At 36.4% G+C, this 144179-nt stretch overlaps 3 protein-coding genes and 1 long non-coding RNA gene across 4 annotated transcripts; 1 reads left to right on the forward strand and 3 right to left on the reverse strand.

Moving 5' to 3' along the window:
- Positions 1-18163: 18163 nt before the first annotated feature.
- LOC124646268 lies at positions 18164-47382 on the reverse strand. Its single transcript, XM_047186389.1, has 16 exons — positions 47292-47382; positions 46748-46906; positions 44271-44454; positions 41935-42081; positions 40619-40734; positions 37563-37737; positions 29963-30091; positions 29136-29281; positions 28473-28695; positions 27440-27711; positions 26681-26862; positions 25239-25424; positions 23223-23382; positions 22610-22734; positions 22078-22253; positions 18164-21155 (listed from the first exon to the last, which is right to left on the reverse strand). The coding sequence occupies exons 1-16, from the start codon at positions 47380-47382 to the stop codon at positions 20972-20974; spliced, it is 2655 nt and encodes an 884-aa protein (XP_047042345.1). The 3' UTR covers positions 18164-20971.
- Positions 47383-47427: 45 nt separating this feature from the next.
- Positions 47428-77389, reverse strand: LOC124632979. The gene is made up of 3 exons (XR_006984692.1): positions 77207-77389; positions 55371-55511; positions 47428-47633 (listed from the first exon to the last, which is right to left on the reverse strand). It is a non-coding gene; the product is annotated as an uncharacterized LOC124632979 (long non-coding RNA).
- Positions 77390-99106: 21717 nt separating this feature from the next.
- LOC124646277 lies at positions 99107-99879 on the reverse strand. The gene is made up of 2 exons (XM_047186397.1): positions 99774-99879; positions 99107-99404 (listed from the first exon to the last, which is right to left on the reverse strand). The coding sequence occupies exons 1-2, from the start codon at positions 99877-99879 to the stop codon at positions 99232-99234; spliced, it is 279 nt and encodes a 92-aa protein (XP_047042353.1). The 3' UTR covers positions 99107-99231.
- A 3923-nt stretch (positions 99880-103802) lies between these two features.
- LOC124646286 lies at positions 103803-105835 on the forward strand. Its single transcript, XM_047186408.1, has 2 exons — positions 103803-104170; positions 105165-105835. The coding sequence occupies exons 1-2, from the start codon at positions 103933-103935 to the stop codon at positions 105833-105835; spliced, it is 909 nt and encodes a 302-aa protein (XP_047042364.1). The 5' UTR covers positions 103803-103932.
- Positions 105836-144179: the final 38344 nt, after the last annotated feature.

Genomic DNA, 144179 nt, shown 5'->3' on the forward strand with positions numbered 1-144179 from the left:
CTGCCGCACTGTGTGGATGTGGTCTATGGTGCCGTATCCGCTCCGAAACCCAGCCTGCTCCGGTGGTTGGAATTGTCGAGTCTTCGCGCAAGTCGGTTCGTGATCACTCTTGAGAACAGCTTATATACGTGGCTTAGGAGGGAAATGGGTCGATAGTTCTTCAGCTGGGTTTTGTCTCCCTTTTTGAAGAACAGGACGACAACACTCCTACTCCACGCCTCTGGAGTTCTTCCGTCCCTTCAAACAGGACGGCATTAAAAAGCTTCTGGAGCTCCCCCAGTACGTACTTACCTCCTGCTTTTAATAGCTCTAAGCGTAACACATACATAACGGAGTACATAGAGATAGTACATAACGGAGTACATAGGGGCAGTACATAACGGAGTACATAGGGGCAGTATATAACGGAGTACATAGAGATAGTACATAACGGAGTACATAGAGATAGTACATAACGAAGTACATAGGGGTAGTACATAACGGAGTACATAGGGGCAGTACATAACGGAGTACATAGGGGCAGTGAATACTTTAGTACATAGGGGTAGTACATAATGGAGTACATAGGGGTAGTACATAATGGAATACATAGGGGCAGTACATAACGGAGTACATAGGGGCAGTACATAACGAAGTACATAGGTCAGTACATAATGGAGTACATAGGGGTAGTACATAATGGAGTACATAGGGGCAGTACATAACGGAGTTCATAGGGTCAGTACATAATGGAGTGCATAGGGGCAGTGCATACTTTAGTACATAAGGGCAGTACATAATGGAGTACATAAGGGCAGTACATAATGGAGTACATAGGGGCAGTACATAATGGAGTACATAGGGACTTATCTAATGCTCCGACAGCTGCGCTGGGCCGGTCATGTCTCCCGGATGTCAAAAGCCAGGGTAGCAAAGCGCGTCTTATTTTTAGACTTAGAGCCAGTCGTAAAATCACTATTTACTTTGATACATTACCTATATTGAAAGGCAAACTCTTTAACGATATTACTATGATAACGAAGACCACAGAATAAGCAAGCTTAATAGAGTGTCAATGCGAGAATATCCGTTTATCTCGGAGGTGACAGATGGCGTTATTTATCTCCCAACGCTCAAGGCAATGCACACGTCTAGAATTTGTTATTGACTACACGCGATATTCTTTTGCAATTTTCTAACTGGCGATTTTATGTGACAGTTTAATCACATTTATTTATTCTGTGTTCATTTGTGCAATATTGAGTTTTCTTGTGATGTTTGGAACAGTGTTTCGTTTTTTGTGACTGTCTTCCTTTTGCTGCTTTTGATAGAGATGTATCGATATAGTTAATGAAAAGCTCGTCTACCTTAATCATTACATTATCTCACTGGTGTTCTCTATTGACTAAAGCAAGATATTTTGTTGAGAAATTTTAGTATGTATTCACAAACATTTCTTCACAAAATAAAGTTCAAAAGTATATTTACATTTTCGTAACAACTGATTTTAGTTCCGCCTTATAAGAATGTGACGTCAAAGCAGATATTTATGAAGGTACACGAGTCGCGAGAATACGATGCTTTGCACTACATACTTTACAGTCGCGGCGTCTCTGTGTATGATTTAATAACATTGTTGGGACAAGGAACTGTCTACCGTATACGAAACTTCGCCATTATTTCATACTTAATGCTCCCACTGAAACAAAAGAACTTCGAGATATTGTACTCCATTTACAACGCGACAATTAGTTGTTCCGCTGATAAAATTTACTTTAAAAAATGATTTACTTGATTTATCTCGACGGAGAGACGTTCTTTTTGAGATAAAGGGTTTTTTACTCATTGAGGTCTTTGTTACATTTTGGCTAAAGGGTTGGGGTGACATTTTTGATGAGGCTATCGCTCCGCTTACAGAGCAACAAAGAAGAGCTCGAGTATTTATATTTTTATGGATCATTATAAGCGATATAGCGATGGCTATCGTGATTCGACAAGAAAGGCCGATTTTATGAAGGGCTCTTGACGCAGCGTTTTACGTGGCGGGATGTCCGACCACCGAAAATAGTCATATATCACTTTGGAGCCGCTCCTGACATTTATTAAAAGTCTTTGGCATTTTGATTACTGTTTTCAAATAATCGAAGCGCCAATAAATTTTCAATAAAGACGGCTACGTAAATATTTTCAGTGAAGGTGTTTTATAATAATGTTTACATTGATGACTTTGTTTGCTTCTTTAGTAAGGCCATAAAATTTCCTACGAAATGTTTCTCTTTGTGTATTTATTTAAGGGTCTAAGATTCGGGAAAAAAGTGGTGGTAAAAATAAAGCTGTTTGTTCACCAAGGATCGAATGGCCAGCCACACGTGTCACAATATAAGTGGCACGATGACACCTAACGTGTTGCCGATCTATGCTTTGTACAAAATATAACACGTGTGACATACTATACGGAAGTTTCACCTTAAATGCCGGGCCAATCGTGACATGGGATATTTGTCCTATAAACAATACTTCAGCCTATTTCCTTTGTTTTGTCTACATTTACACAGAGCTGTGGTGGTAAATAATCAGAAATTGTAATGCGAAATTCAATTATTTTAAGCACTTGCCAGGAATTTATTTATTCCTAGGAACTTCCAACCAACCCGTTTGGTAAACTTTGAACACAAAATTATATTCTAAATATTTTATCGTTTTTTACCTTAAACTGGTAAATCACCTATTTTCAGGTAACGGGCTATCGTACCTACTCTGTAAAATTCATCATTTATTCTGCACTGTAACGGGAAAATTTAACAAACCAACTCACTTTCCCATTTATAATGCGGCGGTTAAAGTTTAACACAACTTACGTTCCACATAAGTGATTCCCAACTAAAGAACATGTACAACGAGTTTACAATTTACATTCCTCACGTATATTAATTCACACTTCTCATTTGCAAGTACAGACTGCCTAGTAAAATGATTATTGTTTTTTTTTTCTTTAAAATGTATTTAAGGTTTTACGAGTATGTCTGAATATATAGTGGTATTTTACCTTTAAAAAATATAGTCACAAAAATACTTCCAGACACTGCGTATTTTATCACTGAGGTATTTAGCCTCTGACAGCCAATTTCTACATCAAAAGTAAAAGCCAAAGTTATGTCATAAAGTAAATAACGGTCAAATTCGTTTTATCTATTAGTTTTGCTGTTACTTTAGCCTTGAAGAAACGAATTTGACTGTTACTTTTACTTTATGACATTACTTTGGCTTTTACTTTTGATGAAGAAGCTGGCTGTGAGTGTGTGTGTGTTTAGTATGTACATACAATACAGTAGTTACATAGTAGAAGTTAGTTTATAGAAATAAGTATTTCTGGTATAAAAGGTGAACTAATATTTATTTTCAGCTTTTATTTATTTACGTCAGTATTTTTATTTTTACGTCATGAAAATTCCTGCAAATCGGCGGAGAATATCGATAAAAATTGAGCTTGTTTTTGAGTATTCCTTTGTTGTAAGCAGATTAGAACGGGTTTTATGCTATTTTTATATAGGAAGTACTACAGGGTTGTTGCCAAGCAAATTATATGCGAAACCAGTACTATACATAAATATTTAACAAGTCATGGAAGGTAATCCTTTGAATTGAATCAGGGAGATTCGCATTCCACGAACGTCATTTTCTTATTCCAAATTGCTTTTGAGTGTTCCATTATTGGGATTAAACATATTTAAATAGCTTATAAGACAAACATTTTGTAGCTTTTATAAGTAATGTTATTTTTACAATAAATAGGTATGTTATGAACTTCACGATTTTTTGCAACTATCAAGCATTCATCAGTATGCTAATTGTAGTGAACCTTTCTCTCTACTTGACTGGTATACTAATTATAGCACAATACCCAAATTACTCACAAACAAAAATATAAAAGAAACAACATCGTTAGCCAATTTATTTAAAGTTCTAAATCAGAGCCTTAATTACCAGAAAGGATTACAATATCACCTAACTTAGCACTTAATGGATATATCCCGCGGCCAAAAGCTGGGGAATTTTACGAGTGGCCCATAAAATGTTACCAAGAAATTATCTGTTCCAAAGAGAATTTATGCCAGTGCAATTAAACGGCGCTAGGTCTTCTTAAATTGCTGGCACTGCGTAATTGTATTCCTTAATAAGGAGTACCGTCTTACCTCGTAAATATAAAGAGCCTTAATCTCGCTTAATTTTCTTGTTTACAATGTTGGTACTACTTTTTTGTTAACTTTGGTGTCCTGTTCTAGGAGATTGGGTACCTATTGATTATGTTTTGTTAAAAAGCCTGTGTATTTTTTTTTTTATTTTGAGGAAAATTACATAACTTCATCTTTGTGGCGTATGATTTTACAATTTGACAGAAAATAAAAAAAATATTAAAAGCTAATAAATTCACAAAGTTTACTAAGTAAATAAAATTGGGTAACAGTTATTAATGTCCAGGTTAAAACCATCAACCATCGGACTGAGACAAATTATTAAAATATTAAATTAAAGACCGCAATAATTAATCGTTCTCGGGTGAGAGGACTTTCAGTTTATTACAATATTTAAACCCAAACATTGTTATTGTTTAAGATCTTAGCATAACTTTGACAATTCATTAGCACGGCTTAAACCTTAAACAATGATTGTCGTTATAAATTGCCCGAGGGAAATATTAACTTAATTTTATTTGACAGGTATAAGAAGAGAATAAAAATGCCTGATAAAACCGTGACATCAATTAAGATCTTCCAAAAGCCGGTTATTTAGTAGCGCAATATCCTTGTGGAACATTCCATATGATGGGTGTGCGGAACCAACAATATAAGTTGAACAATCTGTCTGTGGCTGTAGCGTCTTGCGACAATTGGTACGACGCTAACGGAGCGCGAAGGACTCATAATATATCAAGGGACAGGGTTGCTAGGGAACACTTTCATCGTAAAATAATATTTTTCCTTATTTGTAACCGAGGAAATAAAATCTTGGAGATAGGTACATATTTCATGTTATACTTCGGCAATCATTGTAAATAAAATGTAGTACATTTTTAACAAAAGACAGTGTAGTAACTTTCTGATTTCATCATTTGCATTTGGATTTAAATTCTAATATTCCAGCTAAATGGACGTAGTACCTAAACCTTTATTCCACGAATTGAAAACGTAATGGAATCGCTTTTAGCTTGTCGAAAACTAAATCTAATTCAACAAAATGCGGTTCTAATAAAGATCGAATTGAATTAGAAGCTTCACGAGAAACCAGTTTACTCAGGTATCTATAAAATAAACTCTAATTGTGTAACTTTTAAGTTTGAGTTTCATTAGAATCGTATATTAAATCAAGATCAATGCTTTAATCTATAGTTTAACATTTGTTTTTGAAAATACAAAAGCTGATACATCTTGGGTTCCGAAAAGGATATTCACTATGAAATTATCTTATTGTAAAACAAGATGAATGTAGCGAAGATCGAGAACTCTGTGGCATATGGTTTGACAAAAACGTTGCGCCCTGTGTCCATAAGTCATGGTAAATGGCGAGATGTCGCCCGACCACTTTAGCCAGAGCTGCTAAGGCCGTTAGATTTATCGACGCTACGTGGAGACATATTTAATAAATTCCTCGCCTACTCCACTCCTGATAAAGTCCTAAACTCTCAAGTATAAACATTAGGTATATGCTAAATACCGCCCTCGAAGCCAAATTGTTAATTAATCTAATTGTATGGGGCCGCGGCTATCGAGGACGGAATTTGCTACCCTCGCACGCCCAAAACCGAATGGGTATATTACATAGGGACGAACTTTGTCACCTTTCTGGGATACGAGTTTACGGGTCAAGGGATAATGTATGATGGATTTGATCGGCAATCAACCGTTAAGGAACAGGATGAAGCTACATTGATCCGTACAACTATCTCGAAGCCACTGAAAATAAAGAACACAATGAAACGTTTCCCGAGCTTGCAGTTTCTAATCATAAACATTCTACCTTTTATTTTCATGCAGCTAGTTTATCAAATAAAGAATTTGTTCCTCCGTGGATTAAACGTGAATACGTGTGTACATTGTAGAAACCAGATAAAATCAGAATGTTCGTAATTGCCCGTATTCTCTAGAGATTTAAAGCTTCGTTCCATATCCCGTCACAGTAATACGGGAGGAAACTGAGTGAACAATTTTTTGCTCATTCTGGGTGTCAGACAAAAGGGAAGAAGGATCAGAGTCCTTTGTCGTTTAGCGAGCTGATGAGACTGGCTCGACCCCAACTATGTTCTTATCTCGTCCTGATCTGCGACGTCTGGAATCGTTGTTGTTGATACATTCAGTGAGCTTTCACTATCCAGTTAATTGAAGTAGCAATAACTCCGCAAAGTATTTCAAAAAGCTTTTAAAAAATCACGACTGTGAAAGCTGTGTAGAGGGTAGAGAATAAAATAAAAATTGCTTTATTCTGAGTTTATTTATACGCTCAGTTCGCATTTGAACCTTACACTCCCTTGGCGTTTCAACGAACATTTAATTCATGGCGGGGCCCTCGATGCTATCTAAAATGACGCGCGACGTGTGGTAGGGGAATTGAACTGGAGATATTGCCAACTGTCTCGAAGCCCGTTTGTCCTTTACGTATCGATGCAATCATGTGTCTGGTCCTTTGCACTAGTAATTGGATTACATGTACATACTTTAGCATTTCTCTATATATACGACACACATTTTGCTTGCTTTAACTTGATTAACTGGTTACCAAACACAAAAAGGTTTTTCTACCAATTTTTTTACATTGAACAAAAAGATTTTATTTTGAAAAACAAAAACGTGGAAACTTCCACCTGTTCATTTTTTAGTGACCCACAGCTAGGACTGACATTGGAATTGGATTCGATCAGGCGTAATGGGTTCCCATCACATTAAACCCCGTTACCGCCATCGACGCACTATGAGCACCCATTGCAACTAAATAACTACATTATGGTGCTATCTATACGTTTAATGTACCATGATGCTTATATTTGGTTGGTGTGGTATATATGTAGTTCAACTCTAAAGTTGGTTGATTTTCCACCTTCAGAAAGCAACAGTTTAAATGCGTTAGCTCTAGTGTTCATAATATTATGAATATTGTATTTTTGTTTTTGTATCAGGCAGCAACTTCAATTATTTTTAGATGGACACGTGAAACCCGGAACTGCTGAAAGCTGAAGCCAAAGCTGAATTTAAAATGGAGCGGGCGTCAATCTAATCGGAGTAACCTAACAAAAATGCCATGAAACTTAGCCGTTCGGGATTATGGTGGCGGGGTGAAACCGTCGAGGGCCCGCACTACTCTCCCATTAGATGGGCAATTTGTTTGGGTACAGGCGCGTAAGCCTTTAATCTCTCATAGCACTCCGCCCCAAGTGACTGGCCGTCCAGAGTTCGACCATGCGTTACACGATTTCAACTATTATTTTCGAAGTTTTAAATAGAGATTCGATCGGATACCGAGCGACGTACCGTTAAATTGGTTTGGTATTTAGCTGTAAATATTTTATAAATGTATGAAAATTCTACCTACTGTATTACGTTCGCGTAAATGGCAAATTGAGTTGTTTGATTGATTGTTGATTAAATCAGTGGGGATTAAAATATTATTGCAATTCTATGAATTAAAAAAATACCAATTAAGATAATCCCTACTGTATTTTTTATAAATAAAATATCGGTGCTATATTATGTGCATCACAAATAAGTGTTATAATTTTTACATTTTTCAACATGTTTTCATCAAAAAGTTGTTCTGTCGTACGCAACAAACAAAAGTGGGTTACACATAGGTCCTCACAGAGATACATAAGTAAGTAGATAAATGTTTGTGTCGGAATTCGATATAAAAACTGTGGATTCCTGCGTGTAACTGACTGTGGCATCGACCACTTGTGCCACAAACACGTCGGTTCTAACAAATAGTAAACTATTCTTCTTTCATTGTTGCTCATCAATAACCAGCCTTTTTGCCAACGAGTTGTTTAATACGTTCGCACTTTGTAAAACTTGGGTGCCATACACCTTTCGATCTGTCAGACATGTCGTAAGATGGATCGCCCGAATATTGTTTCAGCGTAAGAATTTCTTCCCATCATGGGTTTGTGAGAAATATAAGAAGGAAAACGTGACGTAGTTTTTTATTAAAAAGGAAATAAATATTTTTGGTTTCTTATGATGTTGTCTAACATGTATGTTAGAATTTGGTACAGTTAAAATGTTTTAAAGTACATATAATTATTAATTCCAAATGAGTAAACTATAATCAAACAGTAATTAAGAATCTCGAACCGGGGTATTTGTACCTTCGCTAGTAACTCACAACATTTTCTCTTTATAATATTTTGCATATTCTATAGCGGAATAATGTAATGTGACATTAATATTACTAAAGTAATGATTCTTGCACTGAAGTGTGAAGCAATTATATGAATTCCCATTTAGATTTGAATTTGTGTAACATAAATTGTATATAAATATTAAATGTAATATAATAATTATGGGGACCATTTCGTGGAAACTTTTGCAATTACACATTATGTGTCGTATAAAATCATATGATTATTACAATTCATGCGTCACCAACGAGTAAGCTGTAAAATCTTTCTCTAAATTAGAAGGTAAATGTTCGTAATAAATGTGGAGCCAAAAAAATAGACCGGGGTAACAAAAACTAGCTTCAAAATGGCCAAAATATTAAAGATAAAAGTTACCTTTCTTTCAGCTAGAAGTTCACAAACTCTGTACAATCAGGCAGATGATAAATCGGTGTATCTAAAAGTTGAGAGAATTAATTGTGCTCGTAGGAAAACAAGATTGGAATTGGTCCTGGGTTGGATACAAGTAAATTCTTTATTCCCTAGCGTGCCACCCATCACTTTCGCGAACTTACCTTTATATCTGCGGAATTTTCGACTTGTTTTTGCTTTAGGAGGCAGAGAATGCTAAGTTTATTTTTATTTCTTAAGTATGATAGATATTACGTCAATGTGTTAAACTTAGATCCTGTGTTTGGCAGATTACTGATGTTTATTGACTTAAATGTAGGTACAAAATAGAAGTTATCCTTGAATAATTTTACTTGATCGTCAATAGATTTGAAATAAGCTGTTCTGAGTGCTTATGATTGTCCATGTTTATCTATTGGTACCTACTCTGTGTTTGCATGTTCTACATTAATTTCCACAATGTATGCAATGTACCGCTATTATAGGTTTTGATAATAAACAACAGAGTTTGCTCTCAAAATCGTCGTACCTACTTCAAACTTTTTTAAGCAATACCTGTCAGTACCTTTTTAATTAAAAATTAACATGATTTAACGAACTAAAGCCGACAACGAATTCGATGAAATTATCTGGAGCGGTCATGTTAATCATTTCATGCGGGTTACATTTTGATAACCAATTAATCTACTTTTATTTTATTTTTGTATAAATATATTAACAAACATTGAGCTAATTATCGGTTGTTATTTATGGAAATGTGGTTGTAGATATTCATGATTTGATATGATCTGTTATCTATGCGAGTGTAAAATGTAATGTAGGTTGCATATTATTATGTTCCTACATATACAAATATTTATGTCAATATATAGGCCGTTGTTATACAAACGTAAATTCAAGATGTAGGTACATTGTACCTATTCCTACAGGTTTACTTAGAATACATTTAGGTCATTATGTATTCTACTCCAAAGTTGGCGTTGAAAAGTTTTGACGTGTATTGGAATATTATGACTGCTATAGAAATCTTGAAGTCAGTGAACTTTGCTACCTAAACAGTTAGATTATCTATGGTAATTATGACAAAAATGCCATTCAGATGTTTCTTAAGTGTAATGTGTTACAGCCAGTTTCTTCATCAAAAGTAAAAGCCAAAGTAAAAGTCAAAGTAATGTCTAAAGTCAAAGTAACGGTCAAATTCATTTTTTCTATTAGTTTTGCTGTCACTTTAGCCTTGAAAAAACGAATTTGACCATTACTTTTACTTTAGACATTACTTTGACTTTTACTTTTGATGAAGAAACTGGCCGTTAGACAGTCAAACGAAAGGTTCATAAAAAATCAATATATTTGAATACTATGCTATTTTATAAAACAATGCACACTACTTACTAAAAGTACAATATTTCCAATCTGAATACATGCGCATCAAAAAGTCAAAAACAGCACTACTTTTGTCCCAAACAACCTAACTTCTAATAGTAAATATCGTATGAATCGTCCCATTTACAATAAAATTGTTAGGAAAACATTCCAAGCTAGAAAACACTGCATTTCATTTCATGGATTCCGATTTAGTTAGAACCGCCATATTGGATTTCCATAATTAACACTAGCCGGTTACCGTTCCGCATACCTAGTGATTGAATCGCGTCCCATCAAATTGATTTAAGCGGATACCTGCTGTATAATGAGCTTAGTTATATGTATAATCACTGACTTATTCTAGAAAAAGAAACTACTTCAAAATTGCACTGAAGAAAATTTCAGGTTTTTGTATTAACTTACAAAAAACTTGTCAATTAGAAATATGAAGCCATAAAAATTCTTCAATTCTTTTTATTAGTTTAATTACATTACTAATTACCTTGGGTACCTACCTATCTATTAATTCACTTGATTGATTATCTCATTCAGTATTCATGATTGCTCATGTATCCATGTCTTAACTTCTTAATTATAATATGTGGTGCACAAATTAATAATGAGCTAGAATCTTGATTAAAACTTGGATGTGGGCTCATTGTTATTTAGGGTGTTGTAAACTTCAAAACTTAATCCAAGTATATAATGCCGGTCTTTAAAATTTAATATAAAGAATACAGATGCTTGAGACGTTGTTATAATAATGTTATGATCTTCTCATATCGTCGCTGTTAGTGGAATTTCAGTTTTATTCTTGTTTTAAAGCTTTATTTAAAATGATTGCGGTAAGCCGCGGTTACCAGCAGAATGGTTTCGAAACCTTGAAAATAATGTCAATTAAATAATTTTAACTGCTCAATTTTTTATTTAGATTCCTCTTTAAAATAATAAATAACTAAAGACTATGATCCTTTAATTGTTTTATGAAGAATCAATTGAACTAGAACAAAACAAACCATATTGAACTGAATTTATAATGATTCTAAGAATATTTGAATTAAAACATGAAATAAATTTTTCATAGCGATAGGTGTGTCAACGTTTTGATAAATCTATGACCGCATAATATAATATATAGCTGTATAATGACCGTGGGCAGGTGCGTGGCCCAAGGGTGGTTTTGCACGTTGCACGTTGAAATTGCGTCGACACCAACGCAAACTACCCATGTTGCACCCCGAACCGAAAGCATTTTGTTTCAACCTTTTTTCTGAAAACTTTAACGCGACACAAACGATGCAAAACACGTTCAGTTATTACGTGCTTTAAGAACAAAGCTATGTTATTGTTATGTTTTAGAATTAAGCTTGTGAAACGTGAAAAGGAGTGTAAGAGTCCAAATCGATGCTGTGTCATTAGTAAACGTAATGCTTTTACAGTGCTATGAAACTCGAAACTCAACAAAAGATGTAAGTATTCCGACCCACAAGCTGTTATTTATTAATCATTCGACGACAGATGAAAAATGTGTGTCGCGCTTTAAAAAAATATCAATATCCAATGGGATTGACCGACCTCAAAAAAAACAAAGGCAAAAGATACACGCATACAATGTTCGAAAAATAAACACAGTATGTAACAAAGCACGTACATTTTTGTTTACTCGGTGAAATTGATGTGTGCAGTACGAATGGATCTATCGGAAATTAACTGTGTGTTTAGGAACGAACAAGACGTGAAGTAAACATGATAACAACTGAGCGAAATTATTAATGCAAGTTAACGATATCACCTTTAAACTATCCAATCATTCACGCTGTATTAGATGGTCAAGTGCGCTGTGCTTGTTAATTTGTAGATATAGGTCATAATGAAGGTAGGAAATGGCTGAATTTATGAGTTTCTCGTGGTGAATGTTTCTGATGTGGGACAAGTTTTCACGCGTTTTACTACGTAGTGATTTGAGGCATAGTCCGTAAAATACGCAATTATTTTTCTATCGAAATGATATGTACCCACCTTGGGCAAAATTGTTAAATCAAATCATTTAGATAGAAACGTGTGTTCACATTAAATAAAACACCCTAATGTGGACTTTACTGTTTGACCGCAACACAAACAATTATGAGGTTGACTGCTAAATTAGTACACATGTGGTTAATTTATATTGTTTAACCCAATCTAGTCAAAATGTCAGTCAGTACAATTCCCACGCTATTTGATGACTTCGGGTGACTAAAACACGTTTTGTTATTCCATTTCCTACAACAGTCACCCCAGTTTTAGGGAAAATCTGTTGTGATTTTAGTAAATAGAAAATCGGGAGTGCGCGCGACGTGGTTCGTCGAATCCTATTTTATTTTGACAGTTCTGTGAGCTATGACGCATCTACTCGTATGTTGGAAAGTGGGGAAGAATTGAATTACCCTTTTGTTACAGAATAACAGTTATAAATATAAAAGACATGCAAAGATATCATTAGTCATTATTTTGTTATGTAATCATGTCGTAACAGCCGAAGAGACTTAAATGAGATTCAGTAAACTTTATACAGCTCAGCTACCTTAATTCGAGTTCCAGTAAAAGTTCATAGAATAATAAACAAGACAGCTCATGAAAGTAATGTGATAGATTATTCCGAGTTCATTTTATTTCCTCAATAGAAACGCGGTTTATGGACGTCGTAGTGTGAAGTGCTGTTTGAAACTTTTACTGTTTGTCATTATATTAAAAGTCGTGAAAACTGGATTAATGGAAAAGCCAGGTGCTGTATTATGATGTGTAGTAGTGATCTAGACACCATGCCTAGGGGAATGGAATTCTTGTTTTTCTGTGTTCAAATCCGTTATATATGGTTATTCGTTGGCCTAGAGGTCGCAAGCGCGGCTGCTGTTCTCGAGGTCTCGGGTTCGAATCCCGGGTCGGGCCGAAATCGCTTTGTGGGTTTTCTTAAACTTTCACAAAGCAGCCCGTAGTCTGGAAGTTGGTGATTGATTCACCCGTGCATCGGAGAGCACGTAAATGTCGGTCCTGCGCCTGATATCTTTCCGGTCGTGTCAGATTGCCGTCCCATCGGGCTATGAGAGTGAAGGAATAGGGAGTGCACTTGTGTCTGCGCAAATGCTCGTGCACCATAATATGTCCTGTGCAGCTGGCTGATCTCCTTACGTGGGAACAGCCGCCGTGGCCGAAATCGGCCGTGGAGGCCATTATGGTTCGGTATGACCTCTGTACTGTGTGCAAAAACTTTAAACACATACTGTATATAGTATATAACAGGCTGTGTGAAATGCGTTGTGTATATTGAGTCAGTTAAAGTACTTAAATAAATAAAATGATAGTCTCAAGAGAGAGACCAGCTCTTTTAAGACCATTATTTCATTGCTACAAAATGATAAACAGTCACGAAAAAGTTAATCAACTAAGCCATGTTAATACTCTCCTTTGAAATATTAGTGTTCAGACTTTGTGTGTTCACAGAAGAGTATTAATAAATAAAAGGATAAATCCGTACGAAATCCCGTACTTCAGAGACAGATATACTCACAAAGAAATAATTAATCAGTATAATTAACTTACTACTTAGGAACACACTTGGAATTTCTTGGCTTCATTAGTAAGAGTTCATGAAGAAAATGGACTCTAATTCTAACTCCAATTAACAAATGCAACTTCTGCCTCGTCACGGAAGGTCAATTAAGAAATATCAAGCCATGAAAAGTATGGCAATTAGTCTAATTTAACTTTGTCTCTTACATTAAGTTACAGTTAAACAGGCGTAAATCGAATTAATTGGTGACGTCATTGTAACTTTGTCGTGTAATAAGTCTTTGTAGTAGCAATATTGAGAGTTACTACGTAGAATTTGTAAGGAGTTCCCTTGGTGAATACTTGTATTGTATGTACTTACTACTTAGTTAGGTACACTTACCAATTTCTAGTGTTACTGTATTAAAGTTTTAAAGATCTTAGCGTCCCTAGAAACACATTTAGTTAGCTTTTGTTTTTGCGGGTGACAGGCGCCATTTATCACCAACTAAAATAAAATATTTTTATCAAAATAATAACTAGATAAATAATATTTTATTTTGGTGAATAATGTACTTGTATTTGGAATCCTCGTGACGAGCTAGGTAACGTAAAAAACAACATTACTTTTTTTACTCTTATCAACAACTTCTTACAGTCACTATGTACTTCTTTTAACGTCACATATCTAGGAATACTCCGATTATTGAGACAAATCGTACGATACCCAGATTAAATCTATCCTGATAATTATCCATTCAGCTGTTTCGTGGTATGTTATAAACAATATTACATGCACACTTCCCTACCTTTCAACGGAACCTTTCTAAGCATTAAAAAAGAAAAACGTGAAGTTCAAAAATAGCATTCCAATCTTCCTTATGAAGAGTGAACGCAGGGCGTTTGAAAGCTTTGAGTCCTCAAAATGAGTATTCGTCGTATGACAGACTAATCTACTGGGACTACCTATTACTAAGATAAGCATTTGAAGATCTCCCAACGAGCTTCTTATTATTGTAAACTAAGTATTCAGTGATATCTTTTTATAAACGAACCTCGTAATTTATATTTGAGCCGTTTTTAAAAGGAAAGGGATCTCAAGCAAACTTTTTTTCTAAAATAATTAAGGCGTTACGTTTTTTATTCAACGCGCAGTAGGGCGACTGCTATGCAATTTCAACGTAAAATGAAATTATTTGACAAAGTTTTTAGAATGGGGAAAATGGGATTCAATTTCGACAAAAGAGAAAGAAAGAAACTTGTAGATCAATTTTCATAAACTTTTTAATTATAACGACTGAAATCCAATTTTGAAATTAACTCGTGCTACAGAGGTAATATTCTCGGGAATCTTCGTACCAAAACGTATCCTGGTGTTAATTTATCTTTGTTAAAAACTTAATTACGACGGCAATGAACGCCGGTGGACATGGCGAGGCGAAGACAATGGCAGACATTGTTATTGTTTACAAAGACGCCGCCGGCAACTTTTACTGCATACCTAAGTGTAGTTTAGATGACATCGTGTAATTTGATTACCAAAAATAAACTAATTAGCCTAGAGGTTTTCTAGTAATTGAACCTGATTCTGATTGTTTTCTAAGTTTCCTATCCAAATATCCAACTATGTTGGGGTCGGCTTCTAAGTTTCCTATATATATGTAGTTATGTATAAAATTAAATTATCGATTTTACTTAGGTATATACTGATGATAATTAGGATCTTTTCAAAAAAAAGAATTAGGTACTACCGTTTTAAGCAATTGGATAGGTAAATAAACTATTAAAACATGTTAGATTTGGTAAAAACAAACACACTCAATATTTTGAAACTAGTGAGGTTTTGCACTCGACTCTCGGAGGAAAACCAGTGACGTGGAAAATACAACACCTCTGCTAATCCTTTACACGGCACGCCATTAGTGCTCCTCGTATTTATGCTCTCCGAGCCCCAATTATATAGTTTTAACGAACTGCACACAGTTCACTGCAACTTCAACTTAATTCCAATTTGTTTAATTGTTGTTGTAGCTAGCTCGTGTAGGGACGACCATGATATCCCGCGCTCCGCGGTTAATACAATTCTCAAAGTGAACGCAGAAAGAGTTGTGGTTAAGGCAATGAATATCTGGTGTGCCCGCATGTAGTTTAAATTGCGTTTCCTTTGAGTGAAGCACAAAGACGACTGGATGCGAGGAACTTCATCTAGCGGAAGACTTTGCCAACGGCCTTTTTCAGGGTACACAACTTTACGATTGGCGCAGTGCGAGCAAATCAAAAGCTGCTAAGTTAGCAACCCACTGCGAATCCATCTTTTCTTAAACTTCATAACTCACTTCATATTAAACTTGCTTTAGTTTAAGAACAAATCTTCGGCACTTGAGAATAATCTTCATGCAGCTGATCTTTTATGGCATTTATTATTAAAATAAATTCTGTTTTCTAAAATTTTGGTTGATCGAATGTTTTGATTTTGCCTACAACGCAATATTAATTACTCTTTGTAGGTAGTCTTGTTTATATTATTCTGAGTTGATTCAAAGCAAATAATTCATGCAGTTAGTTCACAGAATCGAATGCCTCCGTTTTACGTTCCAATACATGTTTACTCAAAACGATTGAATTAACCGTCACGATAAAATTATATACATAGAAAAACAAATAAAAAATTTCCCTCTCACGTACACTCAAGCACTAAAGTTTTTTATACATAGAACACTAGCACGGGCTCGTAATGGCGAGTAAAGAGAAAAATAAAAGAACGGGTTCGGGACCTATCTTAAAAAGAAGTTTCCGTCTTAGAAACCTCAAAGGCAAGAGCGGAAGTTTAAAGAAAGGCAGAGGCGAACATTTCAAATGGAAAGTTTAAACTGAGGCACGATCGAACTGATAAAGCCTTCCTTCAATGTTTGCTCCTATAATTTTGTTAACTCTAGTGGCTCGGATCAAACGTAAAAGACGGCGTGTAATCAGCTCCTGGCACAGTACGTCCAGACCTACTCGTATATCGTGAACTAAATATAAGGCATTGACTGCTTCGCTTCAAATATCAATAGCGTACTTGGAAAATTTTATTAATAACGACTGCGGAAATAGTGGGTTGAACAATGTATTAATTAAGAGTTCTAATTGCTTGACACAGTTTGTGAATTACAGTGGTTTAGATTGTAGGTCAAGTAATACTACAGATTTAATTATAGGAAGTGTCCTCTTTAGTTCTTCTCATCCGAAGGGACCTACTTATTGGTCTTCAATGACTAATTATTATTATTAATTACATATTATCAAGCTGAAGAGCTCATTTTCCTGTTTATTTTCCCTCTAATCTGAAGAACTAGTGAACCAATTTGTAAAAATATTTCTATATTAGGAAGACCATCAATCAAGGAATGTTACTTTTTATTATCCAGACAGACGAAGAAGTTTCCACGAGACTCGGATGAATCGATTCGCAGAAGCTAGTATTTATTACATGGGTAAGAGTATATTTTTTGGATATTTAGAATAACCTCCGATAGTTATACTTCTGTTAACCTAACAGAGTACTTGACATACTTACGCTTTAATTGTCAAAAAAGTAAGTAAGAAAAACAAAAGAATCTTGCTGGCAGAACACTTTTATATTTATTGAGGTAAAGTCATCCACCCGTTGATTCCATTTCATTGAAAGGAGATGGCCAAAAAAACACCCAGAGTCGACAGAAACTTCATATGTACGATTAGATTCAGTATAATGTAAGGATTAAAAAAAGTATTTCATATTACCTAAAAACCATGGGGTTCTCTTCTTATAACGTTTTTTCGATCATGATTTTAGTTCACAGAAAAGTTTACTTTTACTGTTTCATGTTCATTATATAGAAGTTGAATGCAGACTCATGATTGGACCGTTTTGCATCGCTAAGTCATTTGTTACATTTGACAATGTCACATGGCGCGATTTTCAAAGACAATTTTTAAAAAGACGTTTCATAGCCAGTTGTGAAGGTTGCATATAACTGCGAAACCTCTCCAAGTATGTAAGGTCGGTGCTTTCGTGTTTGGAGTGGTTAAATATAAGACCTTTTAATCACCAGGCAATCTCAGTAACTATGGGGATATTACTGTTGGCTAGTATAATCTTAGTGTACATAGATTTTTTTTTATGTTCCTTGATGTAAATGATCTTTAAAATCAATATAAATTCAACGACCTATTTTTGTGAAAATATGATATAGCTCCTATACCCCATGGATTTCAGGCTGGAGTTTTTGGCACCATCAAAGGTCTATCATAATGAACCTATTGGTAAGCATTTCATTGCTGTCGATTCTGGGTTTTTTTACTATGAAAATTTGGCCATCTCCTTTAGCTGATTTGCGTGTAATAACCGATATTTAATTTTGTGAGAATTTAAAACCAATAACTAGTAACATCTAGATTACTAACAGGAATCATGTAATGAATTAATTGATTCTCATTTCACTAACAGTTACACGAAATTTATAAAAAAAGGGTTCAATAAATAATACACAATTTGCTTTCATTTTATCTATTTCAGTGTAACAAACATTATTCATTATTTTATATGTAGAATCATCTACCTACCTATTAAAGTTAGCTTTCCTCAGTTAATCTAAATAGGACAAAGATTGGGTTATCGGCAAAGTTTTACAAAGTCAGAGATAATGCCAACTTTGTCCGAACTATTTACATCTAAACTAAATGCTTGTCTAATTACATAATTGATAATTTAAATGTTACACAAACTTGCTATGAATCATCAACTTAAGTATATAGAGTTTTTAGTGAAGCTGTACATTTCGCGATGGTTAACTTTGCATTTTGTAGATAGCTATTTAAACTCTTGCGTGTTTCAAAAAAAAAAAAAATACAAATGCCTTAACAAAACACTACCGCGCATGTCAAATGGCTATCTTCAGAAATGCAAAGTTAATTGGCTTGAACTGTAACTTGTTAAGACGGATCTTTCGCAATAAATATAGAACACAAAAGTTACGATCAAAATGTAAATAATTTATAAAAATTTAATAAAAGTTTATTCAGATACACAGGGTACAAAAGCGTAAAATCAGTAGTCAACGCACTGATCCTACGTGTCATATGTGACATTCGTTGCTTTAAACTTTAATGAAATAAAAACAGACCATGCGACCACCCTTTGTTAGCATTTTAGTACAAAAAAGAATCCCAATTGAAACAAAAAACAAAAATGAAATAAAAACGAGATTCGTAAAAACCAATATAAATATTTCACGTGAAAGTTCCCTGCGTTGGAATCTATTTCACCCAATATCTGGCAAGTGAAAAGTTTCCGCATTCCATATTTACTGCGTAAAATACTTTCACCATCTCTAAAAAGCACAACATCTAAAAAAAGTAACACATCGTGCAAAAACATTAACAGCTTCAAATGTATTATTTTCTATTTCAGCAAACCACTAAAATCCATCCGTGAGATTTGTATGTGTGTACCCATATTTTTTTTTCAAATTCAATTCCCGTGAAGTGCTCGAAATCCATGACTGAACGATTAAATTTTATTTTGTTGTGTCTGAATTGCGTGTGATAGAAATTTAAATATTTTTTCGTGCATTTATAATTTCGTACGCATTGATTTCCGTCGATTTAATTGCTTTTCAGAGTTATTTTATTACAAAAGGTGATTTCTATGCTATTGTTCGGCGGAATCCCGTTTGAATACTAAATTGCCGAAAATATCGAGTATTTTAGTTTTTTACGTTGTGACTTAAATATGATCATTTTAAAAATATAAGCATATTATATGATTGGCGGACAAGTAGTAAATATCGAATTTCAAGAAAACAATAACAGAGTAGGTAAAATCTACATATTTATAATTGACAGTAAGACAATTACTTAATAAACAGCCATTTATCCACATTAACGCTACACTTACAAAATAAAATAAAATAATATTATAGAACCATTAAAAAATAAATCAGCATGACAATTTATTGAAGCGACATTATTTGTTCTACTTATCCAAAAAGTCTTTGGAGGTGTATTTCTAGACTATTCTAAGGGATTCGTTTAAGCTTGTATATTCAATATTTACATAGTTCATTCGTAGTTCACCGTACATAGTTTACATTCCTTTATCTAAGAACCAATATAGCGTAGCTAGCGGTACTTTTGACTAACGTTTCCATGTAAAAAAAAATATGACGAATTTTCATTTGTTGTCTCCGTTCTCCTTTTCGGCTTTGCAATCAATCGAAACATAAAAGGCGCAATATATTGACTCTGACATGAAGATTGTGTTACAATAGAACTGAAACCAAACCACAAATTACCTGTTCTTAAGCACGAGTTTGAATGACCTTCAAAATAAAAGTACAATCATCATATCTTTTCCACTTTTACGTGAATTTTATTTTCACGGATCTAAAAGCAGAAAAACGGAATTCGTTGGCTAAAAGTAGTAAATAATAAACAAGCAGCCAACACTATTGCTAGGTTAGAATATTTTGGACGCAGCGTTTGATTCATGCGCTTGTTTTCATGTAGCCGAGCGCGCCGCCGCGCCGCTCCCTGCAGTTCGATTTATGTCCACAGATAAATCAACGCAAATTGAAAGTACACTCGCTTAGGGACTTTTAATAGAGACTCAAAGGATTTTAATCCATTATATTTATTAATTTAGTCATTACTTTATCGCTTTTTCATTGTAGATAAAACAGCCTTAAACCTGAAAGTATCTGCTTCTGAGTCGTGATCGATGGCAGTTTAAGCGCCATTGTCTTTGTCTCGCCTTTGGCATTTATATCTAGAGTATCTATTTATATTCGCTTCAAAATATTGACGTACCTTTTCAAGGTAAAACTTTCAATTTCCGTGTTTACATTGTTGATTTAAAGCCAGCACCTAATACATATTAATAAGGACAAAACAATATTTTTCTCACCTGTAGGTACATTAAATATAAGTGATCTAAGCACCTCAATTTTTCACCACATAAATGATAAACATCCATCGTAAATTCTAGTAATCCGTTTACTTCAGTATACGTGTATAACTTGACGGCAATAACTTAATTTGTACCGCAAAGGACCTCCACAAACTTGGTTATCACACGAACTAAAATCAAACACTCCGTATCTTTTAACTAGATTTCACTAAAGCGTCCATATCGAAGTTACCTGATTTCAGTTCTTAGCAATATTCTCTTACAAGAACAGACTCCGTAGAGAATGATATTCACTTTATAAAGCCAAGTCTTTATTCATACACATTTTAGAATACACTTTTAGTCACTATAGAATCATTAGGTATTAGAGTTTTTTCAGCATTTGATCAGTTTCAAAGTCTAAGCACTGGTAAGCACAGAATGTAGTATAAAAGGTATATGGTGACGGAGATGAAGTTGGCGGCTGCAGAGGCGGCCGGCGCAGGAGTCGGCGGGCCTAGCCGCGTGTTCGCCCGGACCACTTGCGACCGCCACCGAATCGTGTAAAGCGGCTGCTGCCGAGACAGGGCTACTAACCTAAAGGATAAAATAAACTTGTTAGAATTATATCCCCATTTCTTGTTATTGGTGTTTTAAATATATACTGGTGCCTTAGTATTCGTATAGGTAAGCGCTCGTGCAGATTTTGGGGATACATGCATTTAACAGCCAGCACTATCATCAACGCTAGCGTCCAACGTATGGCTGTACCAAAATTTCTTGCGTGTAGACTTTTTCTATTGGCCATTATCAAAAGCCCGAAATGCACGCGTTGCACAGCAAAAAGTGTGGTCAAAAACCAAACTGTGCAATACAAAATGCTGCAGAGGGCGCTTAAAACTTTATTTACTATCCCACCTGCGTCCAGCAAAAAGAACGCTTTGCGACGACCTCTCGATTCATCGACAAAGGTATATTTTCACACATCGTTATTCAGGATTTACGAGAAAAAATGTCATTTCGGAGCACACCACGTACCTACCTACGCCTTACTGCTTTCTTTAATATGCACAAAGAAAAAAGATCTTTGTACCTTCCGAAAAAGTAGCTAAATAAAAGCATTCGTTCTTGCGTATTTGGCACGTCGGTTGGTGTATTAAAGCCGAGGGCCATTCATAAATAATTTATCGCAGCGTTTTTCTTCCTTTTGGAAATTGTTTAGATCGCGCTAAAAGCTCAGCGGAAGATTCTTTTGACTTCCGAGCGAACTAGCGACGCGGTTGTATGTACACGCCTTCCGAATATGAATCGAGGTTCTTCAGCAATCGTCATCGATTTGTTGGAGCTGTACAAGTATAGGGTTAGTTACGAAAACACTTGTTTCACACTGTTACGCGTAGCATGTAATATCATAGAGGTGAATGTGGAATACACAATGGGATTTGGTGTTTTAGTTATCCGGACATTAATTGATCATGTCAACGTTGGGCTGTATGTTAGGTTTGGAATTAATACATACCTAATGACGACGGTATTGAGCCGCCAGGGCAGGGTGTAGGTGTGGTTCTTGTGCCTCGCACAGAACGTGTAGAGCAGGTCCCCAGCGGCAGCCGCCAGGCCCCCGTCCTGCTGGCCCCCACCGCCCGGCCCCGACCACTCGTGCAACGTTATGTTCCACGAGCCGCATGACTTGTCCTACCACAACATTTTATGGAATACCACTCCAATGGATGCATTAGTACGTTGGTATACCGGCATCCAAAAGGAAAGTTCTGAACCAATGCAATGTTATAAATCTCGAAAGTTCACAACTATCTACATAAATCTCATATTTTGGTGTTATACGAAGTATTTTAGAAAGCGGGAATGCGGTCCAGGTTAGTGAAGAAGTACAACATTTATTTAAATATTTAAGCTTTAGTGCTCTGCAAATAAAATACCTTGATAAAATGAATGGAATTTCCAGCACCAGAAAATCCACAAGAATAAATTGAAGTCGAGAAGATGACTTAAATAAAAATAAAACTCAATGGCTTTTTATCGTGGCTTACCTGTTCAGACGTGATGTCAATGAACAACTGCCGCTCAACGTTGGAATCTAATACCCAAGTGCATTGTTGATAGAAAAACTCGTTCAGACTACCCGTAACCGACACATTCCTCGACGATATTTCACCTAAAGGAAAAAAAAACAAAATGAAGTCCTTGAGAAGAAAATAATAAATTTAAAAGACGACAGCGAAACATCTACCTACGCGGGCAATAATGCGACGTTAAGGCACCACGACGAGTCGCCGCAATAGCGACGTTGTAATTGGAACTTTACGATCTTGTTCAAGGTTTTTTCGATTCAGTGTTACCCTAGGCGGCGTGAAACTGGGTCGTGGCACGTAATTTTCTCGGACGCGCCCCGCCGCGCTACCGAGAACAATATCCGACGCGTTTTTCCAAACGTCTGAGACGCGCTTCGAATGTCAAATAGAACTGTTTGTTTTTCGCTTTATGTGATTGGGGGCCTATGGAGTTCATTTAAGATAAATTGCCGATTTTTTGCCCCTTTCCTTGAGATATCTTAATCGAATTATCTCGGGATCGCTTTCGAAAAATGTTCATGATAAGCGTATTGTTAGCAGGTAAACAAGAGTTTCGTGATGGTACGCTTACCAGAGTGAGTGGTGTATGTGCGCTGACCGCACATGGCGTCATCGTTGAAACTATATGCGGCCGCGTAATCAAAACCGCGGCTCGCATATGTGTAATGCGCCACTGAATACTCCAACCGAACACTCGTCCAACTGCGCACCACGACCGGCAACCACGCCGCCTGTCACAAACAACAATTACGTAAATTAAAATTTACAGTTACCGCTTTAGCTGAAAAGAGGAAAGAAAAAATACAATTTACAACAATAGAAATAAATCTCATCTCAACAATCTTTCATTTGATAAAGTCTACATTGTTTTCCCTGGCAGTCAGTAAAAAGTAAACGTTTCTTTGAGATTCGTGGCAAGAACATAAAAGCTGGGTTCCGCGCGGCTACGCACCGTCATCATAACAGTTAGTGTACGTACCTGAACAGCCTATTGACAAATTCAGCGTGCAGTGGTCGGCGCTAACGGCACGCGGTGGCCATACGTAGGCCGCTACTAAGTAATTGAATTTTGAGGAGCGAGTCTCTGAGCTGTCGCCCCGAGCCGCGTCGTCGGCTGCCCACTAATAACAGGGGCGGACGGATGACATGCCGCCAGTTAGCCCATGTTTTATGAGCACCGGGACATGGTCCGCTACGCCGCCACCCGTTTTAGATACAGTCCAGAATCCATTTTGGAACAATGTGAGGTCGTAACAATTTGGCGCGGATGGCGTCAAACCACGATGGGGGGAAAGCAATGTTAATAATTAAATTACGCGTGCGGCTCACGATGTAAGATAATAATTGGATATTTTTTTCTTTGTTTTGTAATACACGCCTGCCTATGTGCACACATCATTATACATCGAACAGTTCGGGATATAACTGAAAAGGTAAATATACTTAATCTATACGAGATTAGCAAGCCACCTAACAAGTTTCCCGTTGTGAGCAAAGATTAAGTATTTCTAATCGCTTATGCTTATTTTTCAGGGTGGTACGTTTAATTACTGTTACATACTTAATAGTAACCCTGTTAGTTAATTATGCGGCGGGCACGGCAGCCGGGCGCGCGGCGTCGCGGCGAAAGGATTGCTCGTCCTCCCCGTGTTAACATAAGGCCCCACTAACACGATTAATTTATTTGTTGTAGTATATTCAGAGCTCGCAATAATTAGATCATGCATTTCAGCTCCTGTACACCGAAAACCCCGTGTTTATTCTACTTGAAATTGAAATGTTCAAAGTATAATTTACCACACAGAAATGCTACCATTTGTTCAGATGCTATTACGCTATATTATGTATCGGTTCCTTGATTTTTACTTTCGATTACCCTCAATGTTTCCCTTAATATTTCAAGCAATTAACGTCAATTTTCTTGTCGATGGTTTCCGTATATTTTATTCGTTCAGATAGCTGTAATGAACGTCAATTCCAATGAATGTCACGTCGAGCACTGTTATTTTTTGAATTGCAAATAAGGACCCGCTACGTCATAAAGTTATAGGTTCTTGTTTAAAATCACCTCATTTTGTATTCCAAGTGGAACAGGTATTGAGTTGAGTATTTCAGTCATTTTTAGTGTTCTTCACTTGGAAAATTGGAATACTTACTTATGAAAGATCCTGACTGATTATAATCAAGGGCTCTTCGGGAGAGTAGGTACTTAAAGAATTATGGCCGGATTTTTTCTTTCCTGCCTTTTACAGCTGTTATTTAATCAATCAAAACAACACAAGTAAAGATTACCTACTTCAATCAACCCCTTAAAAATGAGTTTCGCATTTGGAAGGACCTTCAATGGCAAATAACTTCTGTGGCGTGTTGGACAGACACTCGCAGCCCGCGTCCCCGCACGCCTTACGACACCCGCCCGTCAAACCAGAATACTTACTTGAAAGTCTCCACAAAGGCAGGACAGGTGAGTTCCATCTCCAGCCACCAGGGCGACATGATCGTGGTAGTAGAGTGGCGTGTTGGAGCGACACTCGCAGCCCGCGTCACCGCACGCCGCGCGACACCCGCCATAAAACAGAATACTTACTTGAAAGTCTCCACAAAGGCAGGACAGGTGAGTTCCATCTCCAGCTACCAGGGCGACATGGTCGTGGTAGTAGAGTGGCGTGTTGGAGCGACACTCGCAGCCCGCGTCCCCGCAAGCAGTGCGACACCCTCCCGCGCCTGCTGTGCCTGTCGGTTCCGCGCTCCACATGCGTTCCAGACGCTGGATCTAAAGGAAATAATGATGGTAGAGTAACTAAGAAAGTTCATAATTTAGGAAGCATTAATTTGGAAAAAAATCAAGTAGGGAATCATAACATAAAGTTTGTTCAAAAACGTGAAGAACGAATGAAATGGTTAGTGCAGGGGCTTTGTCAAGCTTCTCTTGTTTACCCATGAAACTTATAATTTTTGTATGACCTGTAGATAGTATAATATTAAGTTTATCATGTTGATGTTTAAAAAGCACCTACTGTATGGCTGAAAAATAATATGAAAATATTTCAGATCTATTCTCTCGTGTTATACCTAATGTATTTTTCTATGTGTTATGAAGATCGACGAAGTCAATGCAACAGAGTTTTTTTTGATAGAAACTAAAAAAGGTTCACTTCGATAGATACATATGCCGTGGGCCTAAAAAGTTATGCACACAGCAAAAAAAAAATGGAATCAAATCCCGCTATAGTAAAATGTACAAGAATAAAAAAAACTCGTGTCACTTTTAAATGTTTCGGTATACATTTTTAACAATGTTTTTTATTATTTATTTTTGTTCTCCGTTCCGCCTGACACTCGTGGATTTTTTTCAATGCTTACAATATTTAAAAGTACCTACACTGATCTTAATAATGGGTAAAATATTACTGTGTTTATATCATATTTTGTAACATTAATGATTAAAAGTCAAAGCATTTAAGGTCCCGAAGGTCGATTTGTTAGCATAAATTTTATCTAAAATGAATTAAGTCTTGTCTGAAGCCTTTCAGTACATTTTGGCATATTTAATATTCACAGACGATATTATAATATGCACGGTTGGTAGTGCCTCCATTGTTAGGGTCAGATTATACAAAGTGGTTTCTAACGGCTACCCTAGACTCAAAGCATAGTAGGGTAACAATGTTATCTTTATATCTTTTCATAAATTGTGTCTGTTGAGTTTCTTTTTTTCAACAAAATGTAAAAAGAATTCATATCGCAGATTATGAGAACTCCGGTTTTCCAGGTACGACAAAACTTTGGGAGCATCCACTGAGTTGAATAGTTTTACAAATATTTGCAAGACCAGTAAAATAAAACCTAGCTTTTTACTAAAAATAATTTTAGTATCCTGTGCTAGTGCCTCAGCAAACAAGAGAATACAGAAAATAAAAATACAAAGAGGATCAACAACACAACGACTAATGCGTACAAAAATTACATTACCTGCACCTTACTCTTAGTCCAGTAGTACACTCAAAAATGACTTGTTACATAACTTACTTCAATAGTGACGCTCTGATTGGCAGCCGGTATAAACCGGTGCGTGCACAGCAGCCGTTCCTCGATGTTCCAGAAGATGTGATGATGTGATGGCGCTGACACGCCCCCGTGAGCTGGAGACGAGAGCCCGTAGTGCGTGGCTGCACACGTGGCGTCTGGAGACGCTGTGCCTTCGTGTTGTTCTGCATCAAAAGTTCATCGTCATCATCATCGCCTGAGCCTTTTTCCCAACTAAATTGGAGTCGGCTTCCAGCCTAACTAAAATTATGATTTTTTTATGTACTATCATACACTATCAGTGATATTATTTAGTAACAATGTTTGCAAAGGACCTGGAATTTTTCACATGATGAATCATTTAAGCAAAACTATCTATAATTTCTATCTAAGTGAAAAATTGTTACAGTTAATGAATAAATATCTTTACTTTGTATTACAATTAATCTACTCCACATTCGGTATAGTTAACATTATTTCAAGATTACGCAAATATCCTGGTTCTATATTTTCTATACATCACGTATTTTTCCTCTCACCAGTGATTACATACACATCAGATACTTCACACAAACATTCACATTACCCTTAGTAAGCACCGGTTGGATTTAGCTCCGGAATATTATTTCTCGTCCTTTTCTTTTCACTTTCCATAAGTCATCAAATATCATTGTTTATGTCCTGTTGTGGAAGCGGAATACATTTTCCTTCATATTTTTCCTATTGATATTTTATCATTGTCTAGTGATATTGTTTACTCACCATCATGAAAAGCAAAGGCCCCGTCAACAAATTCCTCTTCATCGGAAGTTTGCGAGGTTGCTCTTCGGACTAGGATTGTTAAGTTAGCACCTTTCGACGTCACAGCTTGACGTATTAAGAACCGTCCCGCGGGATCCCTAGCCTCGCGGATGGCTGGTCCACATACCCTGAGAAGAGCTCGGTCCCCTCTTTCGGATCTATCTCTTTCTCCTCTGCCACCAAATTCATGAAGACCTTCTAAGATCTCAATATGAGATCGACAGCTTTGTAACCTGATCATGACAAACAAGAAGATTAAGAAAACCGAAACTTTTGGATAGTAACATTTTTTATTCAATACATAAATTTTGTCAAACAAACAACAAACAAAGAAATGCTAATTGAATACGTTACGTAAGAAACACGGATAAGGAAAATCTACAACAAAACATTTCTTGAACAGGCGAAATTAAATTCCCAAATCATAAATTTATGATTTCTGAGGGCGGGTCTATCAATCAATTGCACCCCGGGGAGAAGCCGGTCATAACAGACAGTTACAACAAAATTGGGACTCCAGATACTGTCACGAAATTCTGTTGTTTTGCTGTTGGTACCTACATTCGTATTTGCTATATGAACCAAGGTTTATTTTCGATTCTATAAGTTTATGATATTGTTCTGTGATATTTTCAGTGCATCTCAACGTCGAAAATAAAAGTTTAGCCTGAACATGTTTTAAGGTGCTTTAAGACTATAAATCAAGACCGTGTACCTTCTATCTTGCGCTCTTTTGTAACTCAATAAGACTTTAATTAAGGCTTGTGAGTGCGCTCTCATTATGAGTCTCATTTTACGACTACCGTACTGTCACATGCAGAGAAGGTCGCAATACGTTTACAGAATACATGGATTGTAATCTAAACTCATCCGGATTCCTTCCGCTCTATTAAACTGAAAGAGGGACGGCACCATGAGCGTTAGCACTCGCTCTAACTATCACAGGAAACATAAAAGGATGGGTAAATTGTGACTTGATACGTTGTGCACTCACCTTAAATTATAATTAAATAGTGATACTTGGACCACGTCGGTAGGCGCTCCTAGTAGGTGTATGACACACTGCGCCCGCCACGTGCCCGCCCGGGAGTCGAAGTGTCCGGAGCGGGCGCCGCCTGGCCCGTAGCCCCGGACGGTGGCGCCGCAGCCCACCCGCGTCCCGCTTCCCCCGGACACTTCATTTGTCATCCCGCTACTATCTACTGGTATCCTATCCGCTACGAAAAAAGTAATAACATATTTGTAGATGTGTTTCCACTAATATTTCAACGTAAAGAGGCACAATGTCTAGCGTTTTTGCCGTGTTTCGAAAAACAAAGGGTATCTACGTTTTATTCTTCTGTGACAACACAATTTATTATACAAAGCAGTTAATGGAAAAACAGGGGAGGTTTAAAATAAAACATAAAATGATGTAGAGAATTTAACCAGCCAGCACAATTGTTAGGACCGGCGTATGGAAAAGCTTATTGCGGTTTTTATAATAGTCCACAAATGCATTTTTTACGTTCAGCATAACGATGGAGTTTTGTAATAAGAGTATAATAACCTGTCCTTTCGTTTCGCTTTTAAGGATATACAACGAGAATAGTATTAGTTGGGATTTCCACGATGCTGCATATACCTAACTATAATTACTAAAAAATATGCAATTTACCATGTTGTATATGATGAGTAAGTGCAGCCAGAGGCGGCGAAGCAGGCACCACAGTGGGAGGAGCCCCGCTGCTGTCGATCCTCTCAATAAACTCGAGCTTGGCTATAAATCCGTTGTAGTCGTACGGCGGCACTAATGGTCCGGAACTGAACACAGGTATCGTCATGTTAGAGAACCGCTTCGTATGTACAAAGAATACATTATGTGGGTACTAGTGATCTGTTCGATAGAAACGACTGTTGCAAGCTTAATAGCTGTGTCATGGGATACTCAGCATTAGGAGTGTTTATTTGTTTTGTTTTGAAGAGAAGGAATGCGAAGAGGTACTTCATTAAACGTGTAGTCATTATATTTTGCCTGTTTAATTTAATGTAGTTTAAGCATGACAAAATATATTATGGATGCCTGTGTTCATAATTTAATTTAAAACCGTCTTAAAATACAATATAGGTACAAACATCGATTCTAAAGTTATCTTTTAATAAGTTGAAGTCTTGTGTGCTAAGACTTATATGAGATTTAATATAATCTTAGCTGTCGGGATTTGAATATAAAATGTTTGACGAGAAATGAATTAGGACTTATTTTTGGAGCTGAGTTATAAATAAGCGCCTTTTAGTAAACGTAGAGGGATGAAATTTCATAAAACCCTAAACTCATGTAAAGATATATTTTTAGGTATTTTCATAAGTAACATGAAAATAGGACAGTCACATACAGAAAAGCTTACCTGATACAAAATATTCATGTTTATCCAAAACAACAACTTTTCATTTAAGTATCCAGATTTAGCTTTAATATAAAAATAAATGTAAAAACCGTCTTACTTGAATTCCAGCAGCAGATTGGGTCCGGGATGTTCGAGCGTGGCCGTGCGCTCGGAGCACAGAGTGGCGAGCAGCGACGCAGAGGGCGAACTACCCGCCCGTAACGTCAGATAATCCGTTGTACAGTGACTGCGGAAACGATATTGTTTTACTGTATAGCTTATGAATGGATTATACTGGCTCCGTTCCCAAGATTCCTGCCTATATACGGATTTTCGACTTATTTCTGCGGATCTACGGATTTCCATAAGGGGAGGTTTTGTTATTCCGGGTTTGTTACACAAATAGGCTTTGAGTAACGCCAATTTTGGTCTATAGCAATTTCTGAGAATGCATTCGTTTAACATCATCGAATACCTTTATATGTATAGTCGGTCAAAATCTTTATATGGTCCATATTGTTTGTATCTACAAACATTTTACGGGTACATACACATGGAATGCTACTAGCATTCCTTAAGTTACAAGTTACAAGAATCGACTATTTCTTCGATAACATTTATTTTAAAGGAATACGGTTCTTAAGATAAAGCAAAAGGAACCATAGGTACTAGGCGCCCATACCTCAGAAGGAGGTAGTAACGCGCTTAGGGTAATGAACGTCGCCAACGGTTTCCTCCATTGGTTAGCATTATATGCTCAAGTTCTACTCATTGAAGCAACACAGTATTCTCGAAAGCGGCCCGGAAAAATGCTATAAGGAAAACTGCTTTCTATCTGACCTTTGCCCGGAGCAATAATCCTGAGTAAACTACTAACTAGTAGAAGTACTTAGGAACTAAGAATGAGTTTTATAATATAAGAAAATAACAAGCTTATAATACTCTATTCCTTTTATATTTTGTGCAAGAAGTCTTCCAACACTACTACTTAATCTCCGAGCTGCAATTAGAGGGGTTTTACTTAAGTCAACCTAATACTCTTAACAGAAAACCTAGTAACGAGTAAATATAGTTACACGCTTCTGAAACTGCGCTGCACATGTATAAATATACGATTCGTAAATAAATACAATGCACTTTGCATTCCCGAGTTTAAGCGAGTGAACAAATTGACATTCGTAAGTGTATCATAACAAATTCGCTAGCAAAGAGATCATAAAGCACAGCCTTCCTTGCAAACTTTATAGCGAAGTGTGTTTGCGCTAAATCTGGGAGCTAAAGTGGCTCGGCCGTGTGAACGTACTACCTATTAGTAAGTATGCCGGCAAACGTATTGCACAGAGATAGCACTTTTATTTCGCTCCTGCACTCCAGCGGGATTTATAGTAGATCTAGTGTTAGTGGAACGAAAATGTATCAACGTTTGCAAGCGTTATCATTCCAGTGAAATGTTGTTGCGGTTATTTAAATTTTCCAACAGTTCGATACAATATGATCATGTTACTGTATTACAAATAGATGAAAATGTATTTGTTGAGTTATAGAACAGACTAGAAATTCAGTTTAATAAGTAGTACCGTTAACGAATTATATAAATTGTTATTACCGTCATAAACCACTTCTGTACTGGGCAAGGCCTTTCAAGTAAACGGGGACACAGTGTACACAATTATGTTAATATTATAGCTTTATTTAAGGACGGCTTGTATTAAAACGGCATTAAATTAGGAGTTTCAGACTTAACATAAACTTGATTAGCATGCGTAACGTACTCGGCTTAGTGGTAATTGCTATATCCTGGCTCCTTGTAATGCGATCTCAACCGGCTTTAATCTCACCCACTTGACTCGCACAAACACTTCGTAAACTTACATAATAATATGTTCGTCATTTATTTTTGCACACAATTATTTGTAAAGCCTCTAGCCCTTTATTAAAATACACCCTCCCAGTTATTGAAACGTATTTGCCACTCAAATAAATCGAGACTCCGCTGGGAGTTGGAAATTCTAAATATTTTAACGTTGCCGATATTGCTCGGTATAGTATAGATATGTTTAGATCTTGATCGAAGTATTTTAAAAATATTTCAATTTGTGAGTTTATATTCTATTGGAATTTTGGGATATAGGGAAGCTAGGGAAGCTTCCTGGGTTGGGGTGATATTGAAAAAGTATTTGGGACAAGTCGATGCAGCAAGCATTCTTATGTAATTAGCATACGGCTATGAACTTTTGAGTAATAGTGACGTTCAACCGAACATTATAAAGTTAGCATGCAATCACGAAACTACTCGGCAATGGTTTTTGAATAACATTACAACATGATATGCGAATTTAATATCTTCATGTTTATTTTGAGATCATATAAACGAAATAACAGAATATAATAAAGCTTTTACTTTGTTATTTGGTTTACTAAAAGCCATGTAAGTGGATAATACACTATTTATTTTCATGTTACAGTGAAATGAATTTAATTGCGCCTCAGTTTACCAAAGAAAAACGAGTTAACTTAAGTAAGTACATAAAAGGTAAAGGTTTTTCTGTTGGCTATTTAATTGACCTATTTTATTAAAAATATTTTACGGCGATCAATATAAAGGATGTGTTTATGACAAGGATACTCATTTTATTTAGCCCTTTCACGCATCACAATTGAGTAACTTAGGGATTGTTCACACCAAACGTATTGTCCGCCGCTGACTGTGAGTATACTCACTGTCTGCCCCAGTGTGAACGTCGACTCAATCTGCAGTACGCGTACTCACCAAGCCGACAATAAGCTATAGCGTACGATGCGCTACATGTGTGAACAAAAGAATAGGCTCGTGTAGGTTCACACTAGATGCGTACGCTGAGCGGCTGACTATTCTACACATAAAAGAGCTCAGTATTTGAACCCCCCAATCTTCATACATAACAGATGCTATGTCTTCCCAAGCGCATCTTCGTAAGTTTCTATCACTAAATTCTTCTGAATTCGCATTCCAAATACATTCTCTAGAATGTACTTCTGCAATAAACTTTTCGGTGTCGAACATCGCGAGGTGTCACGTGTCACGTCTGTCCTCATTGAAGTTTGTTTCTCGAGTGTATTGCGGCCGAGGCGCGCGGCGGAGCGGCGCTATTCGGCAACTGCGTCCGCGTAGCCAATCCGCGTCCGCCGTGCATAGTCGCGTAGTAAAATAATCGGCCACTGAGAGTCAGCGACAACAGACGACGTAATAGCGTATAGTCGGTTCGGTGTGAACGACAATTTCAATATATATGGAAAAGCAATAAACTGCGTAACGCGCGCTCACAGTCAGCGGCCGACAATACGTTTGGTCTGAACGATGCCTTATAAAGGAATTACCGATTTAAATTACCACTCAGTACCAGTCGCTCAAACAAACACACACACACACACAAACATTTAGTGAAAACCGTCGCAAGCCCACACGGGTGGAAGGGAGATACGGATGGCTATCCTTTTATTTACTGAAACGATTGTTCCCCGGCTTTCAAAACGAGTGGATTTCATACGGGCTGATAAAAATACTTCCCAAAGAACATTGGGAACGTAGCCGCCTTTGTCGTAACACATAACTGCTTCATCAGTCTTGTGTACAAACGGTAATGGGGAAATGGTAAAAGGAATCAATAAAAAACAGAGAATATGGAAAGTAGATCTTGGAATCACGTTCCCTACAAATAGACGTTTCATGTGTAATAATATTAAGTTACGCTGATACCTCTCGTAAAGTAATACTGGTTTGTATATTTTCGTCTTTTATACTTTAAAAGGTAAGCTGACTTGGAATGTGGTAAAAGACTTTTTTATTACCTACGATATTAAATCAGTATTGAAATTGAACGATGCGGAGAGAGATTTAATTTACATAGAGTGTGTTTGAACTGTGCCTGTATCATACACAAACGTAATTATTGAAAATAATTTAAGTATGTAATGAATCATACCCCAGCCATGTCTTTTGTAATGATTTTAGCAGCTCTGTTAACCTTATCGTTTGACATTCACAAGTTCTCACAATTGTCTTTTCTAACAATGATACAAGATACAATGATTACATGATAACATGATATCTATTAGCTCCATAATAACAAATTCCACTTTTGATTGCCAAGCAATCTTAGCTAAACGTTGGCCTAATTATGCGAAGCTTCGATATGGACTTCGTTACAATAGCAACTGACTTCAAACAGATCGAACTAGGCCACAGTTGTTAGTTCTGCTTGCTAGGTAAATATACTTTCGTAAACTTATTCTATTATGGTTATGTTAAGTGCTTTTGTTCTAGATAATGATAGTAGTCGAAATATGGTTATGTATGTAGATCATGGAAAAATATTACAAAAAAAAACTTATATTATTCTTTGTAATCTTGTTTTCGTGAAATTAATTGAAATTTTTGTCACAGAAGATGATTTCTATGTATTTATTTGTACCTGTATCAATAAATAATTGAAGTTTTCGTTACATAAGATTATTTCCATGAATGCATTTGAACTTGTATCAATGTTCATTAACACTGATTCTAAAATTATGATAAGAAAACAAATCAAACTTCAGTTTCACGAAAAAGAAAACTGAGAATGTTGTAATGAACCGTTGATAATAATGAAAACAAAATGTAAAACGTTGATAGCCATTAACATAATAGGCCTCACCTTTTGTGTTCGTTTGACACTCTGACCCTCATCGTTAAGTGTTTAATTAAAATCCAGTTTCACTAGGTGTCACACTTATGCCTTACAATGTCCACAATTAATGAAAATAATATTAAGAGAAAATCTAATTACCTATGTATTAGTATCTGTAGGTACCTATAGCAAGTAGCTATCAATTTTAGGTTAAACTATGCACCTAGTGGATAAGGGAATGCCAAAACCATATATCTCAACTAAAAGTAAATTTAGTGTCCACTTAGCAGCTTTGTCTTTTGAAGTTATTTCGGTACAATCGGCACCAAAACCAGCACATCTCGGTAGGTACATCGGGGTATAAACATTGTACAGTTGTGAGAACCGCAATCCTGATACTTTTGTTGCCGGGGCTCAGAATCGTTTTCATATGAACTGATTATTTATAGAAGTCTCTATTTCATATTGTATATCAAATATCCAAGCTTATGTTATTGTAAAGATCAAGGGCGAGTCGATTTTGGAACGAATGATAATATTATTCCTGCTATATCAAAATCGAAGTTGTTTTGCAAAATATGTACAAGATACGTCTTGCCATCATCATGTGCTTACTTTATAGAATTTCGGATGAAGCTAGAATAAAATTATTATTTTTGGTTATGTATCCGAATCAAAATATTATTTACAATATAAAAAGATTTTTTTTATCGTGATAAATTCTTTCAAAAAAATCTGTAAAAAAAGGACCATGAGTCAAATTGGGCTCATTGTCCAACAGAGTTACAGCATATGCCGTTGTGAAGGTTTTTGTTTGTACTAAAATTGTTACTATGGGCACTACCTTCAATTCCATGGCAAAAAAAAGATATGCACCTAAATAGGTTTACATATTACGTAGGTATACATTCTGGTTAACAGAAACGAAATGGGTCGAGATGCCATCGCTCAGTATTACTGCTCGTGTCTAACAGGTAGACGCTCAGTAGGAAGTTGTGCTCATATCATTTCAATAATATGGTATCTAGGGTGAGGCAGGCACTCACAATTTAATCCACCGGCAGGATATTTAGACGACATTATTATTTATATAGATTGAAATGTTAACAAAAATAATTTTAACTGTTAGCAGCTGTTTTATTTTTTATGTATACATTAAACCTGGAATTAAAACCAGTTAAAGGTGTTCAATAACAAAACCTACACTGCCATAACAGCACTACTTTTTGCAGAATATTAGTTTATTTATGGTCGGAGAAAAATATTTATAGCAAAATAACCCCATGGATTCTTCGCAAAAATGAGTTTAAATCTTTATATTTAGTGCTTTATAAGTATATTCAAAGTGGTCTCATCTCTGTTGGTGGGTGAGCCCAGGCTTCATACATTTTTGCCCATGGTCCTTTGGAAAAATATTAAAAAAATATCAAAGGAAATATTTTTTCCGGGAATACATTTTTGGATCAAATGTAAGCTTTTGGAAGCCGAAGTATCTTCATACAACCCACTAATTATAACAATAACATTGTTGTGAACACCAACATTCAATTAGCTGAAGTTTCTAATGGATGTTTATTGTTTTTAAACAATTCGTGTCAATAATGGTTTGTATCGAGCTTTAAGTTCAGCAACAACGATTTAACCTATATACTTCAGTATTAGAAAATTAAAGTTACAAGGGTCTGTAAATGATGAAGAAACATGAATCAACAAATTAAGATCATCAAAACGACCCTTAGAGAAGTGACACTTATAAAATCTCATCCAAAAATTTCAATGAAATGTTGATTTTTAAGGAAAATATTCTCCGGCACTTAATTCTTCAAATAGCGTGTAAACAAGAGGAAAAACGTCGTTCGCGTTCGTCATTCACTGAACAAGATTACGCAAATGAGACTTCTGACGGACATGCCCATTAAACTTAATGTGCACTTAAAATACATTAATTATGATAATTTCTGTTGTTTCTTATTAAGCAATGTAAATGTTCAAATATTAATTAATGTACTAGAGATAAAACTCCACTACATTTGAGCGAGTTTCCTCCTAAACAAATATAAACAAACGACTTTGTTTCATAGGAGCTATTTTTGGCGACAAATTGTATAGCAACGAAACGGTATCCTTTAGTAAAATATCATTAAAAGCTCAAACACTCAAAAGCTCTTAGAAGTCCCAAATATGTTAACATGTGTATCATTATGAATAATAAATATACCTATTTTATATAATTTGATAGAAAACGCGATCCATCTACCCACATGGGTATCCCTGACTTATCAACAGCTCTTTTCAATTTAGGCAAGGCGGTATCCGTCCCAAACCCTTTTCAAGGGAACCTCAATATGGCGCCTTCTTTGTGAACCATCCACATTTGTTATACGTCATAAATTTAAATAAGTACTTCTGGAAAGAGTAACAGGAAATTCGTGCGTGAAACGGAAACGTATGAAGATTAGTATCGCGGTTAAAAGGTAAGGAGTGCTTCGTAAAGTTTCCTGAACTTTAGTGGGTTGACCTCGAGGTATATTTGCGGCGCGGTCACTTACGTAACCTCCACTTAAGCTAAGTATGTTGACCAAGGAGAAACAACGTGATGTCTTTTATTATGCGACGGAATAAACACCATTTCCTCGGTTTAGGTGAACAAGACTAAGTTACATAAAGATTTGCGACGGAGCCAACTTTGTATGGGATTCTGCTGTCGTATTCATTTTCATGTTTACATAAGAATGCAGATATTTTATACGTGCAATGTGGGTTTGTGTTTTAAGGCGACTTTTAGACTTCCAGAAACTAGATTCCTTTTGTTTTACAAAACAATTTCAAGTTAGAGTTCGTTTTGAAACAATTTCGACAACTCCACTTTTAGAATGATATCTTTCTTCTACAAATCCTTTTATAACAGATATTCTGTAATAGAGCTATTTTTATAATGTCTAAAATTTTTTAAGATTTTTTTAACCAGTTTACATAAAAAATGTTATGAAAATTTTATTCAGCATCGAGAATTTGACAACATTAAATGAGTTAAAAAATATAAAGCCGAAGAATTAATATATTGTGACTCACTTTCTAGGTAGTAAAATAGAAGTGAATATGATCTTGACTCTGGTGTGAACAGAATTGGTTGCGAAGAGGTAGCGACAGCGGCGGTGCGGCGGGTACAATCCCGGGTACCCAGGACTGGCCAGCACGCAGGATCCCGGACCCCGACACGACACGTCTTGGTATAACCAATCGCAATCTGTTGGAGAAAATTTTGAATTAGTAAGATATCACCGTATTATTATATTACAAAGATTTTCAAATGTATGAAGCTTTTCATAAAACATTCTGGATCTATACGAATGAAAACACAAATAATAAATTATTTATTATTAACTATTATAATAAGGTGTAAAAGAGCTTTTCCTGGTAAAAACGTAAATAAAATGATTCCTACGATATTATTGATTCAAATAATTCCACATTGATATTGTAACGTCGTAAATAAAACTATATTTTCATTTATTTATTTATTTATTTTATTTATTTATTTATTTAAAAACATACACACTATCATTACAGTTTACAAACCAATTCGATAGTGGTGTCCACAATAGCTATACATACAAAAATAATAAAATTTAACTTAAATCTAATACAAAAACAAAACAAAACAAAACTGGAAATCAAATAACTACTATACAAAAATCATAAAATTTAACTTAAATCTAATACAAAAACAAAACAAAACTGGAAATCAAATTTTTGTATTGTTTCATTTTTGTATTGTAATAGATCTCTCAATTATTCCGGCTACTATGAATTGGAAAATTACAGACATTATTGCTATCGTGATTGGGTTTCAAAAATAACTGGGATTCAGCTCAATCACGCCTCAACTACCGTATTGGTATACAATCGTCAAACGCAAAGGTACATGCAAAAAACAACCGTATTTTCAGCGCAATAACACCTATTATGGCATGTGTCAGTCTTTTGTTGCACTTGAATTTTTGTAATTCAACGTTTCAAAATTCTATGATGGAATGTGTAATCTCAGTTTCATTTGATTTGTGTCTGTTTATGGTATTTAGTGAATGCTAAGGGATTTTTTTCATGTTCTGTTGTAAATTATATAAATAAACTTAATAGGTAAGTATATGATGATTTTTTTGACTAAGTTAAATTGCTCTATAATATATTTTCAATTTCCTCAAGTTTAGTTTTAATTACTAATTACTGTTAGATACATATTTCCTCTTTCGTCAATACAAAAGAATTTCCCCGGTATACTCTTAACACAGCAAATACCCTACATTATATACAAACAACAAGGTGTGTATCTAACATATAACAAGTTACTAATACATAAGCACACAACATAATATTATGGTGTACACAGAATATAATTATGAGGCAACTTCTGACGAGGGTACTGCCCGCCACACTTGCCTAGTTCCGAAAATATCTTGACAAGACAGCTATCCTATACTTGAAGCCGTGTTTGTGACACCCGTCCTTTATTTATTACATTTGGCCTGAGAAAATTATAATTGCTGCTATATTAGGTGCTAAGATGTTTATCTGGAGCCGTTTATTGTTGTTGTGTCTTGTCTAGAAGAATCTGTGTAATTCCGATGTACCTATATCTGCTGCTAGGTACCTATATCACTGCCTAGTTTTATCAAAATGAGTAGTTATTGTGGAAAATAACTGTAAGGGACATCAACACATCTCACTTTACGTAACTAGAGGCATATAAATAATAATAATAAATAAATAAATTCGTTTATTGATCCACAGTTACATTCGCAAATCACTTCTTAATGTTATGAGGTAGATTACAATAAAGGTAAACTGTAACTATATTACGAGAGTCATTTTTATCAGTTCTGTGGTCCCCAAACTAGGCTGTGCCTGTATCTTGGGGACCTATTTTCTAATGACATTGTGGTTTTTATGCGTAAATTCTGATTGTAGGACAAATAATAACATTAACATTATTTTGTATGTAATCGGTGGACACTTAGGAATAAATAAAACTAAATTAACATATATTATATAAAGGAGATCATATGAACATTAATTTCCATACCTGAATGTTAATTGGTTATTTTTTCCAAGATAAACCGCGATTAGAGATACTGCAAAGATAGATTGATGCAAATCTTGGAAACAGACAATTCTTATCAGCTTTAATGAAGTTTCCCTACACTTTTTCTTCTTACGTGTTATCAATACACAACAACACAGCATGCTCACTGGATGGTAAAAGTAGTTTTACGTGCAACTTCAGTATCCAGGCGTACCGTCCATTTTCTGTTTCATTTTACCACTTAGAAAGTTTTTATTGCATTAAAAACTGTGCTATTTTAATGAGCAATTTTTATTAACAGTATAAGCTGAATTTTATTTGCTGTGTAATTTAAGTTTATCGCAGTGTATGAATTACAAAAATAAACCATTAGAAAATACACTCTCTACCTAACCTTACTCTAAATTAAATACTAACGTTTTCCAAAAATAAGGACAAACCTACCTACCTACCTACTTAAAATATTCTACAAATCTTATAAATCAACTTGGGCATTTTTTAAGGTTTAAGAGTTTTTACTGGCCCGGCTTTGTTTCTCTTTAGTGTTCTTGGCAATAGTCTCCCCTGTACAATGAAAACGCCATACCAACGTATAGCAAAAACACACAATGGTCTAGGGACGTAGAATCGGAAACCAGTATTATATCGCCACAATATCGACGAAGGAAACGGTCATCTGCTTGTTATCGAGCTTTCCTTAACCTTGGATAACGATAAGGTTATACAAAGAATAGTCAATTACCCTCGGCCTTTATTGAACCTTTCTAATTAACAATAATTCAAGCAAAAGACAAAGGAGGCGCAAATACTCGAATAATAATCTTCCGATATTTTTTCCACGATAGAATTTCAGCACGCTCACGTTTTGATTGTAACCTAAATCTCTAAAGACATCTTGAAAAAAATATTCTTTGAAGATTCAAACTTTATCGTAAAATCAATAGGTACAAATCAAACCAAATAATAATTTTACACATGAAATATCAGAACACTTACTCCCGTTAAAAAGAATACAGTAGATAAATGTTTCTATGTAAGATTTTACCTGTGTGGGGTATCCGAGAGCCGCCCCTCGGGTGAAACCCAACGCCTTGGGTATTACTTAGCGATGTAAAACTGAAGAAAGCAAGGAACTGTGACCTCACAGTCTTTTCTGTTATCCTGGTAACAAAGGGCTGTATTAAAGGCGCTATAAATAAAGTGCTGAAAATGTGAGTAGGGTTTACAAATAAGAATAACAAAAGAAGTAAAATAAACATTTTATGTACATTTATTTTGTGTCTGTATTGTTTGGTATAAGCCGATCTGTATGAATAGCACACACCAAACTTCTGCTATGAGTTTTATCACGACATTCAAAACAATAGGTTACTAATAGGTAAACTCTTGTTTGTTTTACAAGTACCCATTCTACCTCTACAACGAGCGTCTAAACATTATGTGAACATCCATGGTGCGCCCGAAGCAAGTACGCTAGTTCATAAAATCAAGTAATTCACCGTCGTCAGCTGACAAGAGCATTGCAGCACTCCCTGACAACCGGCCACAATTCCGAATCGAGCATTACCGGTTCCGCTGTGACGACCTTTTGTTCCGATTCCGACTGCCGCTCACTACCGGAATTCGCGTTTCCGAACCGAACTGCAAATGGAGATAAATTCTGAAATGCTCCACGCGGCCGCATCGCTTCACTATCCGGAAATAATGCTCATTTGAGTGCCTGCCGCTCCCATTAGCGGATGAAAATGTAATTAATTATTGTTCATTTTGGTTGGATTCATTACCACCACGCGAGTAGACCGGATTGCTTAACGAGTTACGTTTAATGATCGATGATACTACACGCGTACGTTTTGAATATCCAACTATGTAGATAGCGCCGGGGGATAATGTTGTCCGCTTTCTGATATCCGAACCGCTGAGGTTTGTTGGAAATAATGAGCGGGTATATATTCCGATACCTATCATTATATACGGCGACCCGCAAAAACCACCAGCGCAGCTCAGTTACAAAATTAGATACACTGTCTAATGTAAGTCATGATAATAAGTGCTTTTGCTGCTTTTAAGCTTATCGAGTACCTAAGCACACTCATTAAGAAGAATTGTTCAAAAATAGAATTTTAAGAGCGGCCTGTGCAAACTTAACCCTGCTGAATCAACGAACAAACAGTTTCGGAGCCGTAATGGACCTTTAATTTACTATTTATGGAAGTGGCTAACAATTTCAGAGTAAATCTCACCAAATTGCAAATGTTGAGTGGAAGCTTGCAGCGATAGCTATGGAGGATCTAAATTTTTTGTAACTGTGTAATATGTGCAACCTTTTCGTATGAAATGGTTCTATTAGAGAGTACTCACCTAAATTCTAAAGTAGAAGCGCCATGATCGGCGAACAGCACTACGGGTGGCGTATACCGCTCATTGGCGCCGCATAGTCTCGTCTCCGCAGCGCCTCCCGCGGGCACTGCGCTTGCGCTGCCCAGCTGCAACCAGCCTCCCACACAGCTAGGAGAGAAAACAAAAACAAATTATTAACTAATTGAAACCCAACACCCCATTGGGATTAAATGTGACGTCTTGTGCGAAAGAAAAGATAGAAATACTGCAGGCTGAAATGTTTATGGTAAATATACATGCAAAGTTTAACGACTGCACATCCCATGTTCGTAAATTATAGTTTAATGTTAAAACGAAATGAGCGTAGAGATATGTAGCCGCCGCCAACGGATACATACAAAATACTGTGCAGAACGTAATCCAGACAAATTTGTCTTGGATCCGACAACGACTGCGGCACTCGCGTACTGTGGGCAAGCTGCCCGCTGCCAACAATGTTATAAGTACACGCTTAACTCGCATAAAAATGTACACCACATCACTTTATGTGCTCACAAATACAGATTTAGCAATATTCCAGTCTATGCTGCGAGTGCATTATCGAGATTCAGCAAATACTCTCGTATTCACAGTAAGTAACTAACACATTAATCAAATACCGCATACATTCCTAGAGTTCCGGCTATCGCGACAATACGGATATACGCTGCAGCCAGATTATTATGCCTCTGTGTTACGTATGTAGGTGTGAAGCTTTGTTTAGTCTTAGGCCAGTGATTACAATCTTCATTATGTGCCCGTGTTATGATCGACATCCAATCAACTGACAAACAGAGAGACTGGAGAGAGCTACAACTGAGATGGAACAAGGCATCACGGTAAACGATGTCGGAGATAGCCTGTCGATCTTGAACCTAGGATAAAGCATTACTATATAGGGTACCTACCTGCTAAATAACGGTCAATTTGATATATACGTTAAGCATTTTAATAACAATAGCACCTCATATCAAACAAAAGCTAAACAAACATTAGGTAGGTCCCCTCACGTACGCAAATTAGATTTTGTTCGAAACCGCAACACGCCTTACCAAGCATATTGACAATCGACACACATGAGCAATATAATATGGCCGGTATCTATCGCAAGACGATCTTCTGGAAATATTCAATTTGACGGGACATTGATCATAGCAGTGTGCGGCTAGCGCGGACCCGTCGCGACCGATTCCCTTCCACCAATCACGGACCGCTCCATATAACTCTCATACATGTTGAACGAAACTATGAATATGGTAGGAGGATCTAATTTTTCTTAGATTGCTTTTTAGGGTTCTGCGTCTGTCATAAAAATTATGTTCACATTCATAACGCGGACCACACTCAATGACCATACTTCATTAAGTATAGTCCTCGTTTTGAATACTTCCAATTGCTATTGATTGATGATTGCTAATTTAGGTATTATTTGGCACTTGTTCTTCTGTATTGGTCAAACAAAATCCTGAACAAGTCAAAGGTTCTTTTACTTATAAAATTAGTTTTGAACTATTATCCGTACCTGCTATTTCGCAAGTGTCGCATCGGTCATATATGCCAAACTGTTGTATACGTATGTACATACATAGGTATGTCATACAGCGCCTTAAATAAGTTCTTGCACAGTTTCGTGAAAAATACAAAAATACGCTCCGGTTTATATGAATGAAATGAAATTATAATGTTGTAATTTGTTTGTGGTTATTATCATAATTAGCTTCATGATTATTATGTAAATGGATTACACTCAACGGACATTTATGTCTAAAACTTAAGGCCATATTAATGTAATAGATGAGTAAATCAGAACAGCTAAATGGTGCTTGGTTTCCGATTGCATAGGTAATTTTGGATGGAATTCATTGCGTTTCAATTAAGCTAAATGCGTCAGTCAGCCGCAAGAGGAATTGTTGCTAAAATTTTAAACCGAATCCAAATGGAGTTAGATTTATTAATATTGGATATCAGATAATAATGCCATTTGAATTCACGTATGATAATAATGTTTGTTGGGGTCGCAAGTAATGAAATTGACTGGATATTAGAATGTGTTTACTAGGATTCTGGTTTAATGAATATACAGTCGAGTAGATACGGGACAATCATCATGCGTATCAGATACGGAAATACTAAATTGTTTCTGTGCAAAGGTGTTCAGTGAAAATAAACTTTTGAGTACTTTTCTACTTTCATTATATTCTTAGCTTCGATTTTCAATTAAATTTTGTGGGTTAGGGTCGCATTTTAAACGATCCTTAGAAGTTTATATTATCATATGTATATTTAACTGAAGGAGCTTCTTATAAATATAAACCTACCTGGTGCCATTAAACTTGCCGACGGAGACAAGCCTGTACAGTTGTATCTCAACCCGCTGGCCAGCATCTGGCTGCAAGAAGTAGGAACACGCGCCAGGACCCTCGATGGAAGGGGACTTGATCTGACCGAACGTTTTGCCGGACTTGCTCTTGAGGACCCGCGAGTCGATTGTGATGTTGCACACTGAAATGTAATATGTGATTAGAAGACTGCAAAGCAACTTGGACCTTATTTTAGATGACGCATGGTATAAAATCAACCGCTCTTTATATTACATCCTACATCTACAGTTACAAATCGATACGGTAAGCTAAGAAGTTGGTTTCATATAGGCAGAGATAAGGAAAAGTGCAAATGAAATCTGTTCTTGTACCCTTGATTAAGACTGTCAGTTCACGCAAAAAGTATTGCCGTATTCAATTTGCCTATTACAAAAAGTCTTACTTCGGATCCGAGATTGGCAGCCCTCTGATAAATGGCGTTCGACCCGCATCCTAATTGCGTAACACATGACAATCCCAACTGAATTCGTTTTGCCCCATTATTATTGAAACATTGCTTTAAGTCCCTTTAGGCCTGCGGTATTTCTTGACTGGTAAACCTTGTAGCTGTCACTTCTTAGATTGTCTAAAGTGATTTGTGGACGAATAAATAAATAATTTCATTTTATATTCCATCGCTTAAGTTATGAGACCCCTGGATGGGCTATTTTCATAACAGGACAACCTCATACTACCCTTAAAGGATTCATAAACGTGATGACATTGTCCTAACTATATTGAAAATGATTGATAAGGGTTTGATTACACTGTTTTACGTCCATTAGAAGCTTGTTGATTTCATCAGTTCCATTACGCCGACCATTAAAACCTTGTTTATGGACAATATGTTGGAACGAGACCACGTATCAGATAAAGGGTATCTAATACTACTATGTAATAACATCCACTGCTATATCGATAGGTTGAACAATGGAGCACTTTGCTAAACAAATGGATATAATTGTGCCCTGATTCGATCTATGGGCTTAAATTGAATAGCCTACTGAAATATACATATTTAGTTGCATAGCAAATAATACTCGTATCTGGTATTGTCTGTTTAGCTGGCATCGTTGTTCATTTGCGTTTAATAAATATTTGATAGATATAACTTTGATGTTCTGTGTGGGCTAAATTGCTGTCAGTTCTTTATAGCTTACAAAATTATTTTGTGTATATTCAAATAAATCTTTTCCTTTCCAAGACACTGTAGTGATCCCTTACATTCACCTTCGACCTTTTAATGCGAGACCCTCGAAATACTTATTTCGACGCCTGTCATATTACGTCTGTTCAATTTGAAATCTTATTATAATATACTTGAAGTATCCTTTCAAATACACACATTGCCGGAGGACTTCTCAACATTTCGACTGACCCGAAAACAAGCCTTTTCTTTGGACTAAAAATTATTAGCATTAGGTAGCATTCAAAATGCCAACAGTGTCAGACTCCTTTTCACGTTTCCAGATACATAAATTTTATTCGAGAAATATTATTTTGATTTACTTCATGTGCCTACATGCGGCACATTACGGATTTCAAAGACGGAACTTGAACTTTTTGGGCTTCTTCTATATAGTATGGTTATAATATGAGTTTCTTGGTAGGTATATACATATATACGTTATTATTTTAGTTGAAGACAAAGTGTAGCTATTCAGATTTATGGAAAGTAATTCTTGAATTGATAGCATCAAATCTGTGTCCATATGGAATCCTTCAAAGTAAGCATGGGACCATTTGTTATTTTATGTTTTCTTTTTCCTTGAATATAAACGACATACCATTTATTATTGTAATGAAATGCTTTTTCCAGAAGATACAAATCTTTTCATAAATTATAATGCTATCTTTTGACCCAAATCGTCGTTAATCCTAGATACATTGACCAAAATTTGTTATTCCGTCGTGTGTATCCTACCATAAAATTAAAAATAATAATTTTCTACCGGAAAAGGAAACATATCAATGATATCTTGGAGCAATGCCAGCCGCATAGATAATAATTGAATTTCTTGTAACAAGATACATCTTGTAGAGAAGAGTAATTTTGTTCGGATAAAACTGGATGAAAAATAAAGGCTAAGTGTAGTACAGCATGGAATCCATTAAGACCTTCGTATACACCAGTACATTAGCTGGAGTTTAACATCTGGCACGGTTGTGTGCAACTTGAAAGGAAAATGGGAAATGTATTAACGTAAATGAGTAATGTTAAATTATACACCTTATCAGGTCAAAGATAAGGATTACCCGAAATCAAAGGCACTATTATAATGCCTTTGTTCTTGTCATACGTACTAATGAAAGTTACAAACTGTTCAATTATTTTAAAAGTTTTATTATTTTTTTCGATCGTCAATACCATAAACTCACAATTTACTTTCTGATGAAAATAAATAAACATCGCAATAAAATCGACTCCAACTTACTATTAGCACAATACTGCTCCAACCCGCATTGCGCGCACCGCGTCGGCGCGACATCGCCGCAGGGACAGGCTCCGTCGCGCACGCAGCACGCGCACTCATCGCCGTCGCCGCCGGGGCACGCGCAGCCCGTCGATGCTTGCGTCCACAGGTCTACCTGACCTGGTGACAGATCAAGATATTGGCCTAACTACTACAGTTACAAATTAAAGAGAAGGTGAATGTTGTGACGTATAAGGAAGTTCAGGAGTTGGCGCTAGATAGGGCGTAAATGGAAGGAGCTGCACCGACAAGAGCTGGGCTCTTAAATTACTACAGTTAGCATTTGAATAACTACAATTATGCCTAACAAACACAGGCTCTGTGATCATAGGTGGTTGTTAAGATGTCATAAGATGTTTGCAGCGTCTTCTGTCTAATATTTATGCAAGAGAATAGGACAATTTTGACACGGATAGCAGACCCGTCACAAGGCGGGATAAACACTAAAAAAAAAAAATAAGACAATTTTGAAAACCAACTTCTACAGTCGTAATTAAAAACTTACTGCTACCGTCGAGGAAAATGGGCGTCCACGCAATCTGCGCTGTGCAAGCGGCGCACGCGGCGAGCAGCAGCAGCGGCAGCGGCGGTCGCATGGTGCAGCGGGCAGTCACCGCACACCTCGCCCCGCCCCCCTCCCGCGCCGCCTTCGCATTTGCACCCCCCTCAGGCACCCTCACAAACACACACGAACACGCACACTGTTCACACAACGCACTAATCGCATTTTCGCACTCACTTTTTCCGAGTATTTTTATTTCACCACAGTTTATGGCGTTTTTATTACGAATCCCCACAATCTTCCATTTTCAGTTTGAATCCGCAGAAGTTGTGGCTGTTGTGATGTCTGCAACAAAATATTATCTCTGTTAGATACGCCTTATTACACTCTGATAGGCGAGAATCAAAGTAATACCTTATATCAAATTGATCGTTCATCTTTATGTCTGCTACAGATATCCTTGATTTGTTACAGTAAACACACCTAAAAAGTTATTGGAAGTAATACGACTAAACAATGAGTATAGTATGTAAATGGATTGTTTTGTCAGTTGGTTGTAGCTCTGAGCTTCCTTTCGCGCAATATATTGTAATTAATTTTGTATTTACTTGAAACTCGCGAGGGAGTTGCGGGCAGGTTACCTGTGTACATTGTTTCAGATAAGTTTGTCTTGACTTAGTTTTAGTTACCTGTTTGTTTATGCAGGAACTCAATAGAAAGAGAAGATCATTTAAAAAGGATGCGTGTCTATTGTCAAATGCTATCAATCCTTTGGTTTACAATTCTGTGCATTACGTTGCTTGTACGTATGAGCTGCCTATCCATGCCTGAATCCTATATGCCTTCTTAGACCGATTAGATCAGATTTTAAAGTAACATTAAAAAGTATCTGCGTATGCGGATATTTATTAAAATTTTAGGAATTTAAATCAAATCTTCTAGATTTTATTTAAAAGACAGCTCCTTATCTACGGTAGATCTTTATTTTCTTTGCTGCTGCGGCGCCGTTGAAGGAACATACGGACAAAGCCACGCTATGTCCAAACATATGTTTGCCAGGGTGTCCCAGGGTGTCCAGATGTTTACAGCTTACATACCTTACATACACGCTTTACCATGAACAACATCGCTTGCTCCTTATCCTTATGCCGTACCCAGACATTGACACCAGAATCTAAATGCACAGATGCCTGTGATTTTTAGTTTGGCAATTAACCCAATAATTCGGCAGCTAAATTCTGAATTTAACGTCTGGTATCTCGACGATGGGACCCTGGGAGGCAACAGAGATACCGTACTTAATGATTTCATTTTCCTAAGAGACAAACTCCATAACATTGGCCTTGACCTAAACATTTCCAAATGCGAACTCTTTATATCTGACACAACCGACAGACAGACGACACTCCAAAATTTTAACGCAGTAGCCGATGGCATAAAAATAATAGACAAAAGTTCTCTTTGCCTCCTGGGGTCACCAGTACTGGAAGAGTCATTTTCGGATTTTATTGAGAACAAAATTCAAAATTTCAATGATATTTCGGAAAGGTTATTCAAAATTAATATACATTCAGCCATCACCATCCTACGATACTGCTGCTTTGGCCCCAAATTAACCTACATCTTGCGTGCTTCTCATTTATGGAAGCACATCAACCTTTTGGATCAAATTGATAAAATAATTCGACATACACTTTCATCAATTTTAAATGTGGCCTTGGACGACAAAGCTTGGTCTCAAGCTACACTTCCCATCCGTATGGGAGGGCTTGGCGTCCGCAAAATTTCCAGTATTAGTTTACCGGCATTTATTTCCTCCGTTCATGGCACTGACAAATTGATCAGGAAAATACTACCTATTACACTGATCAATTTTGAGGTGCCATGCCTGGCGGAGGCTATTAATGCTTGGAAAGTCACATGCCCGAATACCGATCTACCCGCCAACCCATCCTCCCAGAGACAGTGGGATGAGCCGCTCTGCAGAGTAATACGGAAAAATCTCATTGATACGTCAATTACTTCTGCGGAGCGAGCACGCCTACTGGCTGTGGGTGAATGGGAGTCAGGTCTTTGGCTTCACGCATTTCCGTCGGCAAACATAGGCACCATGTTTGACGACACCACTTTCAGACTCGCTGTCTGCCTGCGTCTGGGTGCTTCGTGCTGCACTCCTCACCGCTGCCACTGCGGGGAAGCTGTCAACAGCCTCGGTCACCACGGCCTGTCGTGCAGTCGGAGTGCGGGCCGCATACCACGACATGCGAATATCAACGACGTGATCCGTCGGGCTCTTGTTGCCGTCGGCGTGCCAGCCGTACTTGAACCAAATGGTTTGGCACGCGACGATGGCAAGAGACCAGACGGCATGTCGCTATTTCCGTGGAAGATGGGTAGGACTTTAGTGTGGGACGCGACCTGCGTCGACACTCTTGCGCCATCCCATCTTCCTAGAACTGCGTGTTGTGTTGGCTCCGCCGCTTCACAAGCAGAGGACCTCAAACGGCGCAAATATAGTAGCCTTATCGGGAATTACATGTTTGAGCCGTTTGGGGTTGAAACTCTCGGGCCGTGGGGTCCGAGTGCTCACGCGCTTGCGAAGGAAATTTCTAAGCGCCTTGTTGACACTTCTCGTGACCCAAGGGCTGGCTTTTATTTCGCACAGAGGTTGAGCATTGCCATCCAACGTGGCAATGCTGCCAGCCTTCTGGGTACATTACCCAGTGACAGCGATGAGGAGCAATTTTTTGATGCAATGTATTAGTTTTAAGTTGTATATATGTCACCGTAAGATTACAAACATCGTTAGATTACAATCTATCTCGAGAGATTGTAAACTGTCGAATTATTGTAAACCGTAACACCTGATTGCAATTTAACGCATTATTTTTCGCTATATTATAATCTATCGATGAGAAATTGTCAAATTGTCATCTGTCCGAAAGCTCTCCCTGATTGGTCAGTCTTTTTGTAAGATCGAGAGCGATGTAGAGCGGTCAAATTGTCAACTGGCGTAGAACGGAATGCATTTTGCGCGCTGATTGGTAGAACGTCAAAAAAGACAATGTTCTTTGCAACTCCCGGTGTCACAGCTCTTTGACGTGCAAAAATAAGTGACGGTTTAATTTTTTATAAAATCAAAAATTGTACTTAATTTTTAAGACTCAAATTACACACAATTAAAAATTGTATTAAAAATTGAAGTTAGTGACGAAAACGAATCGCTGCAAAACCGACTCCACGTAGTCTTGTCTGCCCTACCCCTAGAGTGCAATTCAAAACCGCGTAGGCGCGGAGGGGCGAGGCGGCCTGCGAGCTGAGGCGCAGGTAGTTTCAGCGCTCGCCGCCGCGGCTGAGGCTGGCCGGCTCCGCCGGCCAGCTAGCCGAAGCTGCGGTGGTGAGCGTGAAAACCATCTGCGACGATAAGCTCGCATGGGACCGCCGGAGCCCCGCAGCGCCGGAGCCGTGACAGAAGTTATGCTTGCTGCATGTTGCATGCTTACTTCCATGCTGGGTCAATTAATATGGGATGTGTTATATTTTAAACAAAAAACTCAGTAGGTACGAGTTAAAAAATTAGAAGGTAAATAAATATTTTTATGATGTCATTTAATAGTATTTAAGAAGTTTACTGTTAGAATGCATGCTACAAATTTAGATGCAAAAAAATAACCATCATGCTGAGTTGTATTTAGAGTGGAAGATAACTCGTGGCTAAGATAGTATTATTTAGATGCTCGACGCTTTATTAATTGTGGCTGACTTAGTAATTTAGAAGGCAACATACATTTTTGGGGGCGAAAAATGATATTAAAAAGAAGCCTGTTTAATTAGCACCCCTTTTATTTTATTTTTAAATATTAGTTTGTATTTGAAGACAAAATACCTAACTGTATTTTTATAAGAGTTATTTTTATATAAATTTAATACTTGAAGAATTTTTGAAGAGCATTTATTTTATTTAACTGACACCTCTATTTCATTCCTAACTCTACGGGAACTCCATGGGAACAGAACGGCTGATCGTGATTGGTCGATCTTACAAAAAGACTGACCAATCAGAGAGAGCTTTCGGACAGTTGACAATTTGACAATTTCTCATCGATAGATTATAATATAGCGAAAAATAATGCGTTAAATTGCAATCAGATGTTACGGTTCACAATAATTCGACAGTTTACAATCTCTCGAGATAGATTGTAATCTAACGATGTTTGTAATCTTACGGTAACATATATAAGTTTATTTTTAATTTATAAAATTAATGTAAATATTTTGTAAATATTATGTAAATATAATGCACAGCAAATGCCTCACAGGGTGTGAGCCTGAATACCTACACAGCACTGGTATATAACAAGCAGGTGGCGAGGATGATGATGGCTCGAACCCAGTGCTCGAACCGAACATAATAATTAGCTACTTTTAATGTTGGTATATTTTAAATACACGCACAATACACGCCTCAATACACTCGTGGCGCATCGTAATGTCTGGTTCCACCCTTGAATTATATAGTTGTGAAATTTTACATTGCTCAAAATCGACAAGAGTCCAAAACACTTAGTTTTTTTTTCACAAATTTTAAAAGAATTAAATATCTAGGTACTTACGTTTTTCGTTTTATTTAAAATATTAAGTAGGTAGTGTTATTCATTAAAATTATCGAAAGCATTAAGTATTGATATGATCATGTAAGTTATGCTGTCCTAGTACTTTACTATTTTGGTTCGGCCATATTCTGTAAATTAGTTTTTGACTAATCACCTCATCCGGGGAAACTTCTTTCCGTACCCGGATAAAACGTACTTTGCGTTCAGCGCAGAGAGTGTAGCTTCCTAACAGTGAAAGAATCATTGGGTTTGACGCATTTTGTGCACTTCTCAACTTGTACATCATGCTCAAATGGTGCCCTTCGCAACTAGTACACTTCTCAAATGGCACACTTTGCAACTGGTGCTCTTCTCAAATAAATTGATTTGTTATCTTATATAATTATCTTGGAGTAGGTGACTCTTTCTTACATATTTTTTTTCTTATTTTCATCAATCACCGGAGTTAAAAAGTGAACCTACCAATCTCGGAATTTAGATGCAACTGCTCTCCCCGTGTACCAGGACAGAAAACTTACCTGAGTATTCCAATTTCCCGACGGAAATACTCACCAAGTACACGGATAGCATAAAATACATCCCACAAGATCAAGGTATTCAATTCTTATTTGTGAAAAAAAAAAACTAAGTGTTTTTGACTCTTGTCAATTTTGAGCAATGAAAAATTTCACAACTACCAGATCTATTTAAGAAATAGTACCAAAATATATCCACATTCAAAACAATATATATTTTAATTCTCTTTCTAGGATGACCATATCAACTGTGACAACAAAAGGGTTGAAAAAAACCTATAATATTGACAGTAGTACCACGGGTAGTTTTTTCTTGCCCGTGGTACTACCAGACCGCTTGGTAGTACTACGGGAAGAAAAAATTGCCCGTGGTACTACTGGTAGTATTATTGGTAGTACCACGGGCAACAAACGGGGATTTGTGCTTTCACTGTATATTCTCACTAATTTCATCTATATCGGTTTAGCAGTTTTGCTGTGACAGCAGTATATAGACGAGTGTGAAATAGTTTGATTATATAGTCGTGACTAACTGATAGGTGTCAGGAACGCATTCTCTGAACGGCCGAAGTATACCAGATCTATTTACGAAATAGTACCAAAATATATCCACATTCAAAAAAAAATATTTTCAATTCTCTTTCTAGGATGACAATATCAACTGTGACAACAAAAGGGTTTAAAAAAACCTATAATATTGACAGTAGTACCACGGGTAGTTTTTTCTTGCCTGTGGTACTACCAGACCGCTTGGTAGTACTACGGGAAGAAAAAATTGCCCGTGGTACTACTGGTAGTATTATTGGTACTGGTAGTACCACGGCCAACAAACGCAAATCCCATGGGTTCTTAATTTTGTAACTTAACGGGGAAAATGGTAGGTACCTTTAAGATTTGATCCCAGTGGTAGACAACAAGATAATAATGAATTTGAATATATGGAACTCCAACAGCGCATTTTATCCGAGGTGTCGTGGTGAGAGCAAAGTGGAGTAGAATGATAAATAAAGCTGCCCCCATCGTGGACCCAGGCCATGGTATAGTAGGAAAAGAAAATAAATGGCATTTAAATAATCATAAGGCTGATATAGCCAAGCATTTCGGCTAAATTATGCTGATACATCTTTCTACATTTCCAAATGAAACACTTGCTTTATTAGAAAAACTTTATAACAAATATAGCCGCCAAATTGTTTGGGCATAACAATAAAATAAACAAAACGATAATTTACAAGTCACACGAGTGTTTATTATAGAGGTGACGCTTCACTTGCAATAGTAGCAGCAGCTTGGTGTATTGGACGGCTGCGCATACACACAGTCTACGTACTGGCATTCCGTGCACGACATGCAAGGCTGATACAGAGAAGTACACGGGGGGTTACACTGTGATTTGTTTCTCTCGTAGTGGAAGCAACAGTTTCCCTGTTCGCAAACAAAAACAAAATAAAACGATAAAAAAATAAACGGCACAATAGCACCCAAGATCAAGAATTTATACAGAATCAACAAATAAAAATCTAATTTAATTCAAAAATCTCTACGAGGGACGGCAATTTTCTTATTTGCATAAGCAGATAAGTTTCTGAACTCGAATCCCGTAAATTAATTAACTTTGCAGGTAAAAAAGGCAAGAATCGTAAGTCCAAATTCCTATCCAGAAAGTTGCCCTGTTTCGGATAATAACTACGCTTTCTGTTAATTACTGGGCTTAGGCGAGGAGTGTTAAAGTTTAAATTCAGTTAGAGATCTGTTAACTTTCTTTCGTGTTAAAGGATGCCAAATGGCCCAGGTGATGGTGTGTACAATTCATTGAATATTCAACTGTGAGATCCCGCTTGAGTTTGCGGACCGCAGCGGATTAGTGAACCATCACGTTAAGAGATTAAACTTTAATTAAACTGTCAAGTATGTCAACCAATAAAATGTTTAACTAAATAGAAGCAAGTCAACGGGTATTTCGAGTACAGAGCCGGCCTAATTCTGCGAGCCTTCGGATTACAGGGCCCAATCACGAAGAGTCGTATCTTGAGCCCCAGTCGAAAATAAATCCCCATCCGAACCCATGTCGCGTTCAACGAATAAACATTGTGGTCCACGAGACGGCACGATCGATGTCAAAAACACACCAAACAGGCGTACTCCAAATAACATCTAATCTCACGTAAATTGCTCGTAAATAGTGGAGCAATTTAATTAAAATTCTAATTCTGCGGATAATCCGATTCTTAAACATTCATTCCGAAGTTGACAAATTCTGTAATTTGGTTAGAGACTGAGAACTACGAGGAGGTCGCTTTAACTTTGTTATGTTGCTTTTCATAGATTCAATGTATTTGTTTATGTAGTCTATGTTTATTGAGTATTATACCTAAGCGTTTAACGCCTATAACCATGGAATTTTTTAATTATCTTATTGCCTACAAATACTCCAGGATTAAAAAAAACTTGACTATAAACTTGTTTTAGTTAGCTTTTACGTACTAAAGTCCTAATTTCTCTTGCGACAGATTAATGTGTTCTAGAGTTTGGAACTTTTTAAAAGAAATCTAATAACATTTTCCGGTTGTGGTCTATGGTCTACGTCAGATTCATTTTTCTAGCACTGACTGGGTATGTAATGAAATTGAATTTCTCCTCGGCGTCACCGACGGCGTTTATTCGGCTTTTTGCTTTGGCTTCGGCTTCTAAAAGGATATTGCGTGGGAATCAATTCAGGTGGCGGTTTTCCATCCTCCTACTGAATATTAATTTTTCATAAAATATCGCCAAGCTCAATTGGAATGAACCGAAAGAAGTTATTTGTTCAAAAAGCATTATTTAAGAACTCAGGTCTAATATTTCAGCTAGAATTTAAAGAAGCCGTGTATTGGCACCATAAAATCATGTGACTTCTGATTCTAGTCTTTTTAGAAATGTTAAGATTGTTAAGGTGCAATTACTTAAATCAGTACCCGTTCATCTTCAGAGTGGTACCGTCGAATTTCGCTGTCAGCGTCCACCGCGTATGAAGAGACAACGAAAGGCTTTCGCCTCGCACGGGTCCCGCACGCCACTTCACAAGCGCGGCGCATCAGTACCGTTGGTTGATTTGTCTGGAACAATACAAAATACCATTTTAACTATTACAGTTATAATTGAAGTTTGTGCACAAATACTGAAAGATTTGCATTAATTGAACCATGAAAAGTAAAACCGTACAACTTGAGCCCCCCGAATAATAAATAGTACCAGAAAAGCCGCTTACGTGAGGTCATCTCATTTATTATTGTCATATAACGTTGCATGCAGTTATTAGTCATCTAATATATCTTCAAGGGATACTTCTATCGGCTTCTTCCTAAGGTAATTGCAGCCGAGTGCATGCTTGGTTTCGCAACAAGGCACTTTAGCGGGATCAGCTACTTTGACGGGGTTGACGCGGACTTCACATTCGATGGACACGTCTCGAGGACACCTTACAAGGAAATTCGCAGTGCCGAGTAGCTTCGAGTGCTCCTGGTCTTGCATTCCATTGCGCTTGAATGCAGATACGGGTAGCCTTCTCACCTGCAACGGACCAGACAGACGCAGTTTAGTTGCGCCCTACTCAGGCATTGCGAATTTCCCCGCATTTTCGCGACATTCACAAAAATATGGCGAAAAACATTTAGTTAATATTTTTCTTTATTGAATAAGTTACACTCGCAACAAACATGGTTGTAAAAAATTGAACATTCTTTGAAATGTCTGTATAAACTCTATTTATTAATTTACGCACCAGAGAGGTAGGAGGTCAGTACTTCTTTTTAAGTACGGCACATTTCTTCGACGGTTTGACGGGGATGGCGATAGGGTGGTAGCTCCAAATCGCATTGTGCCAACACTTGCGAATGTATGAAACGCTGCCGCATTCATTGTATTTGTGATCTTGAATTCCGTTCCGTTTTAGCGCCGATGACGGCAGGGGATTTACCTGCCAGGTGCGTCCTTTTTCTTACTTTTTCTTCAAAAAGTTTTTTTCATACAGATAGTAAACGCTACATATATGTTAATGATGACCGTATGTTAGGAGATAAACGAGGTTTATTTTTTTTCCTTTCGCTTTCTTACAGGAAGCATTTCCATGGTGACTCTCGGGAATATTCTACACATAGGCTCAACGGAAGTATGGACACAATATAAACCGTTATTTTCTCTAGCAGTACATAAGTAGCGGATTGCCCCTCGATACCCATGAATCTGATCCTGCATTCCGTTTCGGCGGTATGCTGACATGGGGAGTCTACCATACCGTGTCGGAACGTACCGTTCCTGAAACTAACAACAAAACAATGGAACCACGAAAATATTCAGAAAGATACGCCCGGTACGATAATGTGGCAAATCCGCTGAATATTCAAGTAAGTGTACTCAGAATATACTTTGGAGAAACTGTTTTATGGCAGAACATTCAAAGATTCATAAAGTATGGAGTAGTGTTTTAGAGAGAATTTTGCTTCAGGGGTAAGTCGATAAGAAACTTTCGGTCAGTGGGTCGTCTTAGGGGCGGAGTTTCTATTTGTTTAATTTGAAAATTTTATGCAGCAAGGTGTTGGTAAAAAAATTAAATAAATATGATACATTTCACAACATACTTATAAAGCATGCCGTAAAATACATTCTTATTTTACGAAGGAAAATTGCAATTTATGGCACTTACAATTCTCCCATCTTCGTATCTGTAGCAAGGTATAATGTATTTCGTCTTGACTTGTTTAGGTGGGGGACAACAATGTTCGTAACTCGGTTCTGGTGCGGAACTGTGCTCATGCCGCTCATGGCGCTCATGGCGCTCATGTCGTGGCTCGTGTCGCCGCTCGCGTCGCGGGGAACAGCATCTGGCCGGTGGACAACACTCTCGCTGAGGACAACAGTCTCTCTGACACTCCCGCTCATATACTGGACAGCGTGGCGGAGACCGCGGACGCTTTTGCTCGCAGCACACATACTGTACTGGCTTCTGGCACCGTGGCAAGCATGGATAGCAAGTCGGCTCCTCTTCACAATAGTTTGGGACACAGCCTGACGCTATCAGCATTGGAGTCACAGTGCACTCCCCACAAGGCGGATAACAGCATTCCATTTTTTCCGTTTTTATGTTTCCTTTTCAATATTATGTTTTATCCTTGTTGATTTTAAACTAAATATTTTTACTAGAATTTATAAATTATGCCCAAAACTTTGAAATGTGGTGGTAAATTTTTCGCTGTCAATTTTAAAATGAGATCGTTTTTGTTTTTTTTATTACATGTCAAATGGCTGCTTTTTATTCAATGTTTTTATTTCAGTGCTTAAAAACCACGGAGGTCGGAAAAATAACTAAAAACTATGTTTCTATAAATACCTCTCTGGTGTACGCGTTGTGATTTTGGGCGGCGTGGCGCGGCGTTCGCAGTCGCACGTATAAAAACTTTGTTACTAGATGGTTCATAAAGTTTTATTTTCCAGATGGTCGTCGTCTGTCTCGTTGAGATAATTCAGTTTTCAACTTTATTCGGCCATGGAGCATAAATATTGGGAAAAAGTGATTCAATAAAGTAATCAGTACAAACACAATGTGATTTTCCACAAAGTCCGCAAGTGTCCCCGGTTTACGTCATTTGCTGGCACGGCGTCGTATTGCCAGTGGCAACGCTAGGGGCAAAACTCTAAAGCAAAGCTTTTGCAACACATTTGCAAACATTCAGGCGCCGCCTCCTTGTCGCCGACGATTCGAAAATGCAATTTTCCCAATGCAAATCGAACGCTCCAGACAGATTTAATGCCTTTTACTTGCCGATTCCGCACATAATTTCCGAAGAGAATTGGTGATGGCTAAGTCAATATTGAAAAAGCCGAATAAAACCATTATTTGCTATGACAAGGAAATATTTATTAACCACGAATCCATAAAAAGTAATGTGTGATTCAATGGGGTGAAATTGATTTAACGTTTGAGACGATTACTTTTTAGTTTATTTCTTTCATTTCTCTCCACTTTTACAAATCTTTGTTCATCTTTGATCTCAGCATTGAGCACACAAACGCAGTTTAGAAGATTAACAGCAACGACTTTAATTTTGTTAATGTATTCGGGGACCGTTTTGGGAAGATTGAATAATCCGTAAAAATGTTCACGAACATTGGTTAGGTTTTTAAATTGCTTCAATGTAGAATGTTTACACGTTGTATCTATGAAAATGCACTCTCGATGCGTTTTGTTTGTATTGCTGAAGTCTGGCTCGCAAACATTTTACTCTGCGGTTTACGAAACGTTGGTAAACTCTCGACACATTCAGAATAAAGTTTTCTAACACTCAAAGTATCGTATACTTTGTTTGGTTACTTTTAAAATATTGTTTTATACTGTTAATGTTTTTGAAAATTGCTCGGAAACCTGAATAGTTTAAGCTGCATAGGTAAAAATCGAATCGAATGTATAATTTCTTGCTCATCACTACTAGCTACCATGTAGCAATGTCCAAAACACTACCAAGGACATATCATAAGTAAATAGTAGAAGAAGAAAGTAACCCACATTTGCGATTGCGGTCGATGAAGTGCAGACTAATTAACAACTATATAAATATTCGGATCTAAGTGTGTATCAAAATTAATGATGTATCCAAAAAAGCTTACGATACACATAAACAATAATAAGCACTTCAACGCTGACTCAATAGATAAGATCATGACACGTCTGCTAGTCACGTTAACTTCCTGAAAATGAAGATTATTTCCAATCGACTTGTTCCTTTCGTTCTGTCCTTTGAAGTGAATTCGATAGCGATCCCCTCGTACGTACCTATTGTATGATATTTCCACTTTATAACCTTCAGATAGCCTATATTTGTAAGCACCATATACCTACGTAGGTATGGCTTTTAGTCACAGTAAGGCTTTTGTATTGAATCTAAACCAATGGGAATAGAAATACTTTACCTACTGTACTTTATACTTTCTATTTTCTTTTGCATGCATTTGTTATTGTTCGCTTGCAAAAAAGAATGCCTTTTAAAAAACATACAAATTAACATAAAAGGACACCTTTGACAAATACGAAATATGTTTGTATAAATGCGTATTTACCATTATTTACACAAAGGGAACATCACTTGAAGGAGTTCAGTACGAGTGGCGGGAACCGTGTAAGAATGTATTTATTTATTTATGATGGTACTTTTGTCAATGGAGCCTCGGGTTCATTTGGGTGATTTATGACCCTTCCCACAAAGAGGGTTTATACCATACTTATTTACCGAAACGTAATAAATTCTTTCTTCTGTATGGGATATAAAAGTATTGAAAGTGAGGATTTATGTATCGATATAAATTCCATGAATATAATACGTTAGTATTTACGATAGATCCAATACATTTACTGTGACGCAATTTTGTCCTTTGTTCTTGGTTTCGCTGAAATAAAAACAAAATCGTTCCCGAGAGCATTTATTATATCTTTGGTAATTTCTAAAAAAAATCTACCAGCTTATTTTTAAGGTTACTTATTAATTTTTCGTGGTCTTTCTATATCTTAAATTAACCTGATGTCTGTTTAAGAGATCTTGTATTATATAGCTGAAAAAATATCTCTTTGCCACATTTATTTCAGTCTCAAAGCTTCGTCCTAGGTAAGTAAAGCCGAACTATTTAAGCTTCTATGTAAACAATACCTTCGGACAAAGAAAATATTTGTTCAGTCTTTGTTCAACATTGCTGAAGTGAGGAGCAAGGCGAATTTGGAGTATTTATTTAGTGATTTGTAGAAACTAAGTAACTATCTTATATTTTTATAATAACTCCTAAACGAAGAAATCTAATGTTTGCCATATCATATTTGGAAATATCTTCTTTTTGATTCTTCTAGTCGTTAGTCAAAGGAGGGTAACATTGACGTTTTCTTCGGAATTTATTTAAATAGAAATAATTTTACGCTATGCAAACATTACGAATAAATACTCCTTCTGTTCCGAAGAAACAGAAAAAGCATCAAATAACCGAAACAAAAAGAAAACTAGAAACCGAACGTCGAGGTAACAGTCTTATTCATAGACGCAAATACTATGTACACATCAAAAGGAAATATTTCAATCCTGACGCTCAATAGGAAGAAAGCCATACTAGTCCGGGCATACGACATCAAAAACGGTACGGAAATATAAAAAGTTATGTGTCTGAAAGCGATACAATGAAACGAGCACCATCATTTGTCAATAGAAGCTAGATTTACGTCGCTCCCAGTTTCCTATCTACCGCTCGATTGCCTTACTGGAGATAGATTTTTGGACTGTAGGTCCCGGCTGTCATTGAACATCCTTGGCAGTCGTTACGGGTAGTCAGTAGCCAATAAGTCTGACACCACTTCAACCAAGGAGCATTGGGTTGCCCGGATAACTGGGTTGAGGAGGTCAGACAGGCAGTCGCTTCTTGTAAAACACTGGTATTCAGCTGCATCCGGTTAGACTAGAAGCCGAAGTCCTTGCCTATTTCCCAACTATGTTGGAGCCGGTTAGACTGGAAGCCGTCCCCAACATATTCGGGAAAAGGCGAATTTCGACATCAGTCCCCTACGACTAATGTCAAATTCCTATAACAAAACTAGAGATAAATGCAAGCAAAACTAGAGATAGATATAATATTGGGATGTAAGTGTCCGTAGTATAAATGTTGGCTTGACGGGGAAGGATCGCGGCCGACTCGTAATAACCTGAATAATAACCTGAGACTTTTATTCACGACTTCGTTCACCGCGCAGATATAACGAACTATTCAAAAGGAAATGACACCTCGGATTTTATGAAAGCACTATATTTCTCTTGTGAGTTGATGTTGAGCGGTCTGGACTTACACTTTATGGTACGATCTTAATAAAGAAAAGGGAAATATTTGGACTTTCGTGAGCTTTTCAGTTTTTTTTAACCATAAAAATATGGGTTTATTTTATGTAACCTTTTCTAAATAACTGAACTTTGTCGGTGTCTTTTACAATTTATATTACAAACCTACACAATATATATGCATTTAAATTATATTTATTTCTAAAAATCACAAATGCTACAAAAAAAAGATATAATTTGTTTAAATGATCTCGATCACAAACTAATTGGTTTTACTCAATACACAAGATAGGGTCGAATAAAAATGTAATATAGGTAAATGTAAAGGATATTTTCATTACGATTCCGCAGAGCGAAACAGCTAAAATGGACCGCATTTAAATTTTGATAGGGTCTCGGTATCTTTGCATCAATAGGATGGGCTGACAGAGAGCGCCGCGCTTCGGTTATATTAGGGGTCTTTTGTCATTGTTATACGACATTTAATCGAGTGACTTTTATACGGACCCTCTTAATTACATTTTTATTAATTTATATAACGTTTCACTGTTTTAAATTAATATAAATGTCTTGTGTTAAAATTCATGGCGTTTAAATGGTTTCGTAACGAAATACCAATTTTTAAGTACTAGAGAATTGGCAGCTTATATATAATGTTGAATAATCATAGTTAATTATTTAAAGAGGGTTTCCACGAAAATTGTGGAAGCCTGAAGTTGGTAGCATGATTGCTAATACTTAACTCTTGGAAATGGAAGCCTTGCAAATGAAATACTTTATATTATACGTTGGCAGAAGTTGCTTCAAGTGGATTAAAATAAAAGTGTGGTCTAATTCTAGAAATGTTATTAATTTTCACTTATCTTTATTAAAAGGAACAACTTACAACTTTTATAGGTATTTCGCAAAATTTTAAATAAAGAGCCAGAAGATTAATAAAAGTGTAGTAAAAAAGACCCACCCAAAACAAAAATGTGAAAGACTGCCAAGTTCGATAATATGGGAATGCTTCGCCTATAAAAGAAGTGAGATCTGAATAAGTACCAAGTTCCATACACATACCTCAGTTAAAAATAGTTGCTTTTTAATGATGTTACTTGGCAAGTTTTCATACACCGTTATAAACCTACTAAACGCAATGAATCAAGTATTTAATTTTCTATTAAAACTTGCCAAGTAACATTATTAAAAAGCAACTATTTTTAACTGAGGTATGTGTATGGAACTTGGTACTTATTCAGATCTCACTTCTTTTATAGGCGAAGCATTCCCATATTATCGAACTTGGCAGTCTTTCACATTTTTGTTTTGGGTGGGATTTCATTTATTTTTGTAAGGTTGTTTATTTTTATTTTTTCTTATGATGAAGTTAGTTAAAGAAATGTCTCATTTATACTATCTTTTAGATTTTTTTATATGCACTATGTTTCTTACAAAGAAATGAACTAGATTAAATAAATGGACTAGATTTACCAACTGACTGACATGACATGTTATCATATATTATGTTCGTGGATCAAAGTTACACATTCGTTATTTTCGAAAGTGATTCACACTTGGCCGTTTTCAGATTTTTACTTTACTTTGACTAAATACAAACCTTTGTACCATTCGAAGATATATTATATAAATATAGATAAATTTAGTAGTTTTAGTTCCTTAGGGGTATAAATTTACACCGGGTATAAAACACCTTCATTATTTTGAAACCGACTCACACTTGGCCATTTTCAGATTTTTCTCTTTACCTTGACATAAAGACCTACCTCCATGCCAAATTTCAAGTCAATACGACCATTGGAAGTGGTCTAGGTTTTTGATGAGTGAGTCAGTGAATCAGTCAGTCAGTGAGTGTATAGTAAAAATAGCTATTTTCTGACGTCAATATCTCAAGACCTACAATAGGTATATTAATGAAATTTTGTATTTTAGATAAGTGAGGGGGTCTCAACAGATACTAGAAATTTGATATGCATAAATAAAATAGATTTTGAGTTACAGGGGGGTCGAATTTGGCCCGAAATGGTTCGTGTAATATAACCCACGGCCGGTGTGTCGCTTTTTTTGCTCGAACTTGGCGGACACACTGCCGTGTGTCTAGATGATGGGCCGGTCGCTATGGCTAAATGCATTACAGCCTTTTCGCACTGGCGTATTTACCACTAGGTTTTTCCGTGCAAAACAAATCTATTGCGCGGTTCTTAACGTCATTTTTATACCACCATTTGTACTGCCGATGTCATCGCTCAGTTTTACCGCTTGGAAAATCCGCTGGTGTGAAAACGCTATAAAGGTGGAGAGAGTGAGAATAGAAAAACTTCGCTAATTAATATAATTGACAAAGCAAAAGCACTGAAATCGTCCAGTATATCCAGCTAGATAGTTTGTTGTTTAACAAACATCATGTAACAATTAACAACACGATAGCCGAGCGCCAACAAACATTTGTTTGCTATCCCAAACACTGATTGGACAAATAACACCAAATTCTAAATTGCTATAGGAAATCTAGGATATATGATTTCAGGGTAAACGTGCTATTAGTTACAAACTGCATTGATGGGCCTTAGGTTCACGCCATGTTCGTGGTTACGGGATTCATTTTGTGGTCATAGTGTGCGGGATAAGGTATTTGTCTATTAAAAATATTGCAAACCTAATAGCAATATGTAAATATTGAAATATATAAAGAAGCTCCTTTACCTCTTTCAATGTCCCTGTCGATAAATGGACTGTCTCAAGCTGAAAGATTTTTTATGAGGTTATAACGTTCAAGCAAAGAAACGAACTTTAACTTTACAACATTAGTATAGATTCCATCAGATAACCAAATGGACCAGATGGATGGATGGATGGATGGATAATCAGCTCACTTAAATCCCTTATAAAACGTAAAAGGTGCCGCTATATAAATTAATTATAACAGAGGACTATACAATCTACATTAATTGTTTCAAAACTATCCAACTACAAAAAATCAGTTTCAGCAAATATTCCAAATTGACAGCGCATTGAGTCACGTTGCTCACTTGGCTTACTATGCCTTCGGCTATTGTTCACGCAACATATAACGCCAACGGAGTTGAAAGGCCATCAACCTGCCCATTTATATACAAAGCCGATACATGTTTGAAACGATGTCTTTGACCTGTCTCGTTTTCTCGAATGTTACAATATTAATAATAAATAGATTGTTGAAAATCTTTGAAAAAGTCGTGCTAGTTACACATTTCATAACTCAGAATGGCTGAACCTTTTAAGCTGAAAATTAGAGGGGAGACAGCTTAGACCCGGGAAGAGGACACAGGATAATTTTTGTTCCCATCCGGCTACAGGAAACAGTCATACCGGGACGCGGGTGAAACCGCGGGCGGAGCTAGTACAGTATACTTTTGGATAATGTTGCTCAAAAATAATATTATCGGTACTACATATTCCTCCGCATCTTTTAAGAAACCAAAATAAAATGAAGGAAAACCGCAAGATAAAGCAATTACCTAGCAAATGACGAACAATTCAACGATTTTTTTCCTGTTAATAGAACGGTAATGAAATTCTTCATAGAAAAAAGTCGGTATATAAAATGTCTCCATAGAGTTAGCGAAAACAATGTTTTTATTTATGTGCTGGCTAACCCTCGAGTGCCAAGAGTCCAAACAAGGAAGATTTATGCTTTCCACAGAAAAAGGGTTTTTGTTTCATGGCGATTGTTTTTTATTGTTTGCGCTCTCGCTAATTGCAATTTGGTTTTGCTCTAAAAAGCTGTTCGTTAGTTGAACCAAAAAACTGAAGCACTAATTCCCACTTGAGGGACGAAATTGTCTTAAAGGTAATTAAGGTCCACTTTATTTTCTACTTCTGTAAAGTATTTAGTTAAAACATACATATACACTGATTTTTAATACTGCGACGTAACTTTTCTCAAAACAATTTTTGATTCAAATTAAAATTGAGTCACCAAACATTTATGGCATGAACAAAATTGCATCACACCATTTTATTACTATACCTAACGCCATCAACAAAATCGAAGCAATCAAGCGTTAACCACTAAAACCGAGTCACAGCGACCTCAATTTCCACATTTCATACAAAAGAGCTACGAAATGAAAAACTAGTTGAGTCGACTGGCTCACAAAACATTTCGTCGAGACATCCAAACGACGTGAGCTAGGCGCCAAACTCTTTGAAACTCGACGAACATAAATCTACTGAACTTCATGAAGTTTAATGAAAGCACCGCCCTCGTAATTGTTACCGCTGGGACTGCATTGCTGCGTACATAAAATTGTTATATAATTTTATCGTCGTTAGAGCAACGTGTTATGTTTACCCTATTACTCTGTAATGGGGTCATGTGTTTAGATTTTAAACAACTGCAGTCTGCTTACATCTGCTGACTGGGTACGGCGTGCACCGGGGATGCCTAAAAACCCGCTTTTTTATTCAAAAAAAGAACGCGTAAAAAGGGCGCTATCATTTGTACATAATAAAACGTCCCGATCACACAGATATAGATAGTTCAACTCAGATTTGCGCGCGGCCCTATGTGTGCGTCGGCTTGTAAATATACAACAGAATACAACTTTCATTCGTGTGACAGTGACGTCGTCCGAGCATGACGTGTTCTTATCGCTTTTTGTTATGGGTACAGTCGTTTACGAAAATGTCTAGTTCTTCACGGAGAAAATGTTTAAGGAGTCAGGTAGCGTTTCAAAAAATGAAACAACATTCAAAGCTTTTTATTATTTACAGTTTTTCATTATTTTCTCATAAGTTTTTTTAAATTGACGTTGATAGTATGAGAAAGAAAAAAATAAATGAGGTGAAATATCTAAGATGAATTAAATACTCCTTACATATTTTCTAGATCTCGGGGTACGCGGACAATAAATAAAAGTGTGGACTAAGAATGTAAAAAGACGTATAATCTAGTATAATAATGTAAACAAAATGTGTGAGGAATTTTAAAAAATAATATTGCTTCGCATAATGTCGACCAAAATAAGACGGAAATAATGAAACTCATAAATGAACGTTTAAGTCATATTGATGAAGGGATGTTGGGTAATACTTGTCGACATGTACAAAAGAAAAAAGAAAAATACTATAGACATTTTGACATGGAGTCAAAATTTATAATTTACCTCGGTGAGAGTAGCGAATCCGAAAATTCATCATTTGATTTTTCAAGTAGCGATTCAGAATCATTATAAATAAATAAACATTAAATTACGTAATAACTGTTTTTCTTTAAACAGCCGTAACCCCTAAATAACTGTATTTGTACCCGACTGTACCTCTTGTCACGCACACAAAGTCACTGTGTATGTACAAGGGTTACCCACACATAAGGCCGCGCGCAAGACTGAGTTGAACTTACTATACACATGTATGACAGCAAAGTGATCGGCTACAAATAGAGCGCTCTATTACTTTGTATGGGTATTGTGAGAGGCGACTAGGAGGGATTAATCAATCAAGGGACGGCTGTATCGACCTATGTCCTATATAATTAGACTGTGGTCACTAGGCCGCCTGACAAGCTCGGCGATAATAGCAAAATACCTGCAAGTTTTTTATTTTTTACATAATATTATGAAATTGGAGCGTAGTTAAAATATTATACTTAATTAAGATCGGTAGTTAAAATATCAGAAGAAAACAAACTGATAGTGATGTTATTTGTACCATATGTATGTCATGCATGATGAATAATATATTTTACAGAAACGAACTTTATATATTCAGTATAGTAGAAAGATTAGCATATCTTTCTACTATACTGAATATATAAAATTATAAATCATGACTGAAAAACGGTCATTTTCAACGACTGGTCACATATTCAGAAAACATTTAGGTACCTACTCCTATAAGTAGTAGTAGTATAGTAGGTGCTCCTATAAGAAAATCATATTTTCAAAAAAACAAACCTACAATCCGTACTCAGAACTTAGTTCATAAGCTCAAATACAGAGTGGACGAACATAATGTAGTAAGTCTGTAATAGTTTGCAAGCCATAAGTGCAAGTTGACCAAGTGCACTAAGCACTTCAGACTTGCTTTTCATTAACTACTGCTTCACCTTACAAAGGAACACAATGTTACTCTGAAACCTGTTTAATGGTAACTTCGATAGGTTAAGTTTTCAACCTTACGATTCTGTTGTAGCTAATGAGAGGGAATACGCTTTAGAAACCGTTTAGTTTATTTCTGAATCAAAATCAAATCTTTTTGAAATCATCTGGTAAAATAAGTATTCCATACAAAATTTAATGTACTTAAATGTATCTTATAAAACTTCAAAACTGTTTATTTTTTCTATAGGTACACATGTGTATTGACGAACGAACGAACATTTAAAATATAATTTAATTTATTTTAACCTATCTTTAAAACTGTTTTAAACTTTTGTAGATTAAATAAAATGCTTAATTAAAGACTAACTCTATCAATGATGAAAATTAAACAAACTATCGTAATTGTCAAATAATGGTGATTAAAAATAATTGTCCCACTGGTGCATTGTAACGAGTTTCTGTGGCAAAAAAACAAACCAATTCTATTTAATCCGCGAGTGTAACTTCAAATTGGTTGCCTGTTTTTAGTTTCGACGGGTGCACAAATATTAGAGAAATTATTTTGTTCGCTATTGCACCTGTTTTGATAATTATTTTTAGGAATACACGGTTACACATTTTTCAAAACTATTAATATGTTTTTAGAACTAAAAGATAAATATAACGCAATCATTAATTTATTACGTTGTTAGTTTTACGCGTGTCAAAAAAGTTAATCTCGACTTAAAGACTCGATTCATACTCACTATCACTCACCATTTGTTGTTATCCATTTCAACATAACCAATTTCAATGCAATTGGTCCCGGCTTTACTATAAACCATGTTAAACGTTTTCCTATAAAACAAAATTAAACATACCCGATTTGTGCATACGAATTGTATTAACGACCACACAGGTGCAGCACAACAGTTATTTGGTTCCAATATGATTGGATTTCAAATGAGCCCCACGGACCACGGTGCACTCGCTCCCCAAAGTGTACACCTATTTAGATATTAATTAAAATACAATGTATTAACGAGATTGCGAACGCAAATGAAGCAATTACCCTCATTTGCAAATACGAGCCAGTTTGTTGATATAATTTATTTTGTGTTTCACGTTTGATATAAGCTGCGGCGTGGATTTACAATGGCCACGGACTAACGTATTTGCGATTGCTGATTGAAATGTTATACGCAGTTCAATAATATAATTAACTGGTTAATCTTCTAACTGGTTTATACAGAAATTGTATTATTTATGTTATGTTGGTTTAACAAAACGTAAATCAATATGTTGAGGTGATGATCTGGCGAAGGTCAAGTGATGCGAAATGATGTTGTTATTTATTATATTTCAAATAGTTTCTAGATACTAATAGGTATAGGTAGTGACCTGGTTATAATAAAATGTACGTGGATATGCACTCAGTAAAGCATTCATTTAGAAATTCCTTGAAACCATCTATTACGCTTTTGACACAGTTTCTATACAATTCTATACTACCTAAGGGATAAAATTGTACTGAAAGTATTTTATTTAGGCATCCACCTAGGATGAATGATGGGACCGACTAAATAGATCGAAGCGATTGAATGGGATTTCAGTCTGTCTGTCGTAAGCATATGTTCTATTATAAAATGATTTGCAGCTTTATTGCCACATGCAGTAGTTTTTTTTAGGGTTCCGTACCCAAACGTAAAACGGGACCCTTACCGTCTTACCACAAAAACTTTTAAACGTCAGTTTATGCCTTGTCTAAAAAAATGTCAAATTTGACGTTGACATACGGTTCATTTTGCAGCCAAAATTTTTTTAGACAAGTGTAAAACAGGGGTTTAAGTTTTTGTAGTAAGGCCATTATTGTTTTTGCTCCTCTGTCCGTCCGTCCGTCCGTCTGTATCTCATGAACCGTGATAGTTAGAGAGTTGAAATTTTCACAGATGATGTATTCCTGTTTATATTAAAAAAAATACGTGTGGCACTCGGGGACTGCCGCGGTAAAGCTATTGCATAGCATTCTGTATCAACTTATGCAATTATAATTATTTCTTTCACTATTTTTTCGTGACTTTCTTCATTAATAATAAATGCACTTTGTTCATTCATATTCAAAACCCTTTATACACAAATTTTACAAGTACAGCCGTTCACTGTTGTAGATAAATACTTATACACCTATATATTTTCTCACAAATAGCTGATTATGTATTCGTCCGATTTCGGAGCAGCTCGTCTCGATTTGGGCGAGTTCCGTAAAGTCGTACAATACGTCTAATCGCACGACACACAGCGCCGTGTCGAAGACTGCCGAACTGACACGACGTTAGACGATGCACGGCCTTCAAGCCACACCTCCGTGCCCGTCGGAGTGGGGAGCGTGAGGTTTTTTCGTTACGGAATTTCTGGATTTGGTCCCCGCGCTCAAGGCCTGCGATAGAAGCTATGCAATAGCTTAAAAATACTGAAAACTAGAATACAATAAATATTTTGGGGGGCTCCCATACAACAAACGTATTTTTTTGCTCATTTTCTAAATAAAGGTATGGAACCCTTCGTGTGCGATTCCGACACGCACTTGGACGTTTTTTTTTTCAATAAACTGCAGAGAATAGATGGATTTGGATTGGTAATTTGAATCAGTATTATGAGAAAAAATTATATCTGTGTGTTCTGCTGGCTCCGCATTTGCAATAGCAGTGACTATCGTCGTGTCAGCCAAAAGACGTCCACTGCTGGACTAAGGCCTCCCCCAACTTTCGCCTGGCTCGATTTTCGGCAACCCGCATCCACTGCTTCCCGACGGCCATCAAACGGCGCGAATATATTTTTGAGCTTGCTCGGGGTTAAAACTGTCGGGTCGTGGGGTCTGAGTGCACACCTCCTTTTCAAGGATATTTCAAAGCCAATCGTTGAAACTTCCTGTGACCCAAAGGCTGGGTTTTATTCCGGCCAATAGCTAGGCCTTGCTATACAACGTGGTAAAGGTGCCTGTTGGCCGTTGTTCTATCAACCATGAGGAGTTTTTTTTGAGGTTATGTATTTTTTTATTGTCAAAAATAAAATTTGATTTGGTAAATTAGGTACCTAAGTCAAATTCACATCACATTTTGATGACACTAAAACTCAAAATCCTTATAACAAATGGCGATATTTATTACTTTTCTGAAATTATTGCTCCCAAGCGTAGGTACTTACAGCTGCAATAAAACACTATTCTCATCCACATGAAACTACTTTAAAGAGGTCATTATCGATTTTGGTAGCGAAGTAGCCCAGTTAAGGTAACTTAGGATATTATAGGTTAGACCCGGATCTAGTGCCCGTAGCTTGGCATACTAATAGCTGCTTAGTTACACGATATAAACTTAGATCTTTTAAAAAGTATTTAGGTCTTAGCAGATTATAAGTTAAGTTTTATTTAGTATCTACTTAGTGACAGGCTGATAATGGTGTAATATGTCTGCATGTAATTACAATGTAGGTAGTGGTTTTGTTTTTTCTTTCAACCTACAAGTTTTTATATACGTATGCAAATCCTTTCATGGTAAATATATTTTTAAGAATATTTTGTATATTTGAAAACAAAAATTAGGTATCTAGCAGACGTGAAATCGACGGTAAATTTATACAAATTCAATCTATTGGTGTTCTTTATAAGCCATTTTCAGATGTCGAAAACAAATCTTTTTCATCATTCTGATTTTATTAAGTGAAACGAAACAATTACGGGCGTTGATTGACAGAGCTAAATGATACGACCCGTCACAATGATCTATTCAAAGTCCTTTAAGAGAATAGAAACAGTTTTGCAAATCACACTGGCTGTATAATTTCTAGACCCTTGTCAAAATTAAGCGTGTCAAGGCACAGGGTGTTATGAGTTGAAATGTTACAAAAGTACAGTATATAGCAACTATAGTCATATTTGAAGTTACTGTTTTGTTTATTTCGAGATGAAGCATCTCTTTTTAATATTGCCACAGGACAAGTGCCACAGGACTGCAAAGGTGACGTAGCGCATAATGAAGTGTTTCTAACATATATTTAAGTTTTTCTATACTAATAATTTTGTATAGAATAATATAAATGTTATTCTTTAAGGTACATAGATAATATGTAAGTACCTTGTTTTATGGACCAATGCAGTCGAAAAATAAAGGTACATACACGGGTACATATATGATTTAATTTGATTAATACCTTGAGAATATTGGAGGAAACTTTCCAAGAAATAGTTTACTTATATTGCAATAATTAATCATTAGGTAATTAATTGTAAGTCAAAGCAGCGTATAACTTACGATGTTGTTTCTTAATGTTGTAGAAAATAGGTAAGTTATATAAGTATGTTTGTTTATATATTGCAGGGTACCGAGATATTTCATAATTACGAACTATTCAGTGTAATGCTTTGCCATTAACGTGGATATTAGTTTTGGGTGTAACTAAGTAATTTCACGTGATGAAGTGGTTGAAACCTTGTAAGTCAAGGCTTGTCATTATTCAAAATCAGGTACGTCTTATATTAATTTATTTATTTATTTACTAGAAGGAGAATCAACAGCTGTAACAAAGAGATAACAATTCTATATGATATAGTAAGCCAATTATAGATTCTCACGGGTAGAAACTGAAAAAGTTACAGACAACTTAGGATCACTAACAAGCACGATAAAAAAAAATTAAGTAAATAATCAATTTGTCACAATAATACATTATTAATAGTCTGACTAGCAGTCATTCGTGTATGTTTTTTTTTCTATAATATCCGTTTTACATAACAAAACATTAATAAGCCCGTGACAAGTTACTACAATTTTGCCCCATAAACTTACGATTGACTGAAAAATTAAAACAATAATAAAATCTTATAATATAGTGGTATTCATAATAAATACAGTTTCGCGTAAAATTCACGTTAGTATGATCGGCTAACTGTCGCCGTTGACACACAAAAGTGAGGCTCCGAACTCCGACCTAATGTGAACCGGCGCTCAGTCAACTGCTGGAAATGGCCTTTCCGACGACAATAATCTGTTATGAAAATGTATTATAAAACTTAGTACTGAATATTTTACCAATCTTTCCACTTTTTAGTTTTTAGAATTTTGCATAAACTCTTCTTTCACGGGTACTTTTCATAGTGTGATCTAAGGATAAAGTCAAATTCATTTAGACTATAATTTATATTTCAATTATAAAAACATATTAAATCTATGTTCGAGGTAAAGTTCATTAAATAAGTTTGGCATATTTTAGAACGACAGTAGCGATATTATTTTCCCTAGCACTATAAAAATTGCGATTTAATAACTTTTCTTTTTATATTCACTACAAAGTAATAAAATCTCTATAAATAGCTACAAAAACACGTAAGTCATTAAGTCTTTAATTAAAATAACATAACAATGTATCAAAAAGTCACAAAACTATTACCTACTTTTGCAGTACATTGCTCGTCAACAACGGTGTGCTCATTAATATTGTAATACTTTGTGATAAATGTACAATGTTTTCTTCTGCCAACAATAATTTATTTAAAAATTAATTACGACTGAGGTTTTCGCAAAATCTTTAGTTGCGGTCATAATTAAAATATGGAGGCCACGATGCCCTCTTTGGGAAAAAGTCTATTTAATATTAGTATAGTCTAGTAGGCTGTAGTCCCACTAATCGAATCTTTGTAAGGACGTCCTTATAATATGTACGTATGTAAGTATGAGGCTGGATAATACTGGATATGTTGGTATGTTTTGTAACACTTGTATTTCACGCTAAAACTACTGGATAGGTTTTGATGAAACATTGTAGTATAAGGCTCAATTTGGATATATTAAGTATACCGATTACTCACTGCGTAGTAAGAATGGTTGGGATTACAAAATTAAAGTAGTAGTACCACAGTTACCACAATTAATAGTCAGGTGAACCAAAATATTTAATATTGGCTTGCTGTAATTAAAACATGTGGCATATGAATATCATGACCCAAAACAGCCGTAACGACTTTACAACAAGTTGTAGGTATACTTTACACTTAGATACTTATTTATAAGTGAAGAGATAATTTGTTTGATATAATGGGTATAGCATATGCTAATAGTTACTAAGTATGATAACGAGGTTGATTGAAACCGATTACCTATTGAATTGGTATAGTGGTTTTGGTCAGGTGTTTGATTCCCATCAATATCACAGCTAAATATTACAGAAATACTCACAACTAGTTCAGATCGAAAATGGGTCTTAAAAGATTTAAATCAGAACGACCTCTAGATGAATTCCGCAGATGCAGTTTATACGGAATAAATATTTTATTCGAAACTCAACCAAATTGTTATTCATTCAACAAAATGCCATTTCCAGCATCAAAAACGACGGCCAAACATAAAATTTGAAACGCAGATGTTTTAAATAACAAGAGGGGGGGATTATCGCTAAAAATTCCAATAAGAGTGCAATGTGGTGAATAAAGTAACTGAATTTGAATTGGCAAGACTGTCCCATACATATTCAGGGAGAAGGAGAGAGACGCAGTGCGGAAAACTTTTGGCATTCTCACTTGCATACAAAAAATGAAAGTGCTGGGGGAACGAGAAATGGTGCATTACCACCCGTGTCGCCTGACCTATTTAATGTCTATCACCTCTCATGTATTGTGGACTAATTTGCCTAATGTGACGTTGCATTGTTGATTTTGGATTTTTATTGGGTCAATGGAGTTATGTTGGCCCTATGAATGATGTAATGGGTAAAGTTTGAAACTTCGTAAATGGAAAAATTCTTCTCGTAAGTTGCTATGTTATTAATATATATTTTTGTATCCCTTTTTTTAGTGTAGAGGGTAAATGGTACACGTGTCGTTTGAAGGTGCTGCTAATGAGCAATAATACCTTTTTGGCAGGCCTATTACAAAGAGTCCTTTCAAGGTTTTAAATGTCTAAAAATACACTGTATATTTAGGCATAGAAACAGGCAGACATATACAGTTTTGTTGTTCAATTCAATACTAAGTATACGGGGTTAGAGACAAAACAAAATACAGAAAACATTCCGTGTGACACACTTGTTAGATAGACCGTGAGTAAACTATAAACAATTAATAGTTGTATGTTTAGGCTGACGAAATAAAAAACAAGGCAATTACCGCCATGTTTGTTTTTGCCTTTCTATCGTAAAACAATTTCCTCAGCAACAACACGATTTATACGTTAATACTTAGTGTTTGTATTATTGTTCCAGTTTCACACTAGCCGTTTTTCTACGCGCGCCACATACCATGCGGCAAAACAGCGCAAAATTGGCTAGTTTGTTAGTTTTGCTTTACTTTTACTTTACTTTCATGCCGCTGTGAACTCTCTTGATTATAGATATCCCGCTTGTTAGAATAGTTTACCTCAGCAACAAATAAAAAAATAGGCTTAAATATTTATTAAGCTAAGTTGCTTAAGTTTAAATGAAAATTGGCAAATTATAGATGCGTAGTAGGTTGCTAGTAAAATAATAATGTCTATTTATGTCTTTGGAAGTAAGTGCGACATTCCGTAACTTTAAATAATTCCCTCACCACGGAGTTAAAATCGCAGGTAACTGCCATTATCATGTATCTAAATATAACATTTTATACAACATGTAACTTAATTAACGCACATCCTGAAATTAGTTTGTTCAGAATCGTTTACTGAATCGATTTAGATCATTTTTAATATAGGTAATTTTTTATCCCAAAAATAATTAAAACTACGGAAATTATTGTCATATCAACCCTGTACAGTCAAAACAAATTCAAATAGACAACAACTCAAAGTAATAAGACTTCGTGTATTGTCGGCTTTTTCTGTAGTTTCGTTATGTTGTGTCGAGTCGAGCGGCGCGCGGTGCAATATTTGCGTGCGTAGTAGTATGACCAAAAAGTTCTCCAAGAATTGGTATAACTAATTTGGTAAATAACAATGCATATACATGTTAAATTAAAAATTCAGTGTATGTAGTCAATCAATGTATTATGATTATAACATAATATTCTAATTAGGGTGTTTGAGGGTGTGCGTTAATTACGTTACATGTTGTATACTCTTCATGTCTTTTCATACCTAGTACAGTAAATATAAAGTACATCATAACAACGCAGAAAAGCTTTGGGCATAACAAAAAATATGTTTTAAGACTCTTTTCAACGGCAGTAATTAAAATTTCTTGTTCGTTTTTGCTTGTCTTTGTTGGTACAGTATTCACATGGAACATGGAACCTCTGGGAAGTCTTGCAAGAGCTCCCGTTCTGTAGATAAATGTTTCATCAGTATGTTAGTGTTTAAAAAGTTTTAAGAAGATGGATTATCAGGTGTCTGTACGGAGAAAATATGGAACTAAGTAATTCGTCTACTCCCGAGGGTATCGTAAATGTTTTACTATTTTTAATTCAGAAGCATCAGAATATTGTATTAAACATTATTTTAATTTTGAGATACAAAAACTCCCAGAAAAATCAAACTTCGATCCACGTGGTAGACTGATAACGTACTGTAGGTACATACTACAATTAATTTCAAAGTATCCGAATGAAAGATCTTAAAAATCTGTTTAAATATAATATGATAAATATAATGAATTAAATATAATGATAATTCATAAAAACATTGTTCAAATAATACACTCAGTTCACATTTTACCGTCCGTACATACAAAAGTTTTCCACGCATGCTTTACCGTGAACACATTAGACAAGCCTAATGCCCCACGGCTTTATATCAAGTAAAAGTTTTCTTAGTGCCCATTGTATGATGGACAGTTAAGTTATGAATTCATCTTATTTATTCAAGTAAAAAATATTGATGTAAATAATTGGAAATCTTAGGTATAGAAATTGTTCCAAACTATACCTATTATATTGTATTATAGTAATCAATCCAAATTATTCGTTATTTGGTTGTATAAAAATATAAACCTTTTTCTATCAGTTTCTCATAAAAACAGTATCATAATAATAGACGATAAATTGTAATTTCTTGAGTCAAGGGCGCCGTTTCAATAGCATGTATTTGACGTAATGTAACAAGGAGGTTTTACGCGATAGATTGAGAACCACTTGACTCGCTTCTTTGGGTGAAGTCGCTTAAGCCGCGCTCATAGCCTGCTTATTGTGTATATTGCCTTTTTATTAGACATTTTCACTTGAAAGCCGATCTATTATAACGCGGAACTAATAAAATAAAATTACGTGTCACTGAAAATTGGTTATTATATTTCAGAAATTAATGGTGAAATAGTTTCATCTTAGAATTCAAGAAATAGTTTCATTTTAGATAAGTATCTTTTTCTACAAATTACTCTAAAAATAACTTCATTAAAAAAGGATAATATAATGGGACTTATAAACTTTTTTGTACCAGGCCGGTTGTGATAAGACAACCCAAAATAAAATCAAGGGATTAACTTTTTGAACGTCAAGGACACGTTCAACGTTGGGAGACTGAAGCAACAAAATATTTTCATTTCGTGTTGCTAGGAAGCAAAGACGGGCCATAATTTTACAAAAACATTGCCATTATTGTACCAAATCCAGGCTACGGTTTCCTTAAATTAATTATGGTTTACTCCTACCAAACAGGAAAAATATACAGTTATTATAAGCTAAGAAAGTAATTTGGATTCCCTTTCCTTCTTATTTTAACAGAATAACGTAACATCAAATTATTTACATAACATAATAAACAATTTTTCATTATACCTTTAAGGTTATCAAGTTAACCAAATCATGTGCCGATTATTTATTTACAAGTAGGTGAACCCCAATAAAGAAACACTTATCGCACGTCTCTAAATAAGACCCTTTTTAGATCTTCGCTACATAGAAAATTCCTTGAAGACCACTTGTATACTCACCAAACATCACGTTCTTACATACAAACATGTATACTGTCCGTATTGGCACAGAAAATGTCAAACAAACACAATCATATGTTCACTCACTTTACTCACTTGAACTTGTTATTTTACAAGGAAAAGGGCTTCGGTCTTTATTTATCATCACATGCAAGCTCACGGAGAGTTGTGTATGAAGTTGATATTTTTATTTTGACGTGACTTACGTAAGTAGGGTCGCGGTCGGCGAGGCGGCGGGTGGCGCGCGAGCCTGTCGTCGCGCCGAGTGCCACTGAGCTGGCTTCCCTGCCAGCCGCGCACCGCGCATGCCTCCATCACAATAAGCCCGAGCTCACACTAACATTTAAAGAGCTTGCACATCCCGTGAAACTGATTTTTATTTAAACAACAACTCTATCGGCGACTGAATCCGCAATGTTTTATGTAGCAGTTAGCTTTGCTGAATTTGGAATATTGAGTTTTCCGCGAGATTCGTCGTTGCGGTTTGATATTATTCTGGTTTGTGTGGACATTTCCTTAGAGGATCACATTTTAACTATTCATGAAGGGGTGTATGTTTGCCACACCGATAACCAGCCCGGCGATAGCTTCCTTATCGTATTTTTAGAGCGGTCATCGGTCCTTCAGTCGGACATTAACCAATACCTCTATAGTTTATTAGGTTACTTCCTGACATCTCGGACGTGTGAATCAATTATGAATAACAAGCTGAGGGCTGCCTGTTTTTATCGCGACACGTGATAAATTGGTCTGAATACAATTTGATAAAGACATGACTTTTCCTAAATACTTTACTACTAATTTAATACTGCGTGTACCAAAGGTATAAAGTGTTCGCACTTATTAGGGTTACAGCGGAACCAGTTGAAACGATGAACAAGTGAACAATATTGTGATCGCGTAGTTGATGCGTGGATATGTGTTTACAAGCTCATTGCGAGCGCCACACGTGATCCGAATTAAGTTGGAGCCGACCCGTTTTTATACGGAACCGTGTCGACCCAAATATTCGTGTAAACATCGGATAAATAATTCTTTGCATTTTGCCCACTAGTGTAGCGTAAAAGCACCTACTGAATTACGATGTATTGATTCTCAGAAGAGGGTAAGTGTTTTTATTCTGGTACGGTAGCGAAAAAATAACGACTGTGGTCTTGGTTTTTTTCTATAATTCATTTGTTTTGGTGGTATCGCAAAACTGTATAAACATTCAAGAAATCATATTTTCCAGGTGTAGGAAAAGGCAAAAAAACATGTGTATGTAACTAATAAACTCTATGTACATGAGCAATATGTTTAATATCTAATGTATAAACCTCTAACATTTATTGCTATGCATTATATTTATATACCTATACGAACATAGGTAATACTTTATTTGAAACTGAAAATCGTAATGAAACTCAATTGACCGTTTTGGTATAAATTATTTAAATCAAATCGTAACAAATTCCACAATCCTATAACTTTGTTAAATAAATAAATTTACATAAATGTATTTTCAATCAAATTCATATTTTGGCATTGTACTACTTTTATTATGATACAATATTTTTTATCACAACCAATCTTTGAAAGATGTCATATTTTTTTTTCTGTATTTTTTTTATTAGTCTTACCTGTAGCTTATCCGTAGGTAATAGATATCCAATGATACGAACATAAAACAACCATAAAATTAAGGCACTATTTGGTTGTTATTATTATAAGGATTTGTTAAAATGTATATGGCTTTATTCATGGTAAATCCTACAATTTTATTAAGACTTATTATTCTATAAAATATTGTAATTGGCAACTAAAGGTTGCGAAAACTTATAGCCCATTTTCGTTGAAACCTTAAGCTTATTTTTTATTAGGATGCATTTTTATAAAATTGTGCGGTCGTAGCACACTACGCGGACTTTGCTACGCCACGCCGTAGCGCTACAAAAGCTCGTAGCTCGTAGCAACAGCGTACACTGTACTTAGAAATAAGAATAAAATATGATTCTCGGTTTGAGGCTATTTATGCATCTAAAAACAGACGCTATGTCAAAAATATTGAAGTTTGGATATCACGACTGTTCATTACCACATAATTAATTAAATAATTTGTAAAAATAAAATGACTTCGCGCTTATTGGAATTGATAAATATTACTATTACTTAATTTTACGCAATGAAATGATGATGATGATGATGATGATGTTCTCCTATCCGATTATCGGCTACGGCGGCTGTTCTCATGTAAGGAGATTAGCCAGCTGCGCAGGACATATTATAGTGCACGAGCATTTGCGCAGACACAGGTGCACTCACTATTCCTTAACTCTCATAGCCCGATGGGACGGCAATCCGACACGACCGGAGAGAGATCAGGCGCAGGACCGACATTTACGTGCTCTCCGATGCACGGGTGTATCAATCACCACCTTCCAGGCTCCGGGCTGCTATGTGAAAGTCTTCTAAAACCCACAAAGCGATTTCGGCCCGACTCGGGAATCGAACCCGAGACCTCGTGCTCAGCAGCCGCACTTGCGACAGCTAGACCAACGAGGCAGTTAATTTTATTAAAATTAAGTGTTAAATGTGGGTGTCCCCGATTCAACAAAGTTGTTGATATAATTTTAGGGCTCGCCAGCGATGCGGCGGCGGCACCGATGCTGAAAATAGCCGCAATCAATAGAAACAGCGCGCATTATTTAGTACCCGACGCCCTGGCCGTATCTAAAGCGAATAATACGGCGAACTTCAGTCCATTATACACAGACCTGTTTTTATCTTATTTGCTTTTCATTCCACAGAATAATGTTGTATAAATACGTTTTTATTATGAGAGATGTAATCGTTTTTTCACGTGACGACGACTCCGTGTTTTTTGTCCCAAATTGTTCAGACGTTGATTTAGTTTTGAATTCGTTTGTTAAAGATGTAGCGGAGTAATAAAAAAAATATTCTCTTGAATCTTACGCATAACTTTACTTAACCTCTAATCTCATATTTTCAATTAAAGTATATGCGTCACTCCTATTACGAATTAAGAGAGAATATATTTTGTATTCCAACATATTCATCTCATCACCCAAGACGTACTCCGTCCCCAACACACAATTCACGAACTCATACAAAATTCTAACATACTTGTGTACACAGAACTTACAGCAAACAACATTTCACTCGATACACAAATTTTAAATTCAGTGTAAAATATTCGGCGCACTCGACGACATTGTTAGAATTTATTGGAGAGCGCGAGGAAGACGCCGGCGCATAGTTATGGACCGCGGGCTTTCCCGCGATCTTACTTTCCGCGGACTCGCTGCATTTCAATGAATTCCGCGTTGTCATGGAAATATAGCGAATATCTCATACAAAAGGCGAAACTTTGATGTCCTACTATATGCAGTGCAATCTTGCTCGTACAAGTTGTTCTCTTCAAAACCTACTAAACAGAGTTCGAGTCGGACGTCGGCGTGAGCTGAAATTAGGTCAAAAGTAAGCTCATATTCTAGAATGAGCCACGTTCTAATTATGAATTCCCGAGTCTGCTGGAAGTGTGTGGTTTTTAGACGACCTCATCATTTTTGCCGATGCTGCAACTTTTAACGTTATATCGGCTACATTTTTGATTTTATGATTTTATCAGTAATTGAGATTGAGAAGAAATTATTTTCATTCTCACCATTGCAATGAAGGTTCAGCCTTTAAAAAAATACTTAGGTAAGCCCCCTGTCAGATTAACAAAAAACTATCTAGGTGCAGGATATAATCCGTGACAGCATTGATCCCTTTTTGCGTGAGCTAATGCTTTTACAAGCCGACTTTACGAGCAGCCGCACACCGATAGCTCGATAGCGGATTGTCGCAGGATCCGGATTGCATTTGATTGGCAGCGCCCAACAAGAAAAGGATCGATGGGCTCTCGCGACCGTATGGGCACGGAAAAGGTTTTATGTGCGGCTTAATCTGTCCCAGTGGGCACTCGCCATTAATTAGGTCGGTCAAGCGCTGCCTCGGCGGTTTTTGTGGTGACAATTGACGTATGTCTTTCTGCGATGTCGCGTGGATATTGCTGGTCGGGGGTATGGGTACTGCGGTTATTAGCCGCAAATACTCGCTCTGTTGATGATTTTACCTGTGCCAAATTGCTGATGGTGAAAATCTTCATTATAATAATTTCATTTGTTGTGTTCTTTATCAGACAGTTTTATACATATTTATATGAATTAGTATCTAAGATGAAGAGAGTCGTTACCAACCCTTCGAAGATCTCGTGCTTGTAATAGATACGATCGATAGTAAGTACCTAAAAATACTTTATTTATACGCAAGACCTCTCGTAACGTGCTCGTACTTTATCTACTCTTGTTAGTCAGTATTTTTTAGGACGGAATCGAATAGTAGAAAATATACCATCGCTGTTTAATGCCTACTCAGTGACATAATAAAAGAATTAACGAAGAAGATAATTACTTAGTGCAATTATCGAAATATTTCCCTACACTTAATTCTTAGTTATTAAAGAAACTTCAACTATGACAGCTAAAATCAAATTAACCTTTTTCATTTCATACCTAAAAAAGCACTTCTCCTTGACACGAAAGGGTCTACAAATTAGCCTTATGAAATTGAGTTACATTATAATTTAAAATTGTTATGGCGCCAACATTGAATGCATTTATTATCGGCAGCCCGGCTAAAGCGATCACGATAATAGCCAGTTAACTACGTAACTTAGCTGGAAAAACTTTATGAATATTCAAATAAGCAAAGTTACCAGATTATTGGGTAGCGAGAATAATGCGGGCTATAAAATATTCGAGTGTTTATGGGTCAAGGAGATCGCCCAAAAATAATAGCATAATATGAATAATATTAAACGCAAGAAGTAAAGGACCAATCTCTCAAGTATGAGGGCGCGGGTTCGATCCCAGGTCAGGCAAGTACCAATGCAACTTTTCTAAGTCTGTATGTACTTTCTAAATATATCTTAGACACCATTGGCTGTGTTTCGGATGGCACGTTAAACTGTAGGTCCCGGCTGTCATTGAACATCCTTGGCAGTCGTTACGGGTAGTCAGAAGCCAGTAAGTCTGACACCAGTCTAACCAAGGGGTATCGGGTTGCCCGGGTAACTGGGTTGAGGAGGTCAGATAGGCAGTCGCTTCTTGTAAAGCACTGGTACTCAGCTGAATCCGGTTAGACTGGAAGCCGACCCCAACATGATTGGGAAAAAGGCTCGGAGGATGATTAAACGCAAGAAGTGTTCAAAAACAAGTCGTTAAAAGTTTGTATTATTTATAGTTTCCTCATTCTTACTAATATTATAAATAATGAGTCTATGTGTCGCACCTTCAGGCCAGCACTATTGAATCAATTCTAATTTTAGGACACAGATACTAAGAAAGGTCATAGGCTTGTACTGGTCAACTAATTAGCCACTTTAATTTATTCCACTATTTATACACACTTTAATATATGTACCTTAACGATAGAGGAATGAAACAGAGCATAGAGTGCATTTTTCTTATTTATTGTATTTACATTTTACAAAAGCTATATCAATTAATTATTCGTACAATAAATTAAGTAAGTAATTGCAACCAACATACGTGTATACGTGCTTCTTATGTAATACAAAAAAAAAACATCCTAGATACGTAGGGTGCATAAAAAGATGGAGAAAGCCGTAAAGTAAGTAGAAAAGTATTTTTAATTATATTTGAACGAAAGACGATTTTTTGTTTTTCACAGCTCTTTCACACAAGCGGACTTTTGTCGCACCTATCAAAATCAAGCATAAACACGTCATCGTTTGAACGGATAGTTGTCAATTGTTTACTGTTGCACGTATATGAACCGAGTGATAACACGCAGAATTACCAACCCAAAAATCCACTAGTATGAAAGCGCTCATATATACATAAATGATAACAATGTAATAAAAAAACAATTAATCATAGAAATGCGCGAATTGCGTCATAGCTAGCATGTACGTCGTGATGAGGCTTATCATACTGAGTATCAGTTTACAGTCTACGGAGAACAGCCGCAGTATCGTATACTTGAAAGGCTTCAGTCGGAAATACAGCAGCGCGTCTTGTGCTGCATCGCGCGATGCACTTTCTGAAATAATTTAAAATATTTAGCTAGAAAAACGAATTCACTATACGTCAAAATAATAAATTATTATTTGTTTGGTGTATTACGGCTGAATTCACATGACTGTTTTTTAAATTCGTCGAAACTCAAATTACGTATTCTTTTCATTTCTTGTTTCTTGAAGGAAATACTACCCGCACTTGGCACCCGCATTTAAAAGTAGCTTGTATATTTTTTAATGTAGGTAAGATAGGTAAGATATCCTGCCACAGATTACTAAATAGTTATTACTACGTAATTCTACTACAAAGTTTCTTTAAAAATACATACGTTCAACCGATTACGCGTTAAGAAGTTACAAACATAGAAATACACATACACTAACTTTCACCTCCATAAATATGTATGTGCGCACAAACTTATATGCAGTTTAGAAATTACTGCGTTGATGGTTTATTTAATTTAGTTTATCATAAGTACCTCGACACATCACGTATTGGCTTATAATGCATTTTTTAATTTTGTTAATTTCACTTTGAATCATTTCAATCACTATTCCAGGTGATAGTAAAATGAATAGTTGCAGCAAACATCCGAATAATAGGAGAGCTTTACTCTGTAAGAATAAAAAAACATTTACTGTGTAATGTCATGGATTAATGCTTGACGAGACATTTATAGTTGAAAGTGTTAAAAGGAGGATTTTTTGCCACCGGCATTCTTTCCAGTCAGCCATTATGTGTAAGAAAAGAACAGAACAAATCAAATTATTGAAGTACAGTAATTCACTACAGGCCTATGTTCAGCAGTGGACGTCCTATGGCTGAGATGATGATGATGATGATGAATTCACTACTAGGTATAGAACAACCTTCATATCAATTATTCACAGATCGGTATAAATATGCACACTTATTTGAAATCCATTTTTATCATAGTTCCGAAGGCTACCACATGACACAAAGGCAAAATTATGAAAAATATACAAAAGTATACTTACACTATTAACGTTTCTTAAAAAGAAGTAGTACGAGTCATATACCGTTCGAGGAATGAAAATCACTACACGTATGAATATCTGAAACAGGAATAAAATGTTAGTCACTTATTATATACATCGTCCGTTCAAGGAAAGTACCTTAAAACGACTAATGATGATAAATTTTTGCACCATGTTTATGTGTGTGTGTCTGCGCTATAAATTTCTTGTACTTAGAATCTTACCGCCGAGGTTTATTTCTAGGAATAGCTGAGTTATACCCCTTTTTGGCAAGTTTACCCATTCCTGGTAAACTTGGGATGTTACTCGGATTGTATAATAAATTGATAAGTTAACTACCACCGAAGACTTAAAGTTCAAGTCAACGGCGTAAATTCACGAGGTTCAGTGATGGCAATGGGCGTACCACAAGGTTCTATATTAGGTCCGTTCCTCTTTTTAGTTTACATAAATGATTTGCCCTACTTATTTGATAATCAACCTAAAATGGTGTTGTTTGCCGATGACACTTCTCTTATTTTTAATATTGATCGACGTAGACGTACCTTTTTCTTTACGGTGCAGAGACATGGACATTGAGGGAAAGTGAGAAAAAGAAGATAGACGCTTTGGAAATGTGGTGTTGGAGAAGAATGCTTGGAGTATCGTGGACAGAATAGGCATGATGACAGATTTTTAAATTCCTTTGTATGATGTAGGTATACGTCTATTTTATATGAAAAATTATTAATTTTAAGAAAATGCGAAGTTTTTTTATCAAATAATTGCATTTTTCTCTGTCCACTTTGAATCCGGCGCGAAAACGCTTGTCAGTGTCATGTCGTCACTTGTGACGTCACGACTGAAATTGCAAGACGCAAGTAAACAACGCTCGTGCAATAATTAAGTTTTTTGTGTTATTAAATATGAATTCGAAAGTGCATAGGTGTTGTGGGGTCTCCCAGTGTAAGAACACATCCAAAACAACTCCTGATAAGTTATTTGTGTAACTTCCTCACAATAAAAAAATACGAAACAAGTGGCTTAAACTTGCAAGGCGAGATTCAAAAGCAATATTGCCCAGGGTACAACTTTATTTTTGTGGAGATCACTTTGATGTAAGTTATTACATAGTTCTCTAGATTCTAACATAGAAGTTTTTTAAATTAAAGTAATACACTTACATGAAAGTTTTTTTAATTAAACTAGTATACTTACATGGAAGTTTAAAGGCTCGAGCAGACCGGATGCGTATGCGTAACCACGCGCGTAGTCACGCGCGTAGTTACGGCGTAACCATGAGTTGTAATGTATGGAAATGTATGAGACAGGCCACACCTCTTGCGTAACGTAGACACGCGCGTCGTTACGCAAGCGGTGTGGCCTGTCTCATACATTTCCATACATTACAACTCATGGTTACGCCGTAACTACGCGCGTGACTACGCGCGTGGTTACGCATACGCATCCGGTCTGCTCGAGCCTTTAACATTTCTAAATTCAGCTGAACAAAAATCTTTATTTGATGCCAAAAACTCTCCCAGCATTATGATATCAATTCTAGGCAAATTAGCGCTGTTTGCCTTGATAAATCCGGGCTCCATAACTCGTGTTATAAACAATTAATTAATTAAAAACAAAGATCGCAGTGGAAGTTCACAATAACGAAATGTGACGTTCGCGCGCTTTTGCGCGAGTTGTTTTGAGAGATGACGTCACGAGCTCTGATTGGTGTTCAAGATATCATGGCGGATTGCCTTATTTCGTAATTTTATTTTATAAAAATACATATTAATCACATTATTAATAAAGAAAACAATGCGCGTTTTATATTCCAAGCTTCAAGTTTAATAAATATATTATTTTAATGATTTTTGTTTACTGACATCATGCCTATTCCGGACCAACGCATCTATTATCCAAGAACTCGGCGTCAAGCGGCGTCTATCTTCCATCGTCCAGTGTCGAATACTCACTTTCTTCGGACACATTACACGTCGAGAGGACGTTTCTGTGGAACGACTTGTGGTGCAGGGGAAAGTTGAAGGCACAAGAGCGCGCGGCAGGTCACCGATGCGTTGGGCTGACCAAATAAAAACGGCACTCAATGGTCCACTTCACGAATGCGCAAAGAGAGCTACAGTGCGAGACGAGTGGCGAAGGATTGTGAAGCTTGCTACCACCCCTGATATGACGACCACGACCACTCTGCCAAGAGTGTGACGACAAAGAAGAAGACGTACAGTCAGCACCAAAAGTCGATGAACAGAATCAACATGACAAAACACCTGTTCACAATAAAATGCCATAAGTTATAGTCGCAACTAGGAAACAAAATAGAGTGTACACCAGAAACTTACAAAAGTCGTTAAACACGAGTATTTCAAAAGTATCTGTGCACTAGTATTCCTAAAGTCGCTGTCCACCATCAATCCAAATGTCGCTGAACATCATTGTATCAAAAGTCACTAAACAGCAGTAAATACAAAATTAGGTTAACAAAGTATATTTTTAATGTTGCCGTGTGTTAATGTACTTTTGACGCTTATGTTGTTCAGCTACTTTTGGGACAATGCTTGCTTGACCTTAATAATGTCATGTTCACATAATTAAAGACACCCCTCCAACTCGAAGTGAAATGAATAGTTATGGTACTGACATGAGATTAAGCACGGTATAAAATGTAATGTTATTATTATTAAAACAAATATTACATTGTGTTCTTCAAATTAAGGACAAAAAATATTTACTTTCTTTAATACTTTAGTTATAACGCTCTATGGGAAATGAACACTAACTTTTGTAGCTGATACTTGGCTGGTCAACTAATTAAAGACAGTGTGGCCCAGTTAAGAAAAAAAACCAAAGATAGAAATAGTTGCCATACTTTTTTTTAGAAGTGAGTAAAATACTTATGAAAACTCGAATTAGGTAATAATTTAAGTTTCTTTCATTAACAATTTTTATTTTAGTCCTATCAATAAGACTAGAACAAAAATATTGGTAAGTAAAATGTTGCAGTCTATTTTGTTTCCTAGTTGCGACTATAACTTATGGCATTTTATTGTGAACAGGTGTTTTGTTATGTTGATTCTGTTCATCGACTTTTGGTGCTGACTGTACCTTAGACGACGTAAACAATTCCATTCTCCAGGTTCAAAATTGGTTCAAAGCAAATAACTTGGCTCTTAATGAAAAAAAAAAACAAAATGCATTCGATTTTCATTGCCAAATGTAAAAAGTAGTGAATGTGACATTATGCTTAATAGTGAAAAACTAGAATTTATAAATCAAACAGTTTTCCTGGGAATCACTCTTGACAAAAAACTACAGTGGGGACCCCACATTACATCTCTTGCGGGTCGTCTTAGCTCGGCCGCCTATGCTATTAGAAAGATAAGGCAGCTAGCGGACGTAGAAACAGCTAGACTGGTATATTTTAGTTACTTCCACAGTATCATGTCGTACGGCATTCTGCTGTGGGGACGAGCTGCTGACATTGAATGCATATTTATCTTGCAAAAGCGAGCTGTCAGAGCTATGTACAACTTACGTGGTCGTGAATCTCTTAGGGAACTGTTTAAAAAAATTAATATCATGACCGTACCTTGCCAATTTATTTATGAAAATATCATGTATGTTAGGAAAAACCTACATTTGTTTGATAAAATATGTGATAGACATAATTACAACACTAGAAATAAAAACAAGATAGCTATCCCGCAGTTTAGATTATCTAAAGTACATACATCTTTCATGGGATATTGTGTCCAATGTTATAATAAAATACCAGACAACATTCTGGAACTGAATGACATGCGGTTTAAAACTCATATAAAAGCCACACTTTGTAAGCAAGCATATTATAAATAAGACGATTACATTCAAGATAAAAATGCTTGGAAACATGCTGGTCCTGCTCCACAGGACATACTGACAATATCTAATTAATTAACAAATTAAAATTACACCAGCAAGAAAAATTGTATTCATCTTTTGATTATTTGTTTGTAACTTTGTACCAAAATATAAACCAATTTGTAAATGTGAACACCATGTAGCATTTTAACTGTCATTTTATCCTTATTTGTCTTTGCGATTCTACATAATCTTCGCATGCTGTTACTGTATGTATCAATACATACAAACTGTAATACCATATTATTTTAAAAAAGAGTAACCATGGAGTTTCTTGCCCGTTCTTCTCCATAGGAAGAGAATGTAATCCATAGGAAGATCTACTTTTGGAATGGGCAACTAGAATCAAACTTAGTTATAATTTTGACGTTCATAAGTGCTTGTAAAGGCCTAAATGAAATAAATGATTTGACTTTGACTATAATTATAAATAACCCGAAATGGAATGACCTTTGTCCTGAGGTTCCTGTTAGACAATCTAACCTAATCATCTAGCAGTAATAAAAATGTATCTACCAGAAACTTCACTGGTCCATCAGTCACACGAGCTGCCTCCAGTAAATGTTGATATCTTCTCATGCATGTTCTTATGTTTTCTCTAATGCTTTCCTCTCCATCTCGTAATATTCGTGCAGTTGAAATGTCCTGCTCAAGGCGTTTGCGGAGCATTCCCATTCGGTGCCACAGCAATTCAAACATTATAAGTATTGAAAATTCTGCCGTATAATTCATCAGGGTAAGTATTAAAACAAACGAAGTATGAGTTAGTACTCCACGAAACGGAAGTCCAATGGCATCAAATGTGAATTTCATTTGAAAAAGAAATCTTTGAAGAAATATAAAAACAAAAAATAATGATGAGATCGGTATTTTAATACTCGACAAAAAACCGTGTGTCAGGTTAAAATTTTCCATTTTATTCAAGAATTCTAAGAAGTACTCTCCTTGGAAACAAATATTTGTAACCATACTTGTAATGTATGGAGTTGTAATAAATAAAAAATGTATTTTGCTTGCTATACCAATCCCATTCCACAAGTAAATGCCAAAAGCCATTACCAATGTGATGATGGCCACACAATAGACTCGCACTAAGGCCGTTACTATTTTGTTCGCACTGATATCACAGTAAAAACCGCATAGAAGTCGAATTAACATTATAGTTTTAATGGATGCAGGTGTCGCTTGAACATCCATATTTACAAATAAAATAACGAAATAAGAAACACAGAGATAGCAGTTGGTTTACGAGAAGACAACAAAACAATGTGGGTTTCACACACTATGTATTGTAGAATTGGTATATTTTAGCCACTGTCTATGAACAAACTTGTACATAATTGTAGATAATCCACGTGTTCCAATACAAAACTAGGACGTTACAATTATAATAGTACACAACATCTTTATTACCTATTGTTATAAATAGACGTTGGATCAATATAATGTGTGTCCATGATTGTAGTCCATAAAATACAATGATCACACATTTTGTTTTACTCTGGTAGTAACAAGAAAAAGTTAAAATTATCTAGAATTTAGTCGTATAGTGATTTCACGTCATCTTTCTGAGCACGTTAAAAGACACAAAGATATGGTAATTGTATACAATGTTTCACCTGACAGCACATAAAATTTATTAACGCTAAAAGACTTGCTGTGACTATATAATCAAAGATATGTGTAAACTGCACTAAAGCCACTGTATAGGTGGTGAGGAGACCGATGGTGCTCAGTATCAGCGTCATGTCTAACGTGAACAGTCGCCATATTGTGTACTTGAAAGGGTTTTGTTGAAAATACATCATGGCGTCTTCTATAGCGTAACGAGTGATGTCTCCTGAAACATTTCCTTAAGATGCTTAATTATTATTTTCATACTTTGCAATATTAATTAGAAAGCATTCTTTCAAAATTACTAGTTAAACAAATATTAGATTCTTAGAAAATTGCAAAAAATACCTGGACATATGAGTAACTGCTTTGTGACGCACAGTTTCATTTTATCTATTTCACTGTTCACCATCTCAGCTAACAGCGCGGGTGATAGCATCACTACGAAATTCAGTGTAGTTTCAATTAAAATAACCGTGTCTTTCTGCAAGAATTAACAATAAGTAACTTTATCTATGACAATGTAGAAATCTGTCCTCAAGATTAGCCTTAATTTGTAACCGATGATACTTTTCTTAATTAATAGATTAATATACAACATCTATTGATCTCTATGTTCAAAATTGTCAGCGTATAATGTTACGACTATCGCCTATGAGGAAGGGAACGGTAGTAATAGAATTATAATATTTAATTTGAAAAACTGGCCATGTGCGAGTCGGATTCCCACACGAAAGGTTCCGTACCGATTTATAAAATGGACAAAAAATCACGTTTGTTGCGTAGGAGCCCCCAAGATATTTTAGTTTTCAGTATTTGTTGTTATAGCGGCAACAATAATACATCATCTGTGAAAATTTCAGCTCTCTAACTATCACGGTTCATGAGAGGTTACATACGGACGGATGGACGGACGGACAGAGGAGCGAAAACACGGTCCCGTTTTACCCTTTGGGTACGGAACCCTAAAAACATAACTCTCCAGTTTTAAAGGAACTGTATACTTACAAAAGCAACGTGACATATCCGTGAATTGAAGTCAATGTTTGAGGCACTAATGACGTAATACTTGTAAATATCCGAAACAGTTTATTTTTTGAGGTAGCTATGAGACAAAAATGCAACATTATAATAATGTCAACCGATTTGAGGTCATAAGAGATTTTCTCGTAGGAAATCAGTCAGTTGAAACCGGGCGGAGTAATATAGTACTATCATTTTGATATTGTACGGGATTTGAACCCGAGACTTCACACTCACTTGGCAGTCACGTTTACAAACGTCGATTAGACCAATGGATTTTTCCATAATTTATTGAAAGAATTACAATAATTGTAACAAAGGCGACTGGAAAAGTTAAGGGTTACTAGTGTTTCCATGGCAAAATGTTTTTTTAGTGTTGTTAGTCATAGAGTAAGTACAACTGTTCTATATTTGATTAATCTTAGGAATAGTTTGAGTAGTAGAAATAAATGCTTTTTATTTTTATTGATTTACCAGTATTTTGGAAGCCGTATCTATCTCTCGGGTGGTACTGAGTATGTTCTTGTATGTATTCAAGCAGGCTCTCAGTTTATTCTTCAAGACATCTTCTCTAGCTTCAAGCCTTTGTGCGCTAGGTAAATCATGCTGTACGTGTTCACGGAGCCTTTTCATCTGGCGCCACAGAAGCTCGAACATCATTATTCTTGGTATAATCGAAACATAATGCAGAACATCCGATCCCAAAACAAAACTCGACGGAGAAATAAACTCGACTGATACATTATAATTAATCAAGTATCTGGCATGGTTACATAATCTTACAAATAAAGTAAACAACAATATAAACATTGTGACTGGTGTGTCAATATTTAGCTCCAAATCTCCGGATATATCCAGTTTCGTTATTTTTTGTAGAAACGCTGTGAAGTTTTCTCCATAGAAAAAGCAATCGGTTACAATATTAATGATGTTTGTAACATTAAGAATGCTAATCAGGATTGCTTCTAACTGGGATATGTAAACTATCGTACCCAAAACAATTGTTGCACCAATGAACAGGCAGTAAGCCCTCACTAGAACCGTGATAATTGTATTTGAGCTAATTTTAAAATATAACCCACACAAAAGCCGAAACACCATTATAGTGTACATTAATACACCTGATTTTATTATTGACATTGTTTTAGTAATTTTGCCAAACTTATATTTCAACAGAATTTGGAATAAATACGTCATCGACTTGGGATCTTGTTCAGAGCTGTGTTCTACAGCTACAGTCCAATGGCGTTATAATATACATCGCTTTATAAAAACAACAATTATTTATAGTACAATAACAATCGGCTTATTATGAAAAAAATAATTACCCACAACTGCCCACAAGTTGGACTAGGTGGCTTGACCTTGGCTGGCCTATATATAGGCTAAATAATCGGTAGATATAGTAAGTAGTAGTTAAAAGTACTAATCTATATGCATAGTACACACCTTCACTATTTCAGTCCAATATAAAAAAGACACCTTTTTTCGTTTGTTTATAATTTAAAAGCTCCGAAACTAATGAACCGATTCCAAACACTATCCTCGAATAACATTGGCTATAATTTATCAGGTTTTAAGCAGTAGATATCAATGTATGAGCAATAAAAAATACAATTATGTGCAATCTTTATTTAAAACACACCTTTCAATAACTTAGAAAATACATATATTGTTTTCAAATTTTACATCTAAAGGAAATTTGAGTCTTCCTTGAATTTTCTAAAAGTAAGTCTTGCAAGTTGTGAACTCAATGTAATTTACTTTAATGAACATGTCTATATCGTGCAGAAAAACACAAAATATAAACCTACATGAATGATGAAGCTTATGTTTAGACTATACCTACCTACTTATTTCGCGATAAGATCTTTTGTTCAGTTTTGATGCATAGTGATAATTTTACTGAGAAAAATATAAAATTAAAATGATTTTATATATAGTCATCGTAAATTACCCAGTACGTAAATTACATTTTTGATCTGAACCTTTTATGAACTCAGTAAATACATTTATTGTAAGACTGAATAAATAAAATAATGAATTCCGAAGCATGACACAGAACTTGCGACAATCGTGTGAATTTAGTTAACTACAGAATATAACACAATGTGTTTTCTTACCTACAAGATATAATATACGTTTACAATCGTAATCACGTTTTTCTTAATCGACAAATACGGATAACTAATGTAAAAACATTGAAGAGATATAACCACGGTGCTCCTCAAAGTTGCTATGAATATTATTTTAAACAAACTTTGATTTGTTCAGGTTTATAATATAACGTATGATTAATCCAAGAAATGCGTGAACTGCACTAAAGCCACTGTATAGGTGGTGAGGAGACCGATGATGCTCAGTATCAGCGTCATGTCTAACGTGAACAGTCGCCATATTGTGTACTTGAAAGGATTGTGATGGAAGTACATCATGCTGTCTTCTATAGCGTCACGAGTGTTTTCTCCTGAAAATTGAGACATTTGTAAACTTTAATGTAAACGTGGTTAAAGCCACTGAATGTTCAGTGCTGGACAAAGATCTCCCCAAAATGAGTGTGTTTGCCCATACTCACTGCGGTGGGCATGCATTTCGGTCAGCTTTGAAAATCATACGTAAATATGTAATACATTTTTTTTTATTAAAAATAATTCAAAATATAAATACCTCGAACCACAAGCAACTGCTTTATTATGCACAGTTTCATTTTGTCTATTTCACTGTTCACCATCTCCGCTAGCAGCGCGGGCGATAACGATATTATGATCTTCAGTGGCACTTCCAATATAATCACACTATGATTCTGAAAGTACATGGAGAATATGAACATTAAAAACTTCAAAGATTTAAACTCTAAGTACAGTTCAAATGAACAGATCACGCACTTATTATTGTTTAATGTAAATAATTGTGTATACATGTACTTACAAATTTCGTAAGCCTGCTGATGAATACATTCAAATGGTTCAACACCTGAACTATAAATATTATTACAGTTGTTAACATCTGGAATAGCAAAACCGTAGTTTTAAGAATTAAATTATGTTTACACAATTTATTACTTTCGTAGCATTAACTTAATATCTAAATAGAATATCAACTATAGGTAAACTACTTCAGTCTCGTGGTTAAGCCTTTGTGTGACAGTGACGGCAAAGAGCTGTTGACGGTTCACGGTCTTTTCGGTTCGTTACTTTATTGGTAGCTAATATTAAAACTAAGCTTTGAATTTATTCAGACGCTAGCTTAAAATTGGATAGATTTTCAATTAATTACCAGAAATTTCGTCTGCGCATCGATCTCCCGGGTCGAGTTCAGTATGTTGTTATAAATATTCACGCAGGCCTTTAATTTATTCTTCAAAAGATCTTCCCTTGTTTCATATCTTCGTGCGCTGGATAAGTCTCGCTCTAGGTGATTGCGAAGTGCTGCCATCTTACGCCAGAGTAATTCAAACATCATCAGTTTTTGTGAGATTGAAACATATTGGAGTATATCGAGTACTAGCATCAACGACTCCTCGGAAACTAAAGTGAACCAGATTCCATTACCATATTGATATTTTATATGTGAAAACACTCTTCAACATAATGTAGATATTAACACAATCGCTGTGATTGGTGTGTTAACATCCGACTGCATATCTTGTGATATAGGCTGTCTTATATTCTTTACGAATTGCATGAAGGTTTTGCCATTTGAACATAAATCTACAAATATATTTAGAGAGTATAAAGTGGAAGAGAAAACTAAAATCTTTACCGCCGACCGATTTAAGCTAATAAACCATTCATATATTATTATAACAATAACTGTAGTAGCAATAGATACACAGTACGCCCTCACTAATGCATTAACTACTTTATTTGTACTGATTTTGCAATAAAAGCCACAGAAAAGCCGAATGGCAATTATTACTCTTGTAAATATGTCCGTTTTTATAATAGACATCGTTCCGTATAAAATACTTTTCGACGATATTACTGAGCAATAGAAACAATAACACTGATGAAGTTTCCTTGTTCACCGATATCATTATATGATAGCATTATACATAGGTACAAACCATTAGCCTAATCGATAAATTACATTACGATTATACCAAAACTGTAGACCTTTTTAAAGGTAGAACGAAACCAAAACAAAAATAGTTGTTTGTTTTACGAGAGTGCAAAGATGCTTTCTCAATTTTGATGATCGAGCATGCGAAGGATTCTAAAATCATAAAATAAATAGATATCAATAGCGAGGCAATCCAAAGAGCACAAGGTGAGAAAATCTTTGCACTCGAGCGCAAAACGTAACTTTTCATCCCCCATCAGCGAAAAAAAAGAAATATGACGCGCGCTAAGCAAATTAATGAAAAAGTACATATGCAAGAAGGTTTCGAGCTTGAGTTTATCTGAATTCAAAAAGTTTGATATCATCGACTGTGTTCCAAAGCTAGTGCTCGGGACGTCACGTCAACTTGTCTTACAGTGGCACTCCAGTGCAATAGGGCGTCGATTCGCGACGTCACGAATACTGGCCAGTATACTGATATAATTTCGGAATACAGCCATGACATTCTAAATTCAATTTACTTTGTCGCTCTAGAGGATAAAAACATTTTATGCATTTAAATGTTGAAGAGTACAATATCCTTTCCGAGATGGGATATAATAATAATAATAATAAATCATTTATTTGCTTTTTAAACATAGTATTTTTGGTGTTACATAACATATAAAGGTACAAGCATGTTTAGCTATGTTATAGCATGCAAAAATTTCAAACTTAAAACTAATTCTATCATATAAATAAGCTATCTGAGATCAAAATTTCTTTCAAGAAATTCACCAACACTATAAAAGCTACATTTGACTAGCCATTCATGTAGTTGTGCCTTCAGAGCTCTTACATTTAATAATTTTAGACGTCTGGGAATTTTATTATAAATACGTACACACATTGCAAGGCAGTTTTTATTATACTTTGTGAGTCTAGGTAGGTCATCGAGGACTAGCGTGTATGGATCACGTCTGCTCCGCTGTAAAACCTCATTTGCTGACTTAAACAATTTTTTTGTTTTTTGCTACAAACATACAAATTTCATAGATATAAAGTGATGGCAGTGGTAACAAACCAAGCTTTTTAAATACTGGTCGACATGAGTCGTCAGGTTGCATACCCCAGATTGACCTTATGCACTTTTTTTGTGCAATAAATGCACGGTTCATGTCGTTGCTATTACCCCACACGATAAGTCCATAGCGCAGCAATGATTCAACGTAAGCATGATAAGACATGATTGCCGTTTTGATGTTTGTTACACGTTTCACTATTTTTAAAGCATATACAAATTTATTGATTTTGGTACTTAGATTATCTACGTGTTCTTTCCAGTTTATATTGTTATCTATTATAACGCCTAAGAATCGCGTATGTGTAACTTCTTTGATACTAGGTATGTTAAGATTGATGTTATTTTTGTAATTGTTACATTGGTTAAATTGAATGAAGACGGATTTCTCTAAGTTTATTTTCAAGCAGTTTATATTTAGCCAAGTTAGTAATGAGTCTATTGTATTATTAATTTCAACCTCATGGTCTTTAACAGTATGACATGTTTTGTTGGACGTTACTATTATAGATATATCATCAGCAAATAATATGCACTTATGTATAGTTATTTTAATGATATCATTTACGTAAATTAAGAATAGCACGGGGCCAAGCACACTTCCTTGTGGGACGCCATATTTGTTTAGATTATAGTTTGAACGGTATGAAGCCATGTCTTTATTTTTATTAATTTTGTTTATAACGACGCTTTGTTGCCTATCACTTAAATATGACGATATCCACTGATGCGCAGGGCCTCTAACTCCGATAGAATCTAATTTTTTTAGTAGTAATTCGTGTGAGACTAGATCAAAAGCTTTTGATAAATCGAAGAAAAGTCCAGTAGTGAGATAATTGTTATTAACATTAGAGAGTATGGTTTTCATGAGTGTAAATATGGCTAAGGATGTAGATTTGTTTTTTTGAAATCCGAACTGTTCTTCAGCAATAATTTTAAAGGACAATGCCAGGGTCTGGGCTCAAAGTTTGCCCAGCAGTGGGAGTAGTTTCAGCTGGTTCCATAGTGCACTCTGAACACGAAATCCAAATATTTTTGAAATCGGTCCCAGAGGTCCCGAAAAAAAACCGGTTCAAATGTTCTTCATAGATAGTCACTTAACAAAGCCTGAGCCATTTGCCCAGTAGTGAAAGTGGTCGAAATAGGTTCTTTACTGCACTATTAACATGAAATCCAAATATTTTGGAAATCGGTGCCAGAGGTCCCGAGAAAAACCGGTTCTAATGTTAAACTTGAACAGTCACTTTATGAAGCCCAAGCCATTTGCCCAGTAGTGGGAATGGTTAGAATAGGTTCTTTACTTCACTGTTAATACGAAATCCAAATATTTTGGAAATCGGTCCCAGAGGTCACGAGAAAAACCGGTCCTAATGTTCAACTTGAACAGTCACTTTATAAAGCCCAAGCCATTTGCCCAGTAGTGGGAATGGTTAAAATAGGTTCTTTACTTCACTCTTAAGACGGAATCCAAATATTTTTGAAATCGGTCCCAGAGGTCCCGAGAAAAACTGGTTCTAATGTCAAACTTGAACAGTCACTTTATAAAGCCCAAGCCATTTGCCCAGAAGTGGGAATGGTTAGAATAGGTTCTTTACTTCACTGTTAATACGAAATCCAAATATTTTTGAAATCGGTCCCAGAGGTCCCGAGAAAAACTGGTTCTAATGTTAGCCAGCCATTGTTAGCAAGCCATTTTAAGCAGCCGCAAACCTAACAACCTCTTTTCTTGAAATAACATTCAGATAGTTAGTGGTTTCTTTCAATGTTAACAGGATAAAAAAACAGAAATAGACGTTTAAAGGTAATTGTTGTTTCTCTTGCTTTTCAGTCTCTATCTACCACAATCAGTCCTAAGTTCGTGTAGCGTCATGCAATTAATATCCGTAATGGCAATGGAAAAATCTTATCAAGACGAATAAAATAAGCTCGAACACGAGGTAGTAAATAGATACCGTTGAGGAGTTCCCTCGTCTCACTGTCTCCATCGTCAGGTCAGGTCTTAACCTAAACTGTTTTGTGGTGTCGGAGACATATACCAGAATGACAAGTTTTTATTCGATATGTGCTTACAATTTCCGAGAGTTCCCTATTGTTTTAAGGTTTCTATCACCAGACCCTGGACCGAATAACAAAGGAACCATTTGGAAAGTAAATCCTTTCAAACAATAAAATGATTGTTTGAATCGGTTGGTAAACGACGGTGTTATGCACGTACTTACGTAAAAAGAATACAAACGAACTGAGAAACTCCTCCATTTTTTGAAGTCGGTAAAAAAAATCTCGTTCAATACCTCGTATTTGTCGATTAATATTATAATGCATTTCAATTAAGGTAATAAAAGTGGAATAGTTAAGAGTTCGTAAGCATATTTTTCGTAATATTGAATAAGAGTCAAATCAGTTTTTCTCAGGACTCCTGGGATAGATTTCGAAATATTTCGGTCTGGGACCTATTATAAGCCTATGGAATATAATACACTATGCAGTTACTGTGGGCAACTCTTGAGCCCAACTTCCATACAAAGAATAGCATTGTCCTTTACTGCAATAATCAATTAACCTCTTATGCATACATTTTTCAAAAACTTTCGATAAGATGGGTATAAGAGTTATTGGGCGATAATTATTAACATCAAATTTGTCCCCTTTTTTAAATATCGGTTTTATTATAGAAAGTTTTAATCTGTCAGGGAATATGCCCATTGAAAATGACATATTGATTAGGTACGTTAATATTTCACATAATTCATCACAGCAAGCTTTTATGATTTTAGTATTAATTTCATCGTAACCTTCTGAGTGAGTATTGTTTAAGGACATTATTTCCAGCCGCACTTCACTGGGTAACATAGGTTTTAGGAACATCGAGTTTGGATTTCTACTTGGAATATGATGTTGTTTGTTCGTCGGTGCTTTTATCTGAAAATTTTATGATGAAAAAAATAATAATTTAAGATTATCAATACCCTCAAGTACATTAATTATACTTTTGATAATATAATGGAGACACTTTACATTACCTTCAACTTGTGATATTTATAAGTGAGCTATAAATAAATGCGTGTTAGACTTTTTCGCAGAGCAGTATTACTTTTGAGAGAACAATAGCGAAGAACTAGGGAGAACACTGTCGCATGTTACTCTTAGATCTTATTATTCATTTGGTAGAGCAAAGTTTATCGTCCATATTTACTAAGAAACACCCACTAAAATTACATAAATGTATTTTTTCTTGTGCGGCTCACAAACATCAAATAAAATAATATATCAAATATGTATAATCAATTAGTCAAAGAAATGTGTAAACTGCACTATAGCCACTGTATAGGTGGTGAGGAGACCGATGGTGCTCAGTATCAGCGTCATGTCTAACGTGAACAGTCGCCATATTGTGTACTTGAAAGGGTTTTGTTGAAAATACATCATGGCGTCTTCTATAGCGTCACGGGTATTTTCTCCTGAAAATTGAGAAATTGAAAATTGAGACATTTTAGATCATCAGGGTTTTACGTAAGCATAGTCTTAACTGATAAACGCCGTAAAAATAATACAAAATTACTAGCCTTTGCCTGCTTTTTACCCGAAAAAAGTTATAAGAAGAGAACCCCATGGTTTTTAGGTGATATGAAATATTTTCTTTAATCCTAACATTTTACTAAATACAATCATACATATGAAGTCAGTCGACTCTGGGTGTTTTTTGGCCATCTCCTTTGCTATCTCTAACACTGAAGAATTTTTCATGTCGGACCAGTAGTTCCTGACATTAGCGCGTTCAAGCAAAGAAACAAACTCTGTAGCTTTATAATATTAGAATACATAAGTACCATGGCACACGAGCAACTGCTTTACGATGCATAGTTTCATTTTGTCTATTTCACTGTTCACCATCTCCGCTAGCAGCGCGGGCAGTAACGGTACTATGTACTTCATTGGAACTTCAAACAAAAGCACACTATTATTCTGTAAAAATATGAAGAATATTTAAACCGGTTTTGTTTGCAGATTTAAATTACATAGTAAATGTGATCATCGTACAAGTAAACAGTAATATAATGTTTTTTTTAACCGACTTCCCAAAAAGGAGGAGGTTCTCAATTCGGCCGGTATGTTTTTTTTTTTTTCTATGCATGTACATCGATTACGCCGAGGTTTGTAGACCGATTTACGTGATTCTTTTTTTGTTCGACGCAGAATAGCTGCCAGTTGGTCCCATTGTCATCAGATCAGGATCTGATAATGGAAACCCTGAGAAATCGAGGGCAACCTTCGAAAGTTGTAGGCAAACATAGGGTAAAAACTTGACACTCAGATGTATGTATGCCTGAAAGCACTATTCAACAGTGAAAATTTGAAGCTGACCTGATGATGGAGACCAGAGAGGGTCGAGGGAACTCCACAACTGAATATGTAAACTACCTCGTGATTGGGCTTATAATATTTGTATTGACGAGATCTTTGCAACAGTGAAGGTTTGGAGCTGACCTGATGATGAAGACCAGAGAAGGTCGAGGGAACTCGACAACTGAATATGTAAAATACCTCGTATTTAGGCTTAAATTATTTGTATTGATGAGAACTTCCCACTTATATGGATAGTGACAACTATTTGTATCACTGAAAAGCTGTAAATAAAAAACTTTTTTACAAAAAAATTAAACCGCCTTCCCAAAACACTAAAAAGCCAAAAAATAACGAATTTTAGGTGCATCGGCTTAGAAGTCGGTGGCAAAATTAACTTAGGCACATCCATTAGACACCGACTTCTAGGCCGATGCACCTAAAATTCGTTATTTTTTGGCTTTTTAGTGTTTTGGGAAGTCGGTTTAATTTTTTGTAAAAAAGTTTTTTTTAATTAACAGTGTATACTTACAAAAACCGTAAACTTGATTATTAATACATAAAAGTTGTTCAACACTTGACCCATTAATATTATAACAGTTGTAAACATCTGGAATAGCAAAAGAGTAGTTTTTAGAATTAATCTATGTTTTCAAAATTTATAATTTTCCAACCACTGTGGCGGGTCCAAGCTTTAGCATTGGTATCGCCCCGCATTCTTTTCTACATATAGTATTGTTAACCTTTGTTGTTGATTTTTAACTTGATTATACTCCTTGTTTACAGTCTTAGTTTATACATCATCTCTATCATCTCCCGAGCTTTCTTTCTCAACTATGTTAGGGTCGGCTTCCATTCTTACCGGATGCAGCTGAGTATCATTATTTTACAAGGAGCGGTTGCCTATCTGACGTCCTCAACCCAGCTAACCGGACAACCCCGGGCAACCGGCTAACATACTGGCTTCTGACTACCCGTAACGACAGCTTAAATAACAACCGGGACCTACAGTTTAACATGCCCTCCGTAACACAGTCATTGGTGTCCAAGATAGAAATTTAGAAAATAGGTACATACAAACTTAGAAAAGTTGCATTGATACTTGCCTGAGCTGGAATCGAACCCACACCCTCATACTTGAGAGGTTGGTTCTTTACCCACTAGGCCAGCACCCTTACACAACTTAAGGGCTTATTACACTTTACTTTAGCCTAGTTAGGTTTCTAAATGCTGTAGTGAGTCATCAGCCGTATTTTTTCCTTTCATCGGACATCATTCATTTCGTACGCAAAACTGAAAGTGCCAGCCAGAGTAAAAAAATACTAGATTCTCGTAGAGAATAATGCCCTGAAGATTTTTTACTATTATAAGAATCGTCTACAATTAACCCCCAGGCTGCTATTGGACTTTGAAAATACAAAAAAAATCCCACAATGTTTGAACATCACATTATGGCCCCAAACTGGAGAAGGCAGGCGCTGCCTTTAGGCAACTCCTGTTCAACCTGATTTGCCCAAACGCTTTCTTTTTTTTTCTTTAATGGGAAATCATTAAATAACCCTCCCGCTGTAGGTTGTCAGTCATGTGGGAGTGTCAGACTCTTATTGACTAAAGCTTATGGCACATTATAGCGGCACCGCAACAGCACGGCTGCAGCACGGCGTCGCCTCGAATTAAGACTACGGCTAGCTGCCAGCGCGCTAACTACGCGTTGTCCGCAAGGTGCCAGCTCGCCGACCGCGCGCCGTCCGTTCGCCGGCCGCGAGGTGTAAGCTTGCTGTTACCGCAAACTCAATATTATTTTAACGCGGTGTCCTGCGTGAGCGACGAACGCGACGCGACGCGACGCAACACGACGCGACGTAATGCGACGCGATGCTATACGCGACAAATGTCCTACGTGATTTTGGTAATTACTTCTCAAATCATGGAGAAGTACAGTACAATTTTGCTTGAAAGTTCATATTTAAAGTACAGACAGCAACGTTCTTTGTACTAATAAACGATTTCTATAATGTTTATTTTTTCTGTCCCACAACAATCTTTATTCACGCACTGCAGCGATCAACGCTTAAAACAAGTTCGCGTTACGTCGCGTCTCGCCGCAGACTGTCACATAGGCCGCATGTAGGGCATGCCGTTGAGTTGATCGCGTTCGTCGCGTTCGCAGCGTCGCGTCGCGTCGCGTTCGTCGCTCACGCAGGACACCGCGTAACGCGGTGACCGCGACGCGACGCAACACGACGCGACGTAATGCGACGCGATGCTATACGCGACAGATGTCCTACGTGATTTTGGTCATTACTTCTCAAATCATGGAGAAGTTGTGTTACAATTTTGCTTGAAAGTTCATATTTAAAGTACAGACAGCAACAATCTTCCAACTTGTTTGTACTAATAAACGATTTCTTTAATATTTATGTTTTTTTTGTCCCACAACAATCAACGCTTCTGAATAGTTCGCGGTGTCGCGTCTGGTCGCCCTCAAAACAAGTACGCGTTACGTCGCGTCTCGCCGCAGACTGTCACATAGGCCGCATGTAGGGAATTCCTTTGAGTTGATCGCGTTCGTCGCGTTCGCAGCGTCGCGTCGCGTTCGTCGCTCACGCAGGACACCGCGTCACGCAGGACACCGCGTAACGCGGTGTCCTGCGTGAGCGACGAACGCGACGCGACGCGACGCAACACGACGCGACGTAATGCGACGCGATGCTATACGCGACAGATGTCCTACGTGATTTTGGTCATTACTTCTCAAATCATGGAGAAGTTGTGTTACAATTTTGCTTGAAAGTTCATATTTAAAGTACAGACAGCAACAATCTTCCAACTTGTTTGTACTAATAAACGATTTCTTTAATATTTATGTTTTTTTTGTCCCACAACAATCAACGCTTCTGAATAGTTCGCGGTGTCGCGTCTGGTCGCCCTCAAAACAAGTACGCGTTACGTCGCGTCTCGCCGCAGACTGTCACATAGGCCGCATGTAGGGAATTCCTTTGAGTTGATCGCGTTCGTCGCGTTCGCAGCGTCGCGTCGCGTTCGTCGCTCACGCAGGACACCGCGTCACGCAGGTCAGTGAGCGACGAACGCGACGCGACGCGACGCAACACGACGCGACGTAATGCGACGCGATGCTATACGCGACAGATGTCCTACGTGATTTTGGTCATTACTTCTCAAATCATGGAGAAGTTGTGTTACAATTTTGCTTGAAAGTTCATATTTAAAGTACAGACAGCAACAATCTTCCAACTTGTTTGTACTAATAAACGATTTCTTTAATATTTATGTTTTTTTTTGTCCCACAACAATCAACGCTTCTGAATAGTTCGCGGTGTCGCGTCTGGTCGCCCTCAAAACAAGTACGCGTTACGTCGCGTCTCGCCGCAGACTGTCACATAGGCCGCATGTAGGGAATTCCTTTGAGTTGATCGCGTTCGTCCCGTTCGCAGCGTCGCGTCGCGTCGCGTTCGTCGCTCACGCGGTGTCCTGCGTGAGCGTGTGACAGTCTGCGGCAAGACGCGACGTAACGCGCACTTGATTTGAGTGCGACCAGATGCGACAACACGAACTACAACGTATGTGGAATAGGAACTCATTTGTGTATTGGTAACTTTTTAGTATTGTTTTCTAAACTGAGAAATGTCATGGCAGGGTTGTCAAGATTTGATAGGTTGTAAGATTAGAATAAACAATACAGAAGTGTTTATTTTTCAACAAGTGACCCACATCGTACATATTGTAATGGTTGATTCAGAAGCGTTGATCGCCGCAGTGCGTGAGCAAAGATTGTTGTGGGACAAAAAACATAAACATTATAGGAATCGTTTATTAGTACAAAGAAGTTGGAAGAATGTTGCCGAAGCAGTAGAATGCACAGGTAAGTTTTAATTACATTATTAACAAGTTTAGTAATTGACTCTTGCAATCATTTTTTTAATCTTTACTGGCTGTTCTTCTGGCCTGCCGCTTCCGCTAAGTGACGAAACCTTCAATGTTCATTAAAATAATTCGCGAATATCTCTCTTGTATGTATGGCTGCCTGACTTGAGGCATTATATCTTCTTGATCTTCGAAGATCAGGGGATGAAGTTGACGCCAAATTTTCGCAATTACTCTCAAGATCACGTATTATATTGTGAAGTAGAGTTATAGCTTTTATAGTGTTAATTGTATTTTCAATATCTGTCTCAATTGGCGTATTAAGTAATCCAAATCTTGACGCTATTGAACCAAAAGAACACTCAACGACCATCCTGGCTCGAGACAATCTATGGTTGAACCGCTCTTTAATATCTCCCTCACTGACATTTTTTTGTGCGTAAGGCTTCAGAAGGTATGTTTTTAATGGGAATGCAGCATCACCCACAAATACAAAAGGCGCTTTAATGAGGGTATTAGGTAAAAAGTCGGGTTCCGGTATTTGTAATTTTTGATGTTCTATTGCTTGTTTTAAAGTACATGCGTCAAAAACTCCAGCGTCGTTATCTTTTCCATAGGCCCCAATATCAACCATTATAAATTTATAGTTTGCGTCAGTTAAGGCTAGTAATACAATAGAGAAAAATCCCTTATAATTGTAGTACATAGAACCAGATTTTTTTGGTTTCTTAATACGTACGTGTTTGCCATCAAGGCTACCAATGCAATTAGGAAATTGCCATTTCTCCCAAAAATCTTTTGCGATACTTTTCCACAGTTCCGTTGTAGGTATAGGCATATGTTTTATTACTAAAGTCTTCCAAATTGCAGTACACACTTCTTTCACTATGTTTGAAATGGCAGTTTTTGATATACGGAAATTGAATGATAACTTTCTATATGGTGTTCCAGTAACCAAATATCTGTAAATAATAATATTGTTTTAATTTCAGCTGATGATGTAAAAAAGAAGTGGAAGAATTTAAGAGATTCGTATAACAGAGAGCTTAAAAAAGTAGAAAAGCCAAGATCGGGTTCGGACGCAGATCAAAATGGTCAATATCAAGGCGATTGGCCACATTTTGAATCAATGCAATTTTTGAAGACAATTTTGAAACCTCGTAAAACGACGAGTAATATTCAAAATAACATATTAGATGAAGATGACATTATTGATGATGATACAATGATGTCTATTCTTTCTGAGCAATCGGCATACAATACGCAAACCGATGAATCGCAGTTCAATACAGATGATACCAATTTGGAAACAATTGATGGCCCTACGGCACAGATACTACATGATACCTCGACACCTGGACCGTCGTATACCCCATCGCGAGCTATTGGAATGTTGGCTAACCAAAAGGTACAAGAAGGTGGAGCAAAAAGTATTGAAGAAACCTTAATAACACTCGAACGAGAAAAGATAGACCTAATGAAGAAAAATTTAAATGAAGACGACGACGACTTGAACTGGTTCAAGTCTATAATGCCGTATGTGAAAAAACTACCATCTCTGAATAAATTATTATTTCGGACTAAGGTTCAAGAGATGCTCATCAACGAAATATCAAAACTGAATACCCCATCAAACACAGAATCTTCAATGACCCCTCATTGAAGATTCTGTTTTTGATGGGGTATTCAGTTTTACTACTTCACTTCTGGTGACTCATCTCAGTGATAATTTCATTATAATTAAAATACACATTTTCAATAATACAATATAATGTAGTTTTATTTCCATGTACTCACCGCAATGTCAAAAGTAATCTTTCTTCAATAGAAATGGGTTTTTGAAAATTTGTTGTTTTTAATTGAAATTCAGACTTATAAAACAAATAATGTAATCGAAAGTAGTCGGTAACACTCCACAATATTGTTTAAACATTTTAGAATCGTTTCTTAATTTTGGATATAAATGATGGAACTCGCCAAATGTGTTTCTTTGTAAAAATATTATATTTGTTTTCTTTCTGTGCTTTTTACGATATTTTTTTAAAAGTCTGTACTTTAAATATGAACTTTCAAACAAAATTGTACTGTACTTCTCCATGATTCGAGAAGTAATGACCAAAATCACGTAGGACATCTGTCGCGTATAGCATCGCGTCGCATTACGTCGCGTCGTGTCGCGTCGCGTCGCGTCGCGTTCGTCGCTCACGCAGGACACCGCGTCACGCAGGACACCGCGTAACGCGGTGTCCTGCGTGAGCGACGAACGCGACGCGACGCGACGCTGCGAACGCGACGAACGCGATCAACTCAAAGGAATTCCCTACATGCGGCCTATGTGACAGTCTGCGGCGAGACGCGACGTAACGCGTACTTGTTTTGAGGGCGACCAGACGCGACACCGCGAACTATTCAGAAGCGTTGATTGTTGTGGGACAAAAAAAACATAACGCGGTGTCCTGCGTGAGCGACGAACGCGACGCGACGCGACGCTGCGAACGCGACGAACGCGATCAACTCAAAGGAATTCCCTACATGCGGCCTATGTGACAGTCTGCGGCGAGACGCGACGTAACGCGTACTTGTTTTGAGGGCGACCAGACGCGACACCGCGAACTATTCAGAAGCGTTGATTGTTGTGGGACAAAAAAAACATAAATATTAAAGAAATCGTTTATTAGTACAAACAAGTTGGAAGATTGTTGCTGTCTGTACTTTAAATATGAACTTTCAAGCAAAATTGTAACACAACTTCTCCATGATTTGAGAAGTAATGACCAAAATCACGTAGGACATCTGTCGCGTATAGCATCGCGTCGCATTACGTCGCGTCGTGTTGCGTCGCGTCAGAAACACAGAATCTTCAATGACCCCTCATTGAAGATTCTGTTTTTGATGGGGTATTCAGTTTTACTACTTCACTTCTGGTGACTCATCTCAGTGATAATTTCATTATAATTAAAATACACATTTTCAATAATACAATATAATGTAGTTTTATTTCCATGTACTCACCGCAATGTCAAAAGTAATCTTTCTTCAATAGAAATGGGTTTTTGAAAATTTGTTGTTTTTAATTGAAATTCAGACTTAATATAACAAATAATGTAATCGAAAGTAGTCGGTAACACTCCACAATATTGTTTAAACATTTTAGAATCGTTTCTTAATTTTGGATATAAATGATGGAACTCGCCAAATGTGTTTCTTTGTAAAAATATTATATTTGTTTTCTTTCTGTGCTTTTTACGATATTTTTTTAAAAGTCTGTACTTTAAATATGAACTTTCAAACAAAATTGTACTGTACTTCTCCATGATTCGAGAAGTAATGACCAAAATCACGTAGGACATCTGTCGCGTATAGCATCGCGTCGCATTACGTCGCGTCGTGTCGCGTCGCGTCGCGTCGCGTTCGTCGCTCACGCAGGACACCGCGTCACGCAGGACACCGCGTAACGCGGTGTCCTGCGTGAGCGACGAACGCGACGCGACGCGACGCTGCGAACGCGACGAACGCGATCAACTCAAAGGAATTCCCTACATGCGGCCTATGTGACAGTCTGCGGCGAGACGCGACGTAACGCGTACTTGTTTTGAGGGCGACCAGACGCGACACCGCGAACTATTCAGAAGCGTTGATTGTTGTGGGACAAAAAAAACATAACGCGGTGTCCTGCGTGAGCGACGAACGCGACGCGACGCGACGCTGCGAACGCGACGAACGCGATCAACTCAAAGGAATTCCCTACATGCGGCCTATGTGACAGTCTGCGGCGAGACGCGACGTAACGCGTACTTGTTTTGAGGGCGACCAGACGCGACACCGCGAACTATTCAGAAGCGTTGATTGTTGTGGGACAAAAAAAACATAAATATTAAAGAAATCGTTTATTAGTACAAACAAGTTGGAAGATTGTTGCTGTCTGTACTTTAAATATGAACTTTCAAGCAAAATTGTAACACAACTTCTCCATGATTTGAGAAGTAATGACCAAAATCACGTAGGACATCTGTCGCGTATAGCATCGCGTCGCATTACGTCGCGTCGTGTTGCGTCGCGTCGCGTCGCGTTCGTCGCTCACGCAGGACACCGCGTAAATATTAAAGAAATCGTTTATTAGTACAAACAAGTTGGAAGATTGTTGCTGTCTGTACTTTAAATATGAACTTTCAAGCAAAATTGTAACACAACTTCTCCATGATTTGAGAAGTAATGACCAAAATCACGTAGGACATCTGTCGCGTATAGCATCGCGTCGCATTACGTCGCGTCGTGTTGCGTCGCGTCGCGTCGCGTTCGTCGCTCACGCAGGACACCGCGTAAGACAGTTATGATTGAACACGACGTAATGACGTTGTTTCGCTGCCGGCTCGGAGTCGGCGCGTAATTGGCGCGCTGTACGCATGAGGTCCGCTCGCTTGCAGCACGCGGGCGGCGAGTCGAGTTGTGTGGAAGCGGCAAGCGCGCTGACTGCTCGCCACTGGCTTTTTCATATTAACATTACGAAATATATTATAATATACACGATTTAATGCTCTAAATTGAATGACAACTTAAATGCTGGTGTGGAGCCGTGCTGTTGCGGTGCTGCTATACTGTGTCATGATCCTAAAACCCATATACGCGACAAAGCTACCGACGTCATGGTTAGATACTCATGTGAAAGCTATGATGATGAACTGTTCTGTTCTTGACCATATTTTTTAGCTCGTAACTTTAAACAGGTATTATAAAAACTAAGCTTGTTCTACATATTTTCATACAAACACTATAAAAAATACTTTTTAGATAAATCAATAAACAATTACCAGTAATTTCATCTGCGCATCGATCTCTCGGGTCGAGTTCAGTATGCTGTTGTATATATTCACGCAGGCTTTTAATTTATTCTTCAAAAGATCTTCTCTCGTTTCACATCTTCGTGCGCTGGATAAGTCTCGCTCTAGGTGATTGCGAAGTGCTATCATCTTACGCCAGAGTAATTCAAACACCATAATTCTTTGTGAGACAGAAACATATTGGATTATATCGAGTATTGGTACCAATGTCGACTCAGAAATAAAAATGTAGTTGATTTCGTTATCATATTGAAATTTTATATGACAGAACAATCTTATACATATTGTAGATATTAACACAATCGCTGTGATTGGTGTGTTAACATTCGACTGAATATCTTGTGAAATAGGTTGTCTTATATTCTTTACAAACTCCATGAAGTTTCCACCATTTGAAAACAAATCGATAAATATATTTATAGAGTATAATGAGGCAGCGAATAATACAATGTTGACTGCTGACCGATAAAAGGTGATAAACCATTCATATATTATTGTGACAATAACTATAGCAGCAATAGATACACAGTAAACCCTCACTAGTGCATTAACTACTTTATTTGTACTGATTTTGCAATAAAAGCCACAGAAAAGCCGAATGGCAATTATTACTCTTGTAAATATGTCCGTTTTTATAATAGACATCGTTCTGTATAAAATACTTTTCGACGATATTACTGAGCAATAGAAGCAACAACACTGATGAAGTTTCCTTGTTCACCGATATCACCATATCATTGTTTTATAACTAAACCATTAGCCTAATGAGTGAATTACATTATGATTATTTAGAAAACAACCAAAAAAAAAATAATGTTATAAGTGAGCTATTATACATAAATGCTTGATTGACTTTTCGCGTATTACTTTTGTGGGAGAATACCGTCTCATGTAAATCTTTGATCTAATAATACCTATATTACGTACCAACGTTCATCGTCCATATACATATATGTACGTTGAAATACCTATCAGAAAAAATAAGCTTTTTTTACTGTGCAGCTCACTAATCAGAATAATCTAGGAAATGCGTGAACTGCACTATAGCCACTGTATAGGTGGTGAGGAGACCGATGGTGCTCAGTATCAGCGTCATGTCTAACGTGAACAGTCGCCATATTGTGTACTTGAAAGGATTGTGATGGAAGTACATTATGCTGTCTTCAATAGTATCACGAGTGTTCTCTCCTGAAAATTGTTACATTAGAGATTGTAATTTTTTACGTTAAACTGTGAAACTATATTTGTTTATTTAAAACTAGCTTCTGCCCGCGACTTCGTACGCGGATCCTGTCCCTTATGCCAGCGACTATGGGGTCAGCAAAATCAAAGATCTGAATAGTCGCAATAGACGTGACCATAGGGATAAAAGTAGTGATTCTAATTAGACCGCATTTAAGTTGTGTGTGGCAAAAATATTACACGTAGGTATTATTTCGTAAAAAAACATTAAATAGATGACAAAGTCGTGGTGACTTAGTGGAATTCGTGGTGGTTTAGTGGGTAGAGAACCAATCTCTCAAGTATGAGCGTGCGTCTTTGATTCCAGGTCTGGCAAGTGCCTGCCAATGCAACTTTTCTAAGTTCGTATGTACTTTCTACGTATATTTTGGATACCAATGACCGTTATTTGGAGGGGATGTTAAACTGTAGGTTCCGACTGTCATTGAACATTCTTGGCAGTCGTTATGGGTAGTCAGAAGCCAGTAAGTCTTACCAAGGGGTAACCGGGTTGTGGAGGTCAGATAGGCAGTCGCTCCTTGTAAAACACTGGTACTCAGTTGCATCGTGACTGGAAGTCGACCCTAACATAATTGGGACAAAGGCTCTTGAGATAATAACGACAATAATAATGAGATATAGGCACCGCAAGACATCTGAGGCTGATGACGGGGAGTAGCGACCCCGCGGGGCTATATATACTGAGTTCTCCAGGGAGAGTATACTGTCCCCCATCTCCGGCCGGTCGGAGTGAACCATGACGGGGGTAGGTCTCACGCCTCTGGCTTGGCTTGGCCGTCCAGAGTGGAGTCGCTAGAGCAGGATTAGTGGCCCTGCTCGGAGGGTAGGTGCCTCATGGTAAGCACAGGGAGCGCGTAATCCGCGTTTAAAGTCCGCCGAGGTATCCTCACCCTTCAGCCGCTCATGTCCCTATTGCCCTCTTGTTGCTATTCAGTGACTGGTTACAGTAAGTGAGGTGGCGAGTCTCCACCTGCCGTTTTTACATGTACCTAATACATTGTCATCCACTAACATCCCATCAAAATAGCCCAAGTAGTTTTCCTCCATAGTTAGCAATAGTTTAGCACAGAACCGGGGATTGTCTTTTTTTTAACGACGTCCACCGGGGATTGTCCTTGGGTTCATTTCTATAGTGTATAAAGGGATAATCGTCGGTTTTGTGTCACCATTTCATTAAAGTTGTCTCAAAAGGGCTTCAGCGTGTTGGCTTCGACCCCACGTTTGCCTCCCAAAAATTTGGAACTCTGTAGTCCCGAGGTCTGGAAGAGATATACAAAATAATAATGAAGATAAAACGCAACAAAGTTAGAGAGTGGAGGCTCGTGACGCCACGTCTAGGTATGTAAAATTTGTACTAAGCAGTGACTTAACACGAAATTCAAGCGTTGTTGTATCTTCGTTATTATTTGTTTGTGAGAGAGAGAAAAGAAAAATGCGTGTCCATTATTTTAGGGTTATCTAAAAGACGGACTAATTACTTATTTTGATTCACTATACCTATTTCATAACATTCATTTCTATACATTTCAAGTGTAGTATTGCTCTTGAAGTTCCACATCAGGTGTTCCAGATCTTCGATGTTTACACGTCAATAGAGAGTGCTTATCAGATTGAACCACTTTTGCTAAAACGTCATATCTTTATAAGCTATAGTCTAGCTGGGCTCCTGGGTTTCCACATTAGGTGTTTTACATCTTCAATTTTTATAAGTCAACAGAGAGTGCTTATCAGATTGAACAACTTTTGCTAAAACGTCATACCTCTATATGCTATAGTCTAGCTGGGCCCCTGGAGTTCCACATCAGGTGTTTTAGATCTTCAATTTGTATAAGTCAATAGAAAGTGCTTATCAAATTGAACAACTTTTGCTAAAACGGCATACCTGTATATGGTACAGAGAAGCTGGGCTCTTGGGGTTCCACATCAGGTGTTCCAGATCTTAAAATTTATAATCTCAGCTGAAAATGCTCATCAAATGAAACAATTTTTGCCACGGCACCATATTTGTATCTCTTATAGTTTTATTGGTCTGTTGGAGTTCTGCATCAGGTCTTCAAGTTTCGAAGATAAATTATAGCCTATATGTTGACCAGGCCTAATACTGATACAACAAAGAAAAAATCATTGAAATCCGTTCAGTAGTTCGGAAGATTAGCGTGTACAAACAAACAGACATACAGACATACAGACATACAGACAAACAGACAGAATTTTTTTTTTGGATTTGTGCTCCATTACTGTTTCTAAACCCCACCCAATTATTATTTTTTTAATATATTCAATGTACAGACACAGTTTTTTTACAGATTTATTATATGTAATATAGATATAAATACTTTGACACACGAGCAGCTGCTTTACGACACACACTTTAATTTTGTCTATTTCAGTGTTCACCATCTCCGCTAGCAGCGCGGGCGATAACGATGTTATGAACCTCAGTGGTACTTCTAACAAAATCACACTATTATTCTGAAAGAATATGAAGAATATAAATTATACCTACACAGTGAGTAACATCTTTGTTTGAAGATTCCAATACTATAGTAAATGTACTCATCTAGCAATCAAATCAACGACCACGATATAATCATTTGGACAAAACAACTCAATGTTTGTAACACGCTTTTATCAGGTCGAACTAATTGAACCATCTTCCAAAGATCCGATCTAATGATGGAGCCAAAAGATATGAACTGGAACTTCATGATGAAACATCATATATAGCTGTGTTTTGACTTATATAAAAAACTTGTAATAAACCACTTGTATACCACGATTAGTGTGCATTTATAATATCGTGTTCTTCTAGTGTTGTTAAAAAAATTAATTTTATAGAATTCATTGTGTATACTTACAAGTTCCTTGAACTTGATGATGAATACATACATATGGTTCAACACCTGAGCTATTTGCATTAAAACAGTTGTCAACATCTGGAATTGCATAACCGTAGTTTTTAGAATTAATCAGTGGTTACACTATTTATTATTTTCAAACCCTCACAAACTACCTCGTTGCGCGGCTACTAACCACGAGGTCTCGGATTAAATTCCCGCGGGCCGAAATCGCTTTGTGTGAGCCCGGAGCCTGGAAGTTGGATACACCCGTGCATCGGAGAGCACGTAAATGTCGGTCCTGTGCCTGATCTCTCTCCGGTCGAATATCGGATTGCCGTCCCATCAGTCTATGAGAATGAAGGAATAGTGAGTGCACTTGTGTCTGCGCAAACGCTTGTGCACTATAATTATGTCCTGCGCAGATGGCAAATTTCCTTACATGAGAACAGCTGCCGCAGCCGATAATCGGCTAGGAGGACATCATAATTTTTATAGCACTAACAATAATAATTCTACTATTCCACTATAAACTAGTCGATATTCGTGACAAACGTGCTGACCTCGTATTGAGGCCATTACGTGAGAGCGATGACGTGGACTGTTTTGTTCCTGACTCTATTTGAACAGGTATTAAAAAAAATAACTTTTTCAACCCATTTCCACAGAAAAACAAAAAAAAATGATTAATTTATCAATTAATTACCAAAAATTTCATCTGCGCATCCATCTCTCGGGTCGAGTTCAGTATGTTGTTATAAATATTCACGCAGGCCTTTAATTTATTCTTCAAAAGATCTTCCCTTGTTTCATATCTTCGTGCGCTGGATAAGTCTCGCTCTAGGTGATTGCGAAGTGCTGCCATCTTACGCCAGAGTAATTCAAACATCATGATTCTTCGTGAGACAGAAACATATAGGATTATATCGAAGATTGGTACCAATGTCCCCTCAGATATGAAAGGGTACCAGATTTCGTTATCATATTGAAATTTTGTATGTGTAAACACTCTTATACATATTGTGGATAATAATACAATCGCTGTAATTGGTGTGCTAACATCTGATTGCAAATCTTGTGAAATAGGTTGTCTTATATTCTTTACAAATTTCATGAAGTTTTCACAATTTGAACACAAATCAATAATTAAATGAAGAAAGTATAAAGTGGCAGCGAACACTACAATATTTATCCCTGACCTATATGTATATGGTGATAAATAATTCACATATAATTAGAACAATGTTTGTAGAAGCAATAGATACACAATAAGCCCTCACTAATGCATTAACTACTTTATTTGAACTGATTTTGCAATAAAAGCCACAAATAAGCTGAAGGACAATTATAATCTTTGTGAATATATCTGCTTGTATAATAGACATCGTTCTGTACAAAATATTTTTAGACGATATTACTGAACAATAGAAACAATATCACTGATGAAGTTTCCTTGTTCACGATATCAATGTATCGTATCGAGGTATAAACCATAACCCCAATGAATTAATGGCACTTAGGATTATTTGAAATTCAAAAAAGAACTATAATATCGGTTTGACTTGAAATAACGGAAAAAAACCTTAGGTTATTAATACTCGTAAGTAGGTACACTAATTATACTGTTTATTGTGTAAACTTTAAATTCCACACTTTTAAGGAATTAACCTAGTTATAAGTGAGCTAAGTCTTCGACCAATTTTACATCAAGGAGTGAGTACATGGTCTTTATACATATTGTGCAATTAAATATCTAGCAACTAAAAACGCGAATGTAATTGTCTTGTGCAGCTCACAAACCAGTATAATAAACTAATCCAAGAAATGCGTGAACTGCACTAAAGCCACTGTATAGGTGGTGAGGAGACCGATGGTGCTCAGTATCAGCGTCATGTCTAACGTGAACAGTCGCCATATTGTGTACTTGAAAGGATTGTGATGGAAGTACATCATGGCGTCTTCTATAGCGTCACGAGTGTTTTCTCCTGAAAATTATGACATCTGTAGATCGTCAGTTGATCACAAATGATAAACATTCACTGCTGGACAAAGGCTTCCCCTAAGCTGACGGGATTGGCCCAAACTCACCTCCCTGGGTATGCCGGTTAGTGAGGTCAATTCGAGGTGAAACGTTCATTACGTAAACATGAAAAACTGTTTCTTTTTTGAATAAAAATAACTTAAAATATAAGTACCTTGAACCACGAGCAGCTGCTTTACGATGCATAGTTTCATTTTGTCTATTTCACTGTTCACCATCTCCGCTAGCATCGCGGGCGATAACGCCACTATGTACCTCAGTGGAACTTCCAACATAAGCACATAATAATACTGTAAGAATATTAACGGTAACTTGTTCATTTGAAGATTTAAATTGCAAGGTGATCATCACACAAATAAACTGACCACGAAATAATGTTTTGTTTTTTTTTTTAGAATTTGTGTGTTATACTTACATTTTCATGATACCTAACGATGAACATATTCGCTTGATTCAACGCCTGAACCATTATTGTTATAATTGTAGCTAACATCTGGAATAACGAAACCGTAGTTTTTAGAATTGAGCTATGTTTTGTGTACACAATTTTTAACTTTCAGAGTATAGACATTAAATCTACTCCTCTAGTGTAAAATAGTTCACTAACGTATCAACCTCGTGATTAAGCCCTCATGTGACGGCGATGAGGAAAAAATGTTATTATGTTTCATTTGTAACATTAAAACTAAGCTTAGATATTACCTATACCTATTCATTTTTCACACGAACGTTCAAAATTGTTATTTTATAGATTATTCAATAAATTACCAGAAATTTCGTTTGCACATCGATCTCTCGGGTCGAGTTCAGTATGTTGTTATATATATTCACGCAGGCCTTTAATTTATTCTTCAAAAGATCTTCTCTTGTTTCATATCTTCGTGCGCTGGATAAGTCTCGCTCTAGGTGATTGCGAAGTGCTGCCATCTTACGCCAGAGTAATTCAAACATCATAACTCTTTGGAGGTAAGAAACATACTGGATCAAATCGAGTACAAACATCAATGTCGCCTTAGAAATGAAAGCGTACCAGATTTCGTTATCATACTGAAATTTTATATGTGTTAACACTCTTATGCATATTGTAGATATAAACAAACTCGTTGTGATTGGTGTGTTAACATTCAACCGCAAATCTTGTGAAATAGGTTATCTTATATTCTTTACGAACTCCATGAAGTTTTCACCATTTGAACACAAATCGATAAATATATTTAGTGAGTATAAAGTGACAGAGAGGACTAAATTGTTTATTTCTGACAGATGTAAGGCGATTAACAATTCACATATTATTATAACAATAACTGTAGCTGCAATAGATACACAGTAAACCCTCACTAATGCATTAACTACTTTATTTGTACTGATTTTGCAATAAAAGCCACAAAAAAGTCGAATGGCAATTATTACTCTTGTAAATATGTCCGTTTTTATAATAGACATCGTTCTGTATAAAATACTTTCGACGATATTACTGAGCAATAGAAACAATAACACTGATGAAGTTCCCTGTGCACTATATCATTGTTATATATCGAGGTATAAACCATTATCCTAATGGGTAACTTACACATAGGATTATTTGAAAACAACACTTATTTTTACTTTGTTTGAAGTTATATAAAAACAAAACAAAAATAACATTAAAATCATTTATTTTTGATTTATGTATTTATGTACAGACACTGCAAAACACTTTTCTTAAATAACCTATTCTAACATGTGACAGCTGTAAATATGATAAAAGTAAATGCGTGAGTCATGATTGACTTATCCGTAAGGCAATATTACATTTGTGTAAGAAAGTGTAACATGTAAAAGAACGTATTGAATTCTAGCTTAATGTTATATTACAAAACAATATATCTATCTATCTATCAATTAGACAAAGAAATGGGTGAACTGCACCAAAGCTACCGTATACGTGGTGAAAACTCCAATGAAACTCATTATCAGCGTCATGTCTAACGTGAACAGTCGCCATATTGTGTACTTGAAAGGATTTTGTTTTAAATACAGCATGATGTCCTCTATTGCGTTACGAGTGCTGTCTCCTGAAACATTTTAAAACATTAAAAAAATTGAATACACATAATAATGGTCTTCATTTTGCTTTAATGTAGGCACTCGCAAAATATTTATCTAATGATATGCACAATTTACAACTATACAAAAATGTTAATATAATATGATGTCACTATGCAATGAAAAACTCGTCAAAGAAATGTTAATAATCTTCAAACACAGTAAAGTGAATTTAAGGTTTTGAGTTTGCTCATCATCATCTCCCGCGCTTTTTCCCAATTTGTTCACCTTCTCAAAATACCATGGATTTAAGGAAGTGGTGTTAAGCCAGGATGTGAAAACCAAACTAAGAAGAAATTATTATTAAATATTTTTTGGTAAAATAACATAAATTAAATGTACCATGACACACAAGCAGCTGCTTTACGATGCATAGTTTGATTTTGTCTATTTCACTGTTCACCATCTCCGCTAGCAGCGCGGGCGATATTATCACTACGAACTTTATTGCGATTTCAATTAAAATAGCACTGTTGTTCTGCAATAAAAAACATTAATCGCTATGTGTCCTGTAATCTTTCTATTTATTTATACACGTGTTAGTTCAAACGAAAAGAATTGAGTCATATAGATAATAATTTAAAAAAAAAAAACAGTCAACTTCCTGCTGATACCAACTTCTACAGCAGTAAAAAGCAGTGAAAAGTTTTACATTCAGTGTTTTGTGAAGTCAGTTTATTCAATTTTTTTTTTTTGTTAATAACTCGGTAAAAAAATAATCATGTCTACTTACGAAATGAAAATAGTTTATGATGAATCCGTACAGTTGATTTAACATCTCAAGATTTAATGAGATTAAAGTTATAAATATCTGAAAAAACAGACAAACATATTTAAAAAGAAATGCAGCTGTGGTATCGACTTTTTCAAGTAACTTCTTCTCGTATTTATTAAGCATTCCTTTCGGTTTCCCTTATAGATTTCTAAGAAAAAATAATGGGTAAAATAGCATATAATAAAGGTGCTCAAAATGCATTTCGTTTCGTTCGTAGGTCAAAATAAACCTTTTTAACACGTTCTACTTGAACCAGAGAAAACTAGTTTCTATTTCGATCTGATTACACGTGGAACAAACGTATATAAATAATTTAACTACTTGCGTACCAGAAGTTTGGAGGCCGAATCTATCTTTCGAGTCGAGTTCAGTAAGTTCTTGTATGCATTTAAAAAGACCTTCAATTTATTCTTCAATAGTTCTTCTCCTGCTTCCAATCCTCGGATGCTGGATAAATCTTGCTGTACTTGCTTACGGAGTATTATCATCTGGCGCCATATTAACTCAAACATCAAGATTCTTGGTAAAGCCGAAACGAGCTGTATTAAATCATACGCTAAGTCTAATGATTGCATCGAAATCATATGTATTACATATTTATTTTCAAGCATGTATTTTAAATGCGAAAATAATCTTGAACATAATAATAAAATAGTTAAAAACATCGTAATAGGTAATTTAACGTGACGTGACCGTGAATCTTGTGAAATACTCGTATGTCTCATTTTCCGTACAAACTCGAAGAATTTATCACCGTAAAAACAATAGTCTAAGATAACATTGCAAGCGTAGATCAGAGAAAAAGTCAACATAAAGGTTACTTTTATTAGTGGGATTCTTGAAAATACTGTACATAAGATAGAGAACACTGTCATACTGAAAATCAAACAGTAAGCCCTAACTAGCGCATCCACTATTTTATTTGAAGAAACTTTTGTATAAAAACCACATAGAAGCCTAGTTGCTATTATGATTCTTATTACTACGCTTGATTCTGCACCAGACATGGTTTTGAATAAATAAGTTGAATTTGAATGGAGAAGTATTGAGAAATACAAGCAATATGAGACTGACGTGAAGTCTTGGTTCTATGCTTAGTAAGAATATTCCGTATTCACAAAAGTTATTTGATTAATGAGTACCAGAATAAAACGTAAGTACTGGACTCATTCAGGCTCTTTACACGAGCATCAAGTTACAAGCATGTCAAGGATACTACTTGGATACTACACAACTGCCTGATTAAAACAGAGGAGGTTCCATTTCAGACAAAAATAGACTTTCAATTAAACTACATATCTACTTATGTCCATAAGTATTGAAATGCATTTTAAAAACTCTCAACAACGTGTGTTATTTTGGAATAAATATTCCTGGAAAGAAAAAGCTATCAATCATTTTATCATTACACAACCATAATGTTTGAACAAACTAAATTCGCAAATCGCTGACAAGTCTTGTTTAAGTTAGCAGCAGCTAGAGGGCGCTCGATGCCAACAAACTTCTCTCTGGCAAACTCCTTATTATTCATTGCAACACCGGCTAACTGATAATAAAACTTGTGAACGGTTAAATTAAACCGCCGACGTTTAATCCACAGGAATGTGTCCGTTAGCTAACGCTATCATCAATTTTAAAACTTACCCCGTGGTTAATTCGTGATTCTGTACAAATACCGAGTACATGTTTCTGTATATTTATAAAACCTTCTATTTTAATAGATGTAACCTACTTTCCAGCATAGGTATGTATCTTGATAAAGGTAAATAAATTAGCAGTTCTATGAAATCATAAAAAAGTTTGTGTATTAATCTTTTCAAGTAGTGTCAGTCTAATCTCTATAAAATGTTATCACGCGAGACACGGCAAGGACACATACATATTATTATGTACTGATGATTCTTGTACAAATTACAAATGTACCTACCTAGGCACGTGTATGGTTAATTGAAACACATAACCCAACAGACGTACATAGACATAATTTATTATAATATTTCAGTGAATATGTGAGATTTCACGGAAGGGAGGAGGATGACAGATGGACAGCAGGGCAAGCAAGCGACATGTCATTTGAATAATATATCTTCATTTGATGTTACAGACATATATGTAGGTAATAATATGTCAGTTTGTGTAGTTAATATACGTGGCTAAGTAGGTGAGAATATTTTAATTAAGTCCCAGTCACTTCATCAACAACGGATAAATTAAGATTATGATTCGGATACGATTTACGGATCAAGGTTTTCAGAATGTGCGGAAAGTCGGACCTCGGGACGTTGTTGACGCCACGGATGGACTACTTTCGCAATAAAACACAAAAAAAAACATATTTAGCAACTATTTTTTAACTTCACAACAAAAATGAGTTACCAATTTGGAACATCTCAAAATACTGCATTACAGAAAGAGTTAAAAGCTTCGCTAAAGCCTTCAAAGATGACACATCTATTCTACAAATAGTTGGCAAAGCAATCCGCTTGTTACTTGGCAAGACCACTAGTTTTGGATTCTAACCTTGACCTCCAAAGACCGAGGTCTGGTACTGCGCCTTTTGAAAACAAAAAGCTCTGTATTTAAGAACGAAATCTTTAGAACAATTGCCAACTTTTTAAGTACAGTCAGCGACATAAGTACCCGTTAACACTATTGGTTCTCGGAGTTTCATATTTTTGGTCAATTCTCACAAAAGATAGAATCTAAATCAGTCTCAGTCTTATTATTGTTGAATGCATACAAATAGGAGTTTATCACTTTGATAAAAGGAGTGTCAGTTAAATGAAATTTTTAACTTAAGCCTAATAAAATAAGCAACAGTCAACTTTATTTTTTTTAATAAGTAAAGTACTAGGTATCATACCGTATTATTTGACTTAACGCCTTGAAAGTGTGCAATAACTTCTCTTTGTATCTGTACTTGGCTACTGCGGGTGGCCTTCGTGAACCGCGACCTTAGTCGATGCACCAAACATGAAATTTTAAACATAATATATTGGGACCCTGCATTTTTCAATAAGTTCATAACATTATTGAAAAACATAAGACCCAATATATTTTGATACTAGCTGTTGCCCGCAACTTCGTCTGCGTGGGCAATATAGAATAGTCAAAATACTACTTATCCCGTAGGTGCATTCTTTCACGTGACAGTATAATTAGGATTAGCACTTAGCAGTCGCATAGATTCATTGATCAAGGTTGTGTTGTGGATGTGACCATTTATCTAAACAAAAGAAGTAAAGTTTGTGACGTTGTTCAGCCAATTTGGAAAATTATTACGTATGGTGCGTAAGTAATTTTCACAGGAAACAGCTATAATTCCTATATAAAGCATATGTCTACATGCTTTGAGTCTGACAAAGCTGTCATTTGTACATTTTCTGCAGCTGCTGCGACTAATCAGAAGCCAGAAAGTCTGTCAGTCTTACCATAATATGGATATCGTCTTGTGTAGTTGACTGGATTGTGATAGGTAGTCGCTCCAAGCAAAATATTGGTACTAAAACAGATTCGGTGACTGGAAGCCAACACCAACATAGTTGGGGAATAGCTGGATGGATGATAAAATGAGTCATCATCATCAGCAGGCGCATAGGGTAGGATAGTTTCACTTACTCATGGTAAGGCTGACCACACATTAGGCGTGCGCGATCCTCGGGCGTGTGAGTAGCGCGGGCGTCGCTCACGCAACGCGCTCGAGGATCGCGCACGCCTAATGTGGGGGAGGCCTAAGCCGGGACTCCACCGAAATGTTTGCATTAGTTCACGAATAGGCAAAATGTACGTATCTGTGAGAGTCCACTTCATGTGTTCGTACTTGAAACCTGTAGTTTTGCCAAGATTTTCAGAATGTACGCTCGCAATTTGTGATTTCTTGGTGGAGCCAGCAAATCAAAAGAAACATAAGTGTTGTATACTGTGCGTCACTACCGCACACCGGGAAAATTTCGCTCTTGCGGAGGACGTTTATATACCATATTTTGTGTCACACGTAAACAGGACGACAATAAGTATCCACCGAAACACTTTCAAAGATCTGATGAACGAACAAATCAGACCTGACTTGGTCACCTGGGGCCAATCAGAGCTCTATGAAGCGATAATACTCTTTGGCTCCTACTGTTATTGTGGTTTCTGAAAATTTAATCACCTCATTTAACGATGAATGTAATTCTGATGGTACTATTAAGAACACTTGCTTAGCGCAGAAGCTGACGTTGGCAGGTCAACTCTTTTGACTTCTCGAATAGGATACCATTGGTTTTTGTGCAATGCACACCTGCAATGCATTCTGGATTAGGACAGGATATAGGTGGATAGGATTTGCAACAGAGAACAATTCTGTCTTTGTGATTAAATGACATCAAACGTAGTTTTATATAAGTAAAAGGTGTTTTTTAGGGTTTTTAGACTTGGCTCGGGTCTTACTGAGACTGTTCGTAATCGTGAACAGTGTATTTGCGATCAGAAGTTGAAAGTAAGCATGTCTCTGGTATGCGGCGCGTAATTTGTACGTTTTCAGACGCATACAGCATTTTACCTGTGTATGGTATTAAATAGAGAGAGCTCCCATTTCTTATCACTTTGTATCTGGGCTTGTTTTTAAAGCTACAGAATCCTACATTACCTTCCTCACGCTTAGCAGCGCTTGCGAGAGATAGATCCTCATTTCTTCTAGGATTAAGTTTACATATTTTGCATCAGAGATAATAATTAAGGTCTACTTAATACTACTCACTCAAAGTAATTTGTTTTAAGGCCACCACATTAGTGGAAGATAAGCTAAACTATGTTTATGAAAAAATCCTGATATGAACTCCATCTGTAACTTTAAATGATAATTAATTGTTCCACTAAAGTCATCATTTTTGACATAATGTTCAAAAAATAATTTAGATGGCACCGTTTTAAATTTGGCTGAGAACTATTAATTTTCTTTTCATCAAGGTAATAATTATAGTTGGATTTTGATGTGGCACGGCAAACTGACAAACACTATTGAAATGTCTATCGAAAAATTACACTACGTGTTAAAATATGGTGAATTACGGAAAATACACAACTCCATCTGTTGAAATAATAATCCTCTATAAAGACTGTATGGTAATATTGTCATTTACCACCTCGCTCCTTTAACAAATTGATGATGTATTTTATTTACCACAGATGGAGCTACTTTAACCTTGGCTAAACAAAATTTTCATATTTTTTTTTCTTCCGAAGTTACCTATAAAGGTGTGATTTTCTGTGTAAAGATTAATAATAGGCCGATCAACTAATATAAGTACAACATTCAAATGTACAGTTTTGACAAATAGATTGCGTGTCGTAATATTTTACATCTTGAATTCACAAAATTAATCATATCTTTTGATAGAGTGAATCGATTTCGATGAAACAAAAACTAAGTAATACCCCAAGTTACGTAGAATTTTTGTATATAAGCATTGTCTGCATTTAATTTGTAGATTTTACGTGAATCCCGAACAAACAAACAGATAAACAGACAAACAGACAAACAGACAAACAGACAAACAGACAAAAATGACAAAAATGATGGAAATGGGTTCTGTTAGTTATCCTTTAACATGCTGGCTATTTTTTTCGTCAATTTCTTCAATGTACAAAAATTACTTTTCTACAGATTTATTATATGTATAGATGGTAGTACGTCAAAAATAAATAATCAGATTTGTTTTTGAATTGCCTTTGGAACAAAATATAGTTCAAACCGTTTCCTACGAATCGAATCAGACAGAATTCAAGTGAATATCAATATTGGAAGTAGAACGACTGCTATCTGACTGCGACTGCCTAAACTTTACAATCGAGACTCGCTGATCAATCTGTTTTAGCCACTAGTCTTTTCCAAGTTCCCGAACATTAATACCGATTTAAACCTCTACAGATTTCGCTAAGCATTCCAATACTAAATGCAACTTTATTTTGAGTTATAACAAATTATTTTTTATACGGAGAAGGATTGAAATATCCGTGTGAGAGGAGGCCTGTGCCCAGCAGTGGGACGATAAAAGGCTGTAACAGAAACAAATATTTTAGAGGGTATGGGCCGGGTTTATTAAAAATAATTTGTTGTAACTCAAAATAAAGTTTGATTGAGTATTGGAATGCTTAGCGAAATCTGTACAGTATTAATCAAAATATGAATTATTTATTACACTCTTATTTGTTGTTATTGCGGCAACAGAAATACATTATCAGTGATCTCATGGTTCATGAGATACAGTCTGTTGACAGGTGGTCGGACGAACATGCGAAATTTCGGACCGTTTTATCCTTTACGTACGGAACCCCAAAAAGAAAAATATTTATTTACAAAGAAAATGTTTACCTACATTCTAATAGTCTTTGTGTTAAGTCATAAATTACGAGCACAATATAAATGAACTAAAGTTTAGTAAATAGCTGAACAGTTTAATTATAAATAATGTTGCAATTGCTGCTATTGCACCAACAGAATGTTTATGGCTCTGTTACTTTAAAATTAAATACTGTATTAATGCTGTTTTACAAGCATGCATAATTAAAAAAAATACTAAAAACAAGTTTTTAAGTGCAAAAACGCTGTTTTATACAAGATTCCTTGACGGCTACAAAAGGATAAAAAAAACAAATATGATCTTTTAAGAAAGCTGTTAAGCTTAACATTTTATTTTTATCACATGTGTTTTTTTAATAAGTCCTAAAAATCTATGTTGAAATAACAGGATTTACAGTAGCGTGTCACATTAGCAAATGTACCTACTACCTATAAGTACTCCTAACATTATAATGTTTACCTTCACGAAGCCACCACAACGTCAATCTTGCTTTTTCATTCGTCTTGTTCTAAACTTAGCTTCCAACGTTGTATTCCTCCCAATCCTGAACATAGAAAACTTTACACAAGAAAACTTCACAAAATTGTTTTAAATAGTTAAACTTCAGGCCAAAGAAACTTATCGGAGTAGCCTGATAATTTTCTGTTAATAATACTTATAGCGGCAATTTCCGGCACATGGCGCTTCCATTTTGAGTAGATAATAGGATTTTAATTGAGATGAAGCTTTACAGAATAGAAGGCTATTTCGAAGCCTATAAATTTTTATTCATAACCATTATCGCCAGTGCCTGGGGTGCGGATTTTGAACGTCGATATTCATGGTTAAATATCTATTTTAGGTCATTCGGTCGTGTTCACTGCATTTAGTGGACCGTAAAATATCTTATCGTCCGACAGTATTAGAGTAAATGTATCGAGCGCACCTGATTACTGCATTAACGACTCTATTAAAACTGGCAGGATTTTACTAGCTAACTGTTATTTTAATTTTATGTCTATTTTTTTTACTATCACCTGTTTTATGCAGTTGAGACACTTGAAATGTAATAATTAGGTACACCTAGCCTAAAATCGAAATACTCATTATTTTCATAAGTCAATTAAAACTAAACCACTGCTCGAAATAAACTTCCGAGCAATAGAATTATTCATAAATCCTATCCGTATTCCACGGTACATAAACCGTCCATGTACCCCACACATATTCCACGCTTACTCCCGTACTAAATATAGTGACGATATCTCATACTGTCCCGTACTACGGTCAACAGCACAGGCCGTACCAATGAGCCTTGCTACACACTCCAGGAGCTCGGCGCCAAAACTTTACATCTCCCATCAGTAGCACTAGCGATAAAATTGGAAGATCATAAAATGAAAACGTGCGATATTTTAACGAGGAGCTATTAACATGACACTTTTACCGGCTCCCTGACCGCCCCCTGAATTAACGGAGCCTGCATTGGACTGTGCCAACTGGCCAGTTAACGACTATTTGCCTTTCAGCCATTAAATATATTCATCCGTAGTGTTAAATGGTAATAAACCACTGTTTTGTTTGCGTTGTCATTTTATTCTTATTGCCGCGTTTTTGTTGTTTGTCCAATTTTTTGTGTGGGTTCAAGTGTAATATTGTGACACGAATTTATTTTATACCTTTGGCTTGTTTTGTTGGACAGGATTTCACAATAAACTCTTACTATAACCAATAATCACACAGTCCAAATAATATAAGAAGATAAGATTTCGTTATATCATGAGTGTGTTCGAAATAGGTACTACATTTCCTACATTACCTACCAAACCAGACCAAAACTATCAGACCAGCCATTTAACTCTCCTATGGTGTACCATACCAATGTTCTCGTTTTTCAGTACTTCTTTGCTAAATCGTATAGTCGTAAGTATCTCTATTGCGTTATAAGTTCTGACGTACGTGCACGTATGACTGATTACACATGCCGTTATTTTTTTGATAACCCATTATAAAAGAATAACTTAACCATTTAGTTTAATCCACTTTAATCGTGATTCAGTTCAAAACATTCATATTTATCGAATCCAAAGATTCCGAAAATGGATTCAGATTGGATTTTGGCAATTCATTGTGCTATGCATTATTCATTCAGTTAGTCCGTTAAATCAGCCGCTTGCGAGACAATAGAGAAACAATAAACTGGCGTGATTGAAAATACTTCCCAAGCCAGCAGCATTTTAATAAATATCTTTGGTATTCAGACCTTTCGACTTTAGAATTCCGAACTTTCATTAAATAGAGTGTTTTCCTAATACCATCCTGTGTAGGAAGTTTATATACTTTTTACGGTGCGGGGAACGGGTTACGAGTCATTATCGTTTAAAAATCAATAACGTATCATGTTCGAGGACTGTTTTACCACACAAAGGGGAAAAGGGTTCATTTTCCTCAACCGCGTTAAGGTAGGAGAAAAACTATTTCTTAAAGCTTGAAATCTTTTCCTTTGGAAACGAGAACAATAAAAATTTTCAGCGCATCGCTTTATTTGATACAAAACAACTGCAAGTAGCATTTATTTTAATTGTGAAAAATAAAGAGCAACTGTCGCAGATAGCCGCGGTACTATCATTAAACTTTTTACGGCGCAGACCGCTAAAAAGTGCCGTACTTATTCTGGCGACGCCGCAGATAAATTCCACGATCGTATCTGGGAAGGCAATTAAGATAAGCGCACACAGTGCTGTCACTGTTGCTCAGTGTACGTTTAGCGGACACACGCTCGATTTATGCCCTCCTGCCAGGATAACTGTACACCTACGGTGCATTACGTAACTTACAAACATTACGTCTGCCGAGGCCGTGATAAACACATCACTATGAATGATGACGAACTGCTGGACCTCGTAAATCTCTTGTCTCCATAATTCTTATTTTAATGCGTAACGGACATTACCTACATAGTGGAAACTATAAGATTTACTACATTTTTATATGGAACCGCACTCTACTGTGGCTTGAAATAAGTCTAAAATAAAGCTACTATAACAACGTTCCGTGGATCAGTTTCCATTTTTTAAACTTGGCTCATCGGCAAATTCCTCGTACAAAGCATTTTTCGCTTCGGGTAAACGTGAGGGGTGGGGGGAAGCAAAATTATTATGTTTTAAAGTTCTAGTAGGTAGCTGTAGAGAAACGGGCTCACAAATACAGTTTATAGTCTGTTATGCTCCTACATTTCCTTGCACATTAGGCACATGAATAACTGGCTATTTTATACTTATAAAATGTTTGTGCACTGAGTAATTTACCTACCTACTACATAATTTCAAGGACTTGATATGCCCCAAACTACATATTATTTACACAGTAGTTGTACAGAAGGGATTTCATTACAAGAAATTCTTCAAAATAATTCGCTACGAACATTGATGAAGTTTTGCAGTTCAATCCCAAACCGCCTCACTCTAGGGGTAGCGCCAAGCTTTTGTTACACAACAAAGCTAAGTAATATAATATTTGTTTGGTAGTAAGTAATATTGAGTTCACAATGTAAAAGTTTACACAATAGTCGTCGCCACAACATTCAAAACCAAAACTATGTTCCGTCTCCCTTGAAATCAGCGTTAATATTGTTATACTTCAGAGACCCCCATCAAGGTGGGGTAAACGTAATAAATTTATGAAGTAAGACTTTCTGGGGCTTTTGTTAACGAATTATACTTACTGCGTAGTCAGTCTTTGTTAGCCAGACCTTTTATACACTCAAAACTCGCTTCTTAACCTCAAAAAAAGTCAGTAAGATAATGATGAATGAGCCTCCATTCTACAAAATTTCTTTCTTATGGTAATATAAGAATGATAAATAACATATCCCTCACAGTACATGTTTTCTATTTTTCTTCACATTGATCTCTTTTTAATGCATCGACGAATATGAAAACTATTAAGGACGTAAATTATCCGCGAGTAATGTGATGGCTGCTGAAAGTTTGTAATCGCTGGATGTAATCTCTTACGGGCCAATAACTTTCTGTAATACGAGTATTAAGTATATGGCCGTGTAACATGCTTATATTTTCATAGAGCTCTTCTTAAAGGAATTCAATTTATTTTTATTTATTCTTGCATAGGTCTTCGGGTCGACTGATCAAAGGTGAGTCCATATTTGAAATTAGTTTATCTTGGGTGATCATGAAATTCTTGTATTCTGTTGCATTCGAATATATTGTGGGAAATCAATAATCAATATGTGATCAAAAAATATAGATAATCGTGAAATTCTATTTGCATGCTAAACTTATATCATTAATTAAGCTAATGTCGTATCAAATATCAGTTTGATTAGCAGATAAGTTAATAACGTTAATAGGGAGCACTGATAGGGACTGCCCATGCGCAATCAAATGCTGAAATAGATAAACCTACAACTTACTCTAATTAACTAAAGTAAACGCAGCCATGTGAAATCTCTAAAGACGAGTGACATTATGAAGTAGTAATACAAGCACGTTATAAAATGATAAGTAAAAATATTTAGTACCCAAGCTCACATTTCCAATTTGCAACTTTTTAAGCATTAGAATAAGGTTTAAAGCTGTCTGAGTTTTTTTCTGTTAATAATAGCAATTATCGTGGAGTAACGCAGAATGAGAGGTGGCGTGTTAATGTACTGTGTACACGCAAACCACGGGTGCTTGGCCGCTCGAAACGATGAAAAAAAGGAATCTAATTAAAAATGTAATCACGTTTGCTACAGGGGTACAGACTTAAAAAGTTGGGGTTGCTCCATGAACGAAACTGAATTGTAAATCGAGCATTTTAAATTCATGTCTTGAACAGGGGAATCGGTTCAATCTGCTCTGGAAATGAACGAGTTATCTCTCAAGGGCATCGCGTCAGGCTGCCAACACGAAATCACTTACAGCGCTTTGTTCATACCGCAGGCGAGTGGAGCGTCTCGCGGAGCGCCTGTCAAACAATGATACGCCAACAGTATCACAAGGCGACACTTTACATGCTAATGAAATCGCATTACACCCGATCCCCTTTACAACGCGCTAATATTATGTACATACGTGGAATGTATGGCTCTTACATATAGAACGTGATTTCGGATTCATAAAGCAAATTCCAGAGTAGATGCGCTGCTAATAATTGATCCTGGTGATGTGCACAACGTCCGCAGTAACATCAAAATGACATCAAAAAGCTGTGCTTAGCTTAAACATTTTTCGATTTTGCTCATCAAAAAAATAAGTACTCTATTGTACCCATACTCTATCCCCTATGTTGGGGAGTCACCAAGGTAACTCGAGTAAAAATTCGATTCTTAGTGCCTAGTGTCGAATTTCGCAAATCTATACTAATATATAAAGCTGAAGAGTTTGTTTGTTTGTTTGTTTGAACGCGCTAATCTCAGGAACTACTGGTCCGATTTGAAAATTTCTTTCAGTGTTAGATAGCCCATTTATCGAGGAAGGCTATAGGCTACTTTTTATCCCGGTACGGGAAGTAGTTCCCACGGGATGCGGGTGAAACCGCTGGCAGAAGCTAGTTATGTATAACCCATAACAATCACAACAACTAGATGACTCATTCAAGTTAATGCATTATCCAAGTAAATAGAGAAATTAGACTGACAATTCGTAAGATAACTGTATTAGATTGAAAATTCCGCGAATACAGAATGGAATATTTCTCTAGATGAATATTCTCGCGAGACTCGTCTCAAACGTGGCACGTATGGCGCGACCTTAAGCGTTGCAAAATAATTGATGTCTATTTACTATGCTGCTCCACGGCGATCTGAACAGAGTGTTAGAAAGCGAGAAGTTGGTCTAAACCGAAGTCGTTCGTGCCCTCGGCTCCAATCATCGAGTCTCAAGTCGGGAAACAACAACTGGGAACGAGCTCACTTCATTCGTGCCTTCACAAGTTGGGGAATAACTTAGAAATTCAATTTGCAGACGGTGAGCGTTGCAGCGGCCTGTTCTGTAGTGCCTATGCAATGCGAACTTAGACATTGCTAACGTCACCAAACTTACTGCATTCCGACACCCTATGAAGTTCAGTGTGGGGAAAAACTTAAACAAACTAGATATAATGGTGAGACGATTTTCAGCAAGGCTACTTTTTATTTAATAGGAAATGAACGTTGAAAGTAAGTAAACAAAGTTTTTCACCTTGTTTACGATGTCATTCTAGTTTTTCCATTAGCACGAAAAAGCCGTAGTTTCAGAATGACGTTTTATGCCTGATAATATGATAGCTTTATGAAAGCTTTTACTTTAATAATCGAGAACTAATCATTACATTGTAACACAAGTAGGCCCGAAACCTCATTAGCCAGCGTTTTAATTAACAATTCATACAATAAAAATAAGAAAACAAACAAAAGAAAGCAGGAAATAGACGGCTAATAAAGTGGCGGAAATTAATTATACAGACTCAATTGAGTACTGAGTAAACAACGACAATTTGTTTATTTTACAGCAATCAAAGAAGTTGAGCTGCCCACAGTGACATCAAAAGAAAGAATGACCTGCTTGCAAGTATATCACGTAATGTTCTGTGGATATAGAAAAAATACTTATGTTTTATCCGTTTTCATCTTTTAGATTTCAAAATTATTTTTTGTAAATATTTGCTAAAAGCTGAATCAATCAGTTGATCCGCGATATCTTATTCTTTCATGGAAAACAACAAAGACACTTATGCAAAGAGACTTATCGGTACATAAGGTATGGAGGTAAGCTCGGTTCATAAATTATTCAAAATGAACTTAGCTTCCAATTTGAAGCGAGAGTGAAAAATGTCGTCAGGGGCGCGGTCGCGTGGTGACTATCTAACGACTATCAGTCTTCTTGGGGTATACACCAATGTCAGTGGTAGGTACTTACCCTTTTTCAACACATTATAGCTCCAAAGGTTGGTAAAGTTTTGTTTTTGCGTAGTATTTTGCATTTTCTTTATAAGAATGCAGTTTATGTGTGAAATATATTACGAACGGTGTGTTATATTGTATTAATTAATCGGTTGCAATTAAAGTGTAGGGGCACATTTCAGTATGTTTTATGTGTTTCACTGATCAACCCGACCGCCAAAACAGCTTGTATGCTGTTTTGGCGTTTAGCGTAACTCCTCAAAACAAAAATTCGCACACAATGCCAATTGTTATTCAAATAAACTGCGCAAATCCATTTGTTAAAAGGGAAAATATTGGTAAATAATAGAGTTAATAGGCGTTCATCGCGGGGTGCGCCAGGCATTATTCCGCCCGATCGATGGGATCCATATTAATCACCAGGGGTTCATAAATCGTTCAACGTCGTCTGCAGGCGTATTGAGTGCGAATCGCGCGACAATGTCATGACTATTTTGTCTCGCTTCATATATTAATGCTGAAAAACAAACCGATAAAACGCTTTAAGTTAGTATTTTATTACACTCGTACTTTAATATAAATCTTTCTGATACCTACATCAAATTGAGTTTCAAAATGAAAATGAACAACTCAATTCAACCTGAAGTTGAGGTTCGATTTCTAGGTAGAACAAAGTGTAATTGGATTTTTCGATTCGAACGAAATCTTAATTACGGCGAACAGTTTGGAATTGTGTTCAGTAAACTGTGCAGCATATGCCTTCGGGGAACACAAACTTGACACCGTAAGCTTTATTTTTCTGGTCCGTTTATTGAAAACTAACTACCTACATCCTGGGCCGGTAGTAGCAGTTAATACCTGCTGAGCTTGAGCGTCTGCATCGGTGGTGAAGTCTAGAGTGGTGGTACCAAATCTATATAGGTAATTAAGCATATTGTCAATTTCTTCCCTCATTTGCAACCTACTTTAATAATTTTCATATTTTATTACCAGGTCTTAACTTCTGACAATCGAAAGATCACAGAGATATACTTAGAATTCCAGACACAAATCAAATAAATAAATATGTACCGACATTTATGATCTTTGATGTCAATTCAAAATAAACTAACAGTCCAGGTAATATCCACACGCTAAACTATCTCGTGTTTGAGTTTATTTAATTTGTTACTTTTCTTGGTTTTTGGAACACAAGCAATACGAAGTATTGCTTCCATATCTATTTACAATAACCCTTTTCCAAGTACCCACATACTTTTATTGAAGCACCAGATGGAGCATAAGATGCTATCAAACAACTTGATGTTCCAACAGTTATATTTCAGTACACACAACAAACAGACTGCTTCACGCTTTCATAATACCATCGTAAGATCGCCGTAAAAATACTGCCATAAATAAATTCTTCAATATAATAAAGCGTTAATTCCTTCGAAAAGGGTATCTATCCGTCCCGATTTTCAGAAGGGGTGAAATTTATTGCTTCACAATATACAGTTATCTTGGTGCCGGCTGGCGATCGCTTGCTCCCTCGCCACTTGACAGCAATCGGCTTACCGCACTTTTAAACTGCCCATACTGATTGTAAAGAAAGACGGATGGTATTTATTTTTTGAATAAGAAATAAACATTTTCTCTTTATATGTGAGGATCATGTTGTAAGGAAGGTGATGAGTATAAATATTGTATATGGGGACGACTAAAGAGACGATGGATGGATTGTGATAAAGTCGGCAGATAGAAGGGTGTTTAGGAACAACCCAACCCCAACAAAAATAAGAATAAGAACAGGAGTATAGTGAGATGTTTATGCAATGAAAAAGAGATAGATTTTAAATTAACAATAATGAAGTTTAAATATACTTAAACTTTAAATTCATTTACATAAATGAATTCTGCTGTCCAAACAAAAAGTGTTAAATATTTTTTATAAAAGAGAACTATAATATTTATAAAACACATGATGCTATAAATTACTTTCAAGCCAGTCTAGTAAGTAATATATCAGAGAAGTTTATTCAAACAATAAATAAATTCGTGTGCGAGTTCCATTTGTCACTGCCTTCATATCTTGGGCATGTTATCACGTAGGTCATTATTAACAAATAACAATAAATAATAACCACTAATGTGTAGAATCACAGTTGTATTATTCTTAACCTTTTAAAATGTATTTTTATATACGATATTGGATAAATAAAATATTTTTGGTGTTAAAGCCACATCCTGTAAGTAAGCACGTAGATAAGAACAATATAGAGGTAGGTACTTATTTACTTGCCACAAACACCTTTAACAGTCAACGTACTAAAGAACTATGAAAACGTCAAAACTGCCATTCCCTTTCTTTAGAAGCCGCTCACTAAGCAGTTTTTACTCGGTCCACAAGCAAGCCAGACAGCTTTAGTTTTTCTCAGTCCAATAGTTTATGTATTTTTTTAAAGTCAGCTCAGCAAAAAATTTCTTCTGCGAATCTCGCAATTAGTGCGATGCGGGAGAGAGAGATCTGTAGTCTCGTTTTTATGGTGTACTGAGATGACTTTTCCTCGTCAAGTCGTAAAAACTGTTGGTTTCTTTAGATAGGAAAATTATTCTTTCTGACGCCAATGATGACATAAGTAGAGTATAGATAGTTCGTAGTTGAGCAATCGATTCGTCTGTATGTCTCGTGTGAGGTGCCGCGTTACTGCCCACGCGAGACCACTAGGTATTTTATTATGCTTTAGCTATCAAACTTGCTAGTGTTCCGTAATGATCGCCTTTGGTACTACGAATATGTGCTTTTCGTACATACTTCAGCGGTACTTAAGTGTTGTATGTTTAATATAGTATTATGAAGTAAAGGGAACATTTAATATGTTTTATTTTTATCTATGGCAGTTTTCTTCTTACAAATATTCTCAGTATTATGTAATTTTATTATATTATTTTTATCTTCATCCTACAAAAAAACATTTATATAAGTAATATTGTCTATAAGAATATCTTAAACAGGATATACAGTCATAGCTGTAGCTATTATCGAAATAGCGATGTTTTCCACGTATTCCGCGAATCAAGGTCGCCATTTGTGTAACTTTTCCATCGTATTTCTCAAAGAAAATGTGTTTCCTTATTGTTAGTTGAAAAACTGAAACAAACAAAGGAATAATGCAAAACTTGACTAGGGAAGTGCTATAAATATTATTTTTCTCGTTTGTAATCGATATTGTCAGCGATTTGCCACGTAACCGCCCTGATGGATGTTATGCCGACGGTGAAAACACCGGGTCACCGGCCGAGTTTGTCTTTTTACTTTGAACCGGTTTTTTGTACCTGTGAATACCTAGGACGCCTGTGTGACTCTATATTTTTAAGTTTCTGTAAGCGTCTAAGCATTTTATTTTTTGTAATCATTTTCAATAAAAATGTTATAAAAATACACTATCTTCACTAGGTTAAATACAAGTCTCCTTCTATTCTAGAATAAACACTTCCAAGGTAGTGTAAATCTGTATCCATTAAGGATAGTGTTTACACGAACCATTCATACGTGAGTCCGTATTACTTTTATTTACAAAGAATTCTAAACCGTCCACTTATTTCCTAACAGCCCAAATAATACTCTAACAAAGAAGGTTTTATAATCTCCAAAGTAGGACAAGCTTTGAGCTCTTCATTTTCCGTTTATTCCCATAATCCAAAAATTTGAATAACAAACGCTTTGCATAATCCAATATTTTTACGTAACACGCATTTTCAGTCCCTTGATATATGTAGATATGTCTAAATAAACTGTCTTAATTTCCCCCGAGCCGGGCGGGTACCGAGCCAGCAATCTGCCGGGCCGTCTCATTATGAAGCTCGTTGTCTTGAGACACTGTTCCGGCCCGGATCCGACGCCTGGCGCCACATCAAATGCTCAATGAGCCGAGAAGAATTTACTCATATTGTTCACGTACTTTCTACTTGGAATTCCACATTAAGTTATATTAGTAACGTACATACATTCACATACAGGAACGTGTTCCACTCTCGTTATCTTGTGAAAGCTCCGCCTTTGCAATTAAATTCTATTGAACACAAGCAATCAACCTTTATAACATTACTTCGATGTGCATACAGATCGTAGCAGCGAGCATTTAATGCGGGACTTAGCTATTGAGCTCCTGTGAGTTCTCCGTACATTAGCGTTAGTACAGCAAGCAATTCCCAAACGTGTAGTGCTGGCTTAATTCACGCAAGAAATCTTTGCTCGAACCGTTCCCTTGAGTGCTCTCTAAAGACTTGCTACGAAAAACTCCCAACCGCTTCGCCACTTGCACAATTTATGACGGTAGTTAGGCCAACGCAGCGCCTCTGTTACCGCAAACAGGTAGGAGCCATTGTAGCGACGGACACCCCTCCCCCCGCGCAGCTCAACCAACATGGCCTCCGAGGGGTCGCACAAAGGAAATAATGAGGGTCTATTTTAAGTAGTAGGTTTGCAGCCAAAGCAATATACAAGCGAGTTGAAGACGCGACGCGAATGCCTGATGAACTTTAATTACAGCGGTGGAACCAACGTGCAAGCAATTGCCTGCCTGGTGTATTAGCATAATCATTTTGTAGCCCTGCCGTGGCTAATTGATGTGAAATTGGTGATTTAGGGCGCCAATTTTAGGGCGGTGCAGTATACCCACATACTTTAATCTCAGACATAATCATTTCAATATTACAGGGGTCGTTTAGCAATATGATATCTCGGTTCTTTGGTTTTATTCCTCTATGTAAAATATTGATTTCCATAAAATGGGTCAGATGAACCTTATTTTTATACGACGTAACAGACCTCCGGATGCTTTTAAAGTATAAAACTGAAATGGTCTTTCCGGAGTTATGGGAAAATTATGTGTGCTCAGTCTAAAGGCTAAGGACATAAATAAAACTGTTAACGGCGAGATAGTTTTTTTCGGTAACCCTGCGAGATTTATCGCAGATTATCGCTATAAGAAGCCATAGTCACTAAAATCCTTTTATTATTGAAGTCTATTTCATATAATTAAAATATACGGTTGAATATAAATTGGGGATATATTTGTTTCACCAATTTGCTGATAATGAACGCCGGATATATTTTAATGATGTAACCATTTTGACAATATAACTTTACACATTCATAAATATTTATTCGGAGCAGAAATAAAAGGAACCGAAACACTTCGATGGCTTTATGATGGATAGATGCAAATTCCGAGGCTGCGGGAGAAAAATGATGAGCGTCTTATTGTTCCCGGAGAGTATTTTAAATTCAAATCAGACGGAGAAGAGTTTTTGGACGCCACCTTAGAAATAATACAACAATATTTGAGTAGCACGCGGTGAATATATAAGTTGTGACACTTGCTTCTCGTTTCCTTGACACAGAAAATTTTCTTAGAAATTGTGATGAAAAGTCTGGCCGCAGAGGTAAAAAACAATTGTAGGTTCTAATAATATTTTATCATTCATTGAGGAAAGAAATTATTAAGAATTATTAAGAAATTATTAATAAGGCCTTAGAAAACGTAAGAGGAAACCTAAATATCTTTTTTTACATTTAATATTTGAATCTTAAAGTTTGTATATTTTCTAATATACATATTTGCCTTTAAGTTTATGTACTAATTAGACGGGAACAAGTTTGATAGAAAATTGAGATTCAATACTGGAAGATAGGTTATGTAAATTCCTTACAGGAAAACTAGAAAGTTGGTTCTCATTGCTGTTTGAAATCGTTTAAATAGCAACCGTAATTATTGTTGCTATTTAAACGATTTGTATGTCATAAACAAATCTAAAATGTAGGAGACGTAAAATCCAATTAAAGTCTAAAGTATTATAAAACATTTGACAGTTTGGAATGCTATGAAATACAAGAATAATTAGTCAACTAGCAAGTTTCCGACGAATGCATTAATATCGCAACCGCTAGGACTTTAATTTTTCAGCATTAAACCCAGCTGAAGCTATAAGAAATTGTCCTCAGCAAAATTCATATATTTTATCCTTTATTTTGCAAAGCAAAAACATAATTTTGCAGAAAATCTGAAACTATCACGAAACAGCACTAATATTGTTGGAGATTTATGTAATTGTATTTTTGAAAAATATCGTTTTGAGTATTATTTGTTAAGCCACTGTTATTCGACGTGTCTTATTAATTTTAGTTATGTTGAACGTTATCTATACATATAATAAATCTGTAGAAAAGTAATTTTTGTACATTGAAGAAATTGACAAAAAAAATAGCCAGCATGTTAAAGGATAACTAACAGAACCCATTTCCATCATTTTTGTCATTTTTGTCTGTTTGTCTGTTTATCTGTTTGTTTGTTCGGGATTCACGTAAAATCTACGAATTAAATGCAGACAATGCTTATATACAAAAATTCTACGTAACTTGGGGTATTACTTAGTTTTTGTTTCATCGAAATCGATTCACTCTATCAAAATATATGATTAATTTTGTGAATTCAAGATGTAAAATATTACGACACGCAATCTATTTGTCAAAACTGTACATTTGAATGTTGTACTTATATTAGTTGATCGGCCTATTATTAATCTTTACACAGAAAATCACACCTTTATAAGTAACTTCGGAAGAAAAAAAAATGAAAATTTTGTTTAGCCAAGGTTAAAGTAGCTCCATCTGTGGTAAATAAAATACATCATCAATTTGTCAAAGGAGCGAGGTGGTAAATGACAATATTACCATACATTCTTTATAGAGGATTATTATTTCAACAGATGGAGTTGTGTATTTTCCGTAATTCACCATATTTTAACACGAAGTGTAATTTTTCGATAGACATTTCAATTGTGTTTGTCAGTTTGCCGTGCCACATCAAAATCCAACTATAATTATTACCTTGATGAAAGGAAAATTAATAGTTCTCGGCCAAATTTAAAACGGTGCCATCTAAATTATTTTTTGAACATTATGTCAAAAATGATGACTTTAGTGGAACAATTACTTATCATTTAAAGTTACAGATGGAGTTCATATCAGGATTTTTTCATAAACATAGTTTAGCTTATCTTCCACTAATGTGGTGGCCTTAAAACAAATTACTTTGAGTGAGTAGTATTAAGTAGACCTTAATTATTTTTTCTGATGCAAAATATGTAAAATTAATCCTAGAAGAAATGAGGATCTATCTCTCGCAGGCGCTGCTAAGCGTGAGGTAGGTAATGTAGGATTCTGTAGCTTTAAAAACAAGCCCAGATACAAAGTGCAGATAAGAAATGGGAGCTTTCTCGATTTAATACCATACACACGTAAAATGCTTTATGCGTCTGAAAACGTACAAATTACGCGCCGCATACCAGAGACAAGTTTACTTTCAACTTCTGATCGCAAATACACTGTTCACGATTACGAACAGTCTCAGTAAGACCCGAGCCAAGTCTAAAAAAACACCTTTTATATAAAACTACGTTTGATGTCATTTAATCACAAAGACATAATTGTTCTCTGTTGCAAATCCTATCCACCTATATTCTATCCTAATCCAGAATGCATTGCAGGTGTGCATTGCACAAAAACCAATGGTATCCTATTCGAGAAGTCAAAAGACTTGACCTGCTAACGTCAGCTTCTGCGCTAAGCAAGTGTTCTTAATAGTACCATCAGAATTACATTCATCGTTGAATGAGGTGATTAAATTTTCAGAAACCACAATAACAGTAGGAGCCAAAGCGTATGATCGCTTCATAGAGCTCTGATTGGCCCCAGGTGACCAAGTCAGGTCTGATTTGTTTGTTCATCAGATCTTTGACAGTGTTTCGGTGGATACTTACTGTCGTCCTGTTTACGTGTGACACAAAATATGGTATATAAACGTCCTCCGCAATAGCGAAATTTTCCCGGTGTGCGGTAGTGACGCACAGTATACAACACTTATGTTTCTTTTGATTTGCTGGCTCCACCAAGAAATGGCATATTGCGAGCGTACATTTTGAAAATCTTGGTAAAACTGCAGGTTTCAAGTACGAACACATGAAGTGGACTCGCACAGATACGTACATTTTGCCTATTCGTGAACTAATGCAAACATTTCGGTGGAGTCCCGGCTTAGGCCACCACATTAGGCGTGCGCGATCCTCGGGCGTGTGAGTACCGCGGGCGCCGCGCGTGCGTCGCGAGCGCGCTGCGTGAGCGTCGCGTTTTGCTGCCCTGCGGCATTTGCAGCGCGCTCGCGGCTTGCACGCGCCGCTCTCCTTGACGTTTAACTGCTAAGGCGTTTAGCGGGCGGCGGGGATAGCGGGCGAAGGGGTAAGAACGCAACTCGAGCGCCGCGTGCTCGCCGCGAGCGCGTCGCTTGCACTCTTCACACATGCCGCAGGGCAGCAAAACGCGACGTTCACGCAGCGCGCTCGCGAGGCCCGCGCTACTCACACGCCCGAGGATCACGCACGCCTAATGTGGGGTCAGCCTTATCATAGTGAGTAAGTGCACAGAAAATCCCCGTCATACAAGTGTTTCTCCCCAGTAGTGAAACTATCCTACCCTATGCGCCTGCTGATGATGATGACTCATTTTATCATCCATCCAGCTATTCCCCAACTATGTTGGTGTTGGCTTCCAGTCACCGAATCTGTTTGAGTACCAATATTTTGCTTGGAGCGACTACCTATCTACCTATCTTCAATCCAGTCAACTACACAAGACGATATCCATGGTAAGACTGACAGACTTTCTGGCTTCTGATTAGTCGCAGCAGCTGCAGAAAATGTACAAATGACAGCTTTGTCAGACTCAAAGCATATAGACATAGATTATAGCTGTTTCCTGTGAAAATTACTTACGCACCATACGTAATAATTTTCCAAATTGGCTGACTAGATCCAGAGATATTCACAACGTCACAAACTTTACTTCTTTTGTTTAGATAAATGGTCACATCCACAACACAACCTTGATCAATGAATCTATGCGACTGCTAAGTGCTAATCCTAATTATACTGTCACGTGAAAGAATGCACCTACGGGATAAGTAGTATTTTGACTATTCTATATTGCCCACGCAGACGAAGTTGCGGGCAACAGCTAGTCTATTAATATGACTGAAAGGACATAAAAAATAATAAATCATTCGATGCGTAGTACCTCCAGCGAAGTGTATCATTCTCATTCAGTTAATGTTAGGTTGCTAGTTTATCCAAGATATTTCACAAAATAAACATTTGAGAAAAATAATGGTCGAATGATACAAATTAAACATTTACTTTCCGACCAATGACAGGACAGAAAGTAACATTATTTATAACGTGGCTGACCTAAAATAAGGGAACGAAAACCAGAGAGCAGGTAACTACCCACCTATTATTTTATTAACGCACAGTGAAGGGCCAGGTGAAGCAATTAAAATAATACTGGGTGCATAACTAATAAACAAGATAATTATACAATTATCATGTATAGATAATAGTAGAGAATCGATTGGAACCTTACTTATTGAACCCAGTTATTAGGTCAAGTCAGAAATCCAATCCCGAATAGTACAAGTAGGTTGATACATCGAAACTCTAAATCGGGATCTCCCCTGATTCTCATGACAACATCAGTCTCTCTTCTTAATCAGAAATTATCTAGATATTTAAAATGTAGTGTAATAATAAGCTTCATTAATTAACCTCCTTCCAAGTTATCCTCGCTCATAAACTCACCCTTTCTACTGCAATTTGCAACAAAATAATGTAACAAAAGACGTAATGAGACCGTGGCTCCTTTTATTTATGATCGTTTCATGCGATGCAAAGCAATTAGGTGGCGAGCGTCTAGGCGGCAGCGAACAATTGTCACCTGGCCCAGACTACTCTCAGATATTAGCTAGCACAGCTTCTTTATGTATCCTAGCGAGTGGCGCCGAAGCAATCCTGTGTGTATTTTATCTAAGCTCAGACACTTTTGTTTTAAAACTTTCTATACGCAATCTCGAACTGAAAGCGGTTTCTTTCCCTGTACTGGAGTTTTTAAAATATAAATTTTCGGATTGGCGGAGCGCCATCTTCATGGCTCCATAGTCACAGGTATCCGCATAGTTACGAAATGTATGTATGTCCGCTCATTTATCAGAGCAGGCGACCTGCCGTTAAACTCTCCTGCTAGACAATACATAAACTTGGCCTAAACGAGACCGAATTTGAGAATTTGGTTAAATGGAACTTAATTTCGGCTTGCCTTTAACCAAGTAAAAGTTGAAGTATTTACTATACATGAAAAGTTCGGATGGAATTTCTCGACACCCCACCGTGCGGAGTACCTCCGAGTCATTGTTCAACTTCCGTGAAATATATGAGGACTTGTCGTACCATTTTATATTTATATGACATGCACTTTTGTAACCACAGTGTTAGTTCGTAAATACTTCACAAAATTGAACTTGAACGAAGAAGAATTGGCGGAAATATCAGCTGCAAAATGAACCTCAATGTGTCATTTGAAATTAAATAAAGTATCTACTACCACTATTTAATAATGTTGAATTAATTAAAATTATTACCATAAAAAATTTAGAAACATTGTTTTAATAGCATCCTCAATTTTTTTCTTCTTCAACTTTAGTCCAGTATATCCCGCTTATAAAGAGAGCCTGCGTCTGATGTAGGGTTTATGCCTGAACGCCTAAAACTGAGCTAGATTTATTCTAACGAGGCGTTGTAATAAATGCCCCATCTTATGCTAAACGCTCGATAAAGCTGGGACATGATTTTATTTTCAGCAACCCAACTTATTGGCTACATAGGTACGAAAAAATCCATTAAGTACATAGAACTCTTGTATCTAATTTTTTTGTAGTGCTCGCGTTGTCAATAACTTAGCTTTCATTAAGTATAAAACGTACCTAGATGTTATACAACGAACCTTGAAGTTAGCTTCAAGGTGAAACATTAGCAAAAGACTAATCACGCTACAGACATTTCACCGTAACTCGTTTGAAGCATACATCTGCACTCTCGTTCTTAACTCAAGATAGCGGGAGAGATGTATATTGTTTCTTATTATAATACACTCTTACGTACCTTTGTCTGAGAAATGTTCACAGCAAAACAGCAGACAGGCTACAAATAAGTGCCTGAGCAACTAAACTGCCATTTCCTTCCAATTACGAGTAGCAGACATACGCCCTTTTAGTTTGCAGGGTACATACAGCAGGGGTGAAATTGTTGACAGGCAGTTGGAATGAATTATTGTTAGTCGCGGAACGCCGCCGCAGACGGTGGCTCGTTACCACGCCTCGCACCTATTCCCGTCGACAAATTTGACGAAAACGCGAGCTGCACGTAGAAACAAAATATATGTTGCCTTGATGTTAGTATAAGAGGTGGTAAACACATTTATAAGAGAGAAGTATAGGTTTAACATGTTTCGTTACTTGAACTGCAAATATATTGTTTCTGGCAGAAATCCTAATCAAATAATGTGTAGATACATAACTAGCTTTTTAAATGATACCTCAAACTATGCTGACAATAATAATTCATGTATTAGTGTAATTTACGCACACGAGAATAATACACCATTTAATTAAGTCAATAATTAATAATCTTTCAAAAAGTAAGTACTTATATCTATCTAGTAGTGATAAAATACAGATTGGCAAATGTATTTGTCCAGACAAATATGCTCGCACGCACGTTCCGAACAAATGACCGACGACGGAGAAGACGTATTTATTTGTTCCGTCGTATTGACTCCATTTGTACTAATTTCCTTCAAAGCGTTAGTGACGCTGTGTAAGTGAATGAAATAGATTTTCTTCGGATCAAGAATAGCCGCTTTATTAGTTAGGAAAGATTAACTTATCTGTATTGTGGTGAGAATGTTTAGGGTATGGGATTTATTTTATTATCGGATTCTACTAGCAGACAAAAACCTTTAAATGTTAGGAAAAATATGCCTTGATATACAAAAAATAAATAAAAAGCCTTTATCTGCGAAAACATATAAAATAATAATTGGTATTTACCAATTTCAATCTCCAAACAACACATCGTTTTATTTACTTCATTTTCTTCATATTTGCTGAAACTAAGGAAACCAAATATTTTAAACTGTTGAGCTGAAGACACTAAACTAAAATTATTATTACTTATATAATCCGCTTTTTATCAAAGCACCCCTCTTACACAGTGCAAAAAGACTATAAAACAAATATTCCCATCTTGGCCTTATCATAAATAGGACACGTAATCGAGACTAGCCGTAGCCGTCGGCGTTGCCTGCTCGCTATAGTGCGCAGGCTATTTTCCGCTACGCTGGCTCCCTGGCCGAACTGTCACCCCCGGGCTTTGATGTAAAATGATACCTAACGCCATTGTCTCGGGCGTCATCTTCAATCAAATACAAGCTGCTATAGGCTGGTTCACTTCCTTCAAGACAAAGACGTGGAGCGTTAAAAAGCTAATTTATAAAAATAATATATTTTATGTGTTATCCTATATTTATGTAAGTAGTCCGATCTATTCCTGAATGTAAATATTTTATTCCGGTGTTTGGACTTTTGACCAAGATAGCTTTTTCAGTTTTCCGAGTTAAAAAAAGAGCGTGATAGATATTAAAGTAACATGTTTCCGCTATGGACTGCCCACGTCCAGAAAGATACGTTTCGATATGTCACGATAAGAAAATACTGACATACAACGTCAAAAGGTAAGTCATAATACATCGACGGCTTTGTCCGAAACTGTCGATAGTACCAGTAGCCTTATTCGCTAACTCCACTGACAGCTCGCAGATATCATCAATTGGTAAAGTGTACATCAGTATATTGTCAAACAGCTATTTTCTTATTCGCTAACGCCAGTTACCAAATGAGATGACGTCATCAGCATCGACACAGGCTGATATCCACCATGACTCATTTTGACAGCGGTTTCTGTATCGATAAACGTTATATTGCGATTCCGTAAGCCCAGTGGACATCAAATTGATAGCCAATGTCATTTTTTGAAATACACTACAAATAGCAGTGTTT

This window comes from Helicoverpa zea, chromosome 1, assembly GCF_022581195.2.
Source record: "Helicoverpa zea isolate HzStark_Cry1AcR chromosome 1, ilHelZeax1.1, whole genome shotgun sequence".
Taxonomy (NCBI): domain Eukaryota; kingdom Metazoa; phylum Arthropoda; class Insecta; order Lepidoptera; family Noctuidae; genus Helicoverpa; species Helicoverpa zea.

Bases quoted from the DNA above. Each gene is read 5' to 3' on its own strand.
- LOC124646268 (XM_047186389.1), bottom strand. From the start codon at position 47,382: ATGCGACCGCCGCTGCCGCTGCTGCTGCTCGCCGCGTGCGCCGCTTGC. The intron at 42,082-44,270 runs GTAGGTTTATAT...TTTCTCTCCTAG, and splicing joins GGCAAGTTTAATGGCACCAG to CTGTGTGGGAGGCTGGTTGC. The intron at 23,383-25,238 runs GTAAGTATTCTG...TGTTTGTGACAG, and splicing joins GCCTTTGTGGAGACTTTCAA to GCGGCGTGGTTGCCGGTCGT.
- LOC124646277 (XM_047186397.1), bottom strand. From the start codon at position 99,879: ATGAAGTACATAGTACCGTTACTGCCCGCGCTGCTAGCGGAGATGGTG. The intron at 99,405-99,773 runs GTACTTATGTAT...CTCAATTTTCAG, and splicing joins GCAGTTGCTCGTGTGCCATG to GAGAAAATACCCGTGACGCT.
- LOC124646286 (XM_047186408.1), top strand. From the start codon at position 103,933: ATGTCATGGCAGGGTTGTCAAGATTTGATAGGTTGTAAGATTAGAATA. The intron at 104,171-105,164 runs GTAAGTTTTAAT...TTTTAATTTCAG, and splicing joins CGAAGCAGTAGAATGCACAG to CTGATGATGTAAAAAAGAAG.